Below are 141,000 nucleotides of genomic sequence, written 5' to 3' on the forward strand. Positions count from 1 at the left end.
TACAAGTGTGGTAGAGCAGCTCAGGCTTGCCTCATCACCCATGGAGGATGGTGTTTCAGTCCAGGGACCAGCGACATGCTGTATCCAGAGGGAAGGAGCTCAAGGAGTTCCTACACCCTATTATTTACTGCTCGCTGCCCACGGAGCTGCACGCTGTCCAAACAGGCATTCCCGACAACTCTCTGCAATGTTTCATTTAAACCGCAGGGTTTAAAAAACGCTGGAGGAGATCTCATTTGTCTTTCCAGACACAGCTCTCTAATGTAAATAAATAAATACATGAAATGCTGAAAAAGTGACAGTTATCTGTTGAGCATTCGGTCCGGCTCACCGTACCAGACTTCCACTTTCCTACATAGCCATGTTTTTTCTGTAGCTAGGTTTTGGTCAACAACAACCCAGAGCAAATCCCGTAACTATGGGTGCAACTTAATTAGATCGTTTCCCGCCTCTTGACAGTAAACAGCTGAGGTGAGGAAAACTGTATGAGGCATAACACATAATGAAGCAGAATCTCTTAAAGCTGAAAGCTGTGTTGACATTTGCTTCCAGGAGTAGGCAATTCCCCTGACAACTCTGCACAATATTGCTGTTCATAATTATTGGCGGAAGCGAAATAAACATGAAAAACAAGAATTTGGTGGTCCCACGTCAGCACTTTAGGGTTACACCACGGCTCTCTCCTAAACCTACAAGGCATATAACCATCATGGTTCCTATAAAACAATAATTAGAAGTTGGTCCCAGAGTAACGTCATTCAGAGGCAGAACCATACAGGTTTTATGAATTTGCACTTAAAATAATTACAGCATAAAGTCCTGCTTCATGCACATGCCCAAAATTGATTTGTTCAAAGAGGACACAAACTAATTTTAATCCAATTTAGCTCACAGAAAGTGGATCCCATGGTGATAAGTGTGCTACTCATGTGTAACAAAAAGGAAATGGATTGTGTTGGCTTCATTTAGTGTAATGGACAATCCACAATGGAGTGCACTGGAGAAAAACACCAAAATGCTGAAGCCTGGATTTGGAAATTTGATCCATCATGTCAACTGTGCCATGTGAATCTTTATATGACAATGTGAGAGCCGAGAGGAAATTAAACATTCTCAAGATTTTTGCACTGTCCATTGTCTTTCAAACCAATAAACTCCATTTAGTATGGAGTATTTCATCTAATTTAAAATTTCATTAAAAAGGTCTATCCTAAAAAAAAGCTATAATTTCATTAACTAAGAAAAAAAACCCCAGATCAGACAGACAAATATTATTAAATAAAGAATTAACTTCATTCAAAAAGATAAAAAATAATAAGTAAAATTATTACATTTATTGTTATGGAATTATTATGGAATTACCCCCAATTCATAAATTAATAATAAAAACTATCATCATTTATTCTCCTTCAAGTCATTCCAAATGTGTGACTTTTTTCTTCTTCTGTGGAACATAAAACAAGATATTCCTACATATGGACTGATTTGGAATGATGACAGAATTTTCAATTTGAGGTGAAAAATCCCTTTAGAGCAAAGTTACATTATAAGTGCTCAACTTTATGCAAATGAACTGCAATGCGATGTAGCAAATACCAATAATTGCTGGGTTAAACACAGTCAGTGTGAAGGAGGCCTTAGATATTTCCATAATGCTTTAAACACAAAGAATTAAATAAAAAACAGAATAAAAATTGTGCACAATCTACATATTTATGAACAAACATGAAACACCTGCCATTACTGAAGCATCCAACACAAATCACAGCATAAAGAAACTGCTCCACCAAGAAACACTATCATTGAAGCCAAACTAAAAAACATGTCACAACAATTATTTTGCTGTTTTAAAATTTTCCTTAAATGCATGTGCTACAGTATAACCCTATAGCTTTTGCAACACCCATTAGATTGAAAAGCTCTTTGGATTTTCCTCTTGGCAAGAATTAGAAGGGAGGTAAATTCCTAGATTTCTTTAGGATCACGCCACCAGTTTTGCGGGTCATCGAATTCACAGAGTCCTATTTACCTGGCAACACCGCAGAAATAAGCAGTTCTATCTAAGTACTACAAGAGCAAAAGATCATTCAGTCTTTACAAAAAGTAGATTGTAAAAGGCCACACTATTATAGTACAATAATCATACCATTCAAGAAGGTCATTTCTGTTCACTCTGTAATGCTTTGAAGGACTGCAAGCGAGATCGTGTATTGATCACAATATTAAAATTGATTTTCTCAAAATATACTAGAGCTTTCTCACCTCAGCCTTGTAACTCTTCAGTGAAGGAGTTACAATGAGATCATTGTTAATAATGTTGGAGAGTAATAAAAACAAACCATTATTGGAAACCATTTTCAAAGGAACCCAACAATAAGATTATAATTAAGACCATATTTCTGAGGTTGCTCATTTGACAGGCATCTTCATAAAGAAGAGCACTGAAAAGGGGGGATGGTGTTGCAACCATCTTCCAATATCAGTTGGGTACAACCAGTTCCAAGATTAATGGCTTAGCAGGCAGTGACATATTACGAATTCACAAAGAACAGGAAGTGAAAAGGTAATTAGGCACTTTCCAGTACTTTCAACCCTCAAATATAATGAACAAAATAAATGAGATGCACACTAACACAAACATCTGAAATACCAATGCTTATCTATTTCATCCAGTAAAGCTATGATAGGCTGTTTTATCAAAAGATCCTGATAAATCACACTGCAGAGCCTCCCACCAATCCCTCTTGTTCCCCCTGACTCCTTTCCATTTTTATCCGTTATTTCATAACATGTCAATACATAAGCCAGAGGTGACAACCTGTTCAATTAAATGGCGCAGTGGCAAAATGAAATGTGATGGATAGGCATTTGGGCCCCGAGGAGAAATGTGAGCCTCCACAATCCATCCTTTGAAAAAAATACACAGCTGAGGTGGAGATAGGCAGTTCCTTCCATGCAATGGAGCAAACATCAAACATTGAAGAATCTTATCACTGCTACAAACCAGGATCCTGCCACACTACTGAAACCAGTTCTGTTGCCAGACTTACTGACTAGTCCATCCATCAAGAAGCCCAAGAAAAATGTAACTATGACATTTGGAGGCCTTTGCACCATTGCTTTGGCTTTGATAGAAATTACTGTGAGTGATAAATGGTGTTTATCATGGCTACCCTTGGTAAAATATTTAGGTTGATATTAGGGTTACCCAAACCCTTGACATTTGGGAAAAGGACAGACAATTTTTTAGGCATGAACTGCAAGGAAATGCAGAATTTCATATTAAAGCAATGGCAGATTATGGGCTGTGTGATTAATCATGCAAAGAATCGCTGCCAAGATCTTTCTTTTCCTACTACACCTACAGTATAGTAAACATTTATCTTTGAAAATAATGTGCATCTATAGTGAATCAATCCAAGTAAAATGATAGTTGAGAAATAAATTAGCAAAGATCTGGAGTGTTCAGCAAACACTCCTACTGCTATTGCTGTTGTAATGAGTCAATTTTGTCTTTTATAACTGCCACCTTTTTCAGTGCACACAACGAAAGCACAGGAGGTAAGGAGGTATGAACCCAGAGGTGTACGGACTAAAAAAGATGGTAGGACTGAATGAATCTGAGACTGAATAGCATTCCAATCTATACTTCCACCTAACACCTACTACGCTGTGTCCGAAATCAAATACTTCCCTACTATATAGTACTCGAAAAACAGAACACTAACAGAGTAGTATGTCCAAATACATAGTATTCGAAAAACAGTAGGCAAAAAGTCCACTGATGACCTACTACTTCTGGCGAGATTCTGAAGTGCGCTTTCGATGGACACTTAACTATCCCATTAAGCCACGGAAGAGGATTTATGAATGGAGGTGAAGCGACGCAACTGATGCTGGTTGGTCACATGATAAGGACAACATGGTTGATGTAGTACGTCCGGATTAGGCCTACATTCATACTATTTAGAACATCCTTTTTTAATGGTCGCAAAGTAAGTTCAAATGTTATACCTACTAAGACAAAACGCGATTTTTGGCGCAGCCCTCCTACATAAATGCAACAAATAGCCTAATGTAAAAAAATGGAGTGTTGTAACAGGGTGAATTGTAACATGCTGTCTATCTTTTTTTAATTTGTGATCATGTTGATAGATGTTTAATGACAGTAGCCTATAATGGAACCAAATGAATTTTAATTCATTTGATTCATAATATTAAAAAAAGAAATAGAAATATCATGACTGACATGTAACACTGATCAATCTACCTCTTCTGAACCCACACATGGTATAAATTTGGGTGGTTAATAACTGATTTAACAAATTATGATTCCCATAATAAAATCATACTTAAAATGTTTTCTATTAGCATCACAACTCACCCCTACACAACACAAATTGTACTTGACAGTATTTTACACAGTTTAAGGACAAGTAGTAGCCTATGTACGTGGACATTTTCCACTAGAAACAAGCATTGATGTATTATTTTAATTTAATACTGTGAAGCTTTGATACAATCTGTATTGTGAAAAGCGCTATATAAATAAACTTGACTTGACTATCTATACTGTACCTTGTAGAAAATACATATGAAATATGTAGTCCTCAGTAGTCAGATAATTGCGCGTATTTTAATTTCTCATTGTTTGTAAAAGACAAAACACTATCACAATCCAATAAAGCGCCAAGAAATGAAATCATACATACGTTTGTGATTTGTTTTGGTGGGAGCGTGCGTGTGACGTCATGTTTGCGCTTGACCTGACTGATACGCCGTGAACACGGAAGTGTAACAACTTGTTGCCTTTAGATTCAGTCATTCATCAGCGCAAACCAACATGCGTGTCTCAAATATAGTCTTTGTCGGGCTTGTGTCTTTATTAGTCCCTGCTTTGGCGCTGGATAATGGCCTGGCGTTAACTCCGACCATGGGCTGGTTGCATTGGGAGAGATTTATGTGTAACATCGACTGTGTTGCGGATCCTCAGAACTGCATTAGGTGAGCGCGTGACCTGGCTGATGACTGCAAATGTGCATACTGAAAAGTGTGTTATTTAGGATGTATTTTAATATATGGTCTGTATATGAATATGGTAATCATTCAGTACCATAGTATATGTCAGACTATACTATGGAATTATATCACTGTATCATGATTCTGCTGCAAGCGGCAACCTCCCCTTCTCTCTCTTGAAACCAACACGGAAGTGAGTTAAACTGCAATTCATTAACTGGCCGCTTGGGCTGGCTGCAGAAGTGAGTCAAATCTGTATCTCCCCCATGTTAAAATTACCAACTTTACAGCAGAAAAAAACATGTTTACAGCCTGGATCTCTATGTGGCTTTGGTCTATACAGCTAATTTTGCCCTTCATAACAACTGTGAGGAGGGGGATTTTTTTATAACTCATCCATTTAGTTGATTAATATTTAAATTTCTGCATTTAAGGGTGTGGCCACTTGAGTGACAGGTGGGTTGTCGCTGATGTCAATGCTAGCCGTTTGTCTGCTGTTACTAGCCGTCACTTCACCTCAGCAAGTGTTAGCTGCTGAACTTGCTTTCTCTGCAGTGTTTTTTTTCGGGATTATTTCATACAATTTAATACACCCATTACTTGGGTACAAAGCCCACGGCTTTGGATTCCGTCGTTGTCGTCGAGTATCGTTCGAGAGAACAACCAGCGCTGTATTTCAGTTGTTTTCCTCTGTGAACATGCACTAATGGATGTCTGACAATTTCGTTGCTTTTTGGAGTTTTCAAATTTAAAAACGTCAATAAAGGCTCGTTCGTTCTGCTCTCACGGAACAGATGGATTATAATATGCTTATGTACCGTCAGATGAAATCATGCAGGCGTCAGCGCTTTCTCCGTCCGTGCTATAAATGCACATCCATGAATGAGCGCGGATTTTCTAGCGCATTTACTTGAACTTCATAGGCAATATATCTATGGTTTAACCCATTTGAGAGGCGGCCAAAATCAGAATTTAAAATGGACTGAAAAGCTCTCTACGAACTTGACGAGCGATGCCGCGCTGACGGACCATAGACTATAAAAAAGTGACTGACATGTATGCACATAAATCACTGTCACACACACTCTCAGAGTAATATTAAAGGAGCCGTATGTAAGATTGTGGCCAAAACTGGTACTGCAGTCACTTTCAAATTACTGTAGAGCGGTGTATCCCCTCCCCCTCCCCCCTGACTCGAGGTTGCCAGATAGGCTGCAGGATCCAGCAGGAACGTATGCTGCTACGTAGCTGTGGTAACTAGAGCAGAGCTGGCAACCCGGATGCCGAAACACTACTGACTTCGTGATTGGTAGATAGGTGGAGGGTGGCACTTCAGGCCAAAACACAAGATGACAACATCAACATCAGTTGAGGGCTGCAACTTCACTTTTTAAATGACAATATCCTGGCCGGACTACTGTTGTCAGTGATATAAGTATTTGAAATGAACATGGTTTCTTAATGTCTAGTGACATATCAGGGCCATTTTATGATTAATTGAAATACATTTCTTACATACAGCTCCTTTAAGTTACTGCATAATACATTTTCAACTAGCAGAATAGTACAGAATCACAATACACAGTCTCACTTGTAGCCATGTCTTTTAACTATTATAATATTTCGAAGGGCAAAAACAGGAACTTTTAATTGGCTTTACATCATCAAGTGTCACTTTAGCGCGAGGCACTGTGCAGTCGCAGACTTGGTACTGTCAGTAGCATAACCATATAGCATTACCCAGAGCCGTTAACAGCCTGAGCTAACTCGATCACGTCGAGCTATTTGGGCGTGATTTCTCAGCCTCTTTGCCCATTTTCTGTTATCCGGGAGTGACGCAAGGCCAAGATGGCGACGGCCGGCTCCGCCCACTTTAGGCTTCAAAAATGCTCTTCAGAAACCTACGGGTGACGTCACGGACACTACGTCCATATTTTTTTACAGTCTATGTTCTGCTGCAGTAATTTTTGTATGAGAAAAGTAAAAAAAAAAAAGAAAAAGAAAAAAGAAGACAATAAAGGAGAATCACTAGGTAAATCGGTAGTAGACACAATGTTCATAGTTGTTATAAACAAAAATTATGTGAATGTGTTAGAAAATGCATTGAGACAGGTCTGGTGACTGGTCACCTACAATAAAAAATGAAATAAAGTTTTAACTACCTTTTTGCCTTCACAAGTTTATTTAGAAATAGTTATGTAATATAGTAGATGGAGTCGAATAGTAGATTAAGTGAAATCCCCAAAAATCTATTTACTTAAAATTGATATTTTTATGCATAAAATGGTATTATTGGAGAATTACATGGAGACTAAGAGAATGAGGAGGAGGAGGAAGAAAACTAGATACCTGAATACTGATGTCACATGAGTGTCAAGACAGCTAAAGCATGTGATGTAAGATAATTGTTTCATACATCTTCTCATTCTGCACTCAAGAGGGCAAAGGGCATTTATGGGTCTCATAGAGTACTGTTTAGAACAGATGCTGTTTCACACTTGCACACGCAGACAATCTGTCCCGTACAGTGAGCAGATGTTCAACCATGATACCCTCTTCCTACTGCCCTTGTGTTTCCTGGCAGAGAGGAGCTGTTCATGGAGATGGCAGATGTGATGGTGAAGGAGGGATGGAAGGAGGCTGGATATGAGTTTGTTTGCATTGATGATTGCTGGCCCTCGCACGAGAGGGACGCTCAGGGGCGTCTACAGGCCGACCCAAAGAGGTTTCCCAGTGGGATCAAAAAGTTGGCTGATTATGTGGGTATTTGTTGGCATCATAAAAGGCTAGAAGAGGCTGCATCTGGCTCACATGTGGCATTGCCTAGAATTGACAGATTTTTTTCCATCTACTTAGCCCTTATGTCATGTAAACTCCTTATGATTTTCAGTGGAAAGTACATTATTTAATATATTGTCCACACAAATCATCATATAGCCTTCGAAGATGGCTTGAAGGCTCTGGTTAATATCTGCTTATGTTGAAAAGGGGGGATCACAAGAAGCAGCGCTGATATTCTGCTTAATTAAAATAATCTATTAAAATAAAAAATTAATTATTTTAATAGAATTTCATAATACATTTTTGGTGTTTGGTTTCAGAAAAAAAGCATACATGGTTACATATATGGCAATTTTATGATTTACATGATTATGTTCTTGGCAATTGTATCCCTTTAATGCCTTCATGTCCACATAAATGTCATCTCAAAGGTGAATTAGCATACACTTAACTCTCCAAAGGGCAATAACTATATTTAGATTTAGTTGTCATTAAGCAATATGCCATAACTTGGCTGCTCCAAATATTTTTGTCAGTTATATATCGCCCCCTACTGTTGTCTTGCTTCTATCACAGTAAAACTCAATTCTGTCTTAATGTAATATAAATTGTAAGGTGAATGTATATTTAAGAAGCTTTATTGTGTTCTCAGGTCCATGCCAAAGGTCTGAAGCTGGGAGTATATGCAGATGTTGGCAAAAACACATGTGCAGGCTACCCTGGTAGTTTAGGATACTATGATATCGATGCTAAAACCTTTGCAGACTGGGGTGTGGATCTGTTAAAATTTGACGGATGTTTCATGCCTGACTGGCATCAGCTGGGAGAAGGTAAGTGGATTTGCAAAAAATATTCTGAGTTTTGGTAAGAAATTCTTTGTTGTATTACACCATTTGGATGTTTCTTAGGTTATATGAACATGTCAAGAGCTTTAAACCAGACAGGCAGAAGTATTGTATACTCCTGTGAATGGCCATTATATGAGTGGCAACACCAACAGGTGAGACACATGGAGATATTTTAATAAAGGTTGAAGTAACTTTTTACTTTCACAACATTGCTACCATAATGGTATAGTCCACCTAAATATGAAAATCATGTCATTCAAGATTTGTATGATTTTCTTTCTTCTGTGCAACTGATTCATAAGATATTTTGAGTAATGTTGATAACCAAAAAGTTTAAGATCCCATTGACCTGCATTGTATTTTTTTTATCCATAAAACGGAAGTCAATGGGAACCGAAACACACCGTTACCAACATTCTTCAAAATATCTTCTTTTTTGTTATTATTTCATATAACAAAATAAGTTTAGATTTTGGTTGAACTATTCTTTTAAATAGAATAAACTAGCATTTTTGTAAGTGGATTCAAGCAATGCTTCATAAAGTGGAATTAATTTTCTTAAATATTGCTTTGTAGAAAAGTGTTTTCTGTATCTTATATTTCAGCCTGACTATGAAGCAATTCGCAAGACCTGTAATCACTGGCGTAACTATGGAGATGTGTATGACCAGTGGACAAGTGTGACGGGCATCCTGGACTGGACGGCTAATCATCAGAAGATCCTGGTCCCAGTGGCAGGACCAGGTGGATGGAATGACCCTGACATGGTATTCAATTCAATTCAATTCAAATTTATTTGTATAGTTTCAAAGCAGCTTTACAGAAAGTCAAGGTATGAAGCATAACATCTGATTACATTGGTAATTTAAAATAAGCTCAGTGCAAACAACTTTAAATCATATCTTATTTCTGGTTATGATGCCTCAAGCTGATCATAGGGAACTTCGGCCTGAGCCACGATCAGCAGCAGACTCAGATGGCCTTGTGGGCTATCATGGCTGCCCCGCTTCTGATGTCCAACGACCTGCGAAACATCTGTCCCAAAGCCAAAGAACTACTGCAGAACAAATACATCATTGCCATTAACCAGGACCCTCTGGGCAAGCAGGGCTATCGTACATTAAAGGTAAAGCATCTTAGCCCACTTTAGTACCAAATTACGGTCTTAACCTACCATTTGTTTCATTACGGTATCTGTCTGTGAGCTCAGCTGGAATGCATTTGTTCCCTGTCCACAGGCTGATAGTTTTGAGGTGTGGGAACGGCCCTTGTCTGGCAACAGGCTGGCCGTGGCAGTGATGAATAGACAGGAGATTGGTGGTCCACGTCGATTTCCCATTTCTTTGGCAACGCTGCTTAGTTGGCAGCTCTGCAATCCGAAGTGCAACGTAACGCAGATCCTGCCCATGTACCAGGAAATGGGTGTTCAGAATCTCTTGTCAAATGTGATGGTCCAAGTCAATCCTACAGGCACGACACTTCTCACTGTCAACCCTATCAAAAGCTATACATGAAGACATGATTTACAAAGCAAAACGGTTTTGAAACATAGAAAATGTACTATTGCACTAATGTGATTAAGTTACACTTCCTGATATTTTTTATTAAGATTTTTTTCCTTTTGAATACAGCTATAGAATCCATGTTTTACTTTTTTTTGCACCGTCAATTTAACATGCATAAAGAACCTCAGGGATTTTACTAATTTTACAAATGTATGCAATTGCTGTGAATCAAATAAAGCACCTGTGTAAATTTCAGTGGTACTTTTGCATTACTATAATCTGATAAGCACATTACACTTAATATATTAATCAGTAGGTTTCTGAAGCTGTACTTCAGTTTATATATCCATCTCCTCAATGTAATTCTCATGTTCTTACAAACACTGGTCAGACTGGAATAAAACACAAGTTGGCCAATAACAAGATTTTCTGTACCAACAAATGTCAAATTATCAGAAATGATGTGTTGTGTTTGAAAACATTCTGTGGTGGAAATTTCATTTTAAGCATTGTTGGAACAAAATGGATTTTACTTTACTTTTGACTCTCTAAGGCTAATTTCATCATAAACACAATTATGTTCACACCCCAGATAGCAATTACATTTGGGCCACATGTGGGTATTATGTGTCACATATGGCCTAGATGTGGCATGGCTGAACAGATATGGGCCAAATTGTAGCCATATTTGTTTTGCCATAACTTTAAAATCTGCGGGAAATGCTCTCTTGGTTCACAACTGATTTTGAGGCATATGGCCCAGATAACAACGAACACATGTGGTAAACATTTGGCTTATACGTGGAAAAACACAGGACTCCTGAAATCAAGTGCGGCAAACATCCGCCGTTCCACACCTCAGGTTGCTCTGCATCTTCCCTCCTATTGGTGGAGTGAGACTACGGCGCGAGTTTGACTGCGACGCTGTGCAGCTGACGCCATTTACTCTGCTTTCCTCACGACTGTGTACATTCAGGTAAGTGATGTTTTGGTATTTTAAAGTCATATAATTGAAATATGTAGCATTATGTGTCAATATTGTATGTTATTATGCGTTTAGTTATTCGTTTCATCGAGGAAGGGGTTGAACTAGCTAATATTTTCCTCAGTTTACTGCTATAACTTACAATAAAGTTCAATGTAGGCTAACGTTATAGCAGTTCGCTGCTTTGCCGTTTTAAATGAAGATGTTTTTGTTTATAAATCAACAGCACACTGTCGTACACATATAAAATAGTATAGTTTGTCATGTGTAGTAGCCTATTTGTGAATTAAGGCGACGCGGTCCAGTGTCGGTGTTACTGTTTGTCAAAAAACCTAAATCCTAATTTGTGTTCACAATCATTCAACTAATAATAATATAAAAATGCCAAGAATAAACACATTAATACGTATGCATTATTGTATGTATATTTTTATTTAACTCTGAAATGATATTCAACCAAGACTTTTTCTCATGACTTTTCCCTCTTTAAAATTAAAGTTGTAACGTTAGGCTATTAGTGTCATGTCACAATACCAAAATTATGACTTTCGATACAATACCTGATTAAAATACCTAGTTAACATGAACTAATAATGAACTGCACTTCTACAGCATATATTAATATGTGTTAATGTTAATTTCAACATTTACTAACACATTCAAATAAAAAATTGTACTTGTTAACTTTAGTGTGCACTGTGAACTAACATGAACAAACAATGAATTGCTGTATTTCTGTTAACTATCAATTAATTGAGCGGCCATTCACTGCCATTATAAAGCTTGGAAGAGGCAGGACATTTTTATAATTACTCTAATTTCTAACGATAGAGATTATATACCATGCTATGGTATACTGTCATACCGCCCAGCCCTAATGTGTGGTATGGGTGGGGAAATGACAATAATTTCCATATTAAAAACCTAGAAAATATGGTTTCAGATGGAGTAAGTAATAGTTTATAGTTCATTTTTGAGCACTTTCATTTTAGGGTGGTCTATTTAAATGCATATTTCAACCACTTACACAATGTTTTTTTTTTCCTATCAGATTACCCATCTGGGTCTGGTTGGTGGCTTTGACCTGGATAACACCGCGTGGAGAGTGCTGAAAGGCACTTTTACAACTGCTGCGACACGTTATGAATTGGAGAGAAGTCAATGGGAAGATTGGTGTCCAACGCCTGGTCGTAAAGGAAGTTGTCATTGGTGAGACCTTTTTTAGAAGTCACTTTTATTTATTACTTCTGTTCATCTTCGGAACACAAATTAAGATATTTATGATGAAATCTTAGAGCTGTCTCACTGCTCCATAGGCTTCTCTGTTATTGAACCTTGCCAGGCCAGAAAGTTAGTAAAGACATTGTTAAAATAGTCCAAGAATACAGTGGCTCAACCTTAAGTTTATCAAATGTCGAGAATACGTTTTGTGCACAAAACAAGCAAAAATAACGACTTTATTCAACTCTTCATTTTCCTCTAAGTGAGTTCACGTAGCGCTTCTGTGTTGTACGTCAGAACGTAGGCTCACGATTGGCCAGCATCCCACACATGACCAGCGTCGGCCAATAGTGAGTCTACGCTCTGACGTACAACACAGAAGTTGGAAAAACTTGAGGGTAATTACAGACAGAATTTTCATTTTTGGGTGAACTAACCCTTTATGTTCCTCCTTGCATTCAGTACTTGGCCCATTATTGTTTGTGTGTTTCTGCTTCCAAATTGTCTCGCATCATTGCGGGTTATCTTGAGTTTATTTTGTGTTAGTAAAAACACTTCTTTTTTTAGACTCTGTCTTTGGACTAAAACATGACATTAATGCTGTCTGTGTTGGTGTTTTTACATTAGAGTGTGCATGTCTTTTTTAAAAAAAAAAGCAGAATACATGCAGTGCTGTAAATTTTAACCGGTTGGTGCAAAAGTATTCTAAAAATCTAAATAATTTGTCATAAGGAATTATGGTATAATTCTGGCCGACATATTGAAAAATACAATTTGCAATTCCTTTCGAAAATTTACTGGAAAAAAACTTTCATACAGTGGTAATTCAGAGGTGTTTAATTTGTTAATAATTGCAATTAAAATATTAAAGGATATTTACATTAATGATTTTTTTTCATTATCCTGCAGCTCTAGCTTCCAGGTTGTATTGCTGCTAACATTATTTAAATTCTTCTTTATTGCAGGTGCAGTCAGGCAGAATCCCCTTACTGGAAAAGGTCAACACATTGCCGACCCTCATTGGAGACTTCTCTGCACATCAACACACTTCTCAACTCAAAGTTTCAAGTTTGCTTTAACTTTCTCAATTTCTCTTTAAAGTTCTCTTTACCAAGTTACTGTGATTTATTTGTATTACTCTCATTAGACTAATTGAACATAACATTAATACACGCTTTGATCGTGTTTTGAACTTTGGTGTAAAAACTTAACTTTGAATGCTATTTATATTAATTTGTATTCTTAAATGTTTTCAACTGAATTCTACTTAAAATAAGTACAACTGAGTAGCTGTAATTCTATGTATTCTTAAATGTTTTCAAATGAATACTACTGTAATTATTAAATTCAACTCTGTTGCTGTAATTATATTTATTTTTATGAAATGTTTTCAACTGAATACTACTGTAATTAAGTACAACACTTTAGCTGTAATTATTTAAATGCTTGTCAAAATAAATAGTTTTGAGTACATTTGTTGTTGAGTGTTTAATTTACCTGTGAGTTAATAAGACTTTAAATACTGTCAGCTGCATGTGGGCCACATAAGGGCCGTTAGATTTTAACAGAACTCAACCATACTAAAGTTGCATACCAGGCTCACATATGGGCCACATGAAATTGTAGTATTTGGCTCATGCTTGGTGGAGTTATGGCAGTCCTTTGGTTCAGTTCTGGCAAAGGAGATGTGGGCCATATCTGGGCCGGCAAACACAAACTAAAATAAATAAATAAAAAAAATAGGTTAAAACACCAAAATGTTCAATTTATTAAAAAAATAGCTCAATGCCTTTCCAATAACTAATGAGTTTATGTGTTTTACAAAGATAAATAACTAACCAAGTCATAAATATAACAAATTTGCTATAGTTCATGAATACATTATGTAATAGCGCCACCATGTGTTTTGGAGGCACATGACTTGATTGCCAAGTTGGTCATAGGGTTCATTCCTGTCCACCACACTTGCATAAATAGGTTTTGTGGCATATGACCAAAAATCACCTAAACGTTTTTTGGAATTATGGATTTTGTACATGCATGGTTGACATGTGAGTCCAAAACTAAGGTGTCCACTAAAATCAAGCCATTATGTACATTAACTTATTTTATTGGTAACGACAAATAAAACATTCAAACCATCCAAATTTCATGCACTTTTTTGTGAATATTTGGTGCTACAACAATTTAGAAACCATCTGTAATTGTCTTATGCTTCGAAAGAGTCTATAGCAGGCTTTATATCAATCGGATTCAGCCTTCTCCAACTGATTATCAGAGTTGTGAACAGGTCAGGTAGATCCAGAGGTGTAAAGACCTCAGTATTTTGTTCCAATCACCTGGATTTGCTAATTAGCACAGTTTTTCAGCCAGGAGATAGAACTAATTAGTGAAATACACTGGCCGAGTTCATGGGTGGAATAAACATATGGCAGGACTTCTACTTTCTGACCCCTGGACTTTACATCTCTGGTTAGATAAAGCATACTTGAGTATCAACAGACTGCGTGAAAGTGTTAACAGCAGCCCTGCATGAGCGACAGTATGAAAATGAGCAGGAAGCAAAAGGGGAACTGAGTAACAAGAGTCCTGTGGTTGGGTGGAGTTTTGTCCAGTGTTGATCACATTCACAGTCCAGTTTAATAACCTGCACTCAGTCTGACTGGTTTCATCCTGGTGCCAGATCACAGTGGATAAAACACAACTTAGGTAAGGTATCTTAGGTTTCTTTATTAGCCGAAAACTGTTCCTCTGTCAAAGAGTAAGATTGTGTAATTTGCCATTAACTGTGACTGGTCAGACGTTGAGTAATGTTGTTGCTTGAAAAGATAGAAAGAGACTAACCAAAGCAAACAAATGAATGCCCGGTTTCACAGACAAGGCTTAAGTCTAGTCCCAGAGTAAAATGCACGTTTGAGCTGTTTTAACTGAAAGTAGTTTGCACTGGCATGTCTTAAAATATGCCAGTGCCATTGTTTTGTTTCAAGATGTAGTAATGCTGTAGTAACCAGTAATGCTTTTATCTAATGCATGTTTATAAGAGCTACTTAAATATAACTAAGTCCTAATCCTGGCTTAATATAACCCTAAGTTTAAATACAGTGTAATGGAGGGACACTCCATGATGGTGTCTTAAATTGGCTTAACTAATCTATTTTAGCTCCTCTTTCTTTTCTGTGCAATGCTGTTTGCACCTTAAATAATTATTATTGTTTAACTTTACTCATCTATGTAAGTAAATCAACATTCCTTAACAATAATAATGGTAACACTTTACAATATGGCCTCATTTGTTAACATTAGTTAATGTATTAACCAACATGAACTAACAATGAGCAATATATTTGTTACAGTATTTATTAATCTTTGTTTACATCAGTTAAAAATACAACTATTCATTGTTTGCTCATGTTAGTTCACAGTGCATTGTCTAATGTTAACAAATACAACTTTTTATTTTAATAATGTATCAGTAAATGTTGAAATTAACATTAACTAAGATTAATAAAAGCTGTAGAAGTATTGTTCATTCTTGTTAATTAATGTAGTTAACTAATGTTAAGAAATGAAACCTTAAGTGTTACCATAATAATAATATGAGTACATTTTAAAAAAATACACCTACAAAAATAATGTTGCACGAGTAAAAATAATAATAATAATAATAACTTAACAAGAATATTACAGTTACAGTACATGTTGTTATAAAAAAATAAAAATAAATCTCAAATAAGTCATCAATATTTAAAATTCCACATAATATTTGTTAATACATTTTATAAAGGGGTTCATGCAACATTCCTATATACTTAATTAAATGGATCCTGCTTACAAATCTTGCACAAGGGTTGAATCAATAGTGCATTTACCTTACAATAGAAGATGATATGCATTAATATAAAATTAATCGATAGAGAAACTAATCACACATTCAGTTGTTATATACCACAGCATATACCACAGTGGTTTAAAGACACTGTTAACATTATTAATGAGGGTTATTTATAGGGTGCAGCTTTTATGCATTTATATTTCTTCATGTAGAAGATGCTTTTATTCAAAGTGAAATCCAAAATAAGAATCAGGCTAGTGTTTTTATATTGGAGACATGCGCTGTCACCTCTTTCAGCCAGAATGTTCCAGTGTTTAGCAAGAAAGTAGCCAAACATGGAAGATATGGGGGGACTATTTGGTCATTAAAACTCATATTTATCAATTATTATTCAAATTATTTAAGGGAATCCTCTTTATTGTTTGTAGTGGATATAGTCCTGTTTTTAACATTGTAATATTCATAACTAACATTTAATCAAATGTCCATTCTCCTACACACCTTTGTGGGCAATGCAGTCAGAAAATATCTAACATCTATGCTTTGCATTTGTACATCACATAATGAAAATAGTCCATTTTGGTGGATCTCAGTGATGTACACGGATGCAAATTCAAATTCCATCGAATAACATTTACTGTCATATTCTAATGTCATTCATCATCATTTGGGACATTTATTAGGCTATATAGTAGGATAAGAACAAAACTTGAACTGCAATGAGATGGATTCAATTCAATTTAGATTTATTTGTATAACGCTTTTCACAAAACCTAATTTTAAAGCAGCTTTACAGAAAATGCATGTCTACATTACAATTTAGAGTGATCTGTTATCAGAGGTGACTGTCCAAGTAATGCATTTCAGAAATGTACATATACAAATCACACAGTTAGCTAACATTGTATTAATTTAGAGAGTGTATTACTTTTAAGGCAGAAACAATGAGCTCATTGAAGTAATGAATACATGTTGTTAATAAAATGATTAAGACATGGATGATGACACCAGTTTTCTTCAGAGCTGCTTTATAGCTGAATCAACTTTGTTTCATAATTGACAAATTTCACATCATCGACCCTGTTATTAAACTGAATTGAATTAACACTGAACTGACTCACAGTGAATAACGGCACTACTGTCTTATGTAGAGCTGCTTATAGTTGAATTGAACTCAATTCATAATTTTACATTTATTGAACTGAACTGAATCAACACTGAACTGACTTCAGCTGAATAATCACACTATTTGAATTGAATTCTGTCTCATCATTGATCATTATTTTCCTGTAAAGCTGCTTAACAATATGTATTGTATAAAGTGCTATACAAATAAATTGAAAACAATAAGCATAGCATTGTTTAAAATAACTAAATGTTGCATTTGAGTTTAAATTAGCCAAGTGAATAAGCAAAATATTAACCATTGGAACCACAGAGGTGTAGATAAATTGTGGTATGATGTGGCAGTCTATCTTTTGCCCATGCAGTTCCCTCCCTCCAAACATGAGCTATACTTGCATACTTATCATTCAGGAACCTTACAGTCGCAGGACACTCTAGAAGGTTCCTGTTGCTCAACATCACTTTCAATGAAAAGCAAGTATTTAAACTGCTAACCATGGGGAGCACATTAATGTGTGTGCATGAGTTAATTTATGCTAAATTTTCAGATAGTTATGCATCATGTATGATTTGGCTTAAAATGAAGATGCACCTGTCCTGACACTAAGTATTATAGGACATTTTTAAGCAGTATAGGTTCAATCAACAAATGGTTACACTTGTGCAACATCTGCCTGGAAAAAAACCCTGATGTGAAACAGAGACAAGCTTAACAGTAATTATCTGACTAGTACGGCTTACTGATGCCGATACGAACTGTTTCCCCTTCCTCTGTATCACAGATCAACATTGATGCAACTTCCCTGTATGAAGTCTTATAAGTCACTGCCCTTTGAAAAAGTTGTCAAGCTTTCATGATAAACAGTGCTGCTATAACCAATACTTGTGCACATCCTGACATACTAAACCAACACCAAACCCACACCATTATCACCCAGGTGTAGAGTGTGTTTAATACAGCAGCAGATGCTAGTGCTATTTTAATTGTAAATTATTAAGATATAGTATCGACTCAAATATAAAGTGCCGGTGATGTTCGTATTTGTCACATACTATTAAAAGATTTGAACAAAAACTTTTTGTGACAAGCTTTTGAAGGTGTCAAAAGACGGTGGTGGTGGCAGAAGAAGAAACCAGGAAATGCTTGCATGGTGTTAAAAAAAGGCAGTTTAGTTTCTTTACCACAGAGCACAGACGACTCAGCATTTAACAGCTATGTGAGAGAAGCTTATTGCAGAGGCACTGAAAGTGATGAACAGAACTAGATGTTTTAAAGGACACTGAGATACAGGTAACTTTACCTTTAACTTTAACTTCTTTGGAGTAAAACGTTTTATTTATGGCACTTTTAATCAGAATACAAGAAAGGTTTTAAAGGGGTCATATAATGTCATTTTTGTACAAGCTAATATGATTCTTTAGGGTCTAAATTAAAAGTTTGTAATATACTTTAAAAATTCTCATTAGTATTGTAAGAAAACACTCATTTTACCTGGTCAAAAACAGCTCTGTTTTCAGCACGCCATTTCAGTGCATGTGTCTTTAAATGATAATGAGCTTTGCTCACCCCGCCCCTCTGTTCTGTGCGTACACCGTTTAAAATAATAATACAAAAACCATAACGCGTTGTTCATTATAAACGTGGGATTATGAATTATATTGAGAACGTCGTACATAGAAAACATGCCATAATGTACCCTGAGTGTAAAAATAGCCACATTCATCGTGAAGCGTGCAAGCTATTTGCAAAGATTAATATAAAGATTAATATAAAGGTCAATAAAACGTTACACTCACTTGTTCTTCTGGAGGTTCAGCAGGAACACGAATAGTTGGTACTGATCCTTTTTTCTGGAGCAGCTTCTTAGCAAAAACAGCTTTATACTGACCCTCGTTTGTAACGTTAAAGCAGTCTAGAGTCTGGTGAAATGATTCGCGCAAACATGACAGCATTGACGTTGATCGTGGGGAATATTCCCTTCGAAAACAAACTCAGCCACTGCGTCTTCAGCTGTACGGATTTAGAAACATCATCAATATGACTGCTAAGCTGCACTCCAAGAACAGAACACCACAATCGTTAGAAGCCATTCTGCTCAGCACTCCAAATATCAACAATGAACGCGCCGGTCGGCGCGTGCTATGATTGACAGGTCGCTCACGAGGGCGCGAGGGCGGGTCTGTGTTTGAAACGCTGCTGTCAATCAGCCATCGTGGGAGGGGCGTCGATATTGTGACGTCACAATATCGAACAGCTTGATTTGAGACAGGAGGAAACATAAGAAGATTAAAAAAAATCCACTGGATGGATTTTTATCATTTTATGATGGTTGTGTACAGGCACTGCCAACACACATTTCAGTATAATCAACTTGTAAAAGTTCATGTACCATTATATGACCCCTTTAAGCAAAAAACAGTCAACTTTGTAGAGGCTAATCTTTATTGATTCATGTAAATGTGTGAAGTTACATTAGGTTACTGATTGTAGTACAAACCTAAAAGCTGTATTCAGTTAAAAAGTTTATCAAAAAGGTCATTTAATGATTAACAAATGCTTTTTTTCCTCAATGCATTCTTTCTGATCCATTTACTGGATTCAATGGGGCCCTTATGATGTTGTGGATGAATGTCAAAAAGTAGTGCGATGTATTTGTTTTGTACTGCCTACATAAATATTTCAAACTTCAATACTGAATAAGAATATTGTTCCCAAGACCTCTTGCTATTCCATTAAACTACGACGCAGGCCTTTAGGAGGGAAGGATGTGAATGTTCAGTTTTGGATTGTAGAAAAGTACTTGATGTGTGTGGTTGTAGGTTCACAGCTTAGATCAGAGCAGGAAGAAGCATTCATGATCTACAGGAGGAAATATTGGCAACAAAGGATGTCATTGACACTGACAGGAGGACTCATGCAAACCATTTCTAATCAGACACGGCCAGCCTAATAAATCCACCTTTAGCTTCAGACAAGCAAAATCATTGTACAGATCTGTTGGAAAACTGGATGTAGCATAAGTGCTATCATTAGATGCTAACAGTTGGATACTTACATGTGGAAGCAGAGTGGTTTGACTGCAGGGGACATCAAATAAATGAACAAAACCAAATAAATATTTACATATTTAAAGGTCCCGTATTATGCCCCTTTTCACAAGATGTAAAATAAGTCTCTGATGTCCCCAGAGTGTGTATGTGAAGTTTCAGCTCAAAATACCCAACAGATCATTTTTTACAGCATGTTTAAATTGTCATTTTTGGGGCTCAGAAAAACGCGCTGTTTTAGTGTGTGCCCTTTAAATGCAAATAAGCTGCTGCTGGACGACCCAGGGGGCGGAGCTTCATGAGCTCGCGCTCAGTCTGAGGAAAATTTCATCTCACAGAATGATGATAATATCAGAAACTCTCAGTAACGGTGTTCATTTCGAGTCGGACAATAATGCCTACAGAGTCAGAGTGCTGTATAGAGATGAAACAGGTATAGTTTAGTAGTTTAATTACGGTTATTATAACGTATTTGTCATCTGCTTGTATGTATCCTTTATTTATTAATAGCCTAACGTTACAAGTCTGCTGTCTGAATGATGATCAAACATATACTGATGAGTTTAATAAAGTTTATTGTACATCACACAAAAGATGAAGCGTCAGTTTTACTTCAGAAAATCACCATAAGAGCTGAGTAAACACAGTAAGTTATAAGAAGTGCGCAAGTACGAATTTCGGTAGAGTTGAGGGAGCATTCCTGTGGGCAGAGGTTAGTAAAAAAACGGTTGTAGTGACGTCATTAAAGAAGGAAGTAGAGGGATGTAGTCCAAACGGCCGTTCGATGTAGGCGACTTCTGTTAAATAAAATATCTCGCTTGGCATTGAACTTTGAGCTTTATAATTTTACAGATATTATTTATGCTCTAACAGCAACATTACACACTAACTAAAGTTTGAAACATGGGATCACGAAGAACGGGACCTTTAAATGCTAAATACCAGTGCTGTGAAATCGAATAATCGTGAATAATCGCATCTAACATAAACGTTTTTAAATATGTGTGTATGTGTGTGTGTGTGTGTGTGTGTGTGTGTATATATATACATACACACACACACACACACACACACACATACACACACACAAACATATATCTATATACAACCTTTTATGTTAGATGCGATTAATCGATTTGACAGCACTATACTAAATATATATGTACCAACACCAATTGTTACTCATCACTCAAAAAGTTAACTATATGAAATCAAAGATGAAGACATGAAATATGTTCAACATGACAGTTTGTTTTTTCCCCCTAAATTCACACAGATAAAAAAAAATTAACATGCCAGACAACATTCTGGAGGAAATTTTTATAAAACGGTCCCAGCAGAAGAAGAAGACCTCACCTTTAAACTTCAAAGAAAGGCTGTTTGTACTCACTCAGGACAAAATATCCTACTACGACTATGACGTCGAAAAAGGGGTATGCATGTATTTGACATTTTCTTACCATAACAGCAGATGTTAGGAAAAGAACTCTTTATTTTGACATGAATTGGAAATTCACTCTATCTATTTTCAAAATGCATCTTATTGATCTTATTTTCAATAATCCATTTCACTTGGATGTACGTCACAATATGGAAAAAACGATCTGACGCTACTTCCGCTACATTGTGACTTTAATATATTTACTTTTTTTTAATTTATTTTTTTTTATATCATAATCCTACTGACTGTTTAGAAGCGGAAAAGCCTGAAGGGTTATGTGGACATTGAAAAGATCAAATGTGTGGAGGTTGTTTTACCAGAAGACAGCGCTCCTCCTGACCGACTCTTCCCATTTCAGGTGGGTCTCTACAAATACTATTTAAAACCATTCAAGACTACACATTCTTGTTCACCAACTTCAATGGGAACTCTACGTTGGTCATGTGAAAATTTCTAAACATTTTAATGTGCATTCTATGTGTATTTACTGCAATCATGTTACTTCCACTTCCCTCATTAATATATTGAATATAATCACGTCTTCCTTTTCAATTTGAAATAAGTGTTGCTGTATCTGTACTATAAGTTTCAGCTTTAGCTGTCTAGTAAATATATGCGCTAACAACATCGAAACAGTACTGAGCTGATAGAGTGCATAAAGAAACACTGCTCAGGATTTCAACCATGATAAGAGGCTAAGAGTAATGGAGCAGAAGTGAAACCTTTCCTCTTCAAAGTCTGAAATCAGAGGAACAACAGAACTCAACAGGTGCTGACTGTAAAACTGCTAGGCAGACAAAAACACTGTAGGCTAGCTAGCTTCAGCAACTTAAGCAGAAAAAGTTGGGTTTTCCATCTTTAGACCACCGACAAACAGAAAGAGCACCAGGAAATGAATGTCAGACAACAACATTTTGTGGTTTTCAGTTTTGAGATTAACGCTTAAAATGATGGTCTACTTTGCAACCTTTAAAAAAATAGCACTAAAAATAAACTAGGTGCAATAAACAACTGTACAGTAAATTAAAGGGATAGTTCACCCAAAATGAACATTCTGTCATCATTTACTCCCCCTTAAGTTGTTCAAAGCCTGTATACATTTCCTTTCTTCTGCTGAACACAAGAAAATATATTTTGAAGAATGTTTGTAACCAAACAGTTGTGGGGCACCATTGACTTCCAAAGTATTTTTTCCCCCATACTATGGAAGTCAACGGGGCCCATCAACTATTTGATTACCGACATTCTTCAAAGTATCTTCCTTTGTGTTCAGCAGAAGAAAGACATTTTTACAGGTTTGGAACAACTTGAGGGTGAGTAAATGATAACAGAATTTTCATTTTTGGGTGAACTATACCTTTAAGCTACAAAAGAAAAAGGAAATATTTGGCAATAATAGATTATGTTGAAATGCAACAGTTCATCTATAGGCCAAAGTCATAGCCTATATAACTTTGTATTTTTCTTTTCTCTCACAGATAATCTATGACGAAGGTCCTCTTTATATATTTGCAAAGTCAGATCAAATTCGCAAGCACTGGATACATGAACTAAAAAATGGTCAGTAGCCTATTTATTTGAAGTCATTATCACAAAGTCCATTCAAATTAGTGAGCCACCTTTATGTGGACTACATTATAGAAAAGATAAAGAGAAAAGTATGAATGTTTCCTATAACACAACATGCAAGTCCTATGCAAAACTCTGTTTATTCAATGTAAATGGTTTCCAATGTACCTGTCTTAAAGTGGTGCGGTTCAACAAGGACCTGATGCAGAAGTACCACCCGTGCTTCTGGGAAGATGGCATGTGGAAGTGTTGCCAGCAGGAGGTGAAGCAGGCCATGGGCTGCAGGGTGCTGGAGACCAAAAATGGAGGTCTGTAAAACTAGAGTGTGAAAATAAATTAAAACACTGCTGCCGCACTTCAACAATAAAGTTCAGAACGTTCGGGTCCGTTAACAGTTCTCACAGGTTGATTTTTCTGCCGAATCTGAAGAAATTTCGTACAGCAATCTTCTCACAGTGTTTCCCTCAATACATCGGCAACTAATGAATCTACAGCGCAAAACTGCTCAGCATGACCATTGTAATCCGATCCCCAATGAATGACTCTTACAAGCCAGTTATTCTTAATGAATCAAAAACATAGCACAACCAGTGTGGGCTGCGTTTCTCAAAAGCATCGTAGGCCAAGATCGTAGAACCATTGCCACCAATGGTCTCTCCTCACGATGCTTTTGAGCTCAGCTCAGCGTAAAACGTCACGTGTTGTCATCTCGTAATTACAGTAATTCTGTTGTATGGACAAAAATGAAAACCATTGCTACACAGAAGAAAGAAAGTCATACAGGTTTGGAATGACATGAGAGTAAGTTAATGATCACAGAATATTCATTTTCTGGGTGAACTATCCCTTATTGTTTTGCATTTATGCCACCTCTAAATTATCTCATCATTTGACAATGGAATGGTCTTTCTTCCAAATATTTATTTCCTAAAAGTAGGCTACTCAGAGAGTTTAACTGAACAACATAACATAATGACACAATAAAGATTATTTGCGATTTCCAACCATATTCAACAAGGCATCATTGCATCATCAATTCAATATGTAATAGTTAATGCTAATTAAACTGCATTTATATTTATTCAATGCATGCCAATATTTCTTTCCCTTCTTCTAAGGGGTTTTCAAAAGAGGTTCCAAGAATCGTGATTCCAGAAAGCCTCTTCCACCAACACCTGAGGAGGTCAGTTACCAGTCTATCCAGTCAGTGATGATATATGCACAATCAGATTTATCCTTTAGAAATGATCTGTGTTACTGTCCTGCTTTAGGAAAAGCCACCCAGGCCTCTGCCCCCCCAACCACCCATGGTCCCCCCAGGCTTCAGTGTGGGCATGACTGTTATAGCTGAATATGAGTATGCACCAGTGACTCCCCATGACCTAGAGCTGAGAAAAGATGAGGAGTACACACTCTTAGAAATCAACGATCCCAATTGGTTTAAAGCCAGAGATAGATATGGGTAAGAGACTGCAAAATTAATTAGTATATGACTACCCTAGTGAAAAATCCCTATACCAAAATGTATTTAAAATACATTTATTTCATACTAAGTACATACTAACATATTTACTCACATATTGCTTGAGACTTACTGATATAAATATTATTAATTAATTAAACTTTATTTTGAGTACTTTTTATTTCTTAATATTAAGCCTAAAATGTTTAATACCACTATTAGTAAGGATAGTATGATCTCTGTAAAATATCAGTCATTAAACAAAATATTTCAATATTTCATAATAATAATACAATAAAATATTTAAAGTGTACCAAAGTATACTTGGAATAGTATGTATAAGTATATCTTTAGCACTATTTCTGGATAACTAAAGTGCATTAAGTTGAAAATTAATTCCAATTTAGTAGACTTTAGGTATATCAATTTAGCATACCAAAAGTACATTTATATAAAGTACATAAATATGTAAATGTATTTGTAGTAGGCTATACTTAGTATAAAATAAATGTATTTTAAATACATTTTAGTATATTTATTTGTAATGCATGATCTATCTGTTGTAGACATCAAGATTCTCTATATGTGCTAATGGAGAATGCATTTGATAAACACATGAACTGCTGTTGAATTATTTGCATATCTGGGGAAACTTTTACAGGCTGTGGGCGATATGTAGTCAGGTGGAACTAGCTGTGCAATCAGGACTGTGTTCTCTTAGATACGAAAAGCATTACTGATCTCCTACACTGTTTACAGAAATGAAGGCTACATCCCAAGTAACTACATCGCTCAGGCCTTGAATGGATTGGAGAAATATGAGTAAGTATACATTCAACAAAATGGACAACTACAGCCTTCTACACTAGTTAGAAAAGGTGAACAATTTAGAACCTTATAAACACAGTTCGACCACATTTTAACAGATTATTTCCTATCTATCTTGTAGTTGGTACTGTAAGAACATCAACCGCAGCCAGGCAGAGAATTTACTGAAAACAGAAGTAAGTATAGAGCAATGGTGGCAATCAAAAACATAATTGATTTATCATCAGAAAAAAAAAGAAAAGAAAAAAACTGTATGATTGTAATAAAAAGCTATGTTTCTTACATATAAATATATATATATATATATTGTAGGTTGAATTCAGATCAAATGTATCACTTGTTTTGTTTTTACATTGAAATGATTATAAACATTGGCACACCGACTTGAATTCAGCTTATAGCCTATATTTTTTAATGTACAGAATGTGTTCTGAAATGTAATCTTTCATAAAAATAAAAAAAAAACAGAATAAAGATGGCGGTTTCTTGGTGAGAGACTCGGGCAAATTCACTGGAAAATACACTGTCTCTGTGTTCTCCAAGGCTGGTGGGTGAGTTTGATCAAGCTACACATTTGTTTCACGGTTAACTTATCAAAATGAAAGTGGAACACTGACCCTACGGAAGAGAGATGTAAATCTCTCCATGCAAAACTAGGATAAGTCCTTTCACAGTTCAAGTTTCACACTGTATAAATTGTCAAGGGACTGCACTGTTGCTCTCTTTTAAATTCTTTGTGAGACAGATTTAAGGTTTGACTTGAATCCCAAGTGATTGAACTTCATTTCTGGTCTCTCTCCAGGGAGACTGTTGGCAGTTGCAGACACTACAACATATGCGTCACTGCAGAAGGCCAGTTCTATCTAGCGGAGAAACACAACTTTTGCAATATCCCAGAACTTATTAATTACCACCAGCACAACGCAGCAGGTAAATCTACTCGCACGTGAATACACAATGACAAATGATGGCTCTAAATGTATTTAATCAAAGCAAATATGTCTGTTTTAGGACTAGTGAGCAGACTAAAATACATTGTGTCAAATCGGGCTCAGAACGCTCCCTGCACTGCTGGTCTGGGTTATGGTGAGTTTATATTTGTTAGAGCATGGCACTAATAAGGCCAAGGTCATACGTTTGATTCCCATGAACTGATAAAACGCATACCTTGAATATAATGCTTTGGATAAATGCATCTGCTATACATGTAAACATATTAGTGTAAATATTTGGCTGTATGGTTCTGAGAGTTCTTAATGGTGTTGATTAAAACAACATGCTAAAATTGTCCTCTACTTTTCATTCCAGGAAGTTGGGAAATTGACCCCCGTCAACTTACATTTATCAGAGAACTTGGCAATGGTCAGTTTGGAGTGGTCAAGTATGGGAAATGGCAAGGCCGTCATGACGTGGCCATTAAAATGGTCAAAGAGGGCTCAATGTCAGAGGATGACTTCATAGAGGAGGCCAAGGTCATGATGTAAGTAGAAACTACCGTTCAAAACTTTGGGGTCAATACGTTTTTCTATTTTTTTTTTTTTTATTAGTTTATTTATTATTATTGTTCAGCAAGGATTTCACATAAAGGATGTTCTTTTGAACTTTCTATTCATTAAAGAATCCTGAAAAAAAAAAAAATCCACAAAAATATTAAACAGCTGTTTTCAACATTGATTATAATAAGAAATGTTTTTTGAGCACTGAATTAGCATGTTAGAATGATTTCTGAAGGATCATGTGACACAGGAATAAATGTTTTAAAATATTACAATTTTAAAATATATTTAAATAGAACACAGTATTAAATTGTAAAAAATATTCCACAATATTACTCTTTCTGCTGTATTTTTGATTAAATAAAAAGAGTGTAAGAGATTCTTTCAAAAACTTTCATTTTGAACAGTACTGTTTCTCCATCTGTGATTGTGATTAAAGTTGTTAATACACTTGATTATTCATTATCAGTGTTTATGTCCTGTTTTTCATTCATGTTTGTTTCTCTATAATAATTTTCTGCTGTATAACACTAGGAAACTCTGTCATGAAAACCTGGTTCAGCTCTATGGCGTCTCCACAAAACAACGACCCATCTATATAGTCACAGAATATCTTGCCAATGGATGTCTGCTGAATTACTTACGAGAGAGCCTGCAGCACCCCTCCAGTATTCTTCTCCTTGAGATGTGTAAAGATGTCAGCGAGGGCATGGCCTACTTAGAGGCCAATCAGTACATCCACAGAGACCTGGTTCGTGTAACAAAAATATTCCTTAACTGGAAGAGATATTTTACCATTAATATTTCCAAAATGTTTTTTTTTTCTCTTTTTTTTCTCATAGGCTGCTCGGAACTGTTTAGTAGACTCAAATGGAACCATTAAAGTGACTGATTTTGGATTGTCAAGGTAATTGAATGCATGGCGGACAACACTATTTAAGCAAAATTCGCCATACTTTCTCTCTGCATAGAAATCATTGCTGTCCATACAGGTATGTTCTGGATGATGAATACACCAGCTCTGCTGGTTCAAAGTTCCCAGTGCGCTGGTCGCCTCCTGAAGTCCTCCTTTACTGCAAGTTCAGCAGCAAGTCAGATATTTGGGCATTTGGTGCGTCACTACCACTGCATTTCCAGCATAACTTTACCTTCTGTCAAACCAACTTCAGTTTCATTTTCTCTTTTGTTATTTGTCTGACAGGTGTTTTGATGTGGGAGGTATACACTCTGGGCAGAATGCCTTATGATCGGTGGAACAACACGGAGATAGTAGAGAAGATTTCTGCTGGTCACCGGCTTTATCGCCCACAGATGGCCAATGACAAAGTTTTTGCCATTATGAACAGCTGCTGGCATGAGGTACACAGCTTTATACTAATAGTTAAAACATCAATCTATTAATCTATTAATGCAAATTTAAACATGACAAAAGTCAAATAGTTAAAGTTTATGCCCTCTCTTTTTTGCAGAGACCAGATGAGCGTCCCACGTTCGTAGATCTTGTCATGACCATCAAGGATTTGCTTTTCAACATGTAATCGACATAACTACTGTGAACCCTTGAACATTAACGATACAGTCAACCATATGCAATTGAAAGAATCATTATGTAACTTGTCTTGAATAACCTCCTCAATTAATTTCTTTCAACTAAGAACCCAATAATGTGAATGCTGTATTACACATGTCTTTGATCATTTAGTTTGAGTTTAAAACGTTGCAAGAAAAAAAAGGAGATTGGAATGTGATTTCTCATTTAACATTGCAGTCTTACAAGCTATGTTGTATTTAGTCTATAAACCTCCCCTCAGTTTCATATATAAATCAAAAGCTATCTTTAATATTATTGCAATTATTTATAATAACCAGCAGAAACCACAATAAAAATGTAGGACTGTATTGTACATAATGACTGTGGCTGTGTATTGATATACAAAAATATAGAAGTAGCTAAACTTTAGTAAAACAATCTCTAGAAATCTTCCCGGCTTGTAGTGTAAATATTTTTTTTAATTCAAATCGCATTATCTCCAGTGGTTGAAATCTGATGGATATTTAATTAAGGACTAAACTTTGTCTCTTTTTCATCTTTCTGTGTACTGAATAAAACGAGAGCAGTTTGCAGTATTCCTCTGGCTCCACTGGTTTTAGTCATACTCTTTTATTCCTTTATTCCTACATTTGTCACCATTAATGTCAGTAAACACTTGATTAAGAGTGAAGATTCTTTTACATTCAAACATAATTTTAATGAAAAGTTTTCTTCATTAAAGACGTATAAAATGGTCTTATCTCTCCCGCCTGGTCCAAACTAACCTCCAACATTAATTTCCACAGTAACACTTTACAATAAGGTTTCATTAGTTAACATTTGTTTACTACATTCGTTAACCTGAACTAAGAATTAACAATACTTCTACAGCATTTACTAATCAGTTAATTTCAGTATAACTAATACATTATTCAAATCAAAAGTTGTATCTGTTAACATTAGTTAATGTGAACTAACATGAACAAACAATGAATGACTGTATTTTTATTAACTAACATGAACAAATATTAAGAAATACTGTAACAAATGTATTCGTTCATTGTTAGTTCATGTTAGGTAGTACGTTTAGTAATGTTAACAAATTGTAATTGTAAAGTGTAAAGTTATTGTCCTTATTGTAAAGTGTTACCAATGTATTTATTTTTATTCTATCAACTGTAAAATACAAATTGCTGATTTTAAACTGTGGGAAAGGATCAAAATGAAACACTTTATATTAATGTTTACACACTTGAGGAGTTTCAGAAGCAGACATTTGATATAATGATAGTTTCACCAAATTCCAAACTATAGAAAGTATCATCTGTCACAGAAGGGTTTCGTTTAAAGAAAAGATAAATTCCCCAAAATGTCCAGACAGACAGGGCAGGGGACTGTCAATAGGGAAGTTAATAACAATATCTGGCAACCAGGGTTACAGTCACTTCACCAGGAAGTTTATTCACACGAGACGTAACTGCCACCGATGGACGATACAAATGCAAGGTTAGTCAATTTAAAAATGATTTATATTTCAGTAGTCTTTTAAATGTAGTCTTAAATCTTAATATGAACCGTAACATGAAACAACAATGCCTCCTAGTGTAAAATACATAGCTTAGTGCGCTAACCAACATCTAACTATTCTAAAAAGTTGCTTTCTCTCTTTAAAAATTATGTGATCATGCATTTCCTGTCGTTATAAATGTTTAGAGCAGATGAACAAATAGTCTACAATGAAATCTTTGTTTTATTGCTTTGAAGTACTGGCGATGTGAAAAGCAGGAGTCACATGAGTCACATGATTTGCTTCCTATTATATTCTGTGGCTGTTTTAACTAGTGTGTTGCCTACCTAGACAGAAAGCTGTGCTTACTATGCCCAGAAATGCTATCTTGGTAGGCAGCTCACTAGGTTTTTTTTAGCCAGACCCGCCGATGTAACTAAAATATCTAATAGCCAATTGTAATATTATAACTGCGTTCAGATGGATGCTGCAAACCGCACTGACTTCTACATTGGTTTGGCTCTTGCTGTAAGTTCCACTATCTTCATCGGTGGCAGTTTTATATTGAAAAAGAAAGGGCTCTTACGACTGGCAAAAAGGGGCTCTACTAGAGCAGGTAGGTGATTGAAATTTACAGAGTACCATTGCACAATACTTCATTATACAGTATTTGAATTGCATCATTTTTTTTAATGCTTTTGACATTATTATTATTTCCTTTTTTTGTGTGCTGTCTAATCAGGTCTGTTCTCTCCACTATTTAGGTCAAGGTGGATATGCATACCTGAAAGAATGGTTGTGGTGGGCAGGGCTTATATTAAGTATGGCATTATCATTTTATTTATTTATTTGTCATAAGTAAAGCTGAATTATAACCAGAATATGGATCTTGATCAGTTGTGCATGTAAATATTATCAGTGTATGTGGATTTATAGATCTTAGTAATGAGATTGCTATCTACACAGTACACATTAATATGTCATTATGAACACCCTAATCACAATCTTTTGTCTTGTCATGTATTTTATTTTTAGTGGGAATAGGTGAGGCAGCAAATTTTGCAGCTTACGCATTTGCACCTGCTACGTTAGTAACACCCCTGGGAGCATTGAGCGTTTTGGTCAGGTAAATTTACCTAGTAGTGTACACCACCTTTTAAAAATTATAACTTTAATTGCAGTCACTGTTCAAAAGTTTGGAGTCAGTAAGATTTTCAGCAGTCTACGGTATCACATGATCCTTTAGAATTCATTCTAATATGTTTAATTGGTGCCCAGGAAATATTGCTTATTATAATTTATTTATTTTTCAGATTCATATTTTTGTCGAATGATACATTTTTTCAGGATTCTTCGATGAATAGAAAGTTAAAAACAACAGTATTTATTTGAAATAGCATTTGTTTTGTAATGATTACTATTAGATTAATTTAATGCATCCTTGCTGAATAAATTTATTTTAAAAAATCATATTGGCCCCACACTTTTGGGGTTGTACAGGTGTGTACAGTCTCAACAGAACATGAATTCTTCGTCTAAAATATGTTTTTACTGAATGTACAACCTTTTTTTTTTTTCATCAGTGCTGTGCTCTCATCATACTTCCTGAGTGAGCGGCTGAATATCCATGGGAAAATTGGCTGTTTGCTTTGCATCTTTGGTTCCACAGTAATGGTGCTCCATGCTCCACAAGAGGAAGAGGTTGCTTCTTTGACAGCAATGGCAGAGAAACTCAAAGATCCAGGTTAATTTACAAATACACTATGGATACCAAAGATACCCTAATTTAAGTACACCATGGCCCCCTGTGAGCTCTGTTATAACAGTCGTCTTTCTTGCATGTATCACAGGATTCATCGCTTTTGCTGTCTGCATTGTCGTGAGTAGCCTGGCCCTGATCTTGTTTGTCGCACCTCGCTACGGTCAGAAAAATGTGCTGGTGTACATCCTCATCTGCTCGGTGATTGGTTCATTATCCGTGTCCTGTGTGAAAGGCCTTGGCATTGGGATCAAAGAGCTGTTCGCTGGTACAGCTGTTCTGAAAGAGCCACTGTTTTGGGCTCTACTCATATGTCTTGTGATCTGCATCAGTATCCAGATAAGCTACCTTAATAAAGCCCTCGACATTTTCAACACCTCTATAGTTACACCTATTTATTATGTCTTCTTTACTGTATCTGTCATGGCTTGTTCGGCCATCTTGTTTAAGGAGTGGCTTCGAATGTCCACCGATGGGGCTGCTGGGACTGTTAGTGGCTTTCTTACCATCATCATTGGCATTTTTCTTCTCCATGCGTTCAAGGACATTAACTTTAAATTGGATTCTCTACCTTTATATCTGCACCGTGGACCTCAAGGCAACATGTGGAGCCAACCGTACGTGGCTTTGCCAACCGACGTGACGATTACTGTGGCTGAAAGCAATCTGACTAAGGAAAGAAGCGCAAATGGCTTTTTTCCAGAGAGTTTAGACAAGAGGAGCAATGGTACATTGTTTGTCTAGAATAATATTAGCAAAAATACTGATTTAATACAAGCATACTTTGCAAACCATTAATACTGTGAGTTAATACTTTAATTTGCATTTTGTGTGTGCGCATGTTTTAGTACACAAGATACTTCTTACATATTTTCCATCTATAATATTTCTTTTTAGTTTCACATTGTTGATATTTTCAGAGTAACGATGATGTGCCCAGTCACTTGTTTTAAATACAAAATCCTGAAGTAGCAGCATAATGTTTAAAAATCTGCTGTACAAATCTTGTTAAATGTTACATTATTTATTCTATGACCAAACCAGCATTGATTAGGATATGCATATGATTACATTCATATCAAGCACTTTAAATTTATCAGCTTAATATTCAATTCAGCCTCATCTGTTCCATAAATACACAATATTATTTAATACAATGTGCTTGACTTCTTATGAACTATCATTCAAAAGTTTGGGGTCTGTAAGATATTTTTGATTGTTCTTAAATATAGTCTTTTATGCTCACCAAGGCTGCATTTATATGATCAAAAATACAGCAAACAGTAATATTGTGAAATATTCTTACAATTTAAAAGTACTGTTTTCTGTTTTAATATATTTTAAAATTGATTTTATTCCTGTGATGGCAAAGTTCAAAACAGTTCAGTTCACGATAGAAAATTTTCTGTAACATTATAAATGTCTTTACTGTCACATTTGATCAATTTAATGCATCCTTGCTGATTAAAGTAATCATTTCTTTTTACTCTTTTTTTATTTTTTATTATAAAAATGTACTGACTCCAAACTTTTGAACGTAGAGTAAACGTCCTATACTGGTGTTCAGTTAGGGATAACTATACTGGTGTACATTTGAAAAATGTTTTCTTAAGCAGCAACTGAACTTAAGAGGTGGTGCATTGTTTTCTATATATGTTCTATGTACATAGTGCCTGCTAAGCTATTTTAATAAATAGCACACTGAAACCTCTAAGAAGTCTCATTAGTATTTATTTAAGGAGCTTGAGCATTTTCTAACTTGAACTCTGCTTTCTCCTGTGACACTTTTACACATCATATGAATAAACTGCAGTAAGTATGTAGTCTTTTTATTTCAAATGTTCACATTTCAACAGACACTGTATAAGCCACAGATCTTGAAACAATCCCAGTAAGACGACGCATTGTATACTTGGTAATGTACTTTGACGAAAGTGAAATGCAGAGCCTCCTCCTCAACTCCAGATCAGATCTGTACAATGGGATCCACAATATGTACTCATTTTCATACCAAAATCTTAGAACTGGGAAATGTCAATTATATCGATGGTAATAAATAGGGCTTTCTATGGGACTGTACATGCATCCATTTGATTTCGAATACATGGCCTTCAAAATAATAGAGCAAAAAGAGGCACTTTTGTCGTTGAGAAATTAACTGAATCCTGTATGTAACGGTTGCCTCACAGTTTTTGTTGGCATGACGAATCCTCAATAAGTGGCTGAGGTTCTACTAGTCTGTCATGGTCTCTGAAAATGTTCCTCTACTCCTCTGAGTTTGCTCTAGTCTGTTGAGGATGAATTGACTTGTATCGATGAATCGTTCCACGCAGTTTACAAAACACACTTCTGTCCTGGAGTCGAGCTTTGGACCAGGCTTATCCATGCACTTCTCCTGCAAAGACAAACACACTATGAGCTCCAAAAAAAACCCACAACTGATGACTTTAATGAATTTGTGTGTGTATGTATGTATACATATTGCATGAACAAGATATACAGCTCTTAATTAGCAATTAATATAAAAATAAATATACTACTGTTCAAAAGTTAAGTAAATATATATAGAAATTAATACATTTATTAATTCAGCAATGATGCAGTAAGACAGCAAATACCTTTATACCGTTACAGAATACTTATATTTCAAATAAATGCTGTTCTTTTGAATTATCTATTCATCTAATAATTAAATATATATATAATCTGACACTAAAGACTGGAGAAACGATGCTGAAAATTCAGCATGAATAAATTACATTTTTAAATAAATAAAAAAAACGGCTACTTTAAATAATAATCATTTGCCATTACAGTTTTATTGTATTGTATATTTGTTCAAATTAATTCAGCTTTGGTGAGCTGGGATGGGAATCGTACCGAGAAGAACCCCAAAGGGTCACAAGCTCCGCGACTAAAGAGGGCAGCACCTTAAATGAATTGCTTGAACTACATAATAAAACATCTTCCAAATCCACAGATCATACATGCTAGGACAGGATATACTGTGCAGTCAGTCAGTTTATGTACAGCCTCATAAAGAGGATGCATTACGCAGCCCAACAGGACAGAAACACACTCACCCAGCACACTTCTGTCATCTGATGAACTAGCTGCTGAAACCTCTGCTTTTGAGACTCGATCTCGATAAACTGCTGCAGTTGAGGGTCTGCCGTGACTCCTTGATTATCCATTGGGGAGAAGAATAGGAAACGCTACACAAAATAACTTAATGGTGATATCCGACCACTGTATACAGTGTCCCAGTACGCTGACCTTCACGTGTCTCGATAGCCAGGAACCAGTACAGCAGAGCACCAATAAGAAAGCGTGAAATTAAGAGGAAACGGATATGACTTGCGGTTGCAGGCGGAAGTTGTAGAATCTACAGGACAAGGGTGTTAGGCTAGGAGCAGTAAGGTTGGTGAGCAGAAAAATATTTTCTTGCCTTGTATTTTGACTATAGTGAGTTAAAAGATAACGTCATTATCTTAATTGAGCGATGTAATGCATGTTTGGGTGTATTAATGTGTGTGTAAACCAGAGACAGTGCGATTGAGTTGAATGTCAAGCAAGGTCTTACAGAAAGCTGCTAGCCTAGCCACGTAATGTAACGCTTATAAATGTGACTAAAATGTTCAGTGAGTTTTCTCTGCACTCCCCGTCAATTAATGGTAATAAACTAACCATATAACTTCTATGAATTTAAGTTACTAGCCTATATTAATTATTATCTGTCAGCTTTGCCACATGATGTACAAGTTACGCTTGAGTCTTGTTTATCAGTGTAATATTGAATGTATCAATCCGTTAGCAGCTACTCTTATGAGTAAATTATCCTGATTCAAAGAACGTCTTTTCGTACAATATCCAATTCCACCCCCACACACACCATAGTGAATTTTATATATAGATACAACAAAGAGTCGACTATACCCGTTATTGCAAGAGATACTTATAAACTTGTTATAATTAATTGAATTAGCAATATTATATTTAAAATGCATGCATAAAATGTTAAAGTACATACAACATCATCCCATCAGTTAATTTAAATTAACTGTTTTCTTTTGTAATATATTTTAAAATGCAATTTATTTTATATACAGCAGTTAAAATGTATTCAAATCGAGTCAATTATTGACATGCTTATTTTATTTGAAATGTACTAAACTGAACCTTGATTTTATTTCCCTTAGATCAGCTTTCTTGGCACAATGGGTCGTCACTTCGGAGATTTGGCCAAGATAAGGCATGTGATCACCTACAGTATTTCCCCCTTTGAGCAGAGGGCTTTCCCAAACTACTTTTCCAAGGGAATCCCAAATGTGTGGAGACGATTCAAATCATCTGTATTCAAGGTTGCACCACGTAAGTCATTTTGGGCCAAAATTAAGCAATGCACAGGCACACCCCCAAAAAATGGTTTTAAGCCAGTTATTTATATCTTTTGCTATAGTGTGTCTGTAGGAAATATCAGTTTACATTTCCAAACATTCCTTTTGCCATTAATTGTAATAATCCAGTGAGATTTTTGTATGCACAATGAGTCTGACAACAGCTGGTATGATTCACACAGAGATCTGGGGCCGTATTCACACAACATTTTATCTTACCACTAAGAGTTCTCCTAAATGGCATTAAAAGTTCTTAGTTAAGAGTTTTCTCTTAAAACCTATTCACAAAGTTGCTGAGGCCAACTTTTACTGAGGAATAGAGAGAAGTCTTCAGCTAAGAGAAAGGGAGGGGTCTCTGTCAGTGATTTAATCATAGAAATATTGTAGAATTCAAATAAAGGATTTAAAATGTATATATTTTTTGTTGCCATTCAAATAAAGGTTTTAAAATGTAGGCTAAGTGTCACTAATTAAACTAGTATGTTTTCAGCTAATTGTCTGCCTCTTACATGTCTGCATCTCGAGAGATTGCAGAATTCAAGCGACAAATGATGTTTTATAAACAAAGTTCAGGAGGAGCACGTTCAAATGGTCTATATAATCAGCTCAAGAGGAGGTATATATACACAGTATTTATCTCAGCATCATCGAGTCTGTCTGGGATTACACGAAGAAACAGAAAAAACTGAGACAGACTAAATCCTGAAAAACTGTGGCAATGTCTCCAAGACGCTTGAAGAAACCTTCCTGCAAAGCTACATTACTGTGAAAAGTTTTAGACGCCTGTGTAAAAATATTGTAAAGTGAGGATGCTTTCAAAAAAGGGAATGTTTGGAAATGTAAACTGATATTTCCTAATGACACACTACAGCAAAATATATAAATAACTGGCTTAACCATTTTTCTGGGTGAAAATTGTATGTATGTGTGTGTGTGTATATATATATATATATATATATATATATATATATATATATATATATATATATATATATATATATATATATAATAGGCTATACTATTCTAGCTATAGATTAAAGCAAACACTGTGTGTGACTAAACTTCTCTACAAACCTGCATCTCTATTTACAGCCATGATTCTGATGTACCTGACCTACACATGGGGCAATCATGTACATGAACAGGGCAAAAGAAAGAACCCCGCAGACTATGAGAATGACAAGTGAAATCGCCCTGCTGAAGATGTGTCCTTGTGTAACGTCTTGTTTCTGAAAAATTCATCAATAAAGAAAATATTTATGGGAAAAATGGATTTCTGACTTGTTGCAATACCTGTACACTTAATCAACATGATTCAATTTAGTAGTTTGTTTATTAAAGGAGAAGTTCACTTTTAAAATGAAAATTCTGTCATCATATAATCACCCTCATGTTGTTTCAAACCTGTATGAATTTCTTTCTTCTGCTGAACAGAAAGGAAGATATTTAGAAGAATATCAGTAACCAGGCAGTTTTTGGGTCCCATTGACTTCCATAGTAGGAAAAAAATATACTATGGAAGTCAGTGGGACCCAAAAACTGTCTGGTTACTGACATTCTTCTAAATATCTTCCTTTCTGTTCAGCAGAAGAAAGAAATTCATACAGGTTTGAAACAACATGAGGGTGATTATATGATGACAGAATTTTCATTTTAAAAGTGAACTTCTCCTTTAATAAAGTACCCTGATGTGATGCATCACTTGAGATTATCCTCTCATTTGTAACAGTCATCAGAAATATTTGAATGACAGGGGAGTCTACTGCCAAGTTTTTTTTTTTTATCCTCCTACTGGATATCAAGACACTTTTTTTATACCAAGGCACTTTTTTCAAGGCACAAATTAGCAAGTTTTAATGCAGTCTATAGAGATTTGTTTTTTCTATTTTTACTTTTTGTTTTTGTATATTAATGATTTTTTATTTATTTATACTAATGATGAAAATTAAATTTTCTTTTTCTATTATGATTAGTTTGTCTGTTGTTTGCCATGTAAAGATTTCTGAAGTTTAACAGATTTCATTAAAATAGTGGGTGGACAATACTTTTTCAATGTGAATCGTCAATGCAGAAATCTGAGCAAATTTACCATTTTACTCAATGTGCTGTACACTACTGTCAAAGTCCTTTGCTATCATTCAAAAATTTGGGGCTGGGAAGATTTTTTAAATGTTTTTGAAAATTCTTGCTCACCAAGACTGCATTTATTTGATTAAAAATACAGTTAAAAAAGTAATATTGTGAAGTAACTTTTCTATTTAAATATATTTTAAAATATAAGGCAGTGGTGTATTCTACGTGATACGCAGGTATACGCCGTATACCCACTAGAAAAGGCCAAGGATTTCCGTAAACCCACTTAAAAAATCGTGAGGATACGTAACAACTTCGTTTTGTGTCAGAACTTTCACACTTTCATTCATAAATTCACCCCGTCAGTGTTTGCGAAGCGACACCGAATCGCGGAATCCAGTCACAAATGGAGCTTGCTAAGCAGAACGTCATCACGGAATTGGGCTATTTTTGAAAGAATAAATCAAAAGTAGGGATATGATATGGACCAGTGTCTGTGAATATTAAAGAGACTGCAATTGTTCTACGCGTCTCTGGGAATGAGCGCTCAGTGTGTGCTCCACTACGCACACACACACACACACACACACTGAAGCACGCGTGACTCACGCACGCTCGTGGTGTTTTCAGCGTTTCACTGCATTGAGACATGATGTAGGATAGGATACACATGTGCACTTTTATCGCAGAGCTGCTATGAGAGTCACTGCACGAGAATTTTGGGGGGGAAGGTTATATTACAGTATACTCACTACAAAAAACTAGACTACACCACTGATATAAGGGTGATGCAAAGCTGAATTTTCAGCATCATTACTCAAGTTTTCAGTGTCACATGATCCTTCAGAAATCATTATGATATGCTGATTTGCTGCTCAAGAAACATTTCTTATTGTTCGAAACAATTTTTAAGGATTGTTTAATGAATAGAAAGCTCAAAAGAACAATTTTAACGTGTTGTGTAGTTCATTGTCACCTTCGATACATTTAATGCGTCCTTGCTGAATAAAAGTATATTGACCCCAAACTTTTGAACGATATGACCGCATACACCGCAAACAATAATTAATTTCCATTCCTTCCAGTGTAATAATATAACGCCGTTGTTGTCATGTGCTTCTGTACACTGGCGCTGCGTGTTGAAACGCGCATGCTCAGCTTAGCTCGGCGACGGCGTCATTCTGACTTCACAGTTTACATCGACGGTCGCCGTTAAAACCATATAAATACGAAGATGGGCAGCAAAGATACACTCCTAAAGAGTTTATAACTCAACACATAAAGCAACGACACTTTGTTAAATAGAATGTTCAGAATGTACTGCAAAAGGGTTTCCGCTACAAGTACATATGTAACGGCTGCATTTCATCGGTGAGTTTGTTTAGTGGGCTGAATTCTCATGTCATTTTGATTTTACGAAATCTTTCCCCTTTTCAAATAAACCAGACTGTATCTGTCGTATTTAAAAGTGAGTTCAAAGTAAGCTGAGCACACGGGATTGACAGTGAAGGACAGTAATAAGCATGGGTAACTATGACTATTGTCCAGACTTGCTTCTGGGATTTACACACTATTGTGTCAATTCACAATGACTAAGCATTGGCTTTTACGTCCCTCCCATTAGTTCAACTACTGCATTGGCCGGGGTGTTGGCTTCCTGCTTATGGAGATATTAAGCCCGTTGGCTCGACTGCGAGCGTCTTTTCTTACTCTTGGACGATCGCTGTCATCTTCTCGTAGACTCATCATCAGTCGCAGCATGGCCTCTGAATCCGTCACGCGCTTTGATTTTCTGGTGATTGGCGGAGGGTCCGGAGGGCTGGCCAGTGCGCGGCGGGCGGCTGAACTCGGTGCCACCGCAGCCGTGATCGAAAGTCACAAACTCGGAGGTACCTGCGTGAGTAAAGACCATCCTGCTCCTGCAACACCACATTTTCCTTAGAGTCATATAGATAGATGTGTTCTTTAGACTAGTTATTTACAGCAATTGGTCGCTGGATTCGTCACATGAACAGAGAGGTGTTTGGGAAGAATCCAGATCCAGCTCTTTATTGTGTAATGGTTTAGTCCAGCACCTATGCATTTTTTTTGTCTGCTGATATTATTGACGTTGGCAATTAAACTTCTCTTCTCTGCTGCAGGTGAATGTTGGTTGTGTTCCTAAAAAGGTATATTTTACTTTTATCATTACTCTTAATTGATTACCTGATGCAAGCATAACTGTTCATAAATAGGCTAATGTTCATAAATAATTGTGTCATTTTGCATGCTTCCAGGTTATGTGGAATACATCCACTCATGCAGAGTACATCCATGATCATGAAGACTATGGATTTGAGGGAGCAAAAGCACATTTCAGCTGGCAGTAAGTTAGATACTTTCTTTGGGTTTTCTTCTGGGTTGTTTGGTTTTTGTGGATAGGATGTTGAGTATAGGGTTAGGGTTATGGCAAGCCAATTCTTTTAAAATATTAAAAAACTAGCATTTATTTTTGTGTTCAAATGTAATTTCTGTATTTAATATTTTTTAGTATTTTTTTGTCAGTATGTCAGTACATACATTCCTCCCTCAGATATCAGACCTATTATCAGTAGGTATATTAGATAAGTGGCAAGAGGAGTGGAACACGTGTAAGGGTTAATGCCCGACGAGGTGTCCATTGTCAGGTATTAATGGACGACGGCGAGGCGTGCGCAGAGGACGGTTGCCTCCGCCGAAGTCCATTAATACCGAAGTCCATTAATACCTGATAATGGACACTTCGAAGGGCATTAACCCCCTTATACCATGGTCACTTGCCAAATAACATATTTTTAAAACATTAGTTTATATTTTAATTAGTTTTACAATCGAAATCTAAAGTTTCGATTAATAAAGTATTTATTTATTTATTTATTTATTTATTTGTTTGTGAGGCCAGTGAACATTTTGGCAGGGAAAGTAAAAGCACAGTAAAACTAAGTGAGTGGCGTGGCAGGATTTTGAACATCCTCCACAGTTATAGTTGGGTGTCGCTGACAGATATTAAGTGGTGCCGCCAGTGTGCAAGCACTCATAGAAAACAATGCATTTAATGCAATTTGATATGGCATTCCAGTGTGCGACCCTCTTTATGCATTGTTTTGCTAATGTTGGTGACTCCTAGTTGGGAGGACATCATTTATGAGTCACAACCCGCCAAATTGGCTGGTGAGTGGATATGTGTTACCTGCCATGGTTGGTTCATTTGAAGGGTTGACGTATCGCCACCTTGGAATTATAAGGTTCTGTCTGCATTCTGACTGGTTTTGAGATATTGAGCTTTAACGTTTTTGCATTCCATTCGACTGTGTAGAAAGAACCTTTTTATTTTCTAAATAAAAAGTTCCAAAATGTACACAACTTAAAAAAATCACATAATGTAAAGAAGTGGTCACAGAATAAGAATATGTGAATAACTAAATTTTTACAAAAATGTCAGATAGAACCTTATAATTCCAAGGGGACGATATGTTAATTTTGAACCCTGTTCATAACATAATAGTAATTATTCTTTTGTAGTCCCAAAATTAACAAGTAAGTAATATTGTTTCTGGAAACAAAATTTGCCATTAAATTCTATGGGAATCTGTAGTTCAGATATCTTCTGACTAGTATGTATTTAAATTGTTGGTGGTACTTAATCTAGTTTTACTTGTAATTAGTTGTTAAGAGTAATTAAAAAAAAGTTCTAGTAACATCAGTAAAGACACTAGTTTTAAGGGATACATGTAATGATGGCTTGCCGTAGAGGATATTCTTTCTGTAAGAAGTAATTCTTGTCACAAAAAGGATTTTTTACTATTGTGATAGTTGAGGATAGTCAAGTTCCTGCTTGCTCTGATCCGTTACAGCTTTCAGTATTTGTTTTGCTTCCCTTTTGTGGTAATGCCAGTATAGCTTTGGTTGATTTTGTCAGACAAAAGCATGAGGTGGAGTAATTTGTTTGAGTTATGCTGTAGAGAGTTCAGCTATCAGGATTTCTAGTGATATGAAAGATAAATTAATAAATGTCACTTCTTTGGGTGTGTGTATTTTCAGACTCATTAAACGCAAAAGGGATGCTTACGTTAGTCGCCTGAATCAGATTTACCTGAGCAACCTTGACAAGGTAGGCTGCGTTATGTTACTTTTTCAGTCAGCAAATTGAATGTGAATGATTTGTGGAATCTTGTTCTTTATAGCACTTGTACTATGAAAGCTTTACATAGAAATCTTAAAGGCATTACAGCAAAATAGTCCCATTTGAGCTTCAGAGACAGGGTGAAAAATGATTATTTTTTAATGCAAATGCTGTACTAAGCAGACCTCGAGGAAAAATAAATAAATAGCGTTATGAAAATGCATGAAATGGCCTCTTTAAATGTTTAGAATTGGTATTGATGTGACTGAGAAGTTGTTTGTGGTTGTTCATAGGCCAAAATTGAGTCCATTCATGGCTATGCAAGGTTCACAGATGACCCTGAACCTACCGTTGAAGTCAATGGAAAGAAATACACAGGCACCCATATCTTAATCTCCACTGGCGGTCACCCATCCACTGTCAGTGAGGATGATGTGCCAGGTGGGCTTATGTTTGTTCATTATGAAAAATATACTTCCTTCTGCTTTACTTCTCAATGCCATTCTTATTTACACTTGCCATTAATAGTTCATAGTTCATAGGGATAGTTCAGCCAAAAATTGTAATTAATTTTTTAATATTTAATTAATTCTTTCTTGAAGATATTTAAAAGAAAGTTGGTAACCAGACAGTTGACTTCCATATTATTGCTTTCCTACTATGGAAGTCAATGGTTAATGTCAACTGTTTGATTACCAACATTCTTCAAAATATCTTCTCTTTTGTATTCAGCAAAAGAAAGAAATTCATACAGGTTTTGAAAAACTTGGTGCGGGTGAGTGAGTGATGACGAAAGTTTTATTTTTGGGTGAACTATCCTTTAAAGTGATTTAACTTATTTTTGTCACTTTTTTGACAACATCTGCATTTTGTAAATTTCAATGTTATTGCAGGAGCCAGTTTAGGCATTACCAGTGATGGATTCTTTGAACTTGAATCTTGCCCTAAGTAAGTGATTGATTGCCAATTTCTACTTATATTATTGTGTTTTCTTAGCTTATCATTAAATAACTGATCACTGTATCCACCTAGACGTAGTGTCATAGTTGGGGCAGGATATATTGCTGTGGAGATGGCTGGTATCCTTTCCACTCTGGGGTCCAAAACGTCCATCATCATCCGACAAGGAGGGGTAAGAGCCCTATTTATTGTCACCTGGATAAATGCTACTCAGTCATGTATATTCCAAAGTAAGCAATGACTGTGTTCTTTTGTTTCAAGGTGCTGAGGAACTTCGATGCCTTGATAAGCTCAAATTGCACAAAAGAATTGCAAAATCATGGTATTGACTTACGGAAAAATACTCAGGTAACTAGTACTGAGTAGTATTAGGTAAGGTAACATGTAGCTGGCTTTCCAGACTGATGTATCAGTTTGTTTGGCAGATTTTTAGTTATGATTTTCCCCCAAACAATATATAGTATGTCAATTTATCAAAATATTCTGACATTGTTTACAGGTGAAGTCAGTGCAGAAGACTGACATGGGCCTCACTGTTACGCTTGTGACAAAAGACCCTGATGTCAAGGATGCACAGGAGAAGTTGGACACCATCCATGAGGTGGACTGTCTGCTCTGGGCTATTGGCAGGGAACCCAAAACCGCTGGCCTCAACCTCAGTCAAATAGTAAACATTTATTTCAATTTGGTTGATATTATTACTATTTCTTTTAGTATAAGTATAAATGTAATTGATTGGTAAAATATTATTAGTTAAAATTAAAAAAAAACCTCACTTTATAATAACAAGCAAAAGTAATTTTGTACAGTAGAGCACTTACAATGGAAGCCTATGGGGAATGGCATCGCACTGGGGTAAACTTTTTGAATACATATTATTTTGAAAGTATAGCCACAAAACTTGAAGTTGGTATGAAATGGAAATTCACCTTATCTATTTTCTAAATCTATTTTATTGATCTTATTGTTATCAATATGATTCCTTCATGCATATTTCTTTTTACCTTGTAATTGTTTTTCAATAATCCGTTTCACTCGGATTTACTTCACAGTATATATAACACAAGATCTGTTCCTACTTCGTTTGCATTGTGAATTTAAACATAATACGTGTTAACATGAGACTAGTGTGATTAAAGTTCTGCTCACAGGAATTAAGTTACTAATGCATAACAATATTACAAGCTGTACATTTCTCCTTTTAAACCCTCTGGAATGCATTGCCATGTAGTGTACACACCATTCTTTCTTTTTACAATCTGAAGGATCAATGAAACATGTCAGAGATTCTGTCGATAAAGTTCAAATAAACCCAGAGAGGATTCCTTTAAACCGCAGTAGCCACACTAGATAGATGGTATTGTAGGCTTTATCTTCGTACTGCATAACTTTATAAAGTATGAATAACAGAGGGTGTATTGTTATTCAGGGCGTGAAGCTTGATGAAAGGGGACATATCGTGGTGGATGAGTTCCAGAACACCACTCGTCCAGGCGTCTATGCAGTTGGGGATGTTTGTGGGAAAGCTCTTCTTACACCTGGTACGGTTTCAGGATCACATCTTTAAATAGAATTTCCTCCTACATGCATTAACATCTTCCAGGTGTTTTGTGGTTTTGTATGTTGGGGGTTACATTGCAGGGCCCCCCAACCTTTAATTCTTTAGCATCTGTTTGATGGGAATGTATATTCAGTTTATACTAATAAGCTGTTGTTGTTTCTCTTTTTTGTGTGGATAGTTGCTATTGCTGCTGGCAGAAAGCTTGCTCACCGACTATTTGAGGGCAAAGCAGACTCCAAAATCGATTATAATAATATCCCTACTGTTGTGTTCAGCCACCCACCTATCGGCACAGTAGGACTAACTGAAGGTGATCTGATGTACAAATAATGCTTTCTCATAGTATCTTGAGATTTTCATCAGACTTTGCATGTAGCTAGTGTTGTTTTAGTATTATTTATATACTATTGTAAAACGTATTATTTTGAATTATCTTCTGTTTGTATATATTTTCAGTTTTCATTTCTTAGTAATTTTATTGTACTTTTGTAATTTGTATTAGTTTTTTATATATAGCTTTAATTGATTTTTATTTCAGTTTTAGTAATGTTAGTATTTAACAACTTAAACTTATTTTATTTCAGTTAGTTACCAAGGGGACATTTCTCATTTTCCATATTTTTTTTTTTTAAGTTTATGTTTTTCATCTAATATTTATATTTTATTGATAACACTTTACAAAAAAGTTTTATTTGTTAACATTAGGTAACTGCATTAGTTAACATGACCTAACAATGAAAAATAATTCTAAAGCTTTTATTAATCTTAGTTTGTTCATTTCATCATTTAAAGTACCCCATTATGCCTTTTGGAATATTACCTTTCGTGCAGTTTGTAATATAGCTGATTGTGAATGTAAAAGGTCTGCAAATTTTTAAAGATAAAGGTGCATGAAAAATAAAGTTATTGTCTGTTATGTAACAATGTAACAAATTTGCATAATGCCAGCCTATGGTTCTTCATTGGCTGCCCTCGAACAACATCTACTTCGACCCGCCTTCAAACACTGTAGTTGTTGCTGAGGCCTGAAAGAGTTTGGTTTCTTGTGGTCGACATGTCGAGAAGACGCTGTTTTCCACAAATGTTTTCCAAATCCACTTTGCATGCACTTCAAAAGGATCAGGACTCACTCTGGAATTGATATGGAAAAACCAACGCCATCGTTACTGTTCAAAATCACTTGAATATCAAACAAGCGCTGAGAAAGCCTCCAGACGTGAAATACAGATACGGTAATGGCCGTTTCGTTTCAAACATGCGGTGTGAGCGGTAGACCAATCACAACAGACTCGGTCATCTGACCAATCAGAGCAGAGTAGGCTCTCGGAAAGATGGGGTTTAGAGAGACTAAATCTTCGAACAAACCGTTTTCAGACTTCTTGAGAAATTAGGTGATGTGCAATGTATATTATGAGAAAAATAAAGTGTTTTTTTACCTTTGATACATGTAAATCTATTATAGGAGACCTCCAAAACAACATTAGGAAAATAGCATAATAGGGGTACTTTAATAATACAGTATTTAAATCAGAAGCTGTATCTGTTAATATTATTTAATGGATTATTTAATAATGTCATGTTTTGTAGATGAAGCAATCAAGACCTGGGGAAAGGACAATGTGAAGGTTTATACCACTTCTTTCACCCCCATGTATTACGCCATCACCACTCGAAAGAGTAAGTGCATCATGAAGATGGTGTGTGCTGGCAAAGACGAAAAGGTGAGGGTGTGATCAGTCCATCGGTCATAAATGAGTATGAAATATCACGAAGGATCATTATTTAGTTGTATTTGAACAGTATTTTGCTGTTACAATAAGTCATTTTCATTAAGTCACTTCTGAGCCTCTTTTCTTTTTTAGGTGGTTGGTCTCCATATGCAGGGTTTTGGCTGTGATGAGATGCTTCAGGGTTTTGCTGTGGCTGTTAACATGGGGGCTACTAAAGCAGACTTTGACAGAACCATTGCCATCCACCCGACGTCCTCAGAGGAGCTAGTAACATTACGCTAATCAAGTGTTCATATCCCAATGTGCCACTTCACAAGATTATGTTCCAATCCAAACAATAAAAAAACGCACATTTTTTGGACTATTCTCCTAACATCTACATATCTAGCATTTTGTAACAAGAGGCGTGTACATGGTTTGTTGTATCACTGGGGTCATTAGTCACTAGTGATTAGGACACAATACAGCAACATTCTTCAGGCTGTGTCTTGAACTTTACATTGTTGTACCCCATTTTCACAGGTATTATTGTTTGATTGGAACAAGGTCAGATGAAGGCTTGATGATTTATAATAGCTAAAAGTCTAATTAAATCTGTTTATAGTAAAACATTGTTGCTTTGATATTACATTTTTAGAAAGTTTAATTCAGAGAGTTGCTTTCAGTTGTAGTGGGTAGTGCTTTCTCAATATTTGTAAAATAAAATTGGATATGCACAGTTTGCTCACACTTGAGCATAGACCTTGAATACATTTAAAATATGAATTTGCGTCTTTGTGTGGTTAATAGAGCATTTCTTAATATATGTATTGACATTGTCAATATACTTATTAATAAACCTGTCACTTTTCATAAAAAACATATTGAGATTATCAATTCTTCAAAAGCTAAAAGTGAACAACTTTTTTGTCATTGTTTTGATTTGTCTGTTTTTTAGTATGTATGTATGTATGTTAAGTATGTTTTCCTGAGGTCCCCTCGAAAACGAGATGTCACATCTCAAGGGGTTTTTCCTCTTAACAATAAATTCATTCTTTTGATTCATACATATTCTAAGATATATGATTGACATTTGACCACTTACTGTGTTGACAAACTTTTAGTGTTAGTAGTATCTTATAATTACTGCAGAAATTCTTGGCATTTACTCAACCGCTTCATTGATTAAGAATATTGTCACATCGCATTGCATCTCAAAAATTATACATTCATCCTCAGTAGCTTCCTTCATCTAAGGCAGGGATGGGCAACTTCGATAGTGACAAGGGCCAACATTTTTTCTCCTTCATACCAAGGGGCCCGATCACTAACCTTTTACACCGTCTTACTCAATTTACTTTTTAATTAAGGGAAATCAATGTATAATTCATGTAATTTGTTTTTAAAGATTTTATTAACTATAAAACTTGTGCAATTAGGCTAATACAAATGGGGAACTTTCGTGTCAGCTGACAAGCAATATTAGCCTACCCCAGCAGGCAAACGTAAACCATCTCAATTGCATTGTCTGTAAATTTACAACAAACAAATGTACAATGTCCTATTTTTGGGGTTCTCATTATCAACCTCAAAGTTTACAACCATTTAAAACAGCTTATTCAACAAATATTTCTTCCAAATTGTATTACCATAATAAAAAAAGCTTTTTTTCCCCTTTTTTTTTTTAAAGACATGCCAGTTCCCCATCCCTGATCTAAGGGGGAATAAATTAAGATATTAATGCTGTATATCAATGTTTGGTTGTCAGTCAACCTTGATCTCTAAATAGCAGCTTTTAATGAGATAGTGGTGATTCAGATGTATTAATCTGATATTTGACTATTTTAAGAGTAGCGGCATTCTAAAAAAATAAAAAAAGTCCACCACCCAAATGTCAGTTCCAAAATCAATGGATACATTAAAACCGTAGTATTGTTAATTACTACAATATAAAATGTTCTAATTTACTTAACTTTTATTCAGGTGGTAGAAACCCTGAATTTCCAGCATCCATTACACATTCAATGTCACATGATCCTAAAGAAATTAATGCGCTAACTTGGTGCTTAATTTGACAATGTTGAAAATTGTGATGCTTAAAATTGTGCAAACTGTAATACACTTTTTTCAAGATTCTTTGAGAATCTGAAATAAAGAATTGTACGTTATAAATGAATTGTCTATTTAGGTCAATCACTGAATAAGAGCATTATATTTTGCGGGCCCCAAACTTTTAAACTAGTACTTACTATAAATTAAGGTTCACAAATCACATGTTTGAAAAAGGCTTTGAATCCAATGTGTTCAGACTAGATATCTAGTTAAATTCATTAAGTTAAGAGATGGTAGCCAAAAATATTTGAAGGAATGTTTGCCCAGCAGCTTAAGACAACAAAAAGTCAATCTGAAACAGTGGTTTGCATCAAGAATGGGAGACAAGACCAAACAAAGTTTATGAAAAAGATTTTAATGTTTAAAAGGCTTATATGGCCATTGTTGGATCAAATTAAATATACTTAAAAAAAAAGTTGTACAATAGGAACGGTGTAATGGCATTAAAACAACTTAAATTACACTTAAAAACCAAAAAGGAAAGAGGTCATGTAAATGAAAGTGAGCTGCTTAAATTTCATTACCCCTGAGTTTCATCTTTACCGATGGACAGGCAATAAACCTAGAACAGATCATACAGAAGCCCGCGTGGTGTTGTACAGGCTTGACTTGGGTAAACAGGACCACTTAGGCTAAATCTAAACAAAGGAAAACAACGCGTGTCTGTTGGTACTGGTAATGGCACAGAGCAATTCTCTAATTTAAACCCAATACCAAACAAATTGTTTTGAAAGTCCAGTGTCCACACAGTTTACGTTAAAAAAGGAAGAAAAAAAAAAAAGACGGACGTACAGCTTAGAGTCACTTTAGTGCTTCTAATATCCACCATAACCACCTCTTCCATATCCACCACCACCTCCTCCTCCACCTCCGCGTGGGTATGGCCCACTGCTCCTGCCGGAAAAGTAGCCTGCTTTCATGGCACCGTAACCAGAAGCCTGCTGTCCATAACCCTCGCCGAAGTCACTGTAGCCATTCCCGTTGCCGTATCCGCTGCTCATCTGGTCACTGTAGCCTCCTCCGTAAGCACTTTGGCTTTCGTAGCTGGTGTCGGTACCGTATCCGCCGTTCTGATAGCCATAGTCACCATAGTAACCACCTCTTCCGCCGCCATAGCCGCTTCCCCGGCCCATTCCTCGGCCTCCCCTTCCGCCGCGACCGCCGGTAGCTTGCATCTCCTGCTTGGTGAGCGCCTTCTTCACCTCCACCTTGTGTCCGATGATACTGTGGAACTTCATCACGACGGCTTTATCGGCAGAATCGTTGTCTTCGAAGTAAACAAAGCCGAAGCCTCGCTTTTTCCCAGTGTCTTTGTCGGTGATGACCTGAGCCTTCTCGATGGCACCGAACTGGGAGAAATAATCTTGGAGGTGTTCATCTTCGATGTCGTCTTTCAATCCCCCGACAAATATTTTCTTGACCTTGGCTAGCGCTTCTGGTCTACCAGCGTCTTCCCGGGCCACCGCGCGCTTCAGATCCACGTTGTTGCCGTCCACGACATGAGGCCTAGCAGCCATGGCGGCGTCTGCTTCCTCAACGCTCGAGTACGTTACGAAGCCGAAGCACCGGGAGCGCTGCAGTGGCTGGTTCATCACCACCACGCAGTCGGTCAGCTGTCCATATTGTTCAAAATGTGCCCGCAAACCTTCGTCGGTTGTTTGGACGTTCAGACCGCCAACAAATAGTTTACAAAGCTGGTTAGTCATTTTCTTGCAATGGACGTACTACTGACGGAGATCACATGCAGCGGAAGAAAGAAGTCAATGCTTTTGAAATGCGTTGTGGAGGCGTTTCCTTTTGTGCGCGTCAACACATGCGTAGTTGTTTCTGATTGGTTACAAAGTAAATCACTTAAACCAACCCCGTCCTATCAATTAACATGTTGCATTGTGGACTGAAATTAAATTGATCAATGCCAATTTGTGAATACATTAGTTTTGATTTTAGAAACTTTATTGAATTTGGAAAGATTAAGTTGATACGTGTAAACAAAATTGTAGTTCTATTCTGAATCCAGGATTCACATGGTCCTGGAAATATCAAAGAATTTCAAAAGTGTGACTTTCAGGCCATGGACATTTCTATAAAGTATAGACCATTTCAAGGAATGTAATTATGTATATATTTATATATATATATATATATAAAAAAAAAAATTCATTTTTTAATTAATTTAAATTCATATAGTCATCACAAAAGAGTAGAAAAGGCACCCCATGATGAATTTCCATTCACTATGAAATCGGGCAAAACCAAGGATACATATAACTATATACTTTAAATCCCCCTTTTTACTATATAATCCCATTTTAGTTTAGCCTGTTTTTAAAAATTGGAATAATTTTTCAGGTTTGTGGCCAGGGTACCTTATGATGACAGTTCATACTCATCTTGATGAGCAAAACTACTGTACCAATAACATTTAACAAGTGAGTTTCAGTAATTTTAATCTAGGGAGTAGTAAAATAAGAGTCTCACTCAGGAAATACAGTATGTTAGTTAACTTTAAATGAACTAAAATTGCTATCCAATATTAACCAAGCACATCAGATACTAACACATGATTGGGTACTGCTATTGCTTGTAAACTGCATTTGTGCATGTTTGACTTTGACAAACATTATCAAATTAGTAATTAAAGTACTAAGATTTGAGTATTATTGCCGTTACACCATGTATTTGCAAGTGACAATACACTTGTTTTACTCGCAGTGCAAAAAGTCCATACAAAAATTACCTTCTTGTTCCACCATGTGTGAATAATTCTAAACTGCACAGAGTGCATGCATCAATGCACAAGCACTCAACACTAATTGCATTGCAATAAAAAGAGCCGTTTGCATATTTTACACATCCCTTATTTAAAAGATGCTTTTACTTCTCCTGGCTACTCTATTGGACCATCTGTTTGTATGTGCACATATGCACAAATCCATCTCTAATTAATCCTCAATTTTCTCCATTCCTACAGATTCACCCATTAGAATTAAACTCATTCCAAACCACATCATAATACACACAAAAAAAGTGATCATTTCAAAGTTTTTTTTATTAAAAAGTACACACAAACTTATAAATTATAAAAGATTTTAAAAAAGATCCCAGGTTTCACCAGTCCTTCATTATTAAAATAAAACTCAGTGGATCATGCAGATAACCAAACTCCATGGCCACAGTTGATGTGGGCAGAGTCCAGCATCCAAGGTCGCCTGGGGAGGAAGAAAAGAGAACACATTAGACATGTAACAAAACAAAGACTTAGAAAGTTAAAAGAGAGAAAGAAAAAAAGTCAAGGCCCTAATAAGCCGCGGTGTTACACAGACCCAAATTCCATCGCACCAGTTCTTGTAAAGTCCACTTGACTTATGGATGGAGACTAATTAAACAACTTATGGAATAAATAGTCCATTTATGAAAAATTTAAATACTTGACCAACACGTAGTGAAGACAGGTTGATTACATACCTAGATCGCAGGATGATATCCTAATGAGATATTTCAGTCCTATCACAATCGAACCCAGGTACTGAACAGGTTCCCTGTGCAAACAAACTGCTATACAGCTATTTTGAAGTACTGGAATAACTGAAAGAACACCTATATGTGGGAATCAAGAGTAAATAAACCATAAACACTATATATATATATACTTGTATATCACTGAATGTGGGGCAGTCTTAAGTTAATTTTGTCCAGTAGAAGTAATGCATATGCTTTAATGATTATCTCAGGTGTGGTGGAAACCCATTAAAGTCTATCAGCCAAAACGCCGTCTGAAAAGGATAATTAAGCTGTGAAACTTTTATTTAAAAAGTAACATACATTTGCATATCAATGTTTAACAATACTGGATTGATCTGAAGACATAATATACAATACACAAGAGAATGTTTGAAGTAATTATGCTCATACAGCGTTGAACTGAACTTCATGAGTGCGTTTCTGATTTAGTTTACAAAATAAAAGAAATAACGTAGTCTACTCTATCCCATCATGATAAACTAGATTGGAAAAACTCGTGGTGGGTTTTACAAAGACGAACACAAACTCAAAACTGCATGCGTTAATCCCCCATGACACTGCTAAGCAACAATTTATATAGAAAACAGGTCTACTGAGAATGCATTGACAACATATCGCCAGTGTTGAAAAAAAAAGAAAAAAAAGAATTTAAAAACGAATGGGTTACGAACAAATCGTATTTGTTAAAAAAAAAAAAAAAAAAAAAAAGGAAAATAAGAAAACCAGGGCCAACTTGCTGCATGTCCTAAAACGTGGGAAATAAATGATATATAGATATGATAGGACATGTCCTACAACTAAAGCTGGTCGAGCAAGTCAGGTTTCTGGGAAGAGATCTTCTTCCTACCTGTTAAGAACTGAGGTCTTTAAGGTATGCTTTCACAGTGTCCGCCAGGTGAATGAGCCCAATGTGGAAACCGAGAGAACCTAGGGGGACAGCTTTCCGAGTCTTTTCCCAACCTGCTTTAGTAGCCAGCGTAGCCACCCCTGCCGTAACCAGGACCACCGCCGCCGCCACGGGGGTACGGGGCTCCGCTCCTTCCGGCGTACGTGCTTCCACTCTTCATAGGCCCGTAGCCGGAGGACTGTTGGCCGTATCCGCTGCCAAAGTCACTGTAGCCGTTACCGCCGCCATAGCCTCCCATCTGATCGCTGTAGCCTCCTCCATATCCAGCCCCGTAACCTCCTCCGTAGGCTCCGCTTCCATAGCCACCGCCGTAGCCGCCATCACTGCTGCCGTAGCCTCCGCCATAGCCACCACCGTAGCTGCCGTATCCTCCTCTCCCGCCACCGAAGCCATTTTGATTCCGCCCCATTCCTCTTCCTCCTCCTCTCCCCCTGCCGCCCCGGGCTCCACCGGCGGCCTGGATCTCTTGTTTCGTGAGCGCCTTCTTAACCTCCACTTTGTTTCCGTTGATCATGTGGAACTTGAGCACGACGGCTTTGTCGGCCGAGTCGTTATCTTCGAAGTGAACAAAGCCGAACCCGCGCTTCTTGCCGGTGTCTTTGTCAGTGATGACTTCGGCTTTCTCGATCATGCCGAACTGCGAGAAATAATCGGTGAGGTCGTTCTCTTCGATGTTCTCTTTCAGGCCCCCGACGAATATTTTCTTGACTTTTGCGAGAGCTTCGGGCTTCCCTGCGTCTTCCCGAGCCACGGCTCTCTTCAGCTCCACGTTTTTACCGTCTACAACATGTGGCCTAGCGGCCATTGCTGCATCGGCCTCCTCTGCTGAGGAGTAAGTTACGAAGCCGAAACAACGGGACCGCTGAAGTTGATCGTTTTGGACCACCACGCAGTCCGTAAGCGCCCCGTACTGTTCAAAATGAGCGCGGAGGCCATCATTTGTTGTTTGGACGTTCAGACCGCCAACGAAAAGTTTGCAAAGCTGCTCCATTCCTGACATATCTGACCGTTAGACCGCCGTGTCGACTCAACTGTTCAGAAAGGAAAGGGCCTTTTTTTTAAACGACTGTCGTCATGACGCAATGTTCTCTCCCGCAGCAAGACACGCCTCTTCGCTGAAAAAAAAGGCGGGCTTTGTGGAATGGTGAATTTTAAATAGCATTTTCTTCTAACCATATACAAGTTAAAATAATACAAAATAAACTAGTCTATCAGTTTTTTTTTTTTTAACTTAGATTTCTTTTTTTAAATTTGCATACTTACTTTAAAGTATGCGAAATGCTAAAAGTATGTAATTTATGTAGAAGTCGAAGAACAGCATGTGAAAGCCTCTTTAAATAATGCTAACTTTTTGTACTTATAATTCCACATTTGACATTTTAAAAACCAATACGTTTTTTTTTTTGGTACCCATGTCTAGAAAAGCTAATTAGAACTACAAACTGAACAGCTCTTTTAGCTCCACATTCAACAATATTCACCTCTGAGAAAGCAAATAAAGAAAGGCCCTATCTGACAGCCAAGGCACTAACAAATCAGATGCAATAAAATGATTAAAATTGTGGAACACGTAGCAGGTAAAAGACAGAGAGAATCACTATGAATTCACATTTGACCGTTAGGGCATTTGTGTTACTCTTGGTAGCATTTTTGCCCACAGACTGGTTAATTTTTATGGACTATAACCCATATCATCTGAATAATTAGTCAATGATTGCAACTTCATTTGTAAGACAATGATTTATGGATTGTTTTATTGAATGGTCACATTAAATAGCTAAACAAACCCAAATTCAAAGTATGTCTTAACATTATTCATATTCTCTTATGTAGCCTACTTTAGCTTAAAGCTGCTATAGGCATGCACACTACTGTATGCGCTCACACAAACACACACACACACACACACACACACACACAAAAGATAATTGAATTTCTAGGCAATGAGGCTGATGATAAAGTGTGGTGACATAACTGGAAAACTTGCTTGCAAAACCGAATTTTCTTCTTTTAAATGTTTTATTGAGAAGTGTAAGATAAATATTATTTTCCTATGTGTATTCAATCAATATCACTACTTATACATGATTAATTTTGTAAATCTTACATGAGTTACTTTTACATAAAATATACATTTTTTTATTATTTTTGTTTTACATATATGTGTGTGTAAACCAGTATTTTTATTTTATGTATTTGTTTCTAACAGAAGGATTAGGAAAGGAGGACAAAGTATATATATAAAAAAAGACTGTTAACTGTCTAAGAATGAAAGGGGACAGACTGAAATGTTTCAAGCAGGGTGCTGCTCAGCAGAAGTTATGCAGTATAAAGGGTTAGATTTTGACCGGTGAATGGAGATGTACGTTATCTGAGACACTCAAATACAAGGCCTCAGATAATTGAGCACTGACCCCCTTTTTCTGTCACACACTGAGATATATTGGCTTTTTTATTTTCTCTCTCTCTCTTTTCCTGAAGTTTTAAGTTAATCTACAAATGCTGTGAGAGAAGCAACTTGTGAATAATGCCTCTTTCTGCTGTCAAGGTCATGGAGAGAGTCTATGAGTCAGATAAAATGCTTCCAATTAAAAAATGTGTATGTATATCAGGTGGGCATATTATGGGATGTTGAGGAAGACCAATGTGTATGAAGATAAACCAGAAACATGCACATAATATGGAAGTAGGAGGCCTTATGATAATGATATGATAATAATTCTGTTTTGCTTTGCTCATTTTGTTGCTCTCTGAGATAGGTTTCAGTTGTAAGAGAGACTACCCTGGATCGTGGTTTCAGACAAATACATTTTATTTCATTTTTACCATTGAGTGGTCTGACTTTAATTTTATTGGTGAATTTCCACCACAGGGGACAGATGGCCGGGTGACCTCTCAGCATGAGCAATAGGAACTGATGGTCGTGATCTGCATAACAGATGAAGTGTCAGAAGCCAGCACTTTACAGATATTTGGTGACACTTAATGCTCATGGGTGGAGATAATGTCTATGTGTGTTCTCACCTTTTAATATGCAAAACTCATCCATCGTCTAAGTGTGAGATACAGTTTCAAGCAGTTTTGGCTGCATATTTTGAATTGGCCGTAAGACCTTGTGATATGATTGGGTTTAGAGTTTCATTTGTTGATTCATTTATTGTCCCCGGCTTATGCAATAAGTTAATGACTGTCGGGGGCGGGGCAGACATCTTTTCAGTATTGGGCTATATTGTCCCACAAACAGTGATACTGTAAGGACACTATTGCATATAGATAGAAATTAATAAATGTGTTTAATTTCTTACGCCTATGTCCAATAACACAAGAAGTAGATGACGATGGTTGAGGATGTGACTCATGAGTCCCGTTTACACCTGATATAAATTAAAACACAGATTAATACACAAATTGGTACAAATTAATTTAATAATTTACATTCGTCTTGGATAATGTGTTCAAGTCACTCAAGATCCAAGATGTATTGCAGGGTGTAAAAATGGCCATGTTGTCTGCCATCTCAGAACCTGAAAGGCAAGAAATCTGAAACTGTTGACAAGCTCCCCAGGATCCCCATGTATGTTGATTGTGTAACTCCTTCCACCCTCACAACTTCCTGAAGTAGAAAAACAATCTTCTTACTCTTTTTGAATGTGATATATTTTTTGCCATGGTTAGTTAGCTTGATTACCTGACTTACTGTATATGCTAGGCCTATATTAAGCAGCAAAACTCCTTTCAAAATTGATAATAATAATACATTTTACTTGAGCACCAAATCAGCATATTAGAATGATTTCTGAAGGATCAAGTGACAATGAAGACTGGAGTTATGATGCTGAAAATTCAGATTTGCCTTCAAATGATTAAAATTATATATATTTTAATATCAAAGAGAAGAGTTATTTGAAATGATAACAGTTTTATTGTATTTTTGATCAAATAAATATAGGCTTGGTAAGAGGCTTCTTTCAAAATATAAAGTTCAAAAGATTTCTTTAATAAAAAAATCTTACTGACCTCACAAGAGTGCCTGTTTTGTAGTTTCTTATCCAATCATTATTTAAAAACCAGCATAACAGTTTTGTGTTTTATACTCTTTATTGAAGCTTTGCTTAAAAAGAGCATTCTTAATTTTCTGTGGATTTTCCATATGCCCACTGCAATCAGTTAAACTCACATAAGCCTACACTAATGACACCGAACTTACAGTTACATTTCCAAGGTCAAAAATCTCAAGAGGGGGCCAAAAATAGGGGAAAATCCATGCAATTGAAGCATGTTTTGGTGTTTTTATTAATTGTTTGTTTTTATTTTTTGCATTGAAATGTTGAGAATATATATTTTTTATTATTATATATATTTTTAAAATATATATAATATAGTTGGATATAATGCAACATTTGCATTCGGGTTACAGTAGCCTACATAAAAAAAAAAAAGATCAATTTTTGGCCCTTTGTAGTAAAAAGTTTGGGGACCTCTGATCTAAATCAAACCAGTATGCCCATTGCCCACTGTGTGACACTAGAGAGACTAGAGGACGACGCTTCGTTCAGGATTGGAAACCTCGCGTTTTCTCGCGATATGTGATTGACGACTGCTGCAGAATTCAAACAGATTTGCCGTTTGAAAGTTCCCGAGCAGGAAAGCAGCTGGGGCAGTTTATTCTTCAGATATAATATTGGCATCACCAACTACCCTTTAAATATAAAGGTAAACAAATTTAGACATCTATGTTGTTCTGTAACGTTAGCTGTCAGTTATATGTGGCACAAATAAAACAGACTTCTTTTGAATACAACGCGATGTTTTTGATGGGCGTTTGCATAGCGTTAACTTAGTCATCCCGACGTAACGAACTAATGCAGTTAACGTAACTGTTAACTGTAAGTTATACGGTAGTTGACCAAAAACATCAGAGTCGGCCTCTGTCATTTACTCACCCTCATGTTTTTTTCCAGAACTTTATGACTTGGAGAGTGACAGCCTTAGTCAATGTTGTGAATGGTAGCTAAACTTACTGACGCATTAACCTACGTTATGGGGAAAACATGTCGAAATCCTTGACTTTGTGGGGACATTTTTGGGGATTCCGTGAGGAAAACAGCTTATAAATCATACTAAGTGATGTTTTTGAAAGTTTTCTGTGATGGGTAGGTTTAGGGGATCGAATATACAGTTTGTACAATATAAAATCTGTATGTCTATAGAAAGTCCCAAGAAAACATGGAAACCCAACGTGTGTGTGTGTAAAAGCTAAATCTCTTCGCAATCTTCTACATTAATGATCACATGATACACTAATTTCAGATGTCAGATCTAGAGCATGAGATGAAAGTGTTGCAGCAGAAGTTGCAGGAAAGAGAAGAGGCTCTTCAGAAGGCTGGACAGTATGGACTTCAACTTTTGGATGAAAAAATGGATCTGCACAACAAATTGGAGGAACAGCAAATTGAGATGTCCAGTGTCATTGAGGTACTAACTCAATATTGATTGACCATTTGATTTTCACAATATGATGATTGACAGTCTAGTTGATCAGTAAATGATTTCTTAAATGTGATAAAATTTAATTTTCACAGTATTCTGTAATTGCAGGCCCTGGAACAAGAGAAATACTCTTTGCAAAGGGAGGTTGAGTTAAAGGCCCGCATGTTGGAGAGTCTGCGATCAGAATTTGATCTTGTCAAAAACCAACAGAAACATCAAATGGAGCAGCAACAAACTCTGCTGGAAAGGAACCATGCTCTTGAGCTCAGTGACTTAAAGAATAAGGTCAGCGTATATGCTTTTCCTGTTCAAAAGTGGTAGGTTTCCCCCCATATTCATGTTTAAATGATTTTTGACAAGCGAGTATCTCATCTGTGGTGCTGATAAAATGCCTTTGTAGGTGGAGAAAATGAAGACAGATTTAGAGGAGGCTCAGCTTGCTGAGAAGCAGATGAGACACAAGCTGGATCAACAGTCTGAAGCACTAAGCAGCAAAACCGAAGAACTACGTGTCCTTACAGAGCGTGCACATGAAACAATGTCCTCAGAGATACTTGAGCTGCAAGTGCAGAAGATGGATATGGAATCAGCAGTGGTAGAGTACTTTCCAATCTTTATTTTTAATGGAAGAATATTCATAGAATGCTTCCTAGAAATAAGCAATGTCAGTGTGCCTTTGGTGTGATCTTGTCTTGCAGGCGTCTTTGGAGCAGGAGCTTCAGGAGGCACGATACAAAGAAGAACAGCTACATTTGGCTAACACTACCCTCCAGAGGCAACTGGAGAGATTCACAGAAGAGAAGGAAGAGCGAGAGAAAGAGGCGGTGTCCTGCTATAATGCTTTGGAGGCATGTCAATTAACATTTTCAAGTAAACATGTTATAAAACATGTATTTACACTACCTTTCAAAAGTTTCGGATTTTTTTAAAAAGAAGTATATTATGGCTCACCAAAGCAGCATTTATTTTATCCAAAATATAATTAAAAACTGTAATGTTGCAAAATATTATTACAATTTAAAATAGATTTTTACTATTTTAATATACTTTAAAAATTGATTTATTCCTGTGATGGCAAAGCTGAATTTTCAGTGTCACATGATCCTTCAGAAATCATTCTAAAATGCTGATTTGATGCGCAAGAATTTTTTTTAAAAATTTGCACAGTTGAAAAAAGTTGTGCTGCTTGATATTTTTGTTAAAACTGTGATATATTTTTTTCAGGATTCTTTGATGAATTTAACATTCAAAAGAACAGCATTTATTGGAAATCTTTTGTAACAATGTTAAAGTCTTACCTGTCACTTTTTATTCATTTAATGCGCCCTTGCTACACAGTATGCATTTCCACAAACATTTAAACAGTACATTGGTAAAGTTCTAGTACTGCAGGTAATGCTCTAGAAAAATATTTCTTATAGTGATAAGTATATCCACATGGAATTCTGATGCACATTTTCTGCACTGATTGAGGGGAAAAATATTTGACACAATTTTTTTTTTCTACTCGATGTAGAAAGCTCGTGTAACCAACCAAGACCTTCAGATCCAGCTGGAACAGGTGTTGCAGCAGGCGCAAGATCCAAACAGCAAGGGCAATTCCTTGTTTTCTGAGGTACAGTATTGAGAATTACGTATACTACTTTCTTCATAACTTTAATTATGTCTAAGGCTTAATTTAGAGAGAAACTGAATAACATTTTATATCAATGCAGTACCATTTAAAAATAAGGTAGTAAACCTAATACATTTAGTATAAACAGTTCAAATGGGGCATTGCTTCATAATAATGAAATGGTTATGATAGTTTCACTTAAAACATTTTTGTACTGTGACAAAATATTTGGATTTGCACAGGTAGAGGACAAGAGAGCAGAGATGGAGCGGCAGCTGAACAGTATGAAAAGACAGCACGGGTCTCTACAAAAGCAGCATGCTCTCATCAAACAACACATGCACCGCATGAAGGTAAATAGTGTTTTTTGATGAATGCTTTACATTTTATTTCTAGTTTTCCTCATTATTGTTTTCCTTGTGTCTGCTGTTTTAGATGCAGATAGCTACTCTCATGCAACTCCAGAGCAACAGGGCCGACCCAGCCCAGCTTGAACGATTGCAGTTTATGTTATCTGACAAGAACAATGAGATAGAAAGCCTGATGATGAAAGTAAGAGAACTGGAGAAAGAGAAGGTAAGCTTAGCTTATTACATCCAGCTTTGAAATGAAACATTACAGTTTGAGAAATGTCTCTAACAACTCTGTCACCAACAGACGACTGCAACAGACCAACATCCACCTGCCCCGTCTAAAGAAGGCGAGCTTATGGATGAGACGTATTATACAGACCTATTAAAAATGCAACTTTCAAATTCAAAGTAAGTGTTCTTTCATTAGTTGTACAGGTGGTGTTGGTACTTTAGTACTTTTTTAAATGCAATTATGACATTTATGTGTATAGGAAGGATGCAGAGAAACTAAAAGATGAGTTATCCATGGCAAGAATGAAAGCTCTCTCTGAAAGTCAGAGAGTGTTGGAGTTGGAGAGGAAACTATATGGGACAGAGCAAGCGCTGAAACAAAGACACAGTGACAATATGAGGCTCCAAGTCAAGCTTGAAGAACTAAAGATGAAATACACACCTAATGGTAATTTTTTTTCATCTCTGAGCCCTAGTTTTCTACATGAACCACAGTCGGGTTCCGAAAGTAAAAATCCCTTTCATTTTTTATACCCATAGGGGAATTGATTTTTAACAATAACATTAAAAGCTTTAAAGACTGACCTACTGTGAGCTACAAGGTTGTTAATCGATGACATACAGTATTGGGATGGGTATTTCAAGCAAAAATAATATTCGATGATCGCCGGGAATTATTCGATTATTATTCGAAAATCGCACCCCTCCCCACATGCATTGTGAGCGGAATATTCCGCTCTATGCCAGCGCGCTCCACTCATGATCAGCTCACGCTTACCGGTAAAACGGTGTTCGCTCAAATCTCCCTGAAATTTCTCTGTACTGTAGGCTACTATACTTTTTGTAGCCATTAAAGAAAACGTATTTAGTTTCATATTTATGTTTTAATAATATAATGTTATTTTTTTAATTCATCTATGTTGATTATATGAAAAGTGAACAGCATGAATAAGATAGGATCATAAAATGCTCAATATATCGGGAGACATGATTTTAACCACTTCATTAAGTTTTGTAGAAAGCCTTTTCTTTAAAATGAATTTCATTTTGTATAAATTGTATCTTAAACTCAGCGTATAGGCTACTTGCCTCACAGACACTCTATAGAAAGCTTAAAATGTTTACTTTTAAACAAAACAATTCAAAACGTAAAGAAAAGAAACAGACTACTCTCTGCTTATGTAATCCATATGAAATGTGCATTTCTCGAAGATGGCGAGTCAGCATTGTCTACTTCATCTTTGCAGCCAACACTGACACAGAAAACATTAGTTTATTAATAAACAATTTAAAATGTCTCCTTGCTATATTTGACACATTCATAATCATTACTTTTGCCAGTTCTTTGTGGCAAGCTTTATGCATGTGTTTGAGTGCGGAATAGGCTATATTACGTAAACGCTCATTATGGTTTAGTATTCTCTCCAGTAAATATATATAAGTAATTTAATTAATATAAATATGCTGTTAGGGGTTAACAGTTTAGGACCCAAGGACCAGATGTTTGAAAGAAGACCCGGAGTCAGAATTATAAAAAATTGAAGAAAAGTTTTACTGAAGATAGTTTGCAGTTTCATCAGCAGAAGTCAGCTTCAAGACTCACACAGGAGTTCGTAGGCCGCCCCGCTTACAGTTACAAAGATCACAGATATACCCTTCACCAAGGTCTAAGCTACGTCATTGCTTACAGGTTGAATGATTCTCATTGGCTAAGAAATAGATAAACAGTAATTTTCCACACATATACAGATAGACGGAAGCATATCTCCATAGATTATGCAGCTGACACTCGGACCCTGAAGTCAGGCATGTCGTGACCTTCCAGGTCGCAGATTTGGGTTGCTGGGTGCCAGCATGTCCCGAACAACAACTCAGTCAATCTCCAACAATGCCAGTGGTTCCTTAACCTGTAAGCAAGAAGACTAACACACACACCGACACACATCTTTTCCAAGGTTGGATTTGGCCAGGCTCTAACTATAAACAGGAGTCTCGTCTCAAAACATCAAGATAACAAGTTATTTTTCTCAAGGATATAGGACACTTTAGTCTAAATGGAAAATATAGGCTTTAACTGAGAAATGGTCCCTTAAACTATAGACTTCAATGACCCCTATTTGTTTTAACATGTTGAAGACCTTTCTCAAACACAAAACCAGTCCCTATTTAATTTCTGGAAGCCGGGATAAATAGGCAAGCACTGCTACTGCATTCAAATATCAAATACAGACATTAAAAAGAATACATGAAAAGAACATTTCAGTAACTTAAATAACAAAGTAAAATCTCCAGAGAAGTCCTTCAACTCATTTGATATTTAGAAGGAGCGAGCGGAATCAATGGAATCTTCAAAAAGGCGCTCTCTGCTCTGGAGGAAATATTACTACTCCGCTCACATGCTCTGGTGTGTTCCTCTTCTGTTGTCTGAGAGTTGATTGACAGCTTTTAGGTGCGTTTGCAGTGCCGCCCTTTGGTTATATGAAACCACTGCATCAGCTGTCCATTTTTTTAGACAATAATCGCACCACCTATTCGATATTCTATAATCAACTATTCGAATATTCAAAAATCGTGATTCATCCCTAATACAGTATGTCATCAGCCTGCAGTATTTCAACTTGTTTTTTAAATGATTGTGTTTAACAGTGGAATTCATGGTAAAAAACTGCAATACCCATGAGTCTGCAAAGAAATACTAACTGCGTCAGACTAGAGTCAGTCTCCCTGCTCCCACAAAAACGGCTTAAATTCTTGTGCGTTTATATATATATATATATATATATATATATATATATATATATATATATATATATATATATCAAAGTTTATATGTGAATAAAAGCCGAAATGTATTCTGTCCATCATATAAAGCAATCATGTCTCTTCAGAAGACTTGGATTAAGAATCAGAATCAGAAAGCTTTATTGCCAGGCATGTTTGCACATACGAGGAATTTGTTTGGTGACAGATGCTTCCACAGTACAAACAGAATGACAGTGACAGGATACAGATAATGAAAATAATAAGTAAATAGGAAATAAAAATATACAAAAAAATTTTTTTTTTAAATACACAATTATACAAAAATAGACAACAGACGTTATGTAGGTATTGATGTATGTACAAATGCAAGGAAATGTAAATAAGATTATGAACTTTGGTGTGTTAAATAAATAAATGTATAAATACTGTTGTATATTGCACATGTTTATTGCTAAGTGGGGGCATTAACTGTTCATGAGGTGGATTGCCTGAGGGAAGAAACTGTTCTATGCCTGGCCATTCTGGTGTTCAGTGCTTAAACCACTCGAATCATATGGATATTTTTCCCCGATCTCTTTATAAACGCTTTGAACCGGAATACAGGTCTGTAATTTTCTTTGTTAATTCTTTAACGAAGACTTTTTTAAAATCCATATGGGGAAAATACTTTCCCTGAAAAAGTGGTTGGGCATTTTAGTTGTTAACTGCTGTAATAATTCATCTTTGTGCTGCTGTTATATACTGGTCATAAATGTAACATTGTTATGTGTTCAGAGGTGAACACAGCCCAAGTACAGAAACGGCGCCGGGAGAAGTTTCCTGTAGCAGTTCCAGAGGAAAAGTCAGCACCTAGCAACGAGAATACTGCAACCATGGATATTGAGCTGAGCAAGGGCTTGAGTGAAAATACAGAGGAAAAAACCCTGAGTCATCCCATTGAGAAACCAGTTGTGATCCCGTTGCAGTCTGCACAACCCACAGAAACCAACCCTGTCATGTCCCGTGAGAGCAAGTCTGTCCGAATCTGTGAGGATCCCCCAGTCTGCATTCCTGATGCGCCCAGGTCAGTGCCAACCTCTGCATGCCAACCCTTCTCCCTTCTGCTGCGCTGTGTCAACTTTACAGTCTTTGTCATCTTCCTCTTCCTGGGTCTTTTGAGAACATTCATGCCTCGACCACTTCCTACTCTACCACTGCCTCTCAGGAATCCTGTTGCGCAAAGGAACTTATTTTAACATTTAATCCCATGAGATCTTGTTTAATGACTAGACTTTAAGATAAACTGTTAAGGACTGTTAAATCAATGGGAAATGTAGAGTAATACAAGAGTTTTACAACCTTACAATACAACATTTTTTTGCTCTTCAACTTTCAGACCTTTTTTAACAGTAGCTACGTTTCTATCACCCTGTTTTTATGTGCATTTTGAAGTATCGCATCAGAAACGACAAACAAGTGATGAAAACGTAAATTTTTTTTTTATCCCTTAATTCGCAAAAACGTTTTTACGCTCGCTTGAGGTGGTTTTTGACTTGTGCGAGTTAATGCGAATAATAGGAGATGGAAACACATTTGCCGAATAAATTCTGACATAGCAAACATTAAACCCCCATGACTAATCGACTGTTTCTGCTGGTAGCGTTTTATTTCCTGTTGGTTACTAGGTTACCAATACCACCGTCATCCGCTCAAACAACTTGATGGAAACGTACCTAACGTTAATTTGCTTTCTTTTTTTTTTTTTTTTTTACTTTGAAATGATTCGCTTGACATTTGGATGGAAACGCAGCTACTGAGATTAAAATTCGTAGTTTTAAAGAATTACTCCTGTGGCAGTAGTAAATAGTAAAAATGTTAACTTAAAAATGTTGTTCTATGACATTGAATTTTAGCACTTAAGATCTGTACCATGAACCACCACAAACTGAATAATTTGCCTGTAGGTCTCCTGTAAGTGACTCCAATAGCAAAAAAGAGGACCAAACTCATCATAGCAGTGAAGAGGAGGAGAACTGGAGAACTGAAAGGAAGAAGAAAAAGTACCAACAACCCACTCATGTTAACTCAGAGAAAACCATGGCAAACGAATGTGCTCAACAGTAGTTTGGCTAATGCAAAATGGGAATTATTTGTCATAGTAAAAAAAAAAAGAAAAAGTATTTTGGCAGGTTTGTAATGTGCATCATTAATTGATTGGTTTGTGACTTGTCCTGTTCTATGCACATGATTTGTAGCACGTTACAGTTTTTTTTCATATTTATTAATACCTCTGTAATATTAACTATTTGAGACAGTTTGAATAAAAAAAAGAAAAAAGAATTAATGCAGTCTTAATGCATTATCTTTCTTACTGAACTTCCTGTGTACCATTATTTCTGTTCTATAATGGTTTATAAACATTTAGATTAGATGTTTACAATTAGAACTAGATGGTGAAGGTCATCAGTTTTTGTTTTTCTCTTTGAGACATAATTGCTGAACAGTAATAAGCCATTATGTTATTGTATAATGAGTACAGTTACTTGCTGTTTGACGTTCTCTGATCATAAGTTCTGCTGCAGTTGTACTTTGTGCAAAATGGTATATCATTAGTTTATCCTTATTGCTCAATTAATTTTTTGCTTAATTTGTGGTCTTGGAAAAAAAAGTTTTTTATATATTTTTATTATGTTTAATAAATATATACGTAATTAAAAGGTAGTTTACATTTCTAGCCTTGTGTCTTATTTTAAAATGCTAATATAAAAATATTTCTATCTATCTATCTATCTATCTATCTATCTATCTATCTATCTATCTATCTATCTATCTATCTATCTATCTATCTATCTATCTATCATTATTTTTATTAGTGCAAGAAAAGAAACAGCAGTGCATTGAATTCATTAACATAAAATGAAAAGGAAAGAAAAAAAAAATCAGAAAACAATGACACCTCAACCACTAAGAAAAATATGATCATAATTATTAAGAAACTTGTTCTTATTATCAATGAGTTTATGTGATTTTACAATAAGGGAGATGTCAGCAATGAAGACAAATATTTACAATGCAACACAAAGAAATTAACAAGATCAATAGCATAGTCATTCCTAGAAAAAAAGAAAGAAATATATCTTTCAACGAAAAGTTTAAATCACATTTTATAACGTCATGAAAATGTATCTCTTCTTGTAGCCAATCACCGCGACCAGAAAGAATGACGTTTTCCGAAACCCACACTTGCTTTTATCTGATTGGTTCACGTGTATCGTTCAGATGGACTGCGGAAATGCACATGGTTTCTACTTGTTTCTTGCTGGACGATACAACCGCTAAACTCAGCACGTTAACAGATTAATTAAAATATATTTATATGTTTTACGGTAGAATGGGCAAATCCAGAATGAGTTAATTTAGTAATAGTTTGGGAATGGATTTTAGGTTCGGCTGGTCTCCTGGCAATGGATGACGTATGATTGTTTATCAGGTTATTTTTGTTTTAACTGCACACATATTGCGTTTTCTTCGTCCAAGATAATGACCAGACTTAAAATGCAAAACAAGTGGAGTATCACACTTGGAGTGGCAATCACTCTTTGGCTTTTCTGTCTTCATCTCATATCTGCCCACAATGTGAAGGTGAGAACTGCTGTTTCATATCTTAGTATTTATTTTATTCTAATACTTTAACAACAGTATAATTGTTTGCTCTGCAGTCCCCAACAGCCCTGTCTATCAAAGAAGGTTCAGGTGATCATAGCAAGGGAGAAGAAACACAGTTAGAGAATGAGGATCCTGAAGATCTGGAGGTGTTTAGACCTACAGACAAGTGGCAAACTCTCAAACCAGGTGGCTATATTCCCATGCTGACAGTTGTGTCTGTAAATAAATAGATGATTAACAGATCAATTCCATATTTATCTGTTATTCAATTTAGGTCATGCAGTACCAGCAGGCTCTCATGTCAGACTGAATCTTCAGACTGGCCACAGAGAGGTCAAAAGGGGAGAGGAGGAAGGTCTCAAATACTGGAGTGATGGAAATGGGTATAGTAATTGAAGGAAAAAGTGTTCTATAATAAATACTGTATCATATAGTAATGTTTTTTTCCCTCTGTGGTGCAGGCAAGGCATGATGAACATGCACGGCCCTTCATATACAGCTGAGGAGTTGAAAGAGGCTCTGAAAAAATTTAAAAAAGGAATGGATGATCCTGTAGACACAAAACAAGTATGTTCATTTCAGTTGTTCTCTAACCATTTTTCTTCGTTGCTTATTAAATTTTTTAAATCAAGATGTTCCAATATAGGAGGAAGATGAGGTGAGGGCCCAATTTCGCCCCATCGAAGAGCTGAAAAAAGACATGGAGGCACTCGACATGCTTGTAGAGACAGATGTTCAAGTTATGAGGAAACTTTTAAACCAATTCAATAATACTAACAGCACAACTGACGAAAAAGTCACAGCCCTTCTTGACCTTGAATACCTTGTGCACCAGGTAATGCTTTGATTACAATTATGACAGTTTTTGTCCAAAGTTTTTCAAAGTCTTTGAATCTCATTGTTTTTTCCTATAGGTAGATAATGCCCAGAATTTGGTGTCCATGGGAGGAATGCAATTGGTTATAAATGCTTTAAATGGTACAGACATTAGACTCCAGGAGAGTGCTGCGTTTGTGCTCGGATCTGCTGTTTCAAGGTAATTGGCATTCACTTGAGTAAAACTGCTGCCTACACATGATTTAATGTGCAGTCACATTTAACGTTGTTCAGTGAACTTTTGCGGTCGAAATCCAGTCATTTTAATAGGAATCCACGCATGCAATTTTGCATAAGGGTGAAAGATTTCCCCACACAGATTTCGCAGCAGGTTCAAGTTGGTCACGTTGATCAACAGAAAGCTGCTGTGACTTCTGTGTGAGCTGTGCTACACATTTTACAGTAGACAAGTGGAACTTTTTTTACCCACATAATGTTATGTAATGTGACCCCCACCTTTACACTGATGCAATCCATCATCATTTACCTTTTTTTAGTAATCCATCAGTGCAGGTTGAGGCAGTAGAAGGCGGTGCGTTACAGAAACTGCTGACATTGCTTGCCACTCAGCGACCAATGGCTGTTAAGAAAAAGGTAAAACCAACAAGAAAGCATGGGTATTATGCTGTTAATAAGAGTAGTAAATTCAATTGTCTTCATCATAGTTAAATGAGTATGAATTCATCACTTACTTTTGACATTCTGATTTAATACAGGTGTTATTTGCTGTGGCCTCACTACTGCGTCACTTCCCATTTGCTCAAAGTCACTTTCTGAAGCTTGGTGGTGTGCAGATGCTTAGCGAACTGTTTCAAACACCAGGGGCCGAGGCGCTCCGTGTGAGAATTGTCACGGTTCTCTACGATATGATCATTGAGAAGGTTCATGTTTACAAGTTTAAACTTTTCTACACTAGTGCTATGCAAAATTTGGGGTCAATACTTTTTTTTTGTTGATAGAAATTAATACTTCTATTCAGCAAAGACACATTAAATTGATTAACAGTGACAGTGAAGACATTTATAACGTTTCAGAATATTTCTATTTCTTTTGAACTTTCTATTCATCAAAAAAATCCTGATAAAAAATATTAAGCAGCTGTCAACTGTTTTCAACATTGATAATAATAAGAAATGTTTCTCCAGCACCAAATCAGCATTTTAGGATGATTTCTAAAGGATCATGGGACACTGAAGACTGAAAAATCAGCTTTGCCATCACAGCAATAAATTACGTTATTTAAAATCGTAATAATATTTCACAATAGTACTATTTTTACTGTATTTTTGATCAAATAAATGCAGCCTTGGTGAGCAAGAGGCAAAAACATTAACAACTATTACCAGCCCCAAACTTTTGAATGGTAGTTATTTAGAAATGGTTTACATTGCGAACTGAAAATGCAATTTCCATATGTATCGAGCTTATTCTTAGAATTGACTTATACTTTGTTTTGTAGGAGCTGATATCGCAGGTGGGAATGGACCTTATCCCAGATTCCTCTCACCAGGAACGTTTGCGTCAATATGCTGAAGTCTCCCTCCTGCCTGTGTTGGTGGAGCAGGGGTGGTGCGGGCTGGTGCCTGAGCTTTTAGCATCACCTGAGCACGACTGGAGAGAGAAGGCTCTGCGCACTCTGCTTGCCATGATGGCTCAATGTCACACTCAGTATAAACAGAATCCCTCATTGACAGCCTCTCTTAGTGAACTGCAAAAACAATACCAAGAACTGGTGCTCACAGAGCAGGACGTAGGGGAGCAGGACGGTTACTTTGGGGAGATCCTAGCACTTGTGGACTCTATGGTGGTTAAAATGCAACGGGTGTAAAATGGGACTGCTGTCTTCATAGAACTAATGAAGAACTAATAAAATGATTGAATGCTAAATGTTGGATTTGTCTGACTGTCTGGCAAGTAATTCAGTTGATGCACCATGCATAATGTTTGCTAAATTAGATGGGTCAAGTAGTTTAAAAATAAGTGTTCACAAATAAGGGACAAGGAAAATAAGGTTTTATTTTCTTTTAATTGGGCTTTTAACTTTTTTCATCATTATAATTCTAATGCAATCTAAGGACAGTTGTATCACCCTATTATTTTTTACTTTACTTATTTTTTATTCATTTCAGAAAATAAAAACATGTTTATCGAAGAAAATATGTACTCAATTCACTGTAAGAATTGAATTTTCAAAAAAAAAATTTTTTTAGAAATTAATTGGTCCATTTTTTTTAACATCATGCCATTGACCCAGTTAGCTGGCACAGAAAAAAATAAATGTGCTATACAAAGTCTGTTGTGATTTCAAGGATAGCAACAAAAAATTTCAACAAAGAAAGAAATTCAGAGTTTGAATGTGGTTTATTCGAAACTACTTTTGAATCATATTGTAATAAAATAGAGCTCTTAAATGCTTCACTGTTTTATTGTATAACATTACATGTTAACAAATCAATGTCTGATAATGTTCCAAATTATAGCATATGACCTTACATATTAATGGTTAATATTTGAAAGAAAATCATGCTGGTTGTTGCTGTAGTATCTAAATGGAAAGCCATTGTGGATGCCAGCTGTAACGGCAGTGAAATCAGGAGGTTTCACATTTTCCTTCGTGCTTTACATTGACGACCTGGTTACGTAACCTAAACAGACAAGATATGTGTTAGAAGAGGCACAAATACTGATAGAATTGCTGTGAAGAATGTTTACTGTTCTGAAAGAAGACGAGTCTCTTGCTTTTTTGTCATAGATAGTTTGTCCTCAAAATCAAAAAAATGTCTGTTTACTAAACCTTGGAAGGCTCGAAAGTGATTCAAAGCTGATATCTGGGCCTAGCTTGAGATTTCTCACATCTGCTGTCTCATTCTTATCAACATGTTGAAATTACATTGCATAAATGTTCAGCTGACGTACTTGCTTTCCCAGCGTAGCATGCACTCATTGGAGTATGTGATGCCATCGTCTCCACACACTGGCATGTACTCACGAGTACATCCAAAATTAGGAGTATCGGTTTCCTATTATGGAGATATTAGAGAGATTCAAACCACATATCATAACACTTTACCACCACTGTACTTGATTATACACTACTGTTCAAAAGTTTGGTGTCAATAAGATTTTTTTTTTTTTTTAAAGAAACCAATTCTTTAATTCAGCAAGGATGCATTAAATTGATGGAAAGTGACAGTAAAGATTTCAAATAAATGCTGTTCTTTTGAAAAACTATTTTTTTTTATCACGGTTTCCACAAAAATATTAAGGAGCACAACTTTCAAAATTGTAATGTAATGGCAGCTTTACCATCACAGGAATAAAAAAATATCAAACTAGAAAACTGTTATTTTAAAATGTAATAATATTTCACAATTTTGCTCTTTTTACTGTATTTTTGATCAAATAAATGCAGCCTTGGTGAGCCATAAGAGGCTTCTTTCAATATATTTACTCTGGTAACTTTAAAATGTCACTTTTACCATAACTTACCTCTCTTGGTTGTGGTTCTGCCGCTGTAAAAACAGTATTAAAAGATATATTACGATTATGAGAAATGAAAAAGGAAAGGCATTCATGTTTCCCTGTTGAAATTCCATACAAGGCTTAGAATAAAAAAAAAGTTGCTAAGCAAGTTTTGCTCTTTCTTTTCAACTATTTTGCTTGAATAGCTTCTAGATACTTTACATATGTGGTCATCTCTTTTTTTCCATCTTTATCATTTCAACAAACAAGAATCAACATTTCAATTATTTCAACATCCTTCTGTGTTTTTGAGTGCGTCTACATGTATTAAATGGAAATATCTACTTCAGATTAGATTCTAAAGATTAGAGAATCTAAATTTATAACAACATCTCAACTTATATTCTTTATACCAGCTACAATTATGTTGTGTCTGTCCAAGTGTTGCCGTTTCTGAAATGTTTCTGTTTCTGTTGTTCTGCCCACCCCCACCCCCACCCCCCGTCCCCTCCAGTCAGCAGTATCTCAGTTCTCATCAGTCTTGTGACAGAAACCATGGATCTCTACAACATGGATGTACCTATTCCAAAATATCACAAAATGGATCTGTCTGGGTCAGCGAATAATCAAGACTAATGGCTTTAAAGAACAAAATGGTATAAACTGAAACCATATAATATCTGGATTTTCAGGAAAGCAAACAGCAGTGTAAAAGTCATTATCCGCATGTTAACCAAAACATTGTGGGTATCTCAAACATACTTATTATGACACGTCAGTGTACAATGATGTATAATAAACAACAACATTTGCCTGAGTATGGATTTGGTTTTTAAAGATAATTACTACAACATTCAGTATTCGCAGTTAAGTGTTTTTATGTACCTTAACAAATGGCAATTTTGATACTTACCAGAGAGGCAAATGAGAACAGAAACGCAGATCAGGATAGCCAACTTCATGGTCACTGTTGTAGAGCAAGTTGAGAGTGGGAAACTCAGCAGGTGAGTATCTTTGTATCCGGGGCTCTGTAGTTATAGCTTTCGAAATTAACAAACACTCCTCCCTCCCTCCCATTGTTGCATGCCTACCCAGAAAGAACCTGACTGGTGACATTCATGTAATGGGTCCACAAACAATGACTAAGGGCATTTGGGACTAAGGTCATTTATTTCTCGTTTTGCAATATTATTAGAGAAGCTCTGTCAACAAACTGCACCCTAAAGAAACTGTTCAATTATATTAAAACAGAAATAGCAAAAGAGAGCCATACTTATAAGCATAAAATCCATCTTGTCCATGAGAGGAGCAGAGCTGGATAATCAGAGGTCTAAATAAAGGTATCATGTAACAAACATGATGTCTAACTTCATTAAATCTCAAAATGTTTGTTGCAGAAAATTATGGCTTGTTAATTGTTTTCGTGGAAACTGTGATGCATGTATTTTGATCCACATTTCTTTGATGAACAGAAAGTTCAAAAGAACAGCATTCCAAAATGTATAAGGCCATCGGCAAAATAAAGCATGACTACATATATGAAGCTCATTCAAATTTGGAAAACAAACATTTCCTGAATATTTTTCTTGAGGAGCAAATCAGCCTATTAGAATGATTTCTGAAGAATCATGCGACACTGTAGACTGGACTTGAGTAATGATGCTGAAAATTCATCTTTGCCATGAATACATTTTAAAATATATTAAAAGAAAACAGTTATTTTAAATTTTTAATATGTCTGTTTTTCATTTTACGGTCCTGTTTTCAAAATCTGCATGGGATTCACAAATCGAGTCATAACTCATTTGCTTTTTGTTGTTGTTGTTGATGGCCTCCTATCAATTTAGAGAAGCTTTTGTTTAATGAATGTGCTTTTTATAGTGAGTTATGATAAGTAAATCTTATGTTGTCCAACTTGTCTGGAAACCTTCAATCAGGAGATTAGCTAATAATTCATCAGTTTGATGAGTAGTCAAACAGAACTAAAACGAGCCTATAATTAAGAGGGACGTGTGCAGTAACTTCATTGTGAGAAACCTTTAAAGGCGTAGTTCATCCAAAATCATACTCACTCTCTCATGTTGTTCCAAACTTTTATGACTTGAAGGGATGTTTAGCAGAATTTAAGAATGGTTCGTCAAAGTAACCATTATTTTAATGTCATCTCTTTTTTTCATAACAAAAAACTAATGGTAACTGAGTCGCTCTGCCTTAAAATCTCTTTTTGTGTTCCGTAAGAAAGAAAGTCATACAGGGTTGAAAAATCATGAGGGTGAGGCGGTGAGCAGCACATGACGACTGCATTTACTTTTGTGATGAACTATGGCTTTTTGGCATATCTCATTCAATCTCACTAGGTGGCATCAGTGAACTATGAAGCGCAGGTCATCAACGCGCGTTAGTGCACAGTCATCGCGAGACGTGTAAATATTGAACATGTGTGAACGTGTGAACTATTTTCTTGGTGCCAACGACACACATATAAAGGCCTCTAATAAGATGCTTAAATAGACATAAATATATTAATATTCATATTTAAATATACAATATTATATTATAATGCATATTACCAGACCAAAAGTTGTAATAATGTCTGTGTCATAATTCTTTATTATATATATATATAAAGCAGCTCCCTTAATTTAAAAGAACATAAGCAGGGCACTGACTTTACAATAAACATCACTAAATTCTCCTGCGCGCCCTCGTGTTTCTCACCGCGCATTCCCGCAGCCTCGCTGACATCACGCGTGAACCCCTCCCCTGCCCGCGGCGGCGCGCTTTAGCGCGGTCTCGCTCCTCTCCTCAGATCAGCAGAATCTGTTCATCCCGAGACGGACAAGATGGCGAATTGAGTGGGTTGCGCTTTGAAGAGAAAGCAGCGACTCACATAATTTCTTCAACATTAAAACGTCGGTTGCCTTGATGTACGTTCGAATAAGCGGGAAAGCGCTTCTTTAAGAAGAAAAATCGCCCCTCACAGCGAGGTGATTCGAAGAGAGCGTCGAGGACATCGACTCCTCCGTGTCCTTTCAGGCTAAGCTGCTAGTCAGCTATTCGGGGAATTGCTCAAGAGAAAAAAACATCCTCAACCTCAGGGGAAATAGCTTTGTTTTTTACTTAAATGTCGAGGCAACAAAACTCCTATTGAAACCAATGTCCGTTATCATCTTCTTTTCGGCGTTGTGAGTTAAGGACACAGCTAGTGAGACCCGTTTTAGGCGAGCTAGCATTGTTTCTACTGGATTGAAGAAGACTGAAAACCTCACCCGTTCACACAGTTTCAGAGTAACTCTCGGATTTTAGGACATGGCCAGCAGCAGTGGCTCTAAAGCCGAGTTTATAGTCGGTGGAAAATACAAGCTCGTTCGTAAAATCGGATCCGGATCCTTCGGTGACATTTATTTGGCAATCAACATCACAAATGGCGAGGTAAAGATGAAATGGATGTTTAATTCATGTGCTGAATGACTTGGATAAGAAGATTGAGGGGTTTATATATATATATGTCCAGCTCATCACATCTGATTACCTGAACGTACTTCATATGACCACCGAAAAACATAGTATTGAAAGATTACAATATTTAAATGACTTAGAGGCTTTAACGTTACTGTTTGTGGGAAGTCAATCAACGATGTTTCATTGCGGTTTCCCAGAACAAGTAATAAAATAATGTGCTCTCAAATACTGAACCAAATTCTAGTGCTCTGTAAATCATCTGTATGTAGATAAATATAACTATTGGCAGATATATAATATAACTTAATTTTGAATATTTTCAGGAGGTAGCTGTGAAATTGGAATCACAGAAAGCCAGACACCCTCAACTCCTATATGAAAGCAAGTTGTACAAAATTCTCCAGGGAGGAGTCGGGATCCCACACATCAGGTGAGCACAGATGTCTTATACGTGAAATTATTATCAGTTTTAATTAGATGGGGTAACTTAGCTGGACTACGTTAGTTTTATCTGGTTTAAAGACTAACGTTAGCATGAGATCGAAAGTAACGGGTCGAGTACAAAGTAGCTAACTTGCACATCCATCTACGTATCATATCTACCTCAACGCATAATACTTTCCTTATTAGATCATATAATTCTGTATATATACTTTTTCTTTATCGTTTTTTACTTACGATAGTGTCGTCGACATGCTAACTAGCCCGGTCATTAGCACTAGCGTTTCTATGAAAACTGTGGTGAAATGTGCCTTTATAAACATTGTGTTCTGTATAATGTATAATATTATAGTGTAATGAATGAGATTTGATCGCGAAGTGTGTGTTTGTGCGTTGCTGAGTAATGAGTAATGAGCGAGTGGGAAATGGCTGCTGCTCTTTTGTTGTGTTTGTTCAACATGTCCTCCCTCTCGATCAGAAAATGGCGGATGAGGGAAAACAAGTTTCAGGGCCTAGTGCGACTGCTACTCTCTTCTCAAGGTGACTGAGCCAAACGAGCGCTGCTATTAGTTTTAGAACACATTTATAATTGTATAAAAGAGCTCATCTTTGATGGGAGGCTTTCAATAACTGATTATAGATGTATATTTGAATAAACATAGTGACTGTTTTGGTTTCACACAAAATGGGTAGAGGTTGTCACGTATTCTTCTGACACGTTTTCTGATTTGGATGTTATCGTTGAAGGTAAATGACGTCACACGTTTCACATTCTGAGTGCAGAATTTCCCTACAGGTTAAAGTTTATTGGTGGTTGAGTTTAATGATTTTACTTAGCTGTTTCCTTGTGTAATTATGTTGGGCTTTTATAATCTCTTGGTATTGTCATATATTAACTAATTTTAACCCTTATCCTGGGACATTTGAGAGGCTGAGGCCTAATCTTTCATAAATCTACTCCGATCTAATAACTTGGCATAAATCATTTTTGTCTTAAAGTAACATGGTAGTTTGCTGTAAGAAGGTTACCAACCCTGAGGTAGATGTTGTGATAGGCCTGTGTTACATGGCATTTTCATGGAAGATCGGCTACAAGTTTAAAATTTAAAATAAAAGCAATGTGTCAGTTATTTTCATGTTAATTACCCTGGCACCCAGACAGATGTCTTAAGCCCTATTTGGACAGGATTAGTTTAACATGGAGAGGTGGGGTAAAGTAATTATCACCAGTGCTTCTCAGTGATTTTAGTCCCGTCCGAATGTGCCATCTAAGTAATCATTGCAGACAATGTCAGTAAAGATCACAGCGACTTTTACCTTCTGGAAAAATGACCTCAGGCAATACTAATCCTGTGCGAATAGACCCGCTATAAATATGTACGTAAATATTCCTTTTTCAAAAGTAATTTTCCGTGGTTTTTCAAGTATGGAGGCGCTTGAAAAAGCATTCAGTTGCGTTCTAGGCGGTGGGACGTCAAGTCTGTGGCAAAACTCAAGTGTTTCCCACATAGGCTACCATTCAGATCAAAACGATCGAAAGCACGAAACATCTTTTAGCGTTAGGTAAGTGCCTATTACCAACATAATCCAATCTGAAGTTAATACATCGTTCGACCGGACATAACTGTTTTATAGGTTATGTGTTTGCGCAAGTCATATCAGGAAGCAACGTAATGCGTACATGACGTCAGGAGGGTGATGGCGGTGTGCAAATCGAGTTACCCTTCCCACTTCTGTTAGTTTTACTGAGATATCTTGTCCTGTGCGAATTGGCCATTATTATTACAGATGTCCTGTGGTAAAATTACATTACTCCATCTACCCTTGTAGAGTTAATCCCGTCCAAAAAGGGCTTTAATCTTCTGAACCTTCCCCTCTTGGCTCTCTCAAGCTGAATTACTGTGGTATTTATGCATTAAAATGTAACTTTATTGCAGGCATAGTCGATGGAAAAGGCTGTTATTACCTGGAGGCACAAACGTGACAATGTGTGACCTTTATCACAATATTGATTTATTGAATATTTCAATAAATATTTCTATAAATATATTTCTATTAAAATATATAATTATCATGGTTAATATTTCTATCATGAAGAGTGTTTTCCACAATGATTTGCATGGCCAAATCTGTGTGGGGAAATGTTTTGCCCTTGCATTTATTTGCTAATTGCTTTAAAGGGTTAGGTCACCCAAAAATATAAATTGTCATTTGCTCACCCTAATGTCGTTCCAAACCAGCATGACTTTCCTTCATCTTTGTCAAAAAAACCCCAAGATTCGGCGCACTGCCACTTCTGCTTCCAAGGATTTATTAAAATGAACAACGTTTCGACCCAAAGTGTCTTCATTAGGCCTGACGAAGACCCTTTGTGTGAAACTCATTTTGAGTTTGATGCTTCATTTGATCGAGCACCTGCCAAAAGTTTTTTTGGATGTGTGCACAATTTCTTTTTGAATTTCCTTCATCTTTGGACATGAATAAAAACCTAAATTCAGTCTGTTCATCATAAAGTAATTGTCTCTTCAGAAAATTGACTTAACCACTCTTTTCAAATGGATTTGTTTAACGATCTCTTTATGAACTTTTTGAAGCGTCAAAGTGGTTGTTGCAAAGCTGTCAATGGAGGGACAGAACTGGCTCAGATTTGATTAAAATATCTTCATTTGTGTTCTGGAGATGAATGAAATTCTTATGGGTTTGGAACAACATGAGGGTGAGGAAATGATGACAATTTTCATTTTTGGGCGAACTAACCCTTTAATTTCTATTAAAATGACAATTTTGTCTATGAAAGTTCACTGAACAACGGTAAATGTAACAGCACCTTAATTTCTTGCAACATTTCATACCAACTTGTTTGCTGTTAACTGCGGTTTCTTTTCTTAAGTTGTCATAAATGCTTCACCAGCCATGGTTTTTGTTGGGCATTAGTTTCTTATTTCACTGTAGACCGTAATATATCATTTAGTAAACTAATCCAGCCGGCAGAAGGTTTCCCTAGGTAATAGTAGTATTAATACGAATGCCCTGCCTTTGCCATCAATGAACTGCCATTACAGATTACATTTAGGTGTCTATTTCTATGGCATCTCATGCTGACAGCAGCTTGGCTGATTAGAAATCGGAACTCTTAGACCTTAGCTTATTTAACCCTGTGCAGTTAAGAGTTAGGTAACCCCTGTAACGGTTGGATGGATTTACCTAACACTTTAAGGACAAGACCATAGAGGCAGCCATTAGTTATAACTAAAAAGCATAGCATATTAAACTTCCCCTCTGTTTACTCTTGCTTTCCAGCAGAAACGATGTGTAAAAGTACTGGTTTCAGTCACTGGTTACTAGAGCTGGGAAAACCTGTCATGCAAGATCCCCCTCCCCCACACTCCCTAAAACCACACACTGCCTTTGCTAATGAAAGAAAAGAGCTTTGTGTGCTCTTCAAAGTCTTTTATGCAAGCTCGATCACAAGAAAGTGTCTCTGCACTTTATTTGAACATATACTTTTACACCAACACCTCTGTGCGATTAATAAACTGCCTTGTTTGAATTTAAAATGTTCAGGCGAACTACAATGTTTTAAGTTTCCCCCTTAGTTTTGCTTTGAAAAGAGGAAATGAGTGTCCCACAGAGAGGCAAGTAGTTTCCGCAAGCAAGAGATTACTGTTGCTATGAACTTCTGTAACCACTGTGAATAACAGTATACTTGTTAAACATGAGGTTTAAAACAAAGAAAAAAGTTATGCTTGTAGTATACATTATAGTATTTTTCTTTTTAACTTATGGGACGACTTTCCTAATCTTCACTATTTCTGTTTTTGCTTTTGTATTCTAGGTGTCACTAAGAAAAATACATACACATTTGTAAATTATCCTAAAAAATGCCTAAAACTGAATATTAGCAAAACTGTGTTCACTGATTTTATGAGCGGTTAGCATGGATGCGATTGCATCCTAGGGCCTGTTTACACCTGGTCACTTCATGCGTTTTCTGTGATGGGATAGCTATCTGATTGTGAAAGGACCAGGTGTATGCGCCCTCCAAAATGCGTTCGAGACGTATTTAAATCCGATCACTCAAGCCACTTCAGGAGATGCATCTGAGACGAATCTGGACAAGTGTAAATGCATCTGGTTGTTGAAACCACATATGTAAGTTTTACTCCTCCCGAAATGTTAAATACACGTGAGCGTGATATAGACTTCGACATGCTATAGCCAGATAAGACAGCGCTACTGCAGCACGCATCACCGCAGATGAATAGCCAATGCATCAAGCAATGTGCAAACTGCCGCTAATGAAACTGAAAGTAAGTTTCAGATGCTCAAAACACAATCATATTCATTAAAAGTAGTGAGACTAAGTGATCTTACCAGTGCTGATGCTGCTTTCTTCCACATTGCAGTCTTTGATCTTGAAATTAGCTGACGATAAATAAAATGCAGCGCATCGTACAGATCATATTTATATTCGTTTTGAGGAGACACTTATGTGGCTAAGTGGAACCGTTTTAACAATCAGTAAAAACGCATGAAGTGACCAGGTGTAAGCAGGCCCCACATATAAGCATCGCACGGATTAGAAACTAGTTTATGGTCCAAAGTACATTTTGTATTGTCTTTGTGAAATGGTAGATGTTGGTTTGCTGGCATAGTCGGCCAAATGGACACTAGTCTACTGCTGCACCTTATCTCCACAATACCTCTTTGTTTAGGAGACCCTCTTGCATGATGGTTGCTTGGCGACTGCTGTAGCAATGTGTTCGCTGAATGTGCGACTCTTTTGAACCTCCACCTGCTGAGCTGTGTATCAGAGTCCATGTTGTTGAAGCTTCACAAATATTTTTAAGAGGCACTTGGTTGATTCTGTGCAGGCTTTTGCCATAAACTATTTAAGCATTGCCCTAATACTCTACTTTTTTTGTCCTGAGGGGCCCATCCATGTTAGAAGTGTCTAAAGTGGTTGGTTAAAGACTAGTGTAACATGTTATATAGTTGTTACTGTGGAAGCTACACAGTCATGTCACCAAGCTGGATATATTAGATGCCATTGTCCACAGGGTGTGCCTTATAACTCTGGCACTTCCTTAACTGATAAGATTCATGCTTTATTGTCTGAATATAACTTTGTCAGCTATGTTCAGTTTGAACTGTTTTAATTTAATTTAGGGCTGGGAATCGATTAAAAGAAATTAACTAATTAATCGCACAATTTGCTGTGATTAATTGCATTTTCCCCCAAGCTTATAATCATCAATATTTAAACGTGGAATCACCTAATTAAATTAAACACAAAGGAAGTATATTTTAAATAATATTTTAATGACATCTTGTGAACTGTAAACAGACTCTCCTCAGAACCACAGAGTAGTTGTTCCCATCAAATAAAATGCGTGCAACAACATTATAAATATATACTGGAGTAACGTGGATTGGCGAGGCCCTCCTGTAGCCTCGCTAGTTATGTTGCTAGCACCTGGGTGCTTTGCTTTTAAATGGTATATTAAAGATGAATTGCTTCTATGGTATTTGAATTCAGCTTTGCAAATTGTACACAGCATCTTTGTTTTGGCAAACGTGCCATCAGGCAACTTTTTAAATGCAAACATTCCTCCTAAAACTCCATCCTTGTCATTCTCCATCATGACAGGGTGACTTGGTTCGGCACACTCACAATAGCAGCCGCAACAGGAAGTCATTAAAACGAGGCAAAAAAAGTGCTGCTATAAGTTATTTTTTTTAATGTGTTAAACATCTCAAATTAATTGCAAAGATTAACATGTTAATTCCCCCAGCCCTAATTTAATTGTAATTTTCTTGTGCTTAAATCTCATCTTGTAAACTTGAGCAAAGTTTCATGCATCACTGAATTGACTTGAAGGATCAGCTCTTTTTAAGAGAAGCACAGCTTTTCATAATTTTATTGCTTTTGTAATGATTGTCATGCAGTCTTGAGTGTCATCTGCTGGTGTTTATTGATATGTGATGCTGTTTTTCAGGTGGTATGGCCAAGAAAAGGACTATAATGTCCTAGTGATGGACCTGCTGGGGCCAAGTCTGGAGGATCTCTTTAACTTCTGTTCCCGCAGATTCACAATGAAAACTGTCCTAATGCTTGCAGATCAGGTAATGATTGGTTAACTGGCTACCTGGCATACCTCTCATTTATACTGCACACGTCTGCGGCGCGTTACAAATCCGACAAGGTTTTGTTCCGTCCTCCACGCGGTGCCAACTCACACCAGGAGCATTTCAAAAGCGAAGTGGATTCGCGAGACGACGAGATTTGCCTGTCCAACGTTGTTTTTCTTGATTTTTGGTGTTGTACCATGGGTTAGTTGGCGAATTGGTTGTTTTGTCGGGTGTTATTGTTTATTGCTATGCCCTACTTTGTTGAGCTGTGGCCTACAGACAAATTTAATACAAATTTAATAAATCGGTATTTAATACAAATTTAATAGTACTTTAGTCGTTTAAAGTACGTCCTCAATTATCTTGTATCTATATTTCACATACAGTGCCTGTGTGGATTGGATGCGGCGTCCGTCCAACATAGACTTCTGGGACGTGCAGCGGCACGGCTGGTATTAACAAGCATTTTTTAGAGTGGCTGCTCTCAGCTCCGGTGGCCGTGTCGGAGCCGTAATGTGCCGCAGACGTGTGCAGTGTAAATAAGGGGTCATAATAACAAACATTGAATGGTCCTGTGGCATGATCTTAACCTGGTTGTTTTGCTTTCACAGATGATCAGCAGAATCGAATATGTGCACACGAAAAATTTCATCCACAGAGATATCAAGCCAGACAACTTTTTAATGGGTATTGGCCGTCACTGTAATAAGGTAAACTTTCAACATTTCCTTATTTAGAGAAAGACAGTCTGATTTAAAAGTGACATGGAGGATTGACTGCAAATAAAACTGCAGATCACTAAGGTTTCCTGTTACATTGAGACTTTCTCATGGACGAACACTGGCTTGAGAGCCTGTGATATTTACGTTTGATGTCGCTCTGCTGATTCGGGATGGCTGGGTTGTACAAAGAATATTTAGTGGGAAATTCTTAGGATCAGATTAATAAAACCGCAGTGAGTCCTTAGACACAATGTTTACAGCTTAACTTATTGATGGTTTGAGAATCACCTGACGGTTGGGCTGTGGACATCTGTGGACATGGATTGTATGTCTTTCACTCCTCAAATGGAACTTGTGCATGATATGTGACTTGTTGTGGTTGTTTTATTTTTCTCCCTCCGACTTAGAGCCTTTGAAGTGCTTTGCACAGTTTTATTTTTCTCTATTCAAATGTACAGAAGTTGCCTGATTTGTATTTTGTTTCAGATAACTCGTAATTTTTGAGCCCTTGCAGACAGGCAACATTTGGCAAAGTTAAAGCATCATCTGCTAAATAAAACAATGACCTTCCAGCTCTGATGGTCGTCTAACAGTTCAGATCAGTTTCCACTACAAATTCTGGTACATTTTGGTACTTCAGTGAAGCCTGTATTACCATTTTTGGCAGTGCTGTCTGGAATAAATGTTTACCATTGTGTGTCTGTGTGAATGCCAGCCTCAAGCTTTTATTTTTATACATACACATGAAATCGTCACCTTTTTCACTAAAACTGGATGCACACGCTCTGCTTTTGGATGTGTAGCTGTCGACATCCACCCTGGAAAAAAAATCATAGTTAAGAAGTGCAGTGTACTCAGCCAATATGAAGATCTGATTTAGCTATTGCTTTGCAAACCCCACTGTCCTTTGGTGAGGAATCAAAAGGCCTATCAGCTAGCTTTATCCACTGCTCTCTGCTTATATCCCTCATACGATCAATACCACTCTTGATCCAGCCTCCAGTAAAACTTTTTTTCAAGAATAACACTGTTAACTTGGGGAAAGAGTAAAGCATTTGGACATGTCTTGACCAAGAATGGTGCAGGTCAACATGTGACATCAGTTCAACACAAGAGTAAATCTAAAAATGGAAGTGTTCAAGAGAATTGTTAATGTTTCATGCAGTGATAATTTCCTAGATTTACTTAGAAGGTTCAGATCCAAATATTCCCGTGTTTAAAAGCACTATGCTTTGCAGAAAGTTTGAAATGATCTCCTCGCACACTCCCCCACTCTCCTGTCACATTGTGGATAACCGTTCTCAGCTTGGCACCATTGTAAACTAATGGCTTGTTTTGTTGCTTTACCCTGGGCTGCTCTATTGAACTCTTCAATGTCACTTCCACCGAAGCTGTCCCATCTTGTCTTTTGTAACTATACTAAAACATTTATTTTATTTTATTTTTTTGCAGTAACATGCAGGTTAAGTCATGCACCTCTTAAACTGCATGCATTATTTAATGATCCCTACCTGATTTGGCCTCTCCACATGCCAAAGTATTCTAGCCTCTTCCTTACTGTAGGTGGTCCAATGATCTGTTAAACACAAAATGCACTATTTATCATTCACAGGAGTTTAAAGGCGTGGGGCGGTTTTGGTTGGTTGCATTTGTTCTCAAAGCTTCTCATGCCTAATTTTAAAACAAGTGCCCATTGTAGTGAATGGCCTTTAGAGTTTGCCCTTCTTAACCCTAGTTGTGCCATTTGTCTTGTTCGCCTCATGCTAAGGTGGGCTTAGCTGTTAAGTACTGTATGGCACAGCTAGCGTTAAATGCTGCCGAATGTTTATGGATAAAGCCTTGGCAAAGTCAAAAAAGAGAATCAGGCTTGGGGACAATTGGTATAGATGACATGAAGAACACTGGGCTGGGCGGCCAGAGGTGCCATGTACAGTTTGCCTCTGTGGCTCAAGAACCGATGAGGCAAGCCGGCCGGCCCTGCATTATATGGTCTGAAATAAAAACAACTATCGGTATTATCTGAGCCTGTGCTTATGGGAAGATGTCTGCCATTAGCAGAGCCTCCTGAGTTTGAGCTAGGAAGCTTGCTGGTGGTTGAAGATTGCCTTAGGCTTTCTCTTCCCCTCCCTCTGCTCCTCCTCGCGTTCTTTTTCTGAGCCTTGGTGTTGCCTGTCTGCGCTGGCCGTGTGCGGTTGTCAGCAATACTGTTTGATGCACTGCACCCTCTATTGTCTGTTCAGTGTTTAGAATCTCCAGTGGGGAAGAGGAAAAGAAGCTTGGCTGTTAGTTCTTCTCAGGATCCATCTTTCTCAGGATTAAACCAGGTCTGAAACCACAACCACCTAATCGCCCAAAATTGTTTTGATTTTATTTATTTTTTTCCTTTTGGAGTTCTTTATCCCATTTAATTTTGATTTTCAACAATAACCATTAACGTTTGTTGGCATTAAACCAGACACACATGCTAAACAGAACTAGAGATTAAACTCCTAATCCAGATCTCTGTACAGGCAGGTGAAGGACTTGTCACTTCGAGCGAAAATAGGATGATTGTTCTCATTCCTAGTCAGTTATAAAATTCTGTCATATCATAATATTCCCTTACTTTATCCTATTCCCTTACTTTATCAGTGCTAATGATGTATTTGGTGTAGGAGAATTTACTTTTTTGCTTTTAAATTAGTTGGAGGTAGACAATGCCCAGTGCTCTTGTGATTTGTAATCAAAGTCTTTTTGACAGAATAATTTGATTGGCCTAGTTTCACTGCATTGGGTGCTTGTTCTTGTTGCAGAACACATCTTTCAGTTTATTAGCAGTGCTTTTGTTTCCTGATCCAGCCATCTAACATTGGACTATGCTGTCAGAATGTTGCCTAGCTTGCAACCATTTGCACAACAAGCCACATGAAAGCTGTCCTGGAATTGACAGGGTTGACCTTTAAACACTTGCTTTTTAAACTGCTGCTTAAATTGTTACATGTGTTCATGTCCTGAGTTATGTGCTGATGCTTAGTTAAATGTTGAATTCAGATAAATAAAATAGAATAAAACATAAGTTCTCAGCGCCTGAAGTCATAGATTGTCTTTGGGCATAACAGCTATTTGTAGTCCTCTACAGAGCACTGACAGGCAGTTAAAATAGCAAAATATTAAATGTTTGCGTGGGTTTTCACAGTGATGGTTAAGTACTTGTACTTTGGACTATTTCAGAGGAGAAGGAATCTTACATAATTTGAATGTTTAAATCATTTTTGCCAAAAACACTTATTTAATGCATCCTCTTTATTGTTAAGCATCATGGGTTGCTGATACATTAAGTCTAATTTGTTTTCCATTGCTGGGGGTACTCTTTTAGGTGTCTGCTACACTTGTTTTCAGGGTATTGTTTTTACACATTTAAAAAAAAGTTGAACAAGGTGTAAATCAATGGTTTTTTTTGGATCTATAGTAAGCCTTGGTTGTGTGTACCTCTTTTCTCCTGACTTGACCAAATAGAAAGGTCTAAGTGGAATTGCATGGTTGGCATAACTAATTGCCTTGACGAGGAAATACTTTTCAAATCCCTAGTTGAGCCAAGCAAACAGTGGCACGGCTGAGTGGATGCGTTACAATATGGCTGCTACCTCAGTGAAAAACCAGTTGGGTGAGGCACTCTTGCAGGGACTGCGGCCTGTAGGTGTGTGTTGGACACTGGATCTGACTGGCTTTCCACTAATGAGAATGATTTTTTTTTTTTTTTTAGTCAATGACAGGCTCTTAGAGCTGACTCTTACATCGCTGCTTGGATAAAGGGTGTGTTTCCTTTCCCAGTCAGCTTAATTTGTGTTGTAGACTCTGACCCCATTGCTTCATTGACTACAGCCGGTGGATGTCATGTTTTTGTTCTGAGCTCCAGGTAATAGGGCAGAGAGCACACTGAAGGAAGTTGGAAGAAAATTTAAGATGATTTTGCGGAATCAAGTGATTTTTCTTGTTTACAGTCAGTTCTAAAAATTAAGTGTCAGTGTTTGTGCTTCTCTTTTTACTTTTATTTATTTAGTTGTTCCTCATCGACTTTGGTCTGGCCAAAAAATACCGAGACAACAGGACACGACAGCACATACCCTACAGAGAAGACAAAAATCTCACAGGCACAGCTCGCTATGCCAGCATCAACGCACACTTGGGCATCGAGCAGAGGTGAGCGATCCTGCCTAAACATCCTTTATATGTAGAGATGCACCGATCGACCGTCCAGAGACCGGAATCAGCCGATTTTCCGCATTCTCGTCCTGGATCGGTGAACGACCGGTCAGTCTCACGTCTTTCCGATTCCGACCCAGTCTGTTTTGTTGCCAGCGGCACAGGCAATAGCGTCAGCTGAGCATTCTCGCTCTTCTTTCCAACGGGAGAAATGACACTCACTTGAAGTGACTCCTCTCACTCACTTGTCTCGTTCGCCCTGTTAAATAGTGCTTGTATTGCGCATAATTGTACTAATTCCCGCAGGTTTCATGCTCAAATCAAAAGCACGCTCCACTGATCTATAAAAGTGGCACGCATTAACTTGTAGCAACTCACAAGCTGTTTGAGAGGCAGCTTAAAGTACCACAATTAATGGCTTACTGCACTTAAACGGTCAAATACACAAATTGTCAAAATGCCCGTCTTGGAGAGTATTCAGTTAAACGCAGTCAGTTGTGGGATTCAAGTAGTTGAGAAAGATAATGCATGTTGTGTAACAGTATATTAGATCTGTGCGTAAACTCTTAAAGTAACAGCAGCCTAAAATTCCTGCTGCTGTCTATCATATTAATACAAGAAAATAAGACAGAAAATAACTCTCTGCTCTTGACTGTGAATAACTTTGTAAATTTAATTGTAAGCATTAATCTCCATTTAATTTTTACAATGAAAGACTATCCAGTGTTTTACATTTTGATTACTAATTACTATAATTTGTGTAGTATTTCTTATCTGAACACCAACCTACTATTAGACCCACCTGAAAAACTGTTTTTCATATCTCTTTATTCGATTGCATTTATTTGTGCTGTTGTTTGCAATTTGTTTATTTGTTCTTATTTTATTACTGACTTAATATTTTTAATGAAAATAAAATTTTGCATTGAAGAAAAGTAGATATTTGTTTGTATATGCTGTCAGTTATAGTTCTTAGAAAGAAAATCGGATTCGTTAAAAATCTGTATCTGCAGGTCACACTTACAAACAAATCTGAATCGACCAAGAAAATTGCAATCAGTGCATCTCCATTTATAATTGTCAATTTATTAATTTTGCTCATTGTGCTTACATTTGTTATTTCTGTCAAATTATTCTGATAATATTAGTAATGGATAAAATCTATTAAATTAGACATTTGAAATCTTCAAAACTTTTGAACCTTGTGCACACCAAGGCTGCATTAATCAAATACAGTAAACTGTAATATTGAAAATATTCTTACAATTTTATTGAATTTTCTATTTTAATGCATTAAGTGTAATTTTATTCTTTTGATGGCAAAGCTGAACTTTCAGCAGTCATTACTCCAGTCTTCACTCTCACATGATCTTTCAGAAATCATTCTAATGTGATTTTGTGCTCAAGAAACATTTCTTTTTAATGTTGAACACCATTCTGGTACGCAGTTACTTTTTTAAATGAATATAACATTCAAAAGAACAGCATTTATATTTGCATACTTGCTGAATTTCTTTGAAAAAAGCTTACTTAACCCTCAACTCTGAAGTCTTTTACAAAAAGTCACAGCACCTTTAATTCATAATCTTGACATTTTGCAATCTTAAGTGATTGATAGGCTTTGCTTGCCTTGCCCTTTACTGGAGGAGTGGCATGTCAGTGGTCAGCAAGTTAATTTAGGGGGTGCTTTACTCAATCACTCCCTGCTTATATTCTATGCATTAATTTAGCATTTTAAACATTGTTTTTTTTTATTTATTTTTTAAACGATCTGTACTCAGACATGCTTAAAAGCCCTTTGGCTTGACTTAATCTTATTTCGGCTTAACAGTCGTCGAGATGACATGGAGTCACTAGGATACGTGCTGATGTACTTCAACAGAACCAGCCTGCCATGGCAGGGACTAAAGGTAAGCAGGACCAAATGCACACAGCATGTCTTTTATATGGATTTCTTTTTGAAAAGCATGTCAGTGACCTTTCTGCTGTTTATGGTTTGAATATAGGTCATGTTAAATGTGAACCTTTAGAAATACTGTCTATATGTAACTTGGAGCAGGTGAATTGTCCTTAATGTGACTGAATATTGCTGTTTCATCTTTCGTTTTTACTGTGCAGGGAAAAGCATTGAACTAATTATTGCTAGACAGAATGAAACAGGCCAACAGGTGGTGCCTAAAAAAGTGCTGTAAATCTTACAGCTGGGTTATTTATGGCCCCCAGCACTGGGATTGCACACTGATGAACCGTCGATACTGGATCATAGTGTGCAATGGTTTAATTTTTTGCCCACAGGCTGCCACAAAGAAACAGAAGTATGAGAAGATTAGTGAGAAAAAGATGTCGACCCCTGTTGAGGTGTTGTGTAAGGTATGTGAAATTCTACATCCACACAGCAAGGCTTTTCAAAGGTCTACTCTCATACTGTGCTTGCTGGATATGTGCTACAAACATCTGCTCAGTTTCAAGGTGGTGATTTAATCCATAAATATACAAATTAGTTACATCCAGAACACTGAATACTGATAACGAGTATGATACCATTTTGGATAGCTTTTTAGATAGTGGATAGTTTTTTTTTTTTTTTTGGAATATAAATAAATGTTTTAAATTTATGTTTGGATTCAATTTTCAAATCAAACATCTAGTTGCTTATTTGAAGCTCTGATCATAACTCCCCAGGCTTTTCTGTTCTGTTCTACATGATTGTAAACTCAGACAGCTCGTATCCTGTTAACAGTGCCAGCTATTTATTATAATACCAGGATATAAAAAGTCACTTTTTCATTTGGTAATTTCCCCATCTTAAAAAGGAGCAGATTAGATTGACATGACATTTATGGTCTTTGGCTAGTTTTGTAATATTGTGCTATTGTAACATGAGTTGGCTCTTTCTCCAGGGGTTCCCAGCAGAATTTGCCATGTACCTGAACTACTGTCGTGGGTTGCGGTTTGAAGAGGCGCCTGACTACATGTACCTGCGTCAGCTTTTCCGCATTCTTTTCAGGTGCTTGACAATTTCCTGCATTACTTCAACACTCCCAACTGGGCCAGAAACACCAAGACGCATCCTAGTCACAACTTGTTTTCCAGTCACAATCTTTTTTGCAACATCGGAAGTTAAGTGAATGGTTTGAATGGGTGTACTCACTCCTGCTTAATTTCTTCCAGGACTCTGAACCACCAGTATGACTACACATTTGACTGGACCATGCTGAAGCAGAAAGCAGCACAGCAAGCGGCCTCCTCAGGGGGACAGGGGCAACAGGCACAAACCCCCACAGGCAAGCAAACTGACAAACCCAAGAGTAACATGAAAGGTTAGTAGCAAACAGCCAAGCGACGTTTTCAGTGCAAAAACAGAGACACCAATTGCTTACATTTGTGTAAAAAAAAAAAAAAAAAGTCAAGTCGATTTGGAACATTCGCTCCCCAAAAGATTCATGAAACACGAAATGCCAAGAAACGGTGTTAGTTCAAGGATGCACCCCACTCGAGAGGAAAAAAAAATTCAATTGGTATGTTTTGCAAAAGCAAAGACGTCCTTGGGAAATTTGACTACTAACTTTGTACCAAAAAATGTCTATTCTTCTCTGGGACGAAGGGTTGGCTTCATAATCTTTTCTGTGAATGTCAGATAACCATCCCTTGAATTAACCCCTTTCCAAATGGGATGCTCTATTTGACACATTTCTCCCAATCATTGTTCCTGGATCTAACACTTGTTAGTCTTGATTTATAATGGTCTCTTCAGTACAAACATATATATGTGGGAGTGATTTCTAACCACAGACTAACCAAGACCATGTCATTTCCACTTCTCTTCATCGACTCTTACTGTACTATTCTATAATTGGTGTTAAGGGAACTGTAATGGTGTGCTGTTCAATGTTCTTATGATGAATCGACAATGATGTTTTTGTGATTTCTAGTTGTGGATCTACTTTCCAGCAAAATGCATAGCCTTTTCTAGGCATATAGACCTGGATGCCATCCATCATTTTATGTTTCCTAAGGCAAGAACTGTTGATGAGGGATGTTAATGAGCATATAGAGTATGTTTTGCACTACATTAATAAGTAGTCCTGGTCAGATGGTGTAGGCTTTAATGTAGTCTAAATCTGTTGTGCATCTAATGCAGAGTAGGCTTGACACTTAGAAGGGCACAGTTAAGTGGAAAAGCTGCTTTCACTCCTCTTCCACTGCGGTGTCCTTTAGTGCCCTGTTAAAGTCGGACTACAGCGGTATTCGGTCTGGGCTGCATCGTGCGTTAGGGTGTTTCTTAATGGTACATCTCAGTGGTTTTAAACATCTACATCATTCTACCTAGGAGTTTCCTTAGGCGCTTAAAATGGCAAATAGTCCTAAATTTTAGGGATGTGCCGATATGAACATTTAGGCTGATATGATGATTCTTTATATTTGAAAGCCGATATTCTTCATATTTATATAACTGATATATATCGGCTGATGAATCCATCCAAATTTTTATGTAATTTTTGGAAAGCTTAATTACTAAAACCTTAAAAGCTGTGTCACAAGCACTTCAACGTAATTCAGTAATTCAATGTAATACAGTAACAGTAGCGTAGTTTATAACGGTGTACATTTTTAAATTCATTTGACACTCATATGGTCAAATTTCTTAATAAAACAATCTATTGCCTTACAAAAAATAAAATAATGGCTAAATAATGCAAACAAGTCATTGGACAACATTACTTGCCTACAAAGACTCAATGCATGTGCCATGGATAAATAAATTGGAATAGCCTCTGCACAGACAATAATGAAATGATGCTAAACCATATTGTTGATGAAAATGAGAAATAAAACTACTAGTTACTATTAATAATGCATTCAGATTGACCTGCGTGTGCTGTAGCTGAAGAGCTAAACCAATGCTTGTAAACTATTAAGCTTTGTTAGCGGGTTAATTAACGAAATTGATTACAATCCTATATGAGATTAATCACACTTTATACAACACAAACATATTACAACTTTTATTTGCACAAAAAAAATGCAAATGTACAAGTGAACTTCAGCTAAATTACATGCAAGCCAGAATGTGTAACTTCTGTTCTGGATGTGCTCTAACAACGTTCTGAAACACTGCAACCAAACCCAAAGAATTCAGTGTTTTATTACAGTAGTGTTCTCATTGTTATGACAGGCCCAATCATAGTTATTAATGTTGTGCATTGCTGTTTAAGCTGCATGTGCTTAAGTGATAGATGATCACAGTAAACTGAAGCACTCTACTACAGTGTTAATTAACTTAACCAAACTCATCCTATTTATTTATATATATATATATATATATATATATATATATATATATATATATATATATATATATATATATATATTATTTTTATATATATATATATATTATTTTTATATATATATATATATATGGTTATATATATATGCTAGTCATGATGGCGTTTTTGATGTGCGTTTCCCGTAACGTGTTAAAACGGGCGCATTCAAAAGCGAGAGCTTACAAAAGCTAAAGTAAACAACACTAATGTTGACTAGCAGGCAATCGTAGCAACAACAAAACATATTATTTGTAGTCTTCTATTGACCATTCTAATTATAAGACATACTTACAGGTTGTCATTCACAAACAGATTTTCTTGACAAAGTTGAAACTGCTCCATTTCAGGAGAAGCTTTGTGTGTAGCCTGCTTCATAAAATGTGCAGCACACAGATAAACATCGGGATTATAATGTTCAAGAACAGTGTTTAAAATAAATTTTACCCATTCTAAGTTCTTAAGCCTTAGGAAGGTCAAACAAATGAGTTTCTGCAAGCTCATCCAGGCCATGTCCGCTTTTCTGCGTATTCTGTGGGCGGGGATTATTTAAATGAGGAACATTGACTTCATAAAGCCCGGAAAAATCACGTTGTAGTCCAAATGAGCCGTTCGTTGTAGCTATTGGAAAGTGTATTCTGTTAAATAAAATATCTCCCTTTGGAGTGGACTTTTTATGCTCAAACAGCAACATTACACTCTTAACTAAAGTTCAAAAAGTGAAAAAGCATAAATAGACTTTAATACATCCGCCAAATTTTCTTATTGGGCCAATAACGATGAACATACATCGGTCGATGCCAATATGGTGGCGGATATATCTTGCATCCCTAGTAAATTTCACATCTGCAGACCTGATTAAACTACTTTGTGATGTCTGCTAGATTTATCATGTAACCTTGCAAATATGTTTGTAGGTTGTGGGAATATATTCCAAAATACATCAGAAATGTTCTATCTGGCAGTTGTGATACTTAAAGCCTGATCTTGTAATCGTCTATATAATAGTGTATGGGATGTAATTTTTTTTTTTTTTTCTTCAGGCCTAAACGGCTACAGAGGACGGTGGGTTTAATATAGCAACTGTGTGCCATCAACCCATGCAGGCAGCTTTTCCCAGTTGAGCTTTGTGATCTATTTCCTCTGACGTTATACGTGGCTTTTAGAGTCTTTTTCTTTTCAATCCAACATTTCACGTCATGTTCTTTGTTCATAAATGCACAGTGAAAAGCAGGAAGACTGTTTTACACTCGAGGTTCATCCTGAATTAAGACAGAGAACAACTGCTGTTAAAAATGGCTGGTCTAAGAATAGCATTTGCTGATGAGGTGGCATTGGCCTAATCCTTTGTGCATGCTGTTTTAGTTTGATTGGAACCCTCTTTCAAAAGCCAGGATGCACAATGTACACTGCTTAGAAATATGATTGTGACATTTGGGTTGCGGTAACTCCATCCATTCAAAGATTTACACTTCTTAGAGGCTCAGAAGAGTGCTTAGAGTATACTGTCCCTTTAGATCCATTCACTGAATAGCCACAGCCAAGAATATGAGTGTTTGTGCTTGAAAGAACTTTATTTGCAGGGGATTGTTGGTTTCTTGGTTACCACTGCAACTTTGTTAGTTCTGCAACAATGGAGACTCGGACCTTGCGCTGCTGTTATTGTGCGATTTGTCCTGAGAGTGCTCTGTCAGCGTACTTGCTCGCTGTTGATGAATGCAAACTTGTCAAGCATTTAATTTTGTTCTCTGTCTTCCCCTTTTTTCCACTCCTCAAATGTTCCATTAGTGTCCATAGAAATGTCAAGGCTGTGGTAGCTAAATGTAACCATACTCAGCAAGTAGTAGCAGCTCAAACCTAACAGTCAGGTTACTTGGCAACTGGTTTGGATAATTTTTCCATTGTGGATTAGTTATAAATGACACAAGCATTGACCTAAATGGGTGATGACTGCTTTTGAATCTTATTAGTTGTCATATATATATATATATATATATACACAAACAAAATTATTATTATATATATATTTTTTTTAAACAAGGAAACTAGTATATATTTTCCAAGCATGAACAATTTATACTATTGCAGCTGTAGTATTAAAATGACCATTTAGATTTTACTCCGTCTATATTATCCTGTTTGATTTTGTGCTCTGTTTGCCTGAGGCAAAAGCACATTGATTTTTAGAAGCAGACCACAGTTGAGAGTGCTGCGCTGGAAACATTTCAGTATACGTCAAAGGTCTGTTTTTTGTTTGGTGTTGCATGTACAAGATTTGAAACTCCTTATGAGGTTAGCAATCACACTTTCAAATCAAAGCTTATTTTCTCAGGCAGTTGAATGAACATTAACTTAAAGGGATAGTTCACCCTAAATTGAAAATTATTTACTTGCTCTTGTAGTTCAAAACCTGTATGACTGACTTTCTTCTGTTAAACACAAAGTGGGACATTTTTCTAAATATCTGTAAATTAAGATATATTAAAAGACATAGCTAAATATTACCGCTGCACGATTAAACGTTAAAATATTGCAATCTCGATTCAAACACCCACGCTACGCTGTCTTATTCTGAAATGACAGCGATTCTGCTGTCTATTATGCCTGCTTCACATCGCAAGTGTCAGCAGAACGTGAACGGCGCATATTTTGTCGCTGCCCATGGTAATGAATGAGAGGGTCAGCCATCACCCTTCCGATGTGAACGGTCTCATTCATTTATATGGGTAGTGACAAAACACGTGCTACTCGCGCTCTGCTGACTCTTGCGATATGAAGCTGTTTAAACCAAAGACTTAAGGTACTTGAGTTAACCTTTCAAAGTAAGATGCAACATTCAAATCTGCGTTCGCGCTGCCGCTGATCCAGAGAGAGCAGCTGCCATGTAAATGTACAGCATGATACAGCTTCACAAACAGTCTTTTCAATTTTCATTTCATTAGTTATTCAGCTGCAACAGTATGTTTTGCAAAAATACAGAATAAAAATGTTTGCCATCTTTAACTTTTTGGAATCGATAAGAATTCGAATAGCTAATATAAAAGTGATGCCCAACCCTGCTTCAATGTTTTTTGTTCACAACATTTTTCAAAATAATTTTGTTTTGCAGAAGAAAATCATACAGGTTTGGAAGCACATCAATTAAATTAATATTTTTGATGGGCTATCCCTTTAAATGGTATCTCTCTTTTTGTACTGCTTAAGGCCTCTAGCATGTTTTTTAGGAATATTGTCATGCCTCCTCCTTACATTTAGCTCTTGACATGAATGATTCTTGAAAGGACAGCTGCTTTGCTCCGAGCTGGTTTTATTTAACTGTGGGGGTGGCTGATCGGTGGAGCAGCTGACATGGTTGAGTCGTCAGTCTGCTGTAGTAGCATATGAATGAGTGTAACAGCCGTATCATTAGTGAAAGTCCTAAATGTCCCAGAATTACACTCAGCACTAGGGGTGTAATGGTTCTCTGATTCTTAAAAAAAAAAAATCGGACCGCACTGTTCTCCACCCACGCGCTTGCACCGTGGTTAATCTCATATTTGACGACATGTATATAATATGGTTTGTTGAAAACGCGTAAAACAAAGTGTTCCTCTAATGTATGTTTCTGTCGATGGATACACATTCTGGCTTCCCAATATGTAACAACAGTGCTGATCAAAAAAGTGCGGACAAGACAGTCACTCAAGTAATTTACGTCGTCATCTCCCTGGTGTTGATAGAGCATGAGCGCTGGTAAGACCTGAACGGCACACGTTGCAATCTGTGTTTAAAGCAAACTCCTTTGCGTGTGTTTTTAAGCCTTGCCAATGTAAACATTCAAGAGCAAGAAAACGCAAAAATGAGAACTGGCACGCAAATATTAAGTTCTCTTTAAAGTCTTGCGCTTGAACGGACAAAATTTGTCCACATGCCCGTCTTGAGTATCCTAGCAAGCATAGTCGTTTATGTCTTAAGTGAACGGTCAAGAGAGACGACCGCATGTGTACAGTATCAGTATATTGGGTAAAGTGACAGCAGCCTAATATTCCTGCTGTCTGTTTTTAATGTTAATCAAACAACAAAAGACAAGGAAATCACTCACTGCTCTGGACTTGAATGGCTTTTATAACTTTAAGGATTATTCTTTAATTTATATTGTGAAATGTGCAATGTTATTTTACATTTGATTGCTTACCTGAAAAACCTGGAAAGCACTGTTTATTTTATTTGTATTTTGCATTCTGAACCGTATCAAAACCATGACCCTAAACTGTGATACAAACTGAACTGTGAGTAATTTGAATCTTTACACCCCTACCCGACTACTCTTATGCAGTCCTTCAGACTTAACGGTGAGTAAATATTAAGTCCTGGACTGTTGTAATGAAAGAGTTTATCCCCTTTGAGCCCCTGTGTTTTTCTGAGATGCTCTGCAGCAAGTCTCGACTTCACTGCAGAGAGGGACTGATGACTTTGCACTTTCTCTCTTCCAGGACTGAATAATGCTTTGACTGGTTTGGCCGCATTGATTACAATAGCTCAACCCCATTGAGATCTGATCCGCTAACTCTTAACCCTCTCCTCTATATCTATCTGTCTCCCTGTCTTGCAGGTTTCTAAGCATTAAGACAATGTAATGAAGCGGAGCAGAGCGGTCGTAGCAGGATTTGCCTTCCAATCACACCCCGGCATCTAGGATCAAATTCACCTGAACCTGCCAGGCACTGTGGGCAACCTTTTTCCTGTTAAAGAACTTTTGTTCCATATACTATATATGTAATCGGTATATATAGATAAGATGCTCCGCATATATCTATATATTGGTATGTATATACTATATCCACACAGAGCAGGCTTGGAGTTGGAAGCTGTAGCCTTTTCTATTGTCCTGTCCCTTAAGACTTTTCACACCCTCCTTCTTTGAAATGGAAAACTGTAGAAAATGGGGATATCATTGTGCACATGCCAATATTTTCCCGAGTTTTCTCCTTCAGGAAAGCTGTTTGGGGGTCCTTCCTGAATTCTTGGTTGCCCATCAGAGCTGTTTTGGCCCCCTTTCCTTTTCTCGTCGTCCTCTTGTCACCAGAGTGTGGCACGAACCCAGACACTTCTGTCAGAATGGAGACACCGAGACATTTTCATCCTTCAATTTTTTTTTTTTTCCTTTCCTCAAGCAAAGTGAAACATCTGAGATTAAATCTGTTTTTTTTTGTTTTGTTTTTTTTCCAAATGTATCCAAATAATTAAAAAGGCAAACATTGGGTTTTGTGTTTCTTTTCTAAAAAGGTAATTACGATTCTGCCTGCTGATATGTGCTAGAGAGCTTCTAATGTGAAGATTAAAAAACATTCTAGTGACTACTAGGTTTCTCTTTAGAGCACTGCATTAACTATATTGTACTTGGTATTCTGAAGTCTAAAAAAATAAAAGGATAAACTCCACAGAATCATATTCATTACAAATTAGGCATCACTCTGAACTAAACCTGTATGTTAATTGCTTAGATGAAAATTGTATGCATCGATGATCTGGGTTTTTTTTTCTCTTTGGAAAATGTTAATGTTGATTGAGAAAGTGACCATTCGTACAATTAATTGCTATGGTAGGCTCAATGTTCTGTTTTTGAGAGAAAAATGTGCTCACTCCACCCTTCCCATTACCATTTTTATATGCATATATCTTTTTTTTTTTTTTTTTTTTCTTTTCTTTTTTTTAATCAGAAAAAAACATGCTTTTTCAGTTTTATAGTTGTCTTTCCCTGTATTGAATTGATCATTTTGGGGAAAGTTTTTTTTTTTTTTTTTTTGCTGCTTCCCGTGGTGAAGCAAATCCTCTTGTAAAATATCTCTGGGACTTTCTCTGCAACAATTTTTCGCTGCTGTTTGGTAGCTGTCTTTTGCTTATTTTCTTTTCTTTTTTATTGCAAAGAAAATGTTGGAGGGTTTCTTTTCTATATAATTTTGGGTCTTGTGAGGCAAGAGCAGTTTTTTTTTTTTTTTTTTTTTTTTTTCTCCTCATTTGGTTTTCCTCAGCCTTTAGCCACGACAAATGCACACCAGTAACTTGGCTTTTTCTTTTTGTTGTTTTCCTTACCTCCAAACTGTCCCTCAGAACCAGCTTTAAGAACTTTACTGCTGGACATTCTATAAAAGTGTAATTTATTCCCTTTTAGCATGTCAGAATAAATTAAAATGACTTCTCAGAACTGCTGTCCCAGTCTCTGTACTTTTACTAGATTGCACATAACTTGGATTACTGATAGATTTTCCCCATCCCATTCCATTTGTTCAGGTATCTGTCTCTAAGTCTGCACAATTGTTGAAGTACCACACAAACAGGCATCAAACTTTTTTTCTTTTTGTTTTCTGAAAGTGAAAATTAAAATGAAATTGTTTAAAATTGAAGAGGCCACAATGCTTTGTTCTCAAAAAAAATGTAAAGCGATGAATGATTTTGTCTCAAGTATTGAAACAGACACCTTTATGGAAATGGTCTCAAGGTGTTGCTGTATTCCAGGAAAGCAGTTCTTGTTGGGGGTGACGGGTAGTTCTAGGTGCCCGTGGTGTTTTAAATATCCAGGATTTATATCTGTAAATATTAAAATGGCTTCAAATGGCAGGTGTGGAAATTGGTTAATGTGCTTCTCAACAAAACACAGAAACAACCGCTTCAGTTATTATTTTTTTCCCTGAATCACATGCCAGCACTTTTAATATTCAGCACTGGGTTATTCTTTAATGTGGTACTAATTATAGAGAAAGTATTTCTTTGTATTAAATCTCAGCAGGGTAGCAGCATTGCCTGACTTGTTTCTTAGTCATCTCTAGGTGTTTCAAATCAAACCATAGTCATAACTTGCCTGTTATTAAATTCTGTAAAGTGGTTTAAAATGTGCTGAGAATAAGTCTAGACTCGAATGGGGCACTTGAGGAAAAAGAGGGGGGGAGGGACGGGGGTTCAGATTAACACATGCACCAAACAGCTGCTGCTCACGGGGAGGGGGGAGGAGGAAGGCCCTTCGAACAAACCTGTTAAACAAAAAGCATGTGTTTTTATTTTTTACTTTAATGTTACTACCTTATATGATCAAGTATTAACTTTTCTACTGCAAATAACACTTTCTTTGTAAAGCGTTTAGTGTATTATTTAAAGATGGCCTTCCCATCAATCATAAAGTATGAATGACGCTGCCCACTAAAGGCTCTGCCCAGGGCCTCTGGTCCGTTTATGGAGGTGGAGTCCTGACAGAGTCACGTGACCGCAAACCGTACTGCTTGCTGGAGCTGTGTAATGTAATCCATGCTACACGCTACCACTTAATCTTAATGCTAATTCCTCTGTCGCAATTTTTATTTTATTAATATTTAGATTTGTCCATCCATACATTTTGCGGTGCGGTTGCCAATGATAAAATGTTTAAAAACTATAGAACAATGAATATTGAAAATGTAACACTTTTATTGCACTAAACAGATATTACACGACACTCATTTCACGAAGTGTGAAAATCAAATATATGACATTGCAATGGGGTACATAACAGCTATTAAAATAGCCATTATAATTTAGTTTGGCCAAGAAAATTTCATTTTATTGCTGCCTTAGGCTAATGCTTGTAGCCTATTCTGTATTAGCCTTAGGACAACACAAAATTCCCTGCTACATTCGTATCAGCTCATTCATCTGTTTGAGATGCAAGATTCGAAGAAGAAATTTAAATATAATGCCTGAATATAGATGAACTGCATCAGACTTAATCTCATCCAAGCAGATTATCTCTGTGAACTACTGGATAAATCGGGAGTGGTCAGTCCATATACAGAGACGTATTCACCCTAATAATAAACAACCCGGATCGAGGATGATTACTTTAATGTCTGATCTCTTCCATTAATTACACAAGCTAAATCAATAAAACATTCATTTTATTTATCCTGGATTGCTGATTTAATAAAAAAAAATGTTTCTCTCATTGTTTACACACGTTCATGAGAGACAAATTACAGGATAACATTTAAATACATTTTAAACACTAAATGTATAATTTGGGCTCATACAAACACCCAACTGCGACAGTTCAGAATACTTTAATGTGCTTATCCCATAAATGCTTCAGGCAACCACATGACACAGGTTCCTCCCTAGTCAAACACAAGCGCCTCCTTGTGGAATTAATAAGACACTGCATTGGTTTCGATGATCCTTTGTGACACACAGGAAAAGATCACATTTCTTTCTGTTGTTTGAGCGTCAGCTGGTGGGCTGGGTTCAGTAATTGTATGCTTACTGTGGTGAGTGAACGAAAGCCAATTCATTTTATATATCAACGTCTTGTAACACATCTATCCAACTGAGGGGATTGCAGGACTTTCACTGTATGGCCTATAATTAGTAAAAAGACTTGTGCTGTAGCAAAAAAAAAGAATTCAGAATGCAGCAAACAGTGTAATGTCCTTCTTTTTTCTACTTCAGGCTATTTTATTTAGTTAATTCCTCGCACACAAATTAAACAAGAAACTGCAGTTTTGGCAGACAAAATACTAATTTTATAACGAAGTATAGCTAAGGAATAAGGTGTCCAAATCTAATTAGCTTCTCATGAAACTGAAAAGTACAAGGCACCTTTACACATACCGACACACCCAGCTCTGGAAATGCCCCCAGCATGTGGTGTCATTCACTGGTTCACACATTTCCGACACACCCTATCTTAAACTGGCATTTGCTTTGACGTTTCACAATACAAACTTAACAGGCTGAGAGCAATTGCATTAATTCCATCAGAGCACAATGCTGAGTGATCGACTGAGTTCGTGTGAATTATTCATGCTAAAGGATTAGCCACTCCTCATTCATAGAATGAAAGGCCCATATAGTCTATAGGCTTGCTTAATGGCCTTAACTATCAAGTTTGTAAATTTTTAGTTCATTTTGAATGATTATAAATCGTTAATCAGTGTCGTTTTCATATAACTAAAGACTATTTGAATGCCAGAATATCCGCAAAGTGACTAGCGTGAGTATGACTGAGATGTAAAAATAACTGAATGGTATGAAACCAGTTAAACAACACAGCTTGTAGAGCACTGATGTTGATAGTCGAATGTCTTAAGTGGGTGAGATGTATGACCTGTAGAGAAAAAATGAACCAACTAACCTACATTAGGCAATTATGGCTAATAGAGTTTAGAACTTTATTTAATTGTCTTTGGAATGTTACAGATATGTTGATTTGTTCATGAAAATTTCAAGAACTATACTAAACTTTAAATAATGTTTCATTAGGATAATGGAAACATTTTACATTGAACGCTGGGTTATACGATCGCGGCACTGCTGCTTCTGCTCTGCTCCTACTACGCGCTGCCGCGCCGTCCCTGTGTGCGGTGTGAATGCTCTAATCTGTTAACATGGGCGCCAAAAAAAAACAAAACATACGCGCTGAACATAACAGAAAACGGGTTATAAGTTTATTTCGTTTGAAGTACTTGTACTAAATGTTACGCTCTTAGATGTTAGAAAAACTTCCCTATTATCTCTAGCCTTGGCTACCGTATATAGACCGCCTGGGCCTTACGCTGATTTCCTAAAAGAGTTTGCAGATTTTCTCTCAGACCTATTAGTCAATGTCGATAAAGCATTAATTGTTGGAGATTTTAACATACACGTAGATAATCCAAATGATGCGTTAGGGGCTGCGTTTACAGATTTATTAAACTCTTTTGGGGTCAAGCAAAACGTTACCGGACCAACTCATCGTTTTAATCATACACTCGATTTAATTATATCACATGGAACCGATCCAACCGATATAGATATCATTCCACAAAGTGATGATGTCACTGACCATTACATGGTAACTTGCATATTACGTACTCCTGTAATATATCATGCTGCGCCGCGTTATCGATCAGGCAGAACAATCCTTCCATCCACCTTAGATAATTTTTCAAAGTGCTTATCTGATCTGTCTCAGCTGCTCAGTGAACCCAAACAAACAGATGAACTAGAGGAATTAACTAGCACTATGAGCACCATTCTCTCTGGAACATTGGATATTGTTGCACCCATTAGATTAAAAAAGGTCAGAGAGAAAAGTAAAGCACCATGGTACAACAATACTACGCATGTTCTAAAGAGAGAAACCCGTAATTTAGAGCGTAAATGGATACAAACTAATTTAGAGGTCTTTAGAATCGCATGGAAAGACAGTATGTCACGTTATAAAAAGGCCCTTAAAGCGGCCAGGGCTGAGCACCTCCGCAAACTAATAGAAAACAACCAAAACAATCCTAGGTTTTTATTTAGCACCGTGGCTAGACTAACAAATAAACAGATGTCACCTGAACAAAATATTCCGTTACAGTTTAGTAGTAATGATTTCATGAAGTTCTTCACTGAGAAAATAGAAAACATCAGAACCACAATTGTAAACTTTCAATCCTCAATCGCGCCTTATAATTCAGCCTCAATTATCACGACGCAAGAACAATTACAGTGCTTTACAACTATAGAACAAAAAGAGTTAAATAAACTTATCATTTCATCTAAAACAGCAACATGTTTATTAGATCCTATACCAACTAAACTACTGAAAGAAGTGTTACCTATAGTGGAAGAGCCTCTCCTCAATATTATTAACTCATCTTTATCTTTAGGTCATGTTCCAAGAACATTTAAACTGGCAGTTATAAAACCTCTCATTAAGAAACCACAATTAGACCCGCATAATCTAGCAAATTATAGACCCATTTCAAATCTTCCTTTTATGTCTAAAATACTAGAAAAAGTGGTGTCCGCTCAACTGGGCTCTTTCTTGCAAGAAAATGACATCTATGAAAAGTTTCAGTCTGGATTCAGGCCGCACCATAGCACTGAAACTGCGCTCGTTAAAATTACAAATGACTTACTTTTAGCATCTGACCAAGGCTGTATCTCAATACTAGTTTTACTTGATCTTAGTGCTGCGTTCGATACTATAGATCACACAATACTCTTAGATCGACTACAAAATTATTGTATTAAGCATTAAGTTGGTTCAGATCATACTTATCTGACCGCTACCATTTTGTCTATTTAAATGGAGAAAAATGTATCATAACTCCAGTAAACTATGGAGTGCCGCAGGGATCTGTGTTAGGCCCTCTGTTATTCTCAATATATATGCTGCCACTTGGAAATATTATAAGGAAACATGGAATTAGTTTCCATTGTTATGCTGATGACACTCAAATCTATATTTCATCACGGCCAGATGAAAACGCTAAATTATCCAATTTGACAGTGTGTTAAAGATATAAAAGATTGGATGATGCACAATTTTCTTTTATTAAATCCAGACAAGACAGAGGTACTAATCATCGGTTTAAAAAACCGCCCACAAAACCTCTCACACTACAACTTTAACATAGTAGGATGTCCTGTTACTTTATCCTCTACAGTAAAAGACCTAGGTGTTAAACTAGACTGCAACCTGTCTTTTGAAAATCATATTTCATATGTTACAAGAACAGCCTTTTTCCACCTTAGAAACATTGCTAAGCTACGTAACATGCTATCAGTTTCTGATGCAGAAAAATTAGTTCATGCATTCATGACCTCGAGACTAGATTACTGTAATGCTTTATTAGCCGGTTGTCCTGCATCCTCAATAAACAAGCTACAGTTAGTCCAAAATGCCGCCGCTAGAGTTCTTACTAGATCAAGAAAATATGATCATATAACACCAATTTTATCATCACTACATTGGTTACCTATAAAGTTCCGTATTAATTACAAGGTATTGCTACTGACTTATAAAGCCCTAAACGGTTTAGCTCCAGTCTATTTAACGGATCTTCTATCGCCCTATAATCTATCGCGCTCTTTAAGATCACTAAATTCAAGGCTTTTGGTCATACCTAGGATATCCAGATCCACCAAAGGAGGGAGAGCATTTTCACATTTAGCTCCAAAACTCTGGAATAGTCTTCCTGATACTGTTCGTTGCTCAGACTCGCTCTCCCAGTTTAAAACTAGATTAAAGACGCATCTTTTCAGCCAGGCATTCATATAATACTTTTAATCTTACAGTTAAATCCAACCTCTAGTTCATAAACGCCAGAGGAGAACTGGTTCCTTGCCACTGTTGCCTTTGGCTTGCTCAGTTGGGGATATTTGGGATATTTAATTTAATTAATCAATCAACAATACTATTGATCAGCATTACCAAACGTGGACATTTTCCACTAGAAACAAGCATTGATGTATTATTTTAATTTAATACTGTGAAGCTGCTTTGATACAATCTGTATTGTGAAAAGCGCTATATAAATAAACTTGACTTGACTTGACTTGACCTAGGCCTACATGCAAACAAAAAAGGTAAAATGTGAGACTGCATACATTTGTACAGTAATAATTTGATAGGAATACAATGTATGTAGCCTAATACAAACCTTAATTTCATGCAGGAATTTCCCCTCAGGACGTTTTCTCTCAGAACAGAAAACAAAATGACCGTTGACAAATGTATCCAAATTTAACTGTCTTGGCACAGCTACCCAACATTGGGCTACATTGACCCAGCGAGGGGGCTCGTCGTCAATACCGTGAAAATGACGGAATAAAATTACCCAGCAGGCTGAACTCAGCATTTGAGTTAAAAAAAAGAAAAGAACCCAGCATTTTTCAGTGACCCAGCACATGGGTTAAAACATAAATAAAAATAACCCAATAAAATTACCCAGCAGATTGAACCCAGCATTTGGGTAAAAAAAGATATGTGTGGAATATTCTAAAATATTAAGTTGAAAGGACATTGCAGGAAAATTTTGCTAACCTTATAATAACATTCTCTTATGTTGAGTTGTTAAAATAAAGGTGACCATTGCAACACCTCTATGCTAACTCTAAACACCCATGTGCTGGGTCACATGGCTGAAACACAACGCAACAACAATAGGTCGCTATTGATCTTGTGCGTTATCGTTGTGGTCGCGCTAGACGGGTTGTGGCGGGACGCGCTAGACTGTAAAGGTCCTACCCAGTGCTGGGTTGCCAAATAACCCAGAATCTTTTTTAACCCAAATCTATCTATCTCTCTATCTCTCTATCTATCTATCTATCTATCTATCTATCTAGAAACAGATTTTAAAGTGCATTTTTATTATTTAAAATGAAAAACCTTTAATAAGTTGACTGACCCAGCACTGTCAAAAAAACAACCCAGCAAATGGGTTAATGTATAAAACCCAACAAGCTGGGTTAAAAAAACAGTATGTGTTCAGTCCAATATTTACCCAGTGCTGGATTGCAAAATAACCCAGAAATGTTTTTTTTTTTTTAATCCAGCATTTTTTAGAGTTCTATTAACCTTATGGAAACTGGAAATGTTTATGTTCTTGGAATGATACAAATCAACATTCCTAGAAGGCTGAGTAGTTAATAAAATTGAGCAAAAGAGAGGTAGCTATTTAAAGTTTAGCATATTGTTTGTCTATTACCAACATGGAAAATTTACATTTGAATGTTCTTGGAATGTTGATTTGTTAAAATAAAGGTGAAGGAATATTGATTTGTTAAAATAAAGGTGAAAGAACATTGCAGGACATTATGAAACCAGTGTTCCACTGACATTAAGAAAACAGGACATGTTTTTTCAAGTTTCTACAACCAAAATGGTTGTTTGAAAATGTTTGAAAAACGTTTGATCAAATATTTGTTCGCTGGGCCATTGGCTGCTAAATGCATTGCTGCTTAACCTAATGGTGATTTTCCCGTAATGTGTTACTAGATACACACAAGAAACACTCAATACTGCTCGTCTTACCAAACACACGGTGGACAGTGTGGTAGATCACGGGAATTCTCACTCCAAATGGAGTGGCAGTGTGTGGTCCTGGTTTAACAGATGGCTAAAGACGTTTGGCCTTGGGAATGTTGGCATTTGAATGAGAAAAATGGAGGGAAGAGGAAGAACACACCTTGGCATGCCAGGTGCACCTTGATCAGATGAATCAGTTAGTGTGTGTGTCATTAACATCCATACAAGTCTCCACCCTGTAGAGCTGTTCCTCTGCGTCATATGTGCATGTATGAGCCAGAACAGAGAGGTTTGTGTAACATGTAGTAGGTCAGAGTTTGTACTAGCATTTTCAGCCAACTTAATTTAATCACAATTATATGTTTTATACAACAACAGGCCATTTAGAAGTAATCAAACTCATTCATTTGATTAAACATTTGATTGAATTCTAAAGTCTAGATCCTGTCCTAAACATCCGGTTTACTCTACTTGCTGATCACAATAATCATTCTTGAAACAGCATTTTATTATTATAGTGTACTATAGCCTTTCATACTGTTCATGTTGTTTGAGCAGAAAGTCATGACTCACAGACTTTTTATTGCTAAACTGCAATCTGCAAACAAAGGCATGACAAATCTTGCAAGTTACTCTTACCGTTTAACATTTCCTTTAACCAAAGCACAAACAGGTAGTGACTAGTCTGAGAAATAAGAACTGACTTTCCTTCTCAAACTTATCATGATTATGCTCCATTAAAGGGATAGTTCAACCAAAAATTTAAATTCTGTCATCATTTACTCACCCTCAAGTTGTTCCAAACCTGTATGAATTTCTTTCTTATGCTGAACACAATGGAAGATATTTTGAAGAACGTCAGTAACAAAACAATTGTGGGGCACCATTGACTTCCATAGTATGAAACAAACATTACTATGGAAGTCAATGGTGCCCCACAACTATTTGGCTACAAACATTCTTCAAAATATCTTCTTTTATGTTCCACATAACTGAGAAATTCATACAGGTTTTGAACAACTTGAGGGTGAGTAAATGATGACAGAATAGAGTGGTGCAGGTAGGACGTCACTTTGTAGGCCAATCGGCAGTTACAAAACCAAATTTTTCCATAGGCTTTTGGATTATCGCAAAAAACAAGCTCTGTGATCAACAAAAGTTTACACGTTTAGTCCATCAAGATAATTTTCACAGATGAACCCAACTTTTATGAATTTTGAAGTCTAAATGCAGTCGCCATAAGTAAAAAGCTAAAGTTAGGCTTTAAATGAACTACACCACTGTCCCAAGACTTCAACGTCACCATCACTAAGCTTCCAACAATCTAAAAACAATTTCCCAGAACATTTGAGTTAGAATAGTTTATAAAAGCAGACTGAGCTTACTTTTTAGCCGTGATGACGTTCAATGTCCCCGACAGCTCCTGTTATCCCATTTAGCCATTTGTTAGCAACTGCCTTTTTCAAGACACGTAACAGCTTAAAAAAATCATGAGTGGGGTAATACCGATATATTTTATGTTGTAGAATAAAATGTGAAAGTGTATTGAGCATGTGTTTACCACAAACCCTATTTCAGCCATTTAACCAAAATCCCATAAAATAAACCCATTAACTTCGGGACGTTGGAACCGGAAGTGCTAAAATACGAACTCGTTTCCGCATTTTGGCCTACAAAGTGATGTCATATCTGCTGCACCACTGACCACTCTATAGAGAGCCTAAGTCCCTCCCCTCCGCTTCCGGCTCATGGGACCTTACTTCGGAAAAAAATATGTAGACAATGGCGAGAGACAACTTATCTTTTTATTCTGTCTGAACTGTGCCCTGAATTACACATATGATGTTTGTCAATTTAAAAGATAATTATGAAAGTCAAGAAAGTCGCAGTTTGTCATAAAACAGAAGAGTAACATTTAGTTTTATGTGAAAATCGCTCAATGAACTACATCTCTCGTCTCGCACTATGCACGTCACAAGATCCGTTGCTCGTATGTGTGCAGTCTGGTACAAAACACTCCGGCATGACGGCGTAACGTTACGATTATAACGTAAGACTATAGAAAAAATGACAGACGTTAGCTTCAGTAAAGTTAGCTTCATTCATTGAGAGAAAAGGTATGATGTCACACGTGCGCCTTTTGGGTTTGTAGTCTTTGTAATTACGTATTTTCATAGTCTTATACCTCAACAGTTTTACATCAAACTGCGACTTTCTTGACTTTAAAATGTATCTTTTAAATTGACAAACATCATATGTGTAATTCAGGGCACAATTCAAACGAGATCAAAATATTTGTTGTCTCGCGCCATTGACTACCATACAATATTTTTCCGAAATAAGGTCCCATGGTGGTCAACCGGAAGGGGAGGGACTTAGGCTCTCTATTTTCATTTTTGGGTGAACTATGCCTTTAAGAGACTTGAGTAGCATGTTTAAAAGTTTATTTTTTATTTTTATACACTTGTTCTTTTGTAACAAAACATATTCAACAAAAAAGACAAATAACAAACATGAACAAGAAAACCATACTGTACTGTGATCATGTATAATATTTTTAAACACACACACGGACACACGAAGACAAGTGTGCTGCGACCCAAAATATGCAGAAAAGTTTGATTCCGCCTGCAAGCTGTGGTTATGCTGTCACTTATTTACCGTCTTGTCTCAGTCTCCTGAAGCTGTATTTGTGTCAGCGTCTCTGCCACTGTGGATTCAGGGGCTCAGAATCAACAGAGCTAGATTCCACCAGGCGGCTGCTGAGCTGAACGTGACGGTGCAACCCAACACAGATCATCATCCTCGGGCCTTTCCCTCCCCCCTCTTAAGCAAACCATCGACATTTATGCAACGGATGTCTCTGGAGATCTTGATAGGACCCATAGGAGTGAAAGTTGTTTTGAATGACAGTATATTTTACGTTACAGTTTCTTGTTTACTATTATATATATATATATATATATATATATATATATATATATATATATATATATATATATATATATTATTTATAAAAATTATAATTTTTCAGAGGGGAAAATGTGTGGATCTTTTTCTCCCACACAGTCTCCCACTTTCAGTGGCAGCATTGATGAACAGTGAACAGTATATCTCACATAAATGTATGAGCATCTACCGCCCACTTAATCCTCAATGACTCACTGCAGATACATAGGTGTTGGAGCATCTGCATACAAGCGCTCGCTGAAATCTGTGTGTGCAGCAGTATTAAACCAATAGGCCTATATTAATATATATATAAAAATACATTTCTAAATGAACTCTCTTCACATTTAAACACAGTTAGAGGGGTACCGTATATTGTCTTCTATAGGACTGTTATTAAAACTATCCCACAGAATAAAAAAGTCAATTTCTCCAGTCACACTTCTGTAAAATTCATGTAACCCGAGCCACCACGTGTCGGGCTGCGGCTTTCATTTGAACTAAATTTAGCTGCGCCCTCTTGTGGACATTATAGTTTGATGTTCTGTACATTTCAAACTATGATTTCAACTAATAGGTGGCGCCGTTTCTTCATATTATATGTTAAATTAAAGTAAATACTGTATAAAGACTTGCAAAGCAGTTTAAACACAATTGTTTAAGTAGAACTATATATAAAAGGATTCAGTATCAACACAGTTAGATGAATAAACAATAGCTTTATCGAAACAGGGCTATTGTAAAGGAAGTCAACATTAGAACATGTATGACCATCCAGCAATCTGTAATGCATTAAAAAATAATATATAATATATTTATCTTTACTTTACCTTACATTTGAAATATACACATTAAAAAGTTTGCGGTCAGTAATGTTTTTTTTTTTTTTAAGAAATGTATTCTTTTGTGGTCAATACAATTTTTTTTTTTTTTTTTTTTTGCAATAATGAAATTACCTCAAATATTTTTTTATTTCAAATAAATGCTGTTCTTTTGAACTTTCTATTCTTCAAAGAATCCGGAAAAAGTAAAATATTAGGTTTTCAACATTGATAATAATAAGAAATTTGACAGTAAAGACTGGAGTAATGTCTGCTGAAAACTCAGCTTTTCCATCACAGGAGTAAATTGAAAATATATTCCAATATAAAACAGTTATTTTAAATTGTAATAATATTTCACAATATTACTGCTTTTACAAATAAAAACTGCCCTGGTGAGCATAATAAACTTTCACACACACACACACACACACACACACACACACACACACACACACACACACACACACACACAAAAACGACCACAAACTTTTGAACGATATTTATATTTATATATTTACTAGATGTGGCAGTACATAGTGATAGTATAACTGTGATAATAGTAATACATGATAATATAAAAGAGGTACAGCTAAAATATCATTTGATATATTCAGTTGTCTAGCCCCACCCCCAAGAACAGTATTTCCAGGAATCCCCCTTGTGATTGCCCAAGGGATTCCTGGGAAAACTGGACCCCGGGGATGGGGAAATGATGGAACGCATTGTGACGAAAGACTGGCAAAAATAGAAGCACATTTAATCTTAGAACTACCAACACCTGGCCTACACCAAATCAACGTAATGTTAAACAATAATGGTTAGGCAACTGCTAATTATAAATGAGCTTTTTATTCAATAGAAATCAGTCATGTAAAATCAAGGTATCTCATGTTCATTGTATTAGCAGGCTGTGTCCTTCCTCCCGAGCTACAGTGCTTCATCTCAGACTCCCAGTTGACCAGAGATGCAGCACTGCACCTTGGGCCTGAGGACTGTATAGCGGGAATTAATCATGCAGGACTCCTTTTGTGCTTGCCATCTTACCGTCTTTGATCAGTGCCCTCTTACGTTCTGTCGTTTACATGGGAGTCTTATACTCATGACTCATGATTCTCATATAAAGAACCAGAGGTTTGATGAATTCCTCAGCCAGCCGGTCTGACCTGCAGATATGAAACCTAAAGATCAGGAGCAGAAGATGAATACTCAATTACACATGGATAGATGCTATTTATTTAGTGTTTTATCCCCTTTTAAATAAAAAAATAAAAACTATTCCCGAAATGCATACACTGTAAAATAAATAAATAATAATAATTCAAAGTTGTAAATAAAACACATTATTAGAGTATGTTTTACAATAAAATACTATTTCAGATTTCACGTTCAATTCAGTGCGTTTCTTGCAGTTTCTTTGGAATTGTTGGTGAAATTTAGCAGCAGTTTCTGAGTGAAACACAACACTTTTCTCATTGTATGATGATGGATGCATTTGTTAGGCGCATTGCTTTTAAAATTGATGGATGTGTGTGGGGGAAGTGTTATGGGTGTACAGGAAATGGCTTTGACCTATGCCCTGATCTCCCTATAAACATCTCAGCTCCTTTTCCTTCCTAGTTCTCTCACACTTCTATTCCAGTCTTGATCCGCTCACTACGCTTCGGAATGCCACCCAGGATAACGGAAAGCCTTTACGTAGTGATTCAGACACAAGCTTGCCAGCCTGACAGCGGGATATTTAGCATGAGCTCTTGCCTCTGAAAGTGGCCGTCGCCCAAGAAAAACCTTGGAGCTGCAGGACTCAATCCGCTGAATAAACAACAGCACGCTTGCTTCGACTTCCAGCGCTGCTCTGCCCCCAGCGGTACGGCACAGATCGGTGGTTACAGAACAGGATGTTTATTCCTGCAGTGGACATCTGTACTCGTGTTCAAAAGGCAACATCAATGCAGCCGTTTGCCGTAATGCCCCTGAGTCACTGGTCTCAGTGTACCGCAGAATGCAAGGCCACGCCCCTTTATACACAACCACTTCCTCTGTCTCAATCAGACCGGTCCGCATGGAAGCCAGGTTCAAGGGGACGTCCTTTCTCATTTAATAAAATCCCACCCGAGTAGGCCGGAGAAGCTTTTGTGGGTGGTTAAACAGGCTGATTTGACAACATACTTCAACTTTGTGAAAAAAGGCAGGAAGTCTGAAATGGTTCATAAACCTGTCAGAATCCGGCCCATGTGAGTTTTATTATCTTCTCAACGAAGCAGACGACATGTTTCGAATATATTTAAAAGAGTCTGAACCCTTCCCAGTCATCTGATAACACCACACTGGCAGCAGCATAGCAGAAAAAGCCTTGCTTCAGTGCAGTGAGCTTTCTGAATATACTGTGGTGTGTGGAAACCACAAAATGCTACTGTATCACCCAGAGCTGAGCTCATTCAGACAGGCAACTCTATATATTTTGTGGACCGTTTTCACTTCTCCAACCAGGAAGCGGGTACGATTATGCAGGATCATTCGCTCACTCCGACACAGCTCTCTAATGGCTTTTCCATCAGTGCTGTGGTTAATGGAAAGAGATGAGGGAAGCAGGCATTAGCAGACAGATATGCAGCCTATCCACAAGGTACCGTTCACAGTTTACAGTGCAATCCTTTGGAGAAGGAATCAAGGGCTCGGTTGACAAGCACGTCTGGCTCCAATTTGTTGCTGTTTATAGACTGAAATGAAGCACAGTGACCTAATTCTGGGTACAATAAAGGAAAAACTTCCACTTAGTGCTCCTTTCAAGTATATTCTAGTCTGTGTCCGCCTCAGAGTCCAGGTTAATTGTGAGTTAAAGAATATAATAAATATTCACCATGTGATATTTAAAGTAACAGCTGTGATATTCTCACAAGTACAAGATTTCAAGTCAAACTGTAAGAAATGTGAGATATAAAGATGCAATTGTGAGATTTTGAGATTACATAGATAGTCACAACTACAAGATTTAAAGTAAAATTGGTTACACTTTATTTGAAGGTGTCATTGTTACAGTGTAATTATATATTGAAGTACTGAGTAATATTTAATTAACAACATGTGCTTACTATAGGGTTATGGTTTGGTTGAGGGTTAGTTGCATGTAATTAGAAATAAATAGTCACAATTGTTAGATATTGTCTCGTTTACAAGATATACAATTTACTTTTCAAGATGTAATCACACTGTGAAATATAAAGTCACATCATGAGATAGAAAGTTGCAATTACCTTTATCATTATTATTTTACTCTGAGGTGGAAATAACATTAAAAAAAAAATCTCAAGGGTATATGTTCTTACTTTCAGCATCTTGTGTGTAAATTGTCCATGTTGAGTTTCCCCCTTGTAGACTCTGTAATGAGAGATAAAGGTGGGCTTTCAAAAACAGCAATTCAAGCACATGTCAGGCTGCTAAGTCCATCATTCCAGTGTCATGTGCAACAACTCTGAAGAATAGCTTGGCCATGAGGTACAAATATCAGTGACTTTCCACACATTCTCAGTTGACTATGTGTGAAAAGACTTTATGAACAATTTTCCTTGTAGGGTTTCATAATGCCCCAGGCAGTGTTGATAAGGAGAATAAGAATCCCAACAAATCCCACTTAATTTAATTTGTACGGGGTGGGGGGTGGGGGGGTGGTGGTGGAGAAACAACATGAAAATTCCTAAGCCCTTTTTTTTTTTGCGTCTTTTCCAACAAGTGAGAGCTTTAGGTTGTCTCGTATCCCCCTTCTGGAATCTCCCTCAGCCCATATAAGGAATTCTGAAGGGATTTTATTTTGGGATAATGGAAAATGTAGCTGTGCTTTCGATAAACATTCACTCTTTCAGCCTCTTACGGCCCGTGATTGTGGAAGCAGATAGTTAGATAGTTTGTCACTGCTCCACGTGCCCTCCCCTCCCCCCGTCACTCTCCGCCGCACTGCCTGCATACATTCCCTTTTCTAGTCACAGTCGGCGGGAGCCTGACGTAAAAGGCAAAAGAGCGCTGAAGGTGAAGTAGAAACCAGGAAAGTGACAACCAGCACATTTTTGAAAAATCTGCCCAAGTATGTATAGCAGAGGCCTTGGGCCTTAGTTTTGACGTGCCAACTTACAAAGATGTGAATATTCTTTCTGTGAGATATTATCGAGCTGGATGTATCAGTTATTATTCCATGTGAGGAAAACTCAACAAACATATCCAGGCTCTACACTTACAGAGAAACTGATACTGAACTACTGCCTAATAAGTGAGCCCCAATAATAAACATCACATCCTGTTGGCTAAACCCTAGTTCCCAGGCTCTGTCCTACTTGGAAGGCAAGAGATAAATTTGTCTCACAATGAGAATAGACTGCATAGGCAAATCAATAGTTATCTCTATACATGTCCTGTTTTTTGCAAAGATCATTTCTCAAAATCTGAAAAAAAGTATGTTAATGGTTATTTCAAGCATGACATACAAAGAATGTCTCAGATTTCTTGGCATGTTGTGTTGTATGAATAGTGTTAAGACCGTTTTGGTGGTGGTTTGGCTGCATGCATGCTGGGTTTCCATGTTTTATGGGGTCATTCCATAGACATAATGATTGAAATACTGTACAAACTGTATATTCTATCCCTTAAAATTAAACCTACCCCTCACAGAAAGCTAAAAAAAAAAAAACATCACTTAATATGATTTATGAGCTGTTTTCCTCACGAGGACCGAAAAATGTCCCCACAAGGACAAGGATTTCGGATATTGCCATCTTTGTGGGGACACATTTTAACCCCAAAACATAGGTTTTAACAGGACCACACACACACACACACACACACACACACACACACACGTATGCACACACACACACGTACGCACGCACACACGCAGTCTGGCCATTTAGGAGGAAGTCTACAGTCCTGATCTGAAGATTGTCTAACTGTTACCAGCTTTTCACGCTTTGCAGCATGCCAGCTGTTTTTTTGCTTGTGGTTCAAGAAACAGACCATTTTAGAGACAATCAAAAACAAACAGGGAATGTGGAAAGACTGTGATTTTAGTCCATTTTGAAACTCACTTATGTGTGTACACATTTTATTATAGTTAGCTTAAAAAAAGAAAACTAAACCCCTGGTTTTTACAGACAAGGCTTAAGCCTAGTCCAAGACTAAAATGTGTGTTTGAGCTGTTTTAACTAAATGCAACTTGCACTGACATTAGAAGCTGAAATGAAATATAACAAAAATAAATTCAAAGTTAGACTATACTTTGTTCTCTCCTCATGAAATGATACACATGTCAGGGTAACAACACTGTGAAACCACCAGTGAGAGCAGAGTGAATCATGTGGCTGGTGGAAATGGCATGTGATCTAGTGTAAACGTGTGTATGTGATCAGGAGAGAGAGGGAGGGATACGGTGAAGAAGCGAAAGAGAGAGTTATTACAGTGACAGGCTAGACTGGTGCCAAAGCGCTCACCTCCAAAGAAGAGGCAGATGCTGTGTTTACACAGACACAGACTGTGGCTTGATAATGGAGAGCGCGAGCATGCCTAAACATTGCCTTTTAAGGTTCCCTCTCATTTCTCCCCATCTCCTTAAATCATCACGACAGGAAACGTGAAGGAGGGGGAGGGAGGAGGAGGGCACCCGCCTGTTACCTCTCTCTGCTCAGTCTAGCTCTAGAAGCTAATCTCCCTTCTGAAGCTCAGGCTTATGCATGAACTACAAATGCAAACATTCATCTATTCCAATAGAGGTTCAACTTAATAGCCGTTATCTACATTCAGATTCTTTGGGGAAATTGTAATTCGTGAGGACGCATTGTTAGCGCACACCTTGTAGCGTTTTACTGAGGAGGTTTAGTGTAATTGGAACAATACTGTGGGGCTTGTTTTCTTGTGATCTTTTGCTTGACACTATAATTCTGTCCATAAGAGGATTTTAGTAAACATATATACTGCGAAAAATTCCTGTTAAGTTTATGGTGAAAACTTGCAGCTGTGGTTCCCAGAAATTCACTGTACAAAAAATTTGATAACCACTCAAATTATGAATTAAAGGACTATTTCACCACCTGAAGGGTAGCTCACACAACATTAAAATAATGTATTAAATACACTGTAAAAAAATTATATGATCAATAAGTTATAACAACATTTGTTTTTACATTGATTTAACTCATCAAAATAAGTTAAGCAATCTAATATGGTTTTACTGTATATGATAAGGCATTTCACTTAACCTATTAACCAATTAAAATCATTCTTTTTTCTGTTTAAATTACAAACACGTTAAAGCCAGATTCAAAACCGGTTCTATGTGGTGCCATTTAGTCTGGCAAAAAGACGAACGCTAGAGAGGCTGATATATGCGTTGTTTTGTGTTTGTGACGATAAAACTGCTTGAACAAGCATGTTACATTTCAGTCAGTGTTATGCCTGATGCCTTCAAGGACAAACTGTCTTTTGCTAAGATATGCCATTCTCATATTCCACATATTTCTTCAACAGATTTGACGAGGGTAAAATGAAGAGAAAACATAATGCATTTGACAAGAGATATGAGATCATTAACATTTCTCAGGTACATCTAAACATCATAAAAACTAACATTCCCCTTTTACAAGGCAAAGGCCCAGCAGGAGCGCTTTATAGCCCAAAAAGGAACTGACAAACCCCTAAAGCATTCCTTAAACACAAGTAATTGGAATGTGGAGTGTTGATGTGGAGAAAAACACGCCCAGACAGACAGGACAGCGCTCTCTGTCAGCACCTTAGAGCCTAACCGGGGGTGAGCCCTCATATTAGTGTTTAGGGGGCCTGAGGCTTTGTGGACCTTTATGAGTGGGTGGACACAGGCTTTGGGCAGTCCCTGGTGAGCAGCTAACCCCCCTTATTTCCCTTCCCACTGTTCATGTGAAAGTGACCCTGAGAACTGGGGTCCCAAGGGGCTTGGGGAGGGGAGCAAGTGATGCGGGGGACAGGCCAAAGCACCAAGGCCACCACAGGGTCATGTGAAAGCACTCCTCTCCGATGGCTGCCAGACTTTTGACTCCTCAGAAAATAAATAATGCACTTCCTTTCCCTCCCTCACTGTCTCCAACTCAATAACCCCTCCATCCTTCGATCTAATCTGTCCATCAACACACATATGTTCATCCATCATCCAGCATAAGACTTACAGTATAATGATAGATCTGCGTACTAGACTTTACAAGATTTTGAGACTCTGGACTCTGGTAACAATTAGGTGAATAAATGTGCAAACAAAGAAAATGTTTCAAATCTAACAAGGGATTGTTGGTGCTCATTCGGACTAAATATATTTATATTTTGCATTGTAGGGCTAGGGTATATATATATATATATATATATATATATATACGGTATATGTTTGTGTGTTGTTTCATATTGCCAAAGCTGGATTATGTGTATATAATACTTAGCCTATATCTTAATAAACAACACAATATATACACTATAAAGTACAGCACATGTCAATATTAAAGAATTCACCTTTGGCAATATGAAACGTCACACAAACATTTTTGGTCAAATGGGTCGTCTAGCTAATAGATGGCTAATAGAGTTAACGGTTTGAAATCACACAACAATTGTAAACATTGTAGCAAATGTAAGTGTTGATTGAGTTTGCTCAAAGTCTGTCAGTGTCATCCAAAAGTATCAAATTTACATCAGGATGCATATGTGCCATAATTGTTCTTTGGACGGTCTTGATGCAAACTTTGTTAACATGTCTTTTACTTTATATGGGCATGCTAAGATTCAACTCGAATATGTTGGAATGTGTGTGTGCGTGTGAAAGACAGTGTGTTTTTCTGTAGGTCACCAGAGTGGCATCCCTGGACTAGAAAAGTTAAATGCTGATCTGAGCCTACCAACAGCTGGCCACATCTGCTGGCTCCCCTCCTCCTCCTCCTCCTCCTCTGCTCCCTCCTGCATCTGATATTTGCAAAAAGGTCTTTCCAGAAACAAAGAACGGGAAGAATGGAGGAGAGAATGTGGGGGATGGAAGTCTGCACCTCATTTCTTTTGCTCTAACAATTTTATTAGACACTTCTGCTGAGCTATTTAGTTAACTTCCTAATGTGCTTATTGACAGGAGGTATTGCACATGGTGGAAAGTCAGTGTAGTCTAATAGCTTAGTCAGGTATTGTCTTCAAAAAGCAGTACATTTAAGTAGGTTTTCTGAAAATGTATGCAATAATTGCTCAATGCATATGCAAATTAGTAAAAACTATGGTGATAGAATATCAAATGAGAGATGTTTGATAACAGTTTCTCATTTATATCAATTTATCGTTTGATTTTGCAGAATTCAAGTTCAAAGTCAAGTTCAAAGGCCAGTTACACAGCGGCCGGATCACATTCCCCGCTGAGGCTTTCGGGACTGTGCTCTGTGAGGTCATTTCACATTTCTCCCCACTATCCCCAGGTGAACTCTCCTGTTACGCTCTCTAGCACACACTCAACCTGCAGCACGCAAGCACAAAGCCAGTCGTCTGCAATTCAGTACTGTTTGAAAACATAAAACCGGGTTCTCATAAGTAATTCCACCCTGTCTTAATCAGAGGACTTTGATTGAGCTTTGATTCTTAAGTGCACTCCTACAGGAAAGCCACATTTTGCAATTGTTTCCTGGCACCCTATCGTTCTCAATACCTGAACGGGATGCGCTCACTGTATCAGCGGAGTGTTTTTAACCAGCTGGATCAGCTCAGTGTCACACTGCTCTCAATGACAGCTTGACATGCCTGGTATGTCTCAGTATCTCAGAACCAACATGAGCAATGACTAACCAACAAATTAAGGTATTGTTACCTACACAAATCCAGTTGGATGTTTAGAATAAGTTGAGATAGACTTACCGCAGTCTGCGTCTTGAAGAAGAAGGATAGTTTGCACTGGTCCTGGCCACTTTGGTTGGTTGGGATGGTGCTGGGTATTTGGTGTCGGGATGGGTAGAGATGCAGAGAGGGGGTCCCTGCTCTGTTCCTATGGACGCCATGCGCTCCACCGTCTGAAGGGTGTTCCTGGGTCGAGGCTCCTTTTTGAAGCATGGCCGGCTTAGGGAGCAAAGACTTTTCTTTTACCTTATATGAGGCAAGGGGCTGGTCCACCATCAGAGCGGCACATCAGGGAATGCCTCTCAAGCTGCCTGATTGGCTGGTGTAAGAGCCCCCGTGACCCGAGCTGTGACCCGCGATGTGTGAGGATGAGAAGGGATGGGGAGGGCTCAGGCTAGGGGGCCGGGCCCGCCGTCTCAGCCTAAGGAAGGCACGTTTGACAATTTTCATATTTCTTCTAAATTTGGAGATTTCTGCCCGTGCTGGAGTCTTGGCCGGCCTCTCTGAGAGTCCATGTGGAAACCATTAACAACAGAGGGCTCCTTGCCATTCTTGCCTGGGAACACACGGGCTCTGCGCAGACACAGTTATTTCAAATAATTAACTTCCTCTCAAAAGCACTGCGCTTCCCCATATGGGAAAGCATTTGCTTACAGAATGCTGGGAATCATATACAAGTCACAAGGAGAAAAGAGGTAGAGAGGGGGCAAGAAAAAAGGGAGAGAGAGGTTTGTTTATTTTCTTGACAGTTGGGTTGAAAATTGGGTCTCCACATGAAGACGTTCCCTGTTGGTGGCTGTCACAAGATTTGGAAGAATCAGAATGTCAAGCCAAAAAAATAATAATCTAAACATTATATCACAATGTACAAGAGAATGAGGTTGCCACACCTGTTACTCTACAGATTATTAATTTACAAAGTGAATTTCTGTGAATTAGCACATATCCCAAAGTACAAAAACAGTTATTGTGCAGGAAATAAAAATACAGTACATTTAATTTAAACATGTAGGCCTAATGTAATATTACATAAAAATAAATGTTATTATTTTCACCTTTTACCAAATAACTATTTTAAAAAAAAGTATTTTGGTATTGTAATATTAGTTTGGAGGACAGAATTCACTTTTGAAGATGGTTTGAAACCAATATACAAAACAACACATATTTAAAGTTTTGACACAAAACCTAATAAGATTTTGTAAGATTTTGTAAGACGTAAGATTTGTGACAGATTTCTTGTGTGACAACTATACATCTGAAAAAATATTTAAATTAAGCCAGAGTATGTTTGCTTTCATGACACAAAGATTAATGGGAGTGAAATGGTCATCTTTATGATGATGAACATTGTGTGTGTAACAGTCCTAGAGAAATCTGTTATCTAATAATATAATATGGCTCTGGAGATCATCATTACACTGACCACTGGCAACACAAACAGTTCCTAATGAAATCATCCCCCCACATGGATAAACTGGAATCTGCGTGTTAATGATTAATCTATTAGCCAAGTACAGTGTTTTTCTGTGGAGGTCTTCAGATGGCCAGATTTGATTTTTTGTTTTTATATTTATTTAATTGTAATGCAATACTCAACGTGTTGTCTTACATATGCTGACCCCTTTCTAATTGTGAGAATGTACGTATATAAGCAGCAGACCTTCACAAACCAGACATTCATTCACAACACGTTTCGGCATAAATGGAACAAGACATCTGCTGAGAGGAGAGATAAGAGCGATTATAAAGGAAAGCAAGACAAAGCCTTGACCTTGTGCCGTGCTCTCCGCCAGATGAATTTTCCTCCTGGACACATCGAGCCATGGAGGTCAAATAGGCAGATTGGATATGGCTAAAGAGAGAGCAAGGGGGTGGTGAGATCTGTCTGTGAAATGTCCATCAGGGTTAGATCCCCTTCTCGCCCTCATCCATAAAGGAGTCTGCAGACACTAATGTTTAGAGCGGCTGTCTCCTCCAGACCCATGCTCTGGAAAGACTAAATTTAGACAAGAATGGGGGGACTGAAGTGGAGAAGCGTGACAACGCGGTGTCGGTGTGAGGCATTGTTCGCGGAGCCCTTCATTAGCTTCAGCGAGTGGCAGAATAGGTCGCCCCCTAGCTCTTGCTGAGAAGTCTTAAAAAGGCAATGTTTGGGGAAGATTCTCTGTTTACATCTGGAGAAACGGAGGCTTAAAAACAGCAGCCAACCAGTGCCTCGTGGCTTGGCAGCCTTGAGCGCTAATGGCCCGGCTGATGAGTTCTTTTTCTCCAAATAGAGAGTGTCATACAAGTGGAGCGTAGCAGTGTAATTCCCCTCCTTGCTAGATTTCTTTATTTTATGATATTTGAATAATGACCCTGGGTGCATATATGGGTATTGCAAAAGCAAAGTCGTTTTTTTAATTGCAAAAACAGCATACGTTAAACAGAAGAAATCGTAAACTTTTTTGGCAGCAATTACTGTTTTTTCCAATAGCTTTTTTTTAAATATATATATATATATATATATTACTATTTATGCCAAAAAATACAAAAGTACATTTTAAAATATAAAATCTTGCCATTTTTTCTTCAGAGAAGAAAGAGATCATTGTTGTTTTTTTGCAATTAAATATTTTTTTGGAGTATTTTTTTGCATATGCATCATTATTAAATCCATACCTCTGTAAATAAACATTAGAAAGTTTGATATATGTTTCTGTTTTGAAGCTGTTTTCTGACACAGACTTTGACCCCAAACAGAACAGAACAGAACAACGTGTTTAGTTCTAGTGATAGATGACTCGCTGAGACTCGTACACAGCTCAAATATACAAAGATGAATACAATCTGCAAGACTGTTTACATTAATGTTTTTTTTTTTTTGGGGTGGGGGTAAACTTGCTTGGGTTAAACTGTAATGGACTGATTCTGAACTTTTAAGAATAAACAATACAGGTAACATCTTGAAATGATTGCAAATTCTGAGACTAATTTTACAGTCCATTTCCATTAAAAATATGTTCTGGTGGTGTCTTTAATTAGTGGACCTTGCTAAGGCAAGAGGTTTGTTTTGTAGAACCTTAGCATGTGACTCATCCCGAACTGTTTGTCATACACTTAATATTATTATTTCATGAGTGATCTGAAAATGTTTGCCTGGTGAGCAAAACATTTTTGAATTAGTGAATTAAATATTCACATTAGGAATAATAGTTTTTAAAGAATTTAAACGAAGTCTCCCTCAAGTTGTTTTAAACCTGTATGAATTTCTTTCTTCTGCTAAACACAAAATAATTATTAAACATTAAATAATAATTTATTTTGAAGAATGTGGTAACCAGACAGTTGATGTACCCCATTGACTTCCATAGTAGGAAAAAAAAAATACTATGGAAGTCAATGGGGTACATCAACTGTCTGGTTACTGACATGCTTCAAAATAAATTATTTTGTGTTCATACAAGTTCAAAGAAATTCATACAAGTTTGAAAAACTTTAGGGTGAGTAAATGATGACAGAATTTTCATTCTGAAGTGAACTAATCCTTTAATACCTTTGTTTAGCAAGGATGCATTACATTGATCAAAAGTGAAGTGACAGTAAAGACATTTATAACGTCACAAAAGATTACCTATTTCAAATAAACACTGTTCTTTGGAACTTTCTATTCATCAAAGAATCCTGAAAATAATCAGTGCACGGTTTCCACAAAAATACTGAGCAGCACACCTGTTTTCAATATCGATAATAAGAAATGTTTCTTGAGCAGCAAATCAGCATATTAGAATGATTTCTGAAGGATCATGTGACTCTAAAGACTGAAGTTAAAGTTACTCTAAAGACTGCTGCTAAAAATGTAGCGTTGTCATCACAGGAATAAATTACATTTAAAAATGTATTACTTTTTTTTTTTTTTTTTACTGGGAGACTTATTTAAAAAAAAATCTTACTGATCTCTAAAACTCCCAAGACTAAATTTTAATAAGGGACCTGAACTATATTTATGGACCATATAAATATCATAGAGAGACAGGCTTTTTTGAGTTGGGCCAATAAGCAACCACCTAGCAACATTTTAGTAACCAAATAACAATGTGCTAGTATTGTAGCACAGGCTAATAGACATCTCCATCATGTTTGTTAAAAAGCATCCTTTTATCAGAAGAGATCAAGTCAAGTTAGCCTTTATTTCTATAGCACATTAAAACAACGGGCTTTACAGATAGAGCAAAAAATAATATATATATATATATATATATATATATATATATATATATATATATATATATATATATATATATAATAAAAGATAAATAAAATATAATACAATAAATTAAAACATTTAAATGCAACATATATTTTATCCGCTTCAAAACCTAATCCGTAATCTATTCAAAAGCCACAGAAAAAAAATATGTTTTTAAGGAAGAAAAAGGACACAGAAAAGGCACGGTCACCCTTAGATCTATAATGGCAATGAGGAACCTTCAGTAGCAGTTAGTCGGATGACCTGAGCGCTCTGGATGGAAAGTAAGGGTGTAAAAAGGTCACTAATATATTGGGATGCAAAACCAAATAATGCCAAATAATGCATTCTAAAACAAACCCTGAATTTCACCGGGAGCCAGTGTGGAGATGCTAAAATTGAAGAAATCCTTCGTTCTTAACCTCATTAACCGCCTGGCTGCTGCGTTTTGGACAAGCAGTAGACGGGATAACGCAGTTTGGGGCAGACCAATGTACAATGAGTTACAATAGTCTAACCTTGATGAAATAAGTGAGTGGATCACAATTTCCAAGTCAATATGGGAAAGAAAATGTTTTACTTAAGCGATCGATCTCAGACGGTAAAAACTACTCTTGACAACAGCACTGATCTGCTTATTGAAAAGTAAAGATGATTAAAGCGATGGTAAAGAGCCCACTGCAAACATACACATTTCAGCTGGGTCAGATGAACCGCTCTACAAAGGATACAGCAGGTCATTGGCTCAAAATAGATAAAGAGGACAAGTCTCGATATCATAATATGTAAGTTTATTTTTGTATCCTCTGATGCTTGCATGGTGAAAGCTAGTGCCTAAGCAATGACCCAGAAATGACAAAAGGGCATTGAACATCACACGCAAATGAGATTTCAAATCTAGGCCTACATTTATACCATTTAACTTCCTTTAGTCAAGCTAAATGTTATAAACATGTTTATTAATCAGAGTCATATCCCCGACGCTGTCCTCTGAATGACCTCTCTGTACTGCAGGAATACCTTGCAGTAGATCACTGTTCCTCAGCCATACTCAGAGGACAGACATTGGATTATCTCTACACACTCAAGATTCATTTGCTTTACCTTTACATGCCCTGAAGGAAGAGAGCCAGCCAAGGTGTCTAATTTAACTGGCCTGTCACATCTGGTTGTACTTATGTCCACCAGAGCAGGTTCAGCACATCCTTTAGCACGTAGCCAGGGAGGTAAATGACAAAAGCCATGCACACACACATGGCAGGATGTATCAGCAAAGGGAGAACAATTGATTCCCATTGTCTGACAGCTGGAGCTGTGCTCTATGTTTGACGGAGACCAGTGGGGTGTTCTCATTCTTTACATGTACAAGTCCTGCAGCACTGTTTACACTACATCTGATACCACAGGTTCTTACGGGTTTCTAAGAACAGTGGATTCAAAAGACTAAGATCACTTGTTAAAATAACTTTATTTGCACTGAAGCAGAAGATTAAGTTATGTTACCTGCAGTTAAAGAGACCTAGAAATAGATTTTTTTTTTTTTTTTTACATTTAATAAAAATGTAAGAATATAATGGAAATAAAAAAAATATATTTATTTACTTTGAAATTAACCACGATTTTCCCATTATATAATTTTGATGCAACTGAAACTGCAGTGGTTCTCTACCTTTGTGACTCAGAAGAAACCCTTTGGCCAGTTTGACAGTTTTCGAAGGCCTTGTGACTTTTCCAGTTGGTCATGATTAATTGGATAAGGATATATTATATAATAATATATTTTTTTTTTTACTCACTATTTCTACCCCCAAAAATGTTATATCCATTGGAAAAATGTGTATGGAGTTTGGGGATTTAGAAAGTTAGAAATCACACATTTAAAATGAGGCCACTATCCAGGGTTTTCAAGACCCTGTTGAGGAGCTGAATAATAATCAGAACAAAACAAAACAAATTGTTGTTGTTCTACTGTGTGTACACCAGTCAGAGAATGGTAGTATGTGAAAATGTATTGCATCATATTTTATAGCTTTTAAAGTTCACTAAGACACCAAACATAATTTTTCATGGGAGTTTAAAGCACATTATCAAACTGATTTTTTTTTCCAGTTCTCAGGGATTAGACTTCAAACAGTTTCATCATACTTCTGTGTATGTGTGTGTTGAGCTATTGGAAAGATCCTGGGTCTCTCAGGCCCCAAACACAACATGGGTTAAGTATTTCTTCATTTTACATCATTACTTTTATTTATTTTAAATGATTACAAATTCTAAAACGTTCTGTGTATTTCCTGATTTGAAGGAAAATGACAGAATTTTAATGTGGTCTAACTTCATTCCCACTGTAACATTAATTAACAGTCTTTGTTTACAGAAGGACTAGCTTAGCTATACTTCCCTTTTCTATCTGCATGCGCTCTGAAGATGATAAAGCTTTCAGCTTGGAGGAGTTTTTTTCTTTATAAGGCTTTGACTCTTAACATTTCACCATAGTGCATTAACCCTTAAGGTGTTTGTCCTCCCGTTGAGAATGCATTACGTCACCAACCACTTGTATCTTTTGCCCTTAACCGAGGAAGGAGGAATGTGAGGGGTTGGAAAACAAATAAAGCTAAAAAAAGATCTCTGTGGAGTTTAATTAGCTGAAATAGGACTTAGAAAAAAAAAATAGACTCAGTGAGACCAGCTGCAACCTGACTGTACTGATTTATGCAATCAATCCATGCAAAGATAATCGATGACTCTCTTGTCATAGCCTATTTTTAGAGGATTATTTTCCTAAGAAGATATAATAGAGTGTATGGTATAGAGTAAGTGGCTCTGGAGTGCCTCAAAGAGAGGAAATGATCTTTAAATGAACTGTGAACATCAACAGGAGACAATTCAAAAAGGCAAGCTGACAAAAGAAACTGTGATTCCAGACAGAAGATTAAGATAATGTAACACACACACTGTATATGTATGGATACATGTATGTATGTATGTATGTGTGCGCGTGTATGTATGTATGTATACACTATATATATATATATATATATATATATATATATATATATATATATATACATACACACACATACATACATATATATATATCATATATATATATATATATATATATATATATATATATACACACACATACATACATATATATATATCATACATATATATATATATATATATATATATATATTTTATATATATATATATATATATATTTTATATATATATATATATATAAATATAATTTGCTGGTCAAGATTCTCTGATTGGTTGAGATTTCCTTTCGGTATAATGGGAAATGTTTTGCTGAATTCGGCTGTTTGACAATATTATTTTATTTATAAAATTGCAGGTTGTGGAAAATATGCAGGCCGATGGCTTGAACAAAAGTATATGCCATCGATTAACAACCTCGTAGCTCACGGCAGGTCGGTCTTCAAAGATTTATAAGTTATTGTTAAAAATCAATACCCCTATGAAAAAAATTTATGAGATTTTTTACTTCTGGAACCCTGCTTTATCAAAAACAGAAATTTAAGATGAATTAACCAAAACTGACTTCAAGACTGAATTAACCAAAACTGACTAAGACTTCAAGACAAAACATCAACACCAACCACACGCTTGTGTTTACTTCCTCGCATGCATGTTTTGCTCAGGACAGCCGAAACTGATTAACATGTGTCCTGCAAGAAAAAGTCTTTCACCACAGAGATTGATTTCTCTAGGTGAAACTGGCTGGATTTTATTTGGAAAGGTTTGGCCAGCCCTTTCAGACAGGAACTGAGTACAGGAGGGGTTCTGCTCTAACCACAAATCTCTCCTCTTCCTGCTTATACAGTGTTAAGCGACAAATGACCTGAAACATTAAACACCTTCATGGTGTCAGTGACACATTGTAAACAATGTGACAAGACTAAATCCAGAATGGGTCATATACAACAGCAAAGCGTGTAGACAAACTCCCCTCTCTTGCCTTGTGGGTTATTGAACGTAGCCCAGTGTCTGAGTATGGAAATTGTTTTTACACGCACACGTCTGCTGTACTGTTGGTATGTAGGACTGTTACACAATAATTGATGACTAATTGAGAAACTGCCATTTTGCTCGTGTAATTAGACACATGCTATGTGTAAAACACGGCGGAGGCCACCTTAAAAAGAAAAGTAACATTATGAAGGGGCTGGGGACAAGGCATCAGATGCTCATAGGTAATCACAGCAATGTAGACACTCAGACAAACAGCACAATTGCGAGCTATACTGCTTTTATGAACTACACAGTTCAGTAAACAGTAAGTTAATATCAAGTACTTGCACTTTAAAGACAATATTGTCAGTCACTTATTGTCTTTTTTTTTTTTATACTAAAAGAGTTCCAAATGAAGCCAAAGAGTTGAGCGTCTCTGAGCAACACGGTATAGCGGTGTTTCCTTCGAGTGATTCAATGACTCACACATCTGTGTTTTTGAACGAAATAAGTGAACAATCCAAGGATTTACTATACAACTAAATATATATATATATATATATATATATATATATATATGAGCTCAAGCATTTTAAGCAGCAGAGGAAATAATTGTAGAGATTTCTCATAATAAACAAAGATGGTGTGGACTTCTCTTTATATAGCTTATAGCTCTCTTTATATTTAAAAGTGATCCCAACAATATCATTCCTCAAATTGGTCTAAATGATTAATTAACGAATTGATCAATTATGAATAATTTTTAAGCAAATAAAATATGTATCTAATACAGTTCTATTATTATACATAAGATATAAACAATACGAGATAAGAAATCAAAAATAGTCATGACAGAACGTCTTGGTGAAATATTTATTCTTTTATATAAACATATAAAACAAATCTTGGAAGATCATTTAAATACAGAATATCTGTACACAAAGTTTGTACACAAGTTTCTGCAGTGCTCAGTATGTATGCAGATTCAATCCATGGAATTTCTTGGCTCTTGAAACATGGCAGAGTGAGTCACCCAGAAAAGCACAAAGTAGAGCAGCGAGATGGGGTTTTGTGCATCAATAGCTCCTGGACTTGCAACTCTCTCTTAATTAGACTAGTTTCCCAAACTACTCTTTACGAACACGAGTTGGTGAAATCTATCCTGCACCAAGCAGACAGTTAATACACATTGTGCATTTTATTTTATTTCCATTTGTCGATTTTAAATGTTTAAACAACTATGTAAAGAACTAGGCAAGAAAGAGAAAAGAAACAATCCAGAAACCCATAATGCTGACTATTATCCTCTGGTGTAGGTTACAATGCAGGTTAATGGCACAGGGCCATTTTTGAAGATGCTTCACCATATGAAGAGAGTGAGTTTGTGAGAAGGAAATGTGGGTCAAGTCATCTGAAGATGAATAAGGGATATGCCTGGCAACTTTATCCACTGTGCTTCTGATTTAAAACTATTCTACTGGAGTTCCATAAAAATAGTCTGAATGAAGGGAAAAAACAAAAATAAAACTTAAAATACTCTCAACTTGTCTTTGTTACACAATTTGTTTTTAGCTCTATGAAGACCACAGAAAAGTAAAACGTGGTACATTTATTCACCGATTCTGCCACGTTCCTCTCATGGGCCAAGAAACATTTAATCTCTTCACCAGGTTCTGGATTAAACTGACACCAACACTGTTAATAGTGAACACCACACACACCAACCTCTAGGGGAAAGGTAAAAGGAAAACAAAAATAATATGAAATTCTAAAAAAATAAATAAAATAAAAAGTCTCTGAAAAGGTATGAGGAGCAAAAAAACTAAAACAAATCTAGAACGATGTTATTGCCTGTAACAGTGCAGATACACACCGGGATATTATGCCAAGTGGCCAAAACACCCTGTCTGGGTTTAAAAATAAAAAAAAAATCTTTCTGTCTTCACCAAACAAGTGATTTTATATGCCAACTTTTGTGACTCTGCATATCTTTTCCCATGCGCACAACCGTAGCAACAAAGCAACTGCTGACACCATCACCCCACTTTACTGCAAGTGTGCTGCCGCTCCATGGAAGGCTTGCAATTCATCCTTCATGTAATGAACACAAGCAAACCAGCCTGGTGACACCATTACTCTACAGTTCATTAGTCTAGAATGAACTCACAAAAAAGACAATGGCCGATTGAAAGCGATTACTCTTTGTTTCAAGTCAACTCAGAGATAAAGGCAACTGGAAATGCCTTGGTATTCACCACTGAGGCTTTCTGTTCTCACACAGAGGCTGGCAGAGGGCTGAAGAGCTCTCCACCCTCTCTCCAGCATCTCCAGGCCCTCCAGCTGAGCAGTGATCATTCTAGATGTAGTCGTCATCCACCGGTTCGCCCCGAACGTCGCAGTAGTGGATGAAGACGACCACCACACGCTGGAAAACGCCCCTACGTGTCTGCCGTCGCTCTGAGATCTCCTCGCCGATCGTCTCCATGCAGATGTCGGCCGAGAGCTGCCCCTTACGCCGTGGCGCATAGATAGTAGCTGACGGAAAGGAACATTTCAGAGTGGGAGAGGGAGTTAGTTAGATGTTTATACTGTGATTTTTCTTTTCTTTTTTTTTAAATGAGGGACTACTTTTAAAACTGAGGGACATATTAGAAGGAAAAGTGGGAAAATTGGAATAAATACACATCACTGTTTAAAATTTGGTGTCAGTATTTAAAAAAAAAAAAAAAAAAAACCTTTATTCAGCAAAGATGCATTAAATTGATCAAAAGTGACGGTAGAGACATTTAATGACAAAATATTTTAAACAAATGTTGTTATTTTGAACTATCTATTCATCGAAGAATTCTGAGAAAAAGTATTATAAGATTTAATATAAAAAATATACATTCAGCAGTGTTTTCAACATTGATAATCAGAAATGTTTCTTGAGCAGCAAATTAGCATATTAGAATGATTCTTAAGGATCATGTGACACTAATGCTGAAAATTCCGCTTTGCCATCACATGTATAAATTACATTTCAAAATATATTAAAACAGATAATATATATATTTTAGTTTTTGATACAATAAATGCAGCCTTGGTGAGCATAAGAAAGATTAATAAAATCTAAAAGTAAAAAAAAAAAAAAAAAAAAAAAAAAAAGGGAAAACGTATGGTTGAACAAAGATCACAGCTAAACAGCTGTGCCATAGCTAGGATTCATCAGCATTTGAATCATTGTTTTGTGATGAATAATAACACCTGAACTTCAGTATTTTATCATGGACAGTGTGTTACTTACTGCTTTCATCATCCTCAAAGTCGTATCGAGCAAAACTGTTGGGCTCTGCTGTGCGTAAAGAGCGAAGCCATGGGAAATCTGTGATCATTGAGTACGGCGCCCCATCTACTACTCCTAAAGCACAGGGAGTGTGGGAAAGATTGAACGCCATTACTTTTTTATTCCTTTATAAACATTTATATTTTAAACATTTAAACATTTATAACTAAAACATTTACGGACCGATTCAACATTATGGAAGCCAGCTAATTTTCTCATCTATTAAGATAATTATTAGCTTTATGTAACGGATGTAAGTGCAATTGTAAATATCTCACTCACACACACACACACACACCACTATAACTGTGTTTCCAGAGGAAGCGAGGGGAACTTGGAGCTAGTCTCAAAGGACTCTGATCTGTTTCCTCTCACCCTCTAATGTGTAGATGTCTCGGCCCCAGGGATAGCTGGGAAACTTCTTTACATCCTCTTCCGTCCGTGTGGCCTCCGGAAAGAATTCATACTTGATGAGTTCTCTTGTAAAGGACAAAAACACAGATTGGTGAGCTTTTGGGTATACCATGATAAGAAAATATTGCCATCTGGTGGACAAAGCAGGGGCCAGTTACATAAACTGCTAAGACCAGTCTTACAAGTTAGTGATCACGTTTTTTTCCTTTAAGACTGTTCACAACAGTCAGTTACATAAAAACGGAGATTGGTCTAATTTTATGCTAAAAAGTAAGACTGATTTCCCCTTGACTACCTGCTAGTTGGTCGTACTAGTACTTAAGTCACAGTCTTAACATAATGGCTATGTTTATGCAACTGGCCCCCGGGGAATCAAATTAACCATTTGGAAAGTCAGCATAATTTTTGCAGAATCAAATTGTAATGAAACAAGTCACAAAAAAATGACACATTATTGTTACTTTTTAAATACAGAGTTATAAAGATGATACACACAAAACAAATATTTTATTCTTTGGTCTATATCAATCTGCTAAAACTAAAATATTCTTACTTCTGATGCAAAACAGTGATAAAAAGCAGTTTTATGAAGTCTTAGTTTGACCAGTACTCTATGGATAATGTAGTCCACTCACTGGCTAATGTTGGCAATGGTGTCCATCCAGCTACGTACGCGCACCTTGTTCCTAACATTGGGTGGGTTGCTGAACTCATGGATAATAGCAATATGGTATGGGTACGGACCGCTGAAGAGCTTTTTCTCCAGAGCCAGAGAATCAATCTGGAGATGAATGTTGAAAAGTACATAAGTGTAACATATTGTGCTTTAAAGGGATAGTTCACCTAAAAATAACAACTACCCCATGATTTACTCACCCTCAAGCCATCCTAGGTGTATATGACTTACTTTTTTCAGACGAATACAATTGGAGATATATTAAAAAATGTCCTGGCTCTTCCAAGATTTATAATGGCAATGAATGGAGGATGAAATTTTGAAGCCCAAAAAAGTGCATCCATCCATCCATCATAAATGTACTCCACATGGTTCCAGGTGGTTAATAAAGGCCTTCTGAAGTGAAGCCCACCGTTTGTATAAGGAAAATATCCATATTTAAAACGTTATAAACTAAAATTGCCAATTATAAAGCTTGGAAGAGCCAGGACATTTTTTAATATATCTCTGATTGTATTCATCTGAAAGAAGAAAGTCATATACAACTAGAATGGCTTGAGGGTGAGGGTAATCCTCAAATACCCTTTAAAGGGCTTAAAAAAAATGGTCACTTTTAATCAATTTAATGCATCCTTGCTTTCTTTACTGTCATGGCAACCTAAGAATAACACTGACCTGCTGCATAGGCCTCATGTAGATGATGCGGTTTCTCTCTGCGGGCATCCGTAAGATCTGGTCAAGCACCTGCTCCATATCCAACTTCTTACATTGTGCGTAGTCAAAGCGGTTCACTATGGGGGCACTTTCCACCATCAAGTGTTTTAGCACCCTACAGCGTGTCGCTTGGGAAGAAAGAATCAAATTACGCATGAGGATCTGATACAGTTTGACATGCATGTCGATGTCAACGTGTTTTTTTATAAACTCACCATGGACAAACATCATTTTGGGGCACTCCTTAAGGACCAGGTCTGTGATGCCACAGTTTGTAAGTGTGATTCCCACCAGGTTTTTGGATTTAAGGCTGAGCACCTGTATGATGTGAAAAATAAATGTGTTTTGCACATACAGAGTGGCCCCAAATATATATGAACAGACTCTTGGACACTTGTGTTCTGCATTAAGGAAACGTATAGTTGAGTGAACCAGACTATGAACCCACCTGCACATGGTCGTCTTCAGTTACAGGGTCACTGGTGCTGGTGGACTTGTCTGCCATACGTTTTCTCTTTACTGCAGCCCGAGGCTTTGCTTTGGGCAGTTCTGGACAGATGAACAAGTGATGGGGTATAGTAGAAATTAACTGCAAGTCTTACTGATGGACTAACTATTTTGCATATCATGGGCAACATAGCAATATAGATTAGCCTTGTGTTGTTTTAAACTTGCAGGACTTCCATGGATCAACCAATTCACTGAACTGATTCGAACCAAAAGAATGACTCATTCATGAACTGAACATTGAGGGGTGTCAAGATTCTCGGTTCACATGAACACCACTTTTATGGTGGGCTTTCAAAACTTGATCAAAAGTTGAGTAAGGGATTCACTTTTTAAATAAATTTTTTACAGAAATATTCATCTAAAACGAGAAATTCTATGCATTTTTACATTACCATTCATATACTACCGTTGGGGTCAGTAAGATTATTTTAAGAAAGAAATACTTTCATTCATCAAGGACGTAGTCTAACAGCGCAGCGCTTCTGGGTTGTACGTCAGAACGTAGGCTCACTATTGGCCGACGCTGGTCATGTGTGTGATGCGTGAGCCTACGTGGTGACGGACAACACACAGAAGCGCTGCGCTGTTACACTACATGAATTCACTCAGACCCACACAGAAGAAAATTAATAGTTGAATAAAGTCGTTATTTTTGTTTGTTTTTTTGTGCACAAAAAGTATTCTCGACGCTTGATAAACTTGGGTGAGCCACTGTAGTCACTTGGACTATTTTAACGATGCCTTTACTAACTTTTCTGGGCCAGCAAGTTTCGATCCCATAGAAGCCTATGGAGGAGTGAGACAGCTCTCAGATTTAATCAAAAATAACTTAATTTGTGTTGCAAAGATGAACGAAAGTCTTACGGGGTTGGAACGACATGAGGGTGAGTAATTACTGACAAAATTTTCATTTTTGGGTGAACTAACCCTTTAAAACTCTAGTTTCTTACATGTGCCCTTCTTCTCAGCACTGTAGGTTCACTAGGAGTCAAAACAGTGGTGCCACTTTATCTGAATGTCATGAACACATGGAGATATACTGCAGTATAGTTGCCAATATGGACTGGCAGTGGAGAAATCCAGACCCCCAGCATTCCTCCATCTGCTTTTATGCTATGCACAAATGGCACACCCGAGGGACAGCCTTTGCCCAACTGTGCTTTTTTCCATTGCTCAATAGATTCTCTGATGTCCCACTGTGAGGAACCTCTGCTCTGGTCTTACCTGACTCACAAACCAAGGGCACAGAGGAAAGTCTGCTGCGGGCACGAGTGACAGGTCTCCTGGGGAACTCGTCTGTAGGGCTTCTGTGTGACGAGCCTTGCTGGTGGCTTGCAGTCCTCTCACTATGCCCTTCAGATGAGCTGTGCGTCCTGGGTGGAGCGTTGGAGTGACTGTTCTCCATTTCATCTTCCCCTGCTCTCTGCTCTGGGCTGACACGTTCTGGTCTGTGGTTCTCGTCCCCCGCCGGCAGGCCGTGGCCACTATGAGTCCTGTTTTCAGAGCCGGGACGAGACCTGCTGCACGTGCAGCGAGTCCTTACCATGTCATCGTCCCCTCTACCCGCCTCACCCTGGTCCTGATTGGCCGAGTCTTCCCTCCAGCGGATGGAGCAAACACAGCTGCCGGCAGTGTAGCCTGAAGCAGGCCCAGATCCACTGTTTCTGTCTCTGGCCCCACGCTCAGCCGTCTCAGTGGCCGCCTTCATGTCAGCCTTGATCTGCTCGCTGGTTACCTGGCAGCCTTTCTCACAGCTGAACTCTTGAGGGTGCGGTCCACGTCTACGCAGCGGAGTTTTCCCTTTACCTGCCAAAATACAGCAGAACAATCATATCAGCATAATTAGCCATCAAGATGAGATTTGTTCAGCGCAGACTTTTTCTTGTTTCTTAGGGTGTTTTTACACTAGAGCTTTTGCTAGTTCATTTGTTTACACCTGGTATTAAAATGCGTTTTGGTCGATGGAAAACAAGTAGATGAGGGAGACACGTACCAGTTTACACCTGGTATTTTTATCCATCTCTTTTGTCCACTTTCAACCACTTCTGTCCGGATTTCATCGAGGGGAGGGTATAAATGTATGTTTTTTCAGATTTCTTTCGATCTAATGGACAAAATAAGATTGCGCAATTTACACACATTTACGCGCCCGGAGACGACGGAAAAACATACGGAGGGCATCAGCTTTAGTTACTCTGATAGCTGCAAGAAATCAGTAATGGTGAGAAAACATTGTGCTTGGTCGTTTTTCGTCTTCAAACCAAACATGGGTCTCCAGCCAACAAAGTTTAAATCCCGTGTGGCTAACGTGCTTCCCATAATGTTTACGCAGTACGTCAGTAGGCGTTTGTCTTTTGTGGCTGTTCGAACGCTTTCGAGCACATGAGCGTCTACACTACGAAAGCAATTCGGTCGAATGCAACCTGGTTTTCGACTACCTCTGCAAGTGGTCAAAAGTGGACAAACTCAAAACGTTTTAGACACCGTTTACACCTGTATTTAGCGTCCACTTGTGATCCGATCGACCAAAACACATCTTAATACCAGGTGTAAACAGGGCCTCAGGATCCTTCAGACTGTCTGTTCATTAAACAGGGCAATACAGGAGGACAGCACTTAGTCAAACTGGACTATGTTCCTCACAGCTGAGAACTAACTGCTGTTTATTGATAATTCTTCCATTTTTTAAATTTTATTTAGGTCATATCACATTTATTTGTATAGCGCTTTATACAGTACAGGTGGTTTCTGAGCAGCTTCACAAAAATAAACAGGAAAATTAAGCTCCTTTCACACAGAGATTCCGGAAAATACACGGATAATGTGTCCCGGGATTTGTCCCGGGATCGTTTGATTTTGGTTCATTCGCACTGCCAGTGATTTTCCGGAATCTGTGAGTGCGTTCACACGCATCCCGTAAAGACATGTGACGTCAGGATGTGACGTGTAACGTACGCGTCGAAAACATGTTGCGATCTCAGCTTCAGCGCGAATAGCAAGGAGCTCCCTGGTCTCTGCTTCATTCCAGTTTGCAGAAATTTTTTCGTTCTTTCTTTGTTGATGACGAACACAAACTTTCTTCTAAGAGCAACAGAGTCGCATGATAACTACGTCATTGCGATGGCACGTGCGTCATCACTACGACACACCCCTTACGGCATTGGTCCTGGCTTTTGTTCACACAGGGCGCGTTCTGGGACTGATCCCGGCAATGTTACTAGGTCCCCATCCCGGCATCGATCCCGGCATCAATCCCAGGACGTGTTTGCGTTCACACAGAAGGCACTCTAGCAATTTTACGGCAATTTCCCAGGATCAACATGCTGTGTGAAAGGGGCTTAACATTATTGTAAATGATGCAATTATGAAATTACTTCAAAGGCAACTCTACACAATAAAAGTGTCATTAACCTGCTCAACTCAGTTCAAGTTTTTGTTCAAAAATATTTAAACACTTTTTTACTCCACATGTTGGAATAATGTGTTTAAAATGATTTTGTACTATGAACCGCTGCAGTGGCTAAGAGTATTTTAAATGTTAACTACCATGTGGAGTCACAGCCGTGCTGCTCTTCCCCTGGGCTTCTGTCTCAGGGTACTGGCCTTGAGAGCGGGCGGCAGCTGGCGTCCTGATTGGACTGTACTCGTCCTCACTGTCTGAGTCAGACACCACCACCGACTGCTTCTTCACTGCGGTTTGAACTCCGCTAGGGCCTAAATTAAATCATAAAAGAGAAAGCAAAAAAATATATGTATATTATTGGTTAATTATTAAATGTAACCTATCTGTTAAAATTATTTACAGTGTTTCTTCAGACCTGCTTGTTCCTCATCCTGTTCAAGCGAAGGATTAGTAGTCTGGCTGGAACCCTGGGTCTCTTCCTCTTGATTGACGGCCACAAGAACCGGCTCAGGCTCCATGTTGTCTGCCACCATGCCCTCCACATTGGGAATCTCTGATTAAAGTCAGAAAAGTCAATTCAAACCTTTCAACAAGCAAAAAACCCTAGAGGTTCAAAAGTTTGCAGTCAGTAAGATTTTTATAATATTTTTGAAAGAAATCTCTTATACTCAATAAGGCTACATTCATTTGATCAAGAATACAGTAAAAATAGTGACATTGTGAAAAATTACAACAAATATTTATATTTGAACATTTTAAAATGTAATTTATTTCTGTGATGGCAAAGCAAAATTTTCAGCATCATTACTCCAGTCTTCAGTCACATGATCCTTCAGAAATCATTCTGATATGCTGATTTGGTGCCGTAACATTTCTTATTATTACTATGCATGTTGAAAACAGTTGGCTGCTTAATATTTTTGTGGAAACCATTAAACATTTTTGTCAGGATTCTTTGATGAATAGAAAGTTAAAAAGAACCACATTTATTTTTAAATAGAGTTCTTTGCAACATTATAAATGTCTTTACTGTCAATTATAATAAACTTAATGCATCCCTGCTGAATGAAAGTGTTCATTTCTGTATAAAAAACAAATACTTTCAGACCCCAACATTTTTTTGAATGGTATACGTACCCTCTGGGACATGGTGGTTTTGCTGAGGCACATCTTCAACCTGGTTGTTGTTGTTATTTGGTGGAATGTTTGCATCATTATTGTTCTGGTGATTGTTGTTGTTATTGTTGTCATTATCATTGTTGGAATTCTGATTGCTGACCAGGGCAGATGACACCCCGATACCCGTGCCCGCACTGAGCCCCACACGGGCACAGCCCTGCAGTAAACAAATGAAATGAATATGACTCACAACATTTCAACTCCTATAGCATAATCGATATTATATTATAGCTATATTCATTCACACTGTAATTTCTGTTTACCGTTCAAAAGTACACATATTGTGATCAGCTGAGGTTCATCTCGGTGGAAAGACCTTGAACTGTCTGTTTACCACAAATAGTAATGATATCCAAATGATAGTATATCAAAGGTATCACCATCAACTCTCATGGGCTCCCATGCTCACCTTGGGAGGTTCACGAAACATCTGATCCAGAGAGATGAATTCCAGGCTGGGAAGCATTTCAATGAACTGACTGAACGACTCCAGCTTGATAGCATGACAGCGCACCAGAGTGAGGTCCACCAACCGACTCCAGCGCGAATGGTCTTTAACAAAGAGCGGCTTATCAGTCAGATTAAAAAACGAATACTGAAATATGCTTAAAATCAACTGTAAAGTTGAGGACTTTCTAGATATTGTTGATAGAAATGGCACATTTTAAATAAAATAGTTTGAGTTCCATCATTAGCTCAGGAAATACATAAATAAATTATGGTGAATCCATTACCTGTGATCCAGTTGTGTGGGTTGTGAAGATGTGGACAGTTATAAATGACCAAATACTTGATGGAGGTGAACACTTCATTAACAGCCTTCATTCCAATGTCTGTGATGATTCCTGGATTTTCGATCACATCAGCAAGACCGTATTTGACTAACTCAGCATGGCTCATGTTACCTGTGTGAAACATGTTTTATTGCAGGTAACTGAAGGGTTAGTTCCCACAAAAATGAAAATTCTGGTATCATTTACTTTGTCGTTCCAAATCCATAAGACTTTCAATCATTTTCGAAACACAAATGAAGATATTTTTAATGAAACCTGACATATTTCTCTCCTTCTGTTGAAAGACTATAAACTTTTTGAAACATCAATGTTTTAGTGAAATGAAGACATCATAAAATTAATCCATATGAATCAAGCAGTTTAATCCAATTCTTCTGAAGAGACATGATCACTTTATATGATAAACAGATTTCATTTAGGCATACATCATTTCATTTGAGGCATTGACAAACATAAATACACAGAACATCAACTTTGGTCAACAGATACTTAAACATGCTTGCTTGACAATTTTATGATGTCTTTATGAACTTTTTGATGCTTGAAGGTTTTGGTCAAATGGACTTTCAATGGAGGAACATACAGAACATCTCTCGGTTTCCTTTAAAAACATTTATTTGTGTTTTGAAGGTGAATGAAAGTGTTGCGAGTTTGGAGCGCCATCAGGGTGTGATGACAGAATGCTCATTTTGGGCTGAAATACCCCTTTAAAGATGGCAACAGATAACTTCAAAGTAATATAATCATATATTATACTTATAAACAGGGCCGTAGGAAGGGTTAACTAAGGTTAGCTTAGTTAGGGGGGTTAGTTCTACATATGTGCATTTCAAGACGTTTAAAGGCAAAAAAGTTGGATAACAATAGCTTTAAAACCATGCCAGTGGGCAGTATATTATTAGTCAATACCTGATCTCTCCTAATCTCCATCACTCTTTTTTTTTCTCTCAAGTCTCCTTATCTTGCCCTGTCTCTTCCCCTCCTAAAGCTGAGCTTTGACTAATAGTCTTTTCATTTTAGTCTGTGTCACTGAAGAGAGTAAACATAGGGTTAACTGATATCTATGTTTTAGGAATCATTTTCTTAGAAAATGTATTTTACTGAAGGCTACCAGGAAAGCTAGGCAACTAAGATTATTAAATTCATTCACAATATGTACACATTCATTATTACCCTTATGCCTAAATATGATGAAAACGGCTTTGTTAATGTTTCTTGTCCCCTCACATTGACAGTTGCACTTTTTTTTTAGGCTTATTTTCAATTAAAAAAAATGGCGAAATTAAACAAAAGTTTATTAGTTTGCCTCAGTGACCTCTTAGCTGGCTACGGCCATGCTTATAAAGACATAAGCTAAAAGTCATACTTTGACAATTTTACATCCAAACTGTTTACAGTAACATCTGCATCCATGATGCTCCTGACAGCAAGATGTGATCATTCACATTATATAACAATGACTTACATTGCAACAGAAATTCATCAACATATCCGAGGTGCAAAGTCTCAAACTGGGGGAACTCCAGCTCTGCCATCTTCAGTGCAGAGAACACCCCATCTTTGGTTAAAGAAGGCTGGATTCGAACTTCATGCAACCTGTACAACCAAAGTCGATTCTGTCAATGTCTCTAATGCTATACAAAAGTCAGTGTAAGTTAATAATGTTCTTTAAACATTATAGATTTACCTGCGAGCAGCAGTGATGATGAGGTAGCCCAGATCCACTTCAAGTGCATTTTTACAGGCACCAAAAACAATTGTGTGCAAATTACGAAACCCTCCTAGAAGAGATGTACGTTAGACAAAATGGCACAGCCCTGGAACGTTCTTTTAGTAGTGGACACTGCATACTCATTTCTTGCTCAAAATATGTGGACAATGAGAAATATTTAGCAATACAGCAATATATTATTCAGTAATTTTAATATGCCTCCAATTTATAAGGAGCTGGCAAAATTTTGTGGTTACCTGACCTCCAGCTATCCTCCACCACATGCTGAATCAGTCCCCCTAAGAAGGGCACCCTCACCAGCTCCAGCTGCTCCAAGTTGCGGGCGGAGGCCAGACCAGTGACAAGAGGCACATACTTAAGAGAATTGGTGGGACCGGCACAGTTCCTCATGACGAACGTACGCAAGTTCACACAGAGAAAGTCTTTGAAGGGCTGAGGCTTAGTGAGGCGCACCCACTTCAGGTACAGATGTCTGAGCATGGACAGACAGGGGATCTCTGGCACATTCACACCTATAGGAAAGTTCAGACAGAAAGGTTTGAGACAAAATTTGACCAAGCTGATACATGATGGGACAAAGGTTTGCACAATGGGGGCAATCTGAAACTCACCAACAAGATGGAGGGTCTGGATTTTAGCAGCAGCTGGAATGGTAAGTTTGTTCTCTGAAGGAATAGGAAAGGCCCCGTTACGGTTCCTAAACTTCCCTAAAATGTGAACTTGAGGCATGTAGTTCCATACGGCCTCCACCAGCTCCAAATGGGATGTCTCAACTCCCTATAAGCGCAGATATTGTTATCATTTTCTACTGTAGTAGAAAACAGACACTTCCATTTCCATAAACTGAAATGACAATTATCTCTAACATGAACTCACTATAAGGTTGGGACAGGCCTGTAGAGCCTCCAAAACACCAGGAATACTGAAGGCCTCATAACCTCTGACCCTTCTTCTCTCTAGGTAACGTGGATGAAGACCGTACAGCTGCTCCAAGTCAGGCATCTTCTTCATCAGCATGAGGAAACTGGAGTCTGTGAAACCTAAGTTACGGACACATGACGGTTCAAACAATAGAATGACAATGAAACGACAATAAGTATTACATTTCATGGCTTTAGGACTAGTAAACTTCTTTAGGACTTCTTGGATTCACAGACCTGCGTCTGAAATCGTGTACTAATCTACATTTGAATTTGAATTTACTTCACTACCGTTAAAAAAAATACGCTCCATATAGTATGAATATAGGAAGTATGAATGACATTTGGATGTACTACATCCACGATGTTGTTTTACTGTCACATGACCAACCACCGTCAGCTGAGTCTCTTCACTGTCATTCATAAATCTTCATGGGACAGTAAAGTGTCCATCGAATGCACACTTCAGAATCTCGACGGAAGTAGTAGGTCATCCTGGGACTTTTCGCCTACTTTTTCAAATACTTTGTATTCGGACATACTAATATTTTGCCGTACTGTTTTTCGCATACTATATAGCATGGAAGTATTTGATTTCAGACGCAGAGTTGGACTTACATTCAAAACAAGGAAGCTTTAAATAATACATATAATTAAATTCATGTTATACTG

The 141,000-nt window shown here is 37.0% G+C and overlaps 14 protein-coding genes across 24 annotated transcripts in view; 8 read left to right on the forward strand and 6 right to left on the reverse strand.

The window, feature by feature from the left end:
• Positions 1-4,757: 4,757 nt before the first annotated feature.
• On the forward strand, positions 4,758-10,408 carry gla (galactosidase, alpha). Its single transcript, XM_084133474.1, has 7 exons — positions 4,758-5,004; positions 7,604-7,778; positions 8,453-8,630; positions 8,709-8,800; positions 9,254-9,415; positions 9,577-9,774; positions 9,887-10,408. The coding sequence occupies exons 1-7, from the start codon at positions 4,844-4,846 to the stop codon at positions 10,160-10,162; spliced, it is 1,242 nt and encodes a 413-aa protein (XP_083989600.1). The 5' UTR covers positions 4,758-4,843; the 3' UTR covers positions 10,163-10,408.
• Positions 10,409-14,933: 4,525 nt separating this feature from the next.
• On the forward strand, positions 14,934-29,287 carry btk (Bruton agammaglobulinemia tyrosine kinase). 2 transcript variants are annotated; one of them, XM_084133475.1, is made up of 18 exons: positions 14,934-15,068; positions 21,641-21,797; positions 22,059-22,163; positions 23,284-23,365; positions 23,554-23,682; positions 24,493-24,557; positions 24,646-24,836; positions 25,596-25,658; positions 25,786-25,840; positions 26,133-26,215; positions 26,467-26,594; positions 26,676-26,750; positions 26,973-27,144; positions 27,695-27,911; positions 28,003-28,067; positions 28,153-28,271; positions 28,362-28,519; positions 28,630-29,287. In XM_084133475.1, exons 2-18 carry the CDS (start codon positions 21,657-21,659, stop codon positions 28,696-28,698), a joined length of 1,917 nt encoding a protein of 638 aa, XP_083989601.1. In that variant the 5' UTR covers positions 14,934-15,068; positions 21,641-21,656; the 3' UTR covers positions 28,699-29,287. The 2 variants fall into 2 exon arrangements, with proteins under 2 accessions (XP_083989601.1, XP_083989602.1); XM_084133476.1 differs by lacking the exon at positions 14,934-15,068 and adding an exon at positions 18,473-18,607.
• A 779-nt stretch (positions 29,288-30,066) lies between these two features.
• LOC311095121 (magnesium transporter NIPA2) lies at positions 30,067-33,456 on the forward strand. Its single transcript, XM_084133477.1, has 6 exons — positions 30,067-30,197; positions 30,679-30,814; positions 30,963-31,019; positions 31,234-31,324; positions 31,782-31,942; positions 32,049-33,456. The coding sequence occupies exons 2-6, from the start codon at positions 30,679-30,681 to the stop codon at positions 32,699-32,701; spliced, it is 1,098 nt and encodes a 365-aa protein (XP_083989603.1). The 5' UTR covers positions 30,067-30,197; the 3' UTR covers positions 32,702-33,456.
• Positions 33,457-33,671: 215 nt separating this feature from the next.
• On the reverse strand, positions 33,672-35,278 carry timm8a (translocase of inner mitochondrial membrane 8 homolog A (yeast)). Its single transcript, XM_084133478.1, has 2 exons — positions 35,041-35,278; positions 33,672-34,352 (listed from the first exon to the last, which is right to left on the reverse strand). Exons 1-2 carry the CDS (start codon positions 35,149-35,151, stop codon positions 34,191-34,193), a joined length of 273 nt encoding a protein of 90 aa, XP_083989604.1. The 5' UTR covers positions 35,152-35,278; the 3' UTR covers positions 33,672-34,190.
• On the forward strand, positions 35,245-37,627 carry uqcrq (ubiquinol-cytochrome c reductase, complex III subunit VII). Of its 2 annotated transcripts, none has more exons than XM_084133479.1 (3): positions 35,245-35,377; positions 36,157-36,328; positions 37,447-37,627. In XM_084133479.1, exons 2-3 carry the CDS (start codon positions 36,175-36,177, stop codon positions 37,539-37,541), a joined length of 249 nt encoding a protein of 82 aa, XP_083989605.1. In that variant the 5' UTR covers positions 35,245-35,377; positions 36,157-36,174; the 3' UTR covers positions 37,542-37,627. The 2 variants fall into 2 exon arrangements, with proteins under 2 accessions (XP_083989605.1, XP_083989606.1); XM_084133480.1 differs by having other exon boundaries at positions 35,248-35,381.
• A 1,934-nt stretch (positions 37,628-39,561) lies between these two features.
• gsr (glutathione reductase) lies at positions 39,562-47,865 on the forward strand. 4 transcript variants are annotated; one of them, XM_084133805.1, is made up of 15 exons: positions 39,709-39,798; positions 39,897-39,954; positions 40,052-40,324; positions 40,569-40,595; positions 40,704-40,792; positions 42,487-42,556; positions 42,862-43,009; positions 43,462-43,516; positions 43,601-43,700; positions 43,790-43,876; positions 44,028-44,195; positions 44,958-45,069; positions 45,268-45,399; positions 46,677-46,810; positions 46,952-47,865. In XM_084133805.1, exons 3-15 carry the CDS (start codon positions 40,091-40,093, stop codon positions 47,099-47,101), a joined length of 1,506 nt encoding a protein of 501 aa, XP_083989931.1. In that variant the 5' UTR covers positions 39,709-39,798; positions 39,897-39,954; positions 40,052-40,090; the 3' UTR covers positions 47,102-47,865. The 4 variants fall into 4 exon arrangements, with proteins under 4 accessions (XP_083989932.1, XP_083989933.1, XP_083989931.1 ...); XM_084133806.1 differs by lacking the exon at positions 39,897-39,954 and having other exon boundaries at positions 39,562-39,798; positions 40,168-40,324; XM_084133807.1 differs by lacking the exon at positions 39,897-39,954 and having other exon boundaries at positions 39,632-39,798.
• Positions 47,866-49,249: 1,384 nt separating this feature from the next.
• On the reverse strand, positions 49,250-50,821 carry hnrnpa0l (heterogeneous nuclear ribonucleoprotein A0, like). The gene has a single exon (XM_084133810.1). The coding sequence runs from the start codon at positions 50,614-50,616 to the stop codon at positions 49,726-49,728; it is 891 nt and encodes a 296-aa protein (XP_083989936.1). The 5' UTR covers positions 50,617-50,821; the 3' UTR covers positions 49,250-49,725.
• Positions 50,822-51,941: 1,120 nt separating this feature from the next.
• On the reverse strand, positions 51,942-56,156 carry hnrnpa0b (heterogeneous nuclear ribonucleoprotein A0b). Its single transcript, XM_084133809.1, has 2 exons — positions 53,280-56,156; positions 51,942-52,119 (listed from the first exon to the last, which is right to left on the reverse strand). Exon 1 carries the CDS (start codon positions 54,337-54,339, stop codon positions 53,398-53,400), a length of 942 nt encoding a protein of 313 aa, XP_083989935.1. The 5' UTR covers positions 54,340-56,156; the 3' UTR covers positions 51,942-52,119; positions 53,280-53,397.
• Positions 56,157-57,908: 1,752 nt separating this feature from the next.
• On the forward strand, positions 57,909-66,504 carry spdl1 (spindle apparatus coiled-coil protein 1). Its single transcript, XM_084133978.1, has 12 exons — positions 57,909-58,052; positions 58,650-58,814; positions 58,938-59,114; positions 59,230-59,424; positions 59,528-59,677; positions 60,346-60,444; positions 60,687-60,797; positions 60,880-61,020; positions 61,102-61,205; positions 61,289-61,476; positions 64,566-64,854; positions 65,735-66,504. Exons 2-12 carry the CDS (start codon positions 58,650-58,652, stop codon positions 65,892-65,894), a joined length of 1,779 nt encoding a protein of 592 aa, XP_083990104.1. The 5' UTR covers positions 57,909-58,052; the 3' UTR covers positions 65,895-66,504.
• Positions 66,505-67,025: 521 nt separating this feature from the next.
• sil1 (SIL1 nucleotide exchange factor) lies at positions 67,026-70,199 on the forward strand. The gene is made up of 9 exons (XM_084134102.1): positions 67,026-67,412; positions 67,490-67,622; positions 67,711-67,819; positions 67,898-68,003; positions 68,083-68,271; positions 68,351-68,472; positions 68,810-68,906; positions 69,029-69,193; positions 69,772-70,199. Exons 1-9 carry the CDS (start codon positions 67,239-67,241, stop codon positions 70,138-70,140), a joined length of 1,464 nt encoding a protein of 487 aa, XP_083990228.1. The 5' UTR covers positions 67,026-67,238; the 3' UTR covers positions 70,141-70,199.
• Positions 70,200-70,654: 455 nt separating this feature from the next.
• Positions 70,655-72,824, reverse strand: LOC311095564 (turripeptide Ici9.1). The gene is made up of 4 exons (XM_084134103.1): positions 72,688-72,824; positions 71,802-71,824; positions 71,229-71,332; positions 70,655-70,957 (listed from the first exon to the last, which is right to left on the reverse strand). The coding sequence occupies exons 1-4, from the start codon at positions 72,734-72,736 to the stop codon at positions 70,903-70,905; spliced, it is 231 nt and encodes a 76-aa protein (XP_083990229.1). The 5' UTR covers positions 72,737-72,824; the 3' UTR covers positions 70,655-70,902.
• Positions 72,825-74,539: 1,715 nt separating this feature from the next.
• csnk1a1 (casein kinase 1, alpha 1) lies at positions 74,540-98,634 on the forward strand. 5 transcript variants are annotated; one of them, XM_084132245.1, is made up of 11 exons: positions 74,554-75,206; positions 75,560-75,666; positions 81,677-81,803; positions 82,421-82,519; positions 84,772-84,855; positions 86,571-86,710; positions 88,545-88,623; positions 89,009-89,083; positions 89,614-89,720; positions 89,885-89,997; positions 96,629-98,634. In XM_084132245.1, exons 1-11 carry the CDS (start codon positions 75,084-75,086, stop codon positions 96,634-96,636), a joined length of 1,062 nt encoding a protein of 353 aa, XP_083988371.1. In that variant the 5' UTR covers positions 74,554-75,083; the 3' UTR covers positions 96,637-98,634. The 5 variants fall into 5 exon arrangements, with proteins under 5 accessions (XP_083988372.1, XP_083988371.1, XP_083988373.1 ...); XM_084132243.1 differs by having other exon boundaries at positions 74,573-75,206; positions 89,885-90,033; XM_084132246.1 differs by lacking the exon at positions 84,772-84,855 and having other exon boundaries at positions 74,540-75,206; positions 89,885-90,033.
• An 11,024-nt stretch (positions 98,635-109,658) lies between these two features.
• On the reverse strand, positions 109,659-118,671 carry LOC311095549 (uncharacterized protein). The gene is made up of 3 exons (XM_084134077.1): positions 118,477-118,671; positions 112,917-112,968; positions 109,659-110,771 (listed from the first exon to the last, which is right to left on the reverse strand). The coding sequence occupies exons 1-3, from the start codon at positions 118,666-118,668 to the stop codon at positions 110,707-110,709; spliced, it is 309 nt and encodes a 102-aa protein (XP_083990203.1). The 5' UTR covers positions 118,669-118,671; the 3' UTR covers positions 109,659-110,706.
• Positions 118,672-127,520: 8,849 nt separating this feature from the next.
• The window catches only part of fbxo38 (F-box protein 38), a 15,350-nt gene continuing 1,870 nt past the window's right edge, over positions 127,521-141,000 (reverse strand). Inside the window, exons 4-21 of one of the 2 annotated variants that reach the window (XM_084133328.1) lie at positions 140,285-140,448; positions 140,020-140,185; positions 139,645-139,920; positions 139,364-139,457; positions 139,142-139,272; positions 137,617-137,787; positions 137,292-137,434; positions 136,841-137,039; positions 136,119-136,256; positions 135,847-136,014; positions 133,525-134,106; positions 132,239-132,339; positions 132,006-132,108; positions 131,752-131,918; positions 131,036-131,181; positions 130,362-130,465; positions 129,948-130,061; positions 127,521-129,196 (exon numbers count right to left, since the gene is read on the reverse strand). In XM_084133328.1, the coding sequence (XP_083989454.1) occupies positions 129,018-129,196; positions 129,948-130,061; positions 130,362-130,465; positions 131,036-131,181; positions 131,752-131,918; positions 132,006-132,108; positions 132,239-132,339; positions 133,525-134,106; positions 135,847-136,014; positions 136,119-136,256; positions 136,841-137,039; positions 137,292-137,434; positions 137,617-137,787; positions 139,142-139,272; positions 139,364-139,457; positions 139,645-139,920; positions 140,020-140,185; positions 140,285-140,448 (3,146 nt within the window). In that variant the 3' untranslated portion in view covers positions 127,521-129,017. Of the gene's footprint in view, positions 129,197-129,947; positions 130,062-130,361; positions 130,466-131,035; positions 131,182-131,751; positions 132,109-132,238; positions 132,340-133,524; positions 134,107-135,846; positions 136,015-136,118; positions 136,257-136,840; positions 137,040-137,291; positions 137,435-137,616; positions 137,788-139,141; positions 139,273-139,363; positions 139,458-139,644; positions 139,921-140,019; positions 140,186-140,284; positions 140,449-141,000 lie in introns of both variants that reach the window. The other variant, XM_084133327.1, reaches the window with a different exon arrangement.

Source organism: Abramis brama (assembly GCF_963993115.1).
Source record: "Abramis brama genome assembly, chromosome: 13".
Taxonomy (NCBI): Eukaryota; Metazoa; Chordata; class Actinopteri; order Cypriniformes; family Leuciscidae; genus Abramis; species Abramis brama.

What these genes read in the sequence shown, in the direction of transcription:
- spdl1 (XM_084133978.1), top strand. Translation starts at nt 58,650, where the DNA reads ATGTCAGATCTAGAGCATGAGATGAAAGTGTTGCAGCAGAAGTTGCAG. An exon ending in AGATGTCCAGTGTCATTGAG is followed by an intron (nt 58,815 to 58,937) that starts GTACTAACTCAA and finishes CTGTAATTGCAG; the next exon opens with GCCCTGGAACAAGAGAAATA. An exon ending in GATGAAATACACACCTAATG is followed by an intron (nt 61,477 to 64,565) that starts GTAATTTTTTTT and finishes TTATGTGTTCAG; the next exon opens with AGGTGAACACAGCCCAAGTA.
- uqcrq (XM_084133479.1), top strand. Translation starts at nt 36,175, where the DNA reads ATGGGTCGTCACTTCGGAGATTTGGCCAAGATAAGGCATGTGATCACC. An exon ending in TGTATTCAAGGTTGCACCAC is followed by an intron (nt 36,329 to 37,446) that starts GTAAGTCATTTT and finishes CTCTATTTACAG; the next exon opens with CCATGATTCTGATGTACCTG.
- LOC311095549 (XM_084134077.1), bottom strand. Translation starts at nt 118,668, where the DNA reads ATGCTTCAAAAAGGAGCCTCGACCCAGGAACACCCTTCAGACGGTGGA. An exon ending in TCTTCAAGACGCAGACTGCG is followed by an intron (nt 112,969 to 118,476) that starts GTAAGTCTATCT and finishes CTCTCATTACAG; the next exon opens with AGTCTACAAGGGGGAAACTC. An exon ending in TTACACACAAGATGCTGAAA is followed by an intron (nt 110,772 to 112,916) that starts GTAAGAACATAT and finishes CCTGATCTTTAG; the next exon opens with GTTTCATATCTGCAGGTCAG.
- sil1 (XM_084134102.1), top strand. Translation starts at nt 67,239, where the DNA reads ATGACGTATGATTGTTTATCAGGTTATTTTTGTTTTAACTGCACACAT. An exon ending in TATCTGCCCACAATGTGAAG is followed by an intron (nt 67,413 to 67,489) that starts GTGAGAACTGCT and finishes TTTGCTCTGCAG; the next exon opens with TCCCCAACAGCCCTGTCTAT. An exon ending in CTCGGATCTGCTGTTTCAAG is followed by an intron (nt 68,473 to 68,809) that starts GTAATTGGCATT and finishes ACCTTTTTTTAG; the next exon opens with TAATCCATCAGTGCAGGTTG.
- gsr (XM_084133807.1), top strand. Translation starts at nt 40,091, where the DNA reads ATGGAGATATTAAGCCCGTTGGCTCGACTGCGAGCGTCTTTTCTTACT. An exon ending in ACAAACTCGGAGGTACCTGC is followed by an intron (nt 40,325 to 40,568) that starts GTGAGTAAAGAC and finishes TCTCTGCTGCAG; the next exon opens with GTGAATGTTGGTTGTGTTCC. An exon ending in CACAGTAGGACTAACTGAAG is followed by an intron (nt 45,400 to 46,676) that starts GTGATCTGATGT and finishes CATGTTTTGTAG; the next exon opens with ATGAAGCAATCAAGACCTGG.
- timm8a (XM_084133478.1), bottom strand. Translation starts at nt 35,151, where the DNA reads ATGGATAATCAAGGAGTCACGGCAGACCCTCAACTGCAGCAGTTTATC. An exon ending in AGATGACAGAAGTGTGCTGG is followed by an intron (nt 34,353 to 35,040) that starts GTGAGTGTGTTT and finishes TTGTCTTTGCAG; the next exon opens with GAGAAGTGCATGGATAAGCC.
- hnrnpa0l (XM_084133810.1), bottom strand. Translation starts at nt 50,616, where the DNA reads ATGACTAACCAGCTTTGTAAACTATTTGTTGGCGGTCTGAACGTCCAA.
- LOC311095121 (XM_084133477.1), top strand. Translation starts at nt 30,679, where the DNA reads ATGGATGCTGCAAACCGCACTGACTTCTACATTGGTTTGGCTCTTGCT. An exon ending in AAGGGGCTCTACTAGAGCAG is followed by an intron (nt 30,815 to 30,962) that starts GTAGGTGATTGA and finishes TCCACTATTTAG; the next exon opens with GTCAAGGTGGATATGCATAC. An exon ending in AGAGAAACTCAAAGATCCAG is followed by an intron (nt 31,943 to 32,048) that starts GTTAATTTACAA and finishes CATGTATCACAG; the next exon opens with GATTCATCGCTTTTGCTGTC.
- csnk1a1 (XM_084132243.1), top strand. Translation starts at nt 75,084, where the DNA reads ATGGCCAGCAGCAGTGGCTCTAAAGCCGAGTTTATAGTCGGTGGAAAA. An exon ending in GTCGGGATCCCACACATCAG is followed by an intron (nt 75,667 to 81,676) that starts GTGAGCACAGAT and finishes GCTGTTTTTCAG; the next exon opens with GTGGTATGGCCAAGAAAAGG. An exon ending in TCCTAATGCTTGCAGATCAG is followed by an intron (nt 81,804 to 82,420) that starts GTAATGATTGGT and finishes TTGCTTTCACAG; the next exon opens with ATGATCAGCAGAATCGAATA.
- btk (XM_084133475.1), top strand. Translation starts at nt 21,657, where the DNA reads ATGCCAGACAACATTCTGGAGGAAATTTTTATAAAACGGTCCCAGCAG. An exon ending in AAAGCCAGAGATAGATATGG is followed by an intron (nt 24,837 to 25,595) that starts GTAAGAGACTGC and finishes CACTGTTTACAG; the next exon opens with AAATGAAGGCTACATCCCAA. An exon ending in ACTGATTTTGGATTGTCAAG is followed by an intron (nt 28,068 to 28,152) that starts GTAATTGAATGC and finishes CTGTCCATACAG; the next exon opens with GTATGTTCTGGATGATGAAT.
- gla (XM_084133474.1), top strand. Translation starts at nt 4,844, where the DNA reads ATGCGTGTCTCAAATATAGTCTTTGTCGGGCTTGTGTCTTTATTAGTC. An exon ending in TCAAAAAGTTGGCTGATTAT is followed by an intron (nt 7,779 to 8,452) that starts GTGGGTATTTGT and finishes TTGTGTTCTCAG; the next exon opens with GTCCATGCCAAAGGTCTGAA. An exon ending in ATGAGTGGCAACACCAACAG is followed by an intron (nt 8,801 to 9,253) that starts GTGAGACACATG and finishes CTTATATTTCAG; the next exon opens with CCTGACTATGAAGCAATTCG.
- LOC311095564 (XM_084134103.1), bottom strand. Translation starts at nt 72,736, where the DNA reads ATGAAGTTGGCTATCCTGATCTGCGTTTCTGTTCTCATTTGCCTCTCT. An exon ending in TGTTCTCATTTGCCTCTCTG is followed by an intron (nt 71,825 to 72,687) that starts GTAAGTATCAAA and finishes CTGTTTTTACAG; the next exon opens with CGGCAGAACCACAACCAAGA. An exon ending in CAGAACCACAACCAAGAGAG is followed by an intron (nt 71,333 to 71,801) that starts GTAAGTTATGGT and finishes TCTCCATAATAG; the next exon opens with GAAACCGATACTCCTAATTT.
- hnrnpa0b (XM_084133809.1), bottom strand. Translation starts at nt 54,339, where the DNA reads ATGTCAGGAATGGAGCAGCTTTGCAAACTTTTCGTTGGCGGTCTGAAC.